This window comes from Acanthopagrus latus, chromosome 8, assembly GCF_904848185.1.
Source record: "Acanthopagrus latus isolate v.2019 chromosome 8, fAcaLat1.1, whole genome shotgun sequence".
In the NCBI taxonomy this organism is placed as follows: Eukaryota; Metazoa; Chordata; class Actinopteri; order Spariformes; family Sparidae; genus Acanthopagrus; species Acanthopagrus latus.
The window spans coordinates 25779339-25923517 of NC_051046.1; the positions used below are offsets into that span (position 1 = coordinate 25779339).

Below are 144179 nucleotides of genomic sequence, written 5' to 3' on the forward strand. Positions count from 1 at the left end.
AGGTGTGGGTTGGAACTTCTGTGTATCAAATCCATGCCAGAAAGTGTTGGCTTGGTATGACATCATAAACTCTTAAAAGTGTTCAGAAAAACAAAATGTGACCCTGACCAACTGTTTTCAACTAATTCAGTATCTGTATGTTTCCAAGAGGTTGCCTGTCAGGAAAATGTGGTCATTTCAGGCATCTGAACAAAGGAGAACTGCCTTCATATCAGAGCGTCAACGTGCTAAGATGAAAGCCAACTGACATTTGAATGTCAATGTCATAAAACATTTGCACAAATGTAATAACCACAACGTGAACACACTGTGAGAGAACTATCCAGCTGTGACTCATTTGATATAAGAAGCTCTGACCTCGTCTCAAGATAATTGTACAAGGTGAGAATGGTTTTGGAAGCACAATGAAAAACTGACTCATTATACACAAACAAAAACAAACACGCACGCACACGCACACACGGGGATATCACCACACTCCCACTTTTAGCACAGAGTCAGTGCAGTTCAGGACAGACATCCTATCTAAATAAATAACAAGTCACCATTTAAAAGAATATCAATGTTTTATTAGTTCCAACTATGAAAGACAATAAAAACAGAGTCATGGTTAAGCATTTATGGCTCAACTAAAAAAAAAAAACAGCATCAGTGCAGCGCAAACTAGTATCTAACATATCTGCATGACTGTGTGCACACAAGTCATACATGGACTTCAAATGAAAATGAAATAAAAATGCATCTCTGTTCATAAGGCTTAATGCTCAGGTAAAAATCTGGTTTTACAGCTCTAAGTAACTTGAGCAGCATCTTCAGATTAGCTGCAGTTCTGGATTCCTACATTATGGACCCTGTGCAGACCCTGTAGATCCCTACATGACATTTGCAGTGATTTTGAGTCTTTGTGTGGGTTAGTTACTCATCAGGGTCCCAGACCAAACAACATCACCTGATTTACTTAACTGACTATTGTGATTTCATCCTTAATGTGAACATTTACTGCTTTTAATCACTTCACTTGTTCCATCATGTTCCTCTCCCTCCTTCAGTGTCAGATCAGCTTGGACTCTCTGGTGTTCCTGAATGGGACACTGGTCTGATGTCTGGAAGACAACTCCCTGAGAGAAAGACAGGGAGGAGGGACAATAGATAAGGAGAAGACATAGAGTAAAATGTGTTTAAATATAGTTTAAACTTAATCTATTTAAACCCTTAAACTTTTTTTCTTTTTTGACCACAGATGCTGCAAATTGACAAAAACACAAATACATTGTTTTTGAAGTTATTCTGATTCTGGTTTAACTGATCATGGTTCAGATCCTAGGGACATTATTAGAATTTTAAAAAAGACAGAAACAAAAGATATTAAGGTCGATATTAATTAACTAACTAAACTTGACTGTATTTTCACCTTTCATTTACAGACATATTGCAAGTGAACTGGGAGTGCAAGTGCCAAAACAGTTTAAGTCATACCATTTTTGCAATGTCCCTTCTCTGGTGTTCATACCATTTTAAACCACTGTGGATTTCCCTGGGTTCACTGAGTTATTAGTTATGGTTTCCTGTAATCACTTTGCTTTTAACTAAACCACAGTTCCCTTTGACGCTGAACTAACATTCACATTCTTAGGGGCTCCAACAGACAATTTGCTAAACAGCCAAAACCAACCGACGAAGTAAATTGTCCCAATAAACCACAAACATTTCTGAACACACCCTGATGTTATCTAACCAATTCCATCAGGAAGAAAACAGAAATGCAGAATCACATGCAAACATTCTGAAAGAGGACATGCATACACAGTGTTTGGGTCAAAGCAGATGAAAGCTTTGAAATAATTCATAAGCCACCTGTTTCCTTTGCCTCTGATATCCTCCTTACCTCATTCTTGACTATTAACTAAATGCTCTCTTTTGGAAGCAAGTCTGTAGGTGTGTGTTTATGTGAACCCCTGAATCCAGCCATTTCACCATGGAGCAAAAAGTGTCTACAGCATTACACATGACATGAAGGCGTTCTTTGGACTCACAATGACCTTATCTTTATTGTCAAAGCAACTTCAGTCTGCTCCATCAACCGCTAACAGCCCAGTGTTCTTTGACTCTGCATGACATAAACATCACTTCAATTCCTTGGATTAAAATGTCTGACTAAGAGTAGTGTGAGGGTGTGTGAGGCGGCATATGTGCCTGAAAGAGAGAGAGAAAATTGAGAGGGAGTGTGTGTTTGATTGAGTCAGTGTCGTCTGGCCTCATTTTGATTGTGTTTCTGAGTCAGTGTGTGCAGCGATTACCCTGAGCAGGTTAGCTACGGTGGCTTTAGCTGCATGTGGTTGGAGACAGACCCAACTTGATGATAAACAGCCTTTCACTGTGGTTAGCCTTCAGTCTGGACTTCCTACAAAGCAAGTCTCTGGAGGTTATTCAATGAAATAATTGACACTATGGTAATGGTGCTCTTTGACACCGGCCCCACACTATACAAGTGTATGGCCAAGCCAGTCACTGCCAGTAAGCAGCCTACAAGCCTATGAAGCAATCATAGAGGTGGGCCCCACACTATTCAGTCCACAGCCTTTAAATGACCCCGAATAATCACATTAACAACCACACAAAGTGTATGAAAATACTAAGGTGCACCTTTTATAATGGATATTCTCAGAGTAACCAGAATGGCACCAATATGACAACATATGGCTCAAACTGAGGACCAACGCGGACCAGTTGGAGAATAATTCAGCCCCTACCACCCACACACAAGGCACTAAACAGGAGCCAGTGAAAGACATCTTTGTCACCAGTAAATGGAAATGCTCACACACCACCACCGATCAAGCCCTGCAAGGGTAATGATTTGCTCTGTGTGTGGTAGACATAAAACAAAAAGAAAATTTCATGTCAAGATTATCCTGACCAAAATAAGTGTGATTTGTGTTAGTATCCCAGTAATCATCAGCCAATAGAATTATTTTCTTCATAAGAAAATATAGGGTATATTTTTACCCCTGCAAAAGTGAAGGAGAAATACATTATGGACACCACATCTACCTGTTGTTTAGTTTGGAATCCAAAGCATTACCACAAATCCTATGTAACTTTTTGATGTGCAGAGAGAAAAATACTGATAATGGAAATTCACCTAATCAGCTTATCCCGAGTGTTTTTATATTGCCATTTGCTATAAAATCTTACATCTCGCCATCCCTACTATGTGCACATATAGACAAGTGTGCACACACTGGTGTGATGCAGGTGAAGTTTCCTCCAGACGCGGAGGAAACCTAGATTTGTGAAAACAATAACTATCCCTCCTTGAAACATATACATTCAATCTCCATTCATTCGCTTCATGCTTCCTGCTACCACATCCATCACACTCATGTTACCCCAGTAATGCATGACAAGGGCACTTAACTGAAAAACAATACTGGCTGTAATCTGACAGAGTTGCATGCATGAGAAGACTGACACTACTCTTATGTCTGCATGTCAAGTATGATCTTAGCTCACCATAGTGAATGGAAACAGGGGAAAAGAGAAAACGTAAAAGTGACAATTTGTGAATTTAGAGGTAGTTAGGTGCTATTTCTTGATGAACAACAACCTCCATCCTCTCCATTTACGTCTGTTCAATGTCTCCGCTGGTTGCCTGGAAACCTGAGGGTGACCCTGGGAAGTCACTGCACCTGGCTGTTCTTCACCAAGAAGTAGGAACAACAAATAACTCCCTGTGAAACCTAATAGTTGCCATGCTAAGGGTGCGACTCTGGGGATGGCTCTCTCTGTCTGTGGGTCGGTCCTCCATCACTTCAGTCCAGAGTGAAATAACTGTACAAATACTGACACATGAAATATATTTTGGTACAGATGTGAATGGCGGCCAAAGGAAGAACCCTGGTGACTTTGGGGAATTTCTGTTTTTTCCTGTAGCACGTGAAGGTTTTCATTTATTCTATGAACTCTAGAATCATCAACTTTAAAGAGACATTCATGGTCCCAAGAGGATGAACCCTAACCAACTGGCCTTTTCTGTTGGCATATCATCAAGTTGACATGTGGTTTTGAGTAAAGGAGGCATTGTTCTTGCTTTGGGCAGAAGAGGTCCAGGGTTCAGAACCTGGCAGGCACCAAAATTGATGCAAAGTGACCCAGAGTCAGTGACAATAAAGGGAACCACACATGAATAAAGTTTTAATAAACTGAGATGTAAAAGTTAAGGTCCAGTGTGTAGCATTTAGTAGCATCTAGAGTTGACGCTGTAGACTGCAAAGACCTAACCATGAGCAATCAGGGGAAAAACACAAAAAATCCTCTCTATAGCCAGTGTTTGATTTGTCCGTTTTGGGCTTCTGTACCAACATGGCCTGGCATCATGGCGACTTGGTGGAAGAGTTGCTCCACATGAAAAAACACAACTATTTTTAGTTTCATGTGATTATACTCCAATGAAAACACTAATTTTATTTACAATATTATTCATAATCATGGATCATCATATAAAACCATATAAATCCTACACTCTGGACCTTAAAGCTTTAAGTGTTGATCAGGAACTCAGTGATGAATGCAGTGTGTGGTTAAGTGTGTTTGCTAATGATCTTCCCTGCTCTACCCAATGACCCAGGAGTCACAAGGTCAAACCAAACACGTAAGAAGCAAGATAAACAAAAAAGTTCTGCTTCAGCTCAGAGTTGTAGGCCTTACTATTTTGACTGAACATCTGCATAATCAGTTTGCAGCTGATAAAGAGAGACACTTTGTGTGTGAGTGACATTCTTGAAAAGCATTCATGCAAATTTCAATGAAGATTTTGTCCACTGATAAGTTTCTGGGCCGAGTCATGATGCATATCTCCTATGTATCTGTTAAAAACATCCCCCAAAATCTGATGAATATTCTTAAGATGACAATGAAGGTGATATCATTCTGTCTGTCAGGGGATGTTGCACTCAAATGAGCAGACTGAGCTCGCTTGACATGTTGAAGCCTGACAGATTGAGTCATATGACCCCAACATTTGTCAATGACGTAGACCTCATGACAGTTTGCTCCCCTGTCATACAAAATTGCTGAGTTAATAAGGTTTCCAGTCATTAGAGGCCACAATGCAACTGCTCAAACATTTAGACTGGGTGTCAAGTTGGGACCACGCTACAGTGGGGTGGGAATAATTAGACGAAGGTAGCAGTGTCACATAGTCAGATGAACTCTCTCTCTCTCTCTCTCTCTCTCTCTGACACACACACACACACACACACACACACACACACACACGGAGTAATGGGAAAGTGTTAGCCAGGTAACATCAGTCAGTTGAACAGAGCTCAGGTTTCTTCTGTTTCTTAGAGGCTGTGTGAGTGCGTGCACACATACAGTCAGCGCATATAAAAGTACAGCATATACATTACATACATGCATTCCCACCTATAGATATACATACAAGGCAGGTGTGGGCGGTACACACACACACATTCACCCACACCTATACAAAGAGAGTGATTATGACCTCTCCGCACCAGCAGACACACAGCATGCATAATTTAAATTCAATTACACTGTAAGGAGGGGACTGGGGAGAGACACACAGCAGCAGCCATAACGTGCTGCACCAGTAAAACCATTTCCTTTGTGGTGACTCAGCAAGTGACACCAACTGGGCTCAGTTACTCAGCTCTTTGGACCCTAAGTTCTCAGCACAGAGGTGCATGTGTGACACCTGACACTAGTGGCCAATTCCTCTAGGAACAATGTGAGACTGCAGTTTGCTGCTATCTACTATAAGCATGTACATGTCACATAGATAAGACTGAAATGAACGAGTTCCATCATTGTTTTGTTAGCAGATTCTGTTTTTGAGTAGTGGAGTGCTCTATGCCAATAACAAGTTAACGAAGACCAATGTGCATCTACAAAGTGTGTCCTATCTTACAGTCCAAAATAATAAAATATTTGGTTTAGAATGATGTAAAACTGAGTTTACTGCCACAGCAGCAGCTCTGGGAGGCTGTATTTTGGCACAGAGGTGCTCTGAATAAATACTAGCGTCAACATGTTAACTTGCTGATGTATCACACACAATACTTACTGTGTTCCCAACCGTATCTTAGTTTAGCATGTTTGCAAGCTATCATTAGCAAGTAGGAATAATAGAAAGTACAGCTGAAGAAAATTATGTTTTTTTTCTACCAGATGGTGGCACAAGAAAAGCGTAACCAAAGTTACTACAATTGAACTATACAAGCCATCCAACAATTGTTGAGACTTTTCACTCAAAACCAAAGTGAACGTAATGGTTGCACTTGAGGGACAAATTTTGAAAATACAACGATACAAATTTTAACTCCAATACATTTAATAGATGTTGAGATATTTCACTCCAGAACAAAATCAACTGATTTTGCATCAATACATTGATTTGTGATTTCAGATTCATTATTTCAGATAATAATTCATCAGATGGTAATTTATGTAATGGATTTCTTACTTTTGAAATTATGTTTTGCCCAGTCATACTCTATGTATGTGAATGTACCATGACTTTACAGTAGATTGTTCCAGTTAACTTGAAGATGAAATAGGAAACCAACTTTACTTCAGCCACTATCAAACAAGTGTCCTAACAAATGAGTGAAGAGGAAGACCCAAGGTGAGGGCTGAACTCAAACATCCTCTGTGAGATGGGGGAGGCAGTTTGAGTTAAACCACTGGTTGAAGAAAGTATAGGAGAAGGGACTTTGTGGGGGTTTAACATATATCTGTCTTTTCTTTGATAGTACTGCAAGTTAGAAAGAGAACACAGCTTGGCTTTTCCTTATTTAACATGGATATGTTCATTTGACAACTCAGTGATGAGATCTGCCTTTCACAAACCAACACAATAGACTATTCATTCACCACTAACCTTTACAGCCCCATCTCCCTCATCCTGTCCCCAGCAGGTGTTCACTTTAAGACTCAGCCAGTATCAGATACAATCTTAGATGTGGGCTATAGGAAGTGCTGGGAAGTTACTAAAGACTCTAAGCTTGACAGATAATTTAAAGCATGTGAAATGTAGATCAGGGAGGGCACAGTGTGTTTATATCTGCAGCTGCTTCTCCTCCTTGATTCCACAGGGCACGTCTCAGTAACCACATGTGCCGTTTGATTGGTCCTCCAGGTGGTTTCATGTTCCACCAGAAGCAGAGCGTCATGCCTGTCTGATAGCGTTGACTTGCTCAGACTGTGTTTTTTGCATCCTTTTTCCTTGATGATTCCTTGATTTCCTTTCCTGATGTATTTGCCTTTACCTTGGTGGTGGTAGGATGTTGTTACATGGCTTCGTTGTTTGACTGTTATCATTGTGTTTATTGCTAATATTTCAGACTTTGTTGCATTGTCAAGCCCAGCTCTGAACAGGGTGTCCCGAAAATTGATCAAATGCACTATGTTGTACTCTGTCTGGTTTGATCTGCTGTTGATGCCTCTGCTGTCCACTTCCGTCAAAATCTCGCCTGACTCACTGTGTATTCTCCGCGGGGCAGAGCGAAGAGCCTCTGGGAAGCTGCATAAAATGCTGTGGTGCAGTCGGTGGAACCATAAGCATTGTCTAGAATGGCTGCAATCAGTGCCGACCAAAAGCAGACTTGAACGGCAGCTCCAGTCACAATAAGGGGAATAAACCTAATGTTGTGCGGTCCAACATGTGCATACCCCTGCAGGCATTTGCTGACATAGCACTGACAAAGCTAAATGGTGTTCTGTGCTGGCAGAGAACGAGGTACCCAGATCTTTCCCTTGCTGTAATTTTGACCTGGAAAAATTCCCTGCTAAACTTCTAACAACAGATTATGTGTCCCACCAGAGGTGTAGGACTGTCGACCATTGTGATTGTTCATTCAAGGAGAGCCACAAGGCAAATGCTCTACCACCATTTAGAAAGTTAGATCAAGCCATTGTCATCTTCATACCAGAACATAAACAAAAACTGCAGTGACCTAAGAGGTTAGGTTATCAGAAGCTACGCTGCAGGCTGCCATCCGTGATTTGATCCAATCCAGCTTTGAAAACATCAGTGAAGTCTATGAAGTACTGAGAAGCCTCATACCAACGCTTGATAACAATATCACCCCCAAGGTGACTGTATGTGACAGTACATCACTCGTGCTGCTTTAGACAGTCATGCTGCAGCTTGCAGCTCAGGATTTTCTATCAGAGATATAAAAGGAGTAAAAGGCTGAGACGTGACAGAAGTCACTTAGCGGACTCTATTCCAGCTATTATAATTCTAACACACTGCCTTCATAGCGAGCTCTCTGGAGTATACAGTGCCTGCAATTCCGTGCATACATCAAGAAATATGAGTATGTGACAAATAAACCCTTGAATAATGAATTTCTGCACACAAAACATCCACAGTCCCATTGCACCAGAGGACTTAGTATCTGCTTTGTCCTTTTATTCTGTCACCATTCACTTCTATACTTTTAACCTTGGAAGCCTTTTCTCTGACGGTCATTAACTTTGACCTTTTCCATTCACTAGCATTCAAACCGACACTTTCATTGAGATTGTAGATAAGCAACAATTTATGACAAATGTCTTGGGGAAATCTCAGGATCTATGCTTTTTCCATTTTTCTATTAGGAATGACAGTTCCCTTTGTGACAGTGGAAGAAAAACTGTAAGTATACCTCACAGAGCAATTCATTTTGAATCTATTCCATTTATCACTTCTTTTTTTCTGCAGGCAAGGGGAGAACCCTTTCTATTCAGCTCTTAGAAAAACAGTGAGGTGTGGTCCATTCATGGTTCACTCACTCTTACATTTATACCTGTTCGCTTTTGTTCACCTTTCTAGATAAACAGCAAGGCGTGGGCCAGAGCTGACATTCACTTACACTGTTCTGCTGCCTTGAGGCTGACCCTCTCTCTGTGTAAAATGTAACCCTTGGAACTGTACATGTTACACTATAATTATGTAATAAGCATAATAATGTTTACCCAAAGTGGTTATGTTTGAATTAAATACAATGACTGTAATAAGTAGACAAGACTTGACTAGAATGAAGTGTAATAAGAGACTTAACATATCCCAGTAGAGTATATAAGGCACATAATGATGACATATTAGAAGAGCTACAGTATAATAACATGTTATATTGGTTTTGGACTGATAAATCAAAAAAAAAAAAAAATGGGACTATGGGAAAAAAGGACATTGAAAGTACAAACTGTAGCTGATCTATGCATGGAAACTAAAGGGTAAATTATTCAAGCCAGAGCTTAAACTGTTTATTCACCTATGCTGTTTGTATTTTTCTTTTAGACCTTTCAGGATTAGTGTTGACACTTCCTCAAAGAAGTACAATGTGTGTGTTTCTGTGAGGCTTGGGGCTGAGTCTATCAAACAAACACCGTGCTGTGGGTTATCAGTGTGAGTTAAGCTTCTTTTAACTCATGTGACCTGAACAATGTTCTCATTTACATGGTTAAAGCATGCTGCAAAGACAGGCAGCTTGAACACACACACACACCAAACAACAGCTGGGCATCGCTGGGAAATCTGGAATGATGTCATAAATGATTAAGATTAGAGTGGTGTAGTGTGTCAAGACAGCAGTGCTCTCTCAAAGAGCATACACATATATTTGCTGAGATCTGACACACACAAAAAAGAACACTTAATAAAGACAAAATAGAGCAGAGATGAGGTGGACTGTCATTATCAATTAAACCGGTGGCACTTCATAACGGCTGAGCATGACATGATTACTGCTTACTTGTTCTTTTGCCATGGGAAAAACAAGCTAGTTGAGACCAGACATAAACAAGTTTTTGGAAGGTACATCAGTTGTACCCGTCACATTACGCAACAAGTTTTAAGAACAGGGTGTTCCAAATATCAGTGATTTAGTTTAATTAGATTGCTCATGATGCGGATACAATTATAGCCCATGTACATCTAAGCACACATGAAATATAGTATTCATATGTTATAAAGTAGATGCTCCTGTTTCTAGGCAAAAACATTTTTTACATTCAGAGCAGATCAACATCACACGTCTTCTAATGAGGCCTCCATAATTTAAAAAGGAAGTGCAGCTGAGGGCTGCTCATTATTCAAGTGCTGAATAATGGGTATATGACTCCCAAGTCTATTCTCTGTTTCTACTGTATCACTATTCACAGAAAGAAAGGGGAGAACCAAAAACTTGCACAGGCTGCAAGTTTACAAACCCTGTTTGGTACAGTTCTGAACGTAAGGCAATGTTTTAATTTTGTTTCTTTTTGAGTGTGTGTGTTTTTTCAGCTGTTACATTATGTTCCCTGAATAAAGAGCTACTTCTGACACATTATTCCAACATTATCATTAGAAATTAAAGGCAAGCTTAACGGATATATACAGGAAACAGTAAATGCTAAATGTCTGTTGTTACTGCAGAGGAACAGAAAGTTTGCCTGTTGGCTAACCAAACAGCTAGAAGAGGTTCCTCAGAATTAGATCCCTGTGCACTTAGCTATAAAAGCTAAGCTGTGTTTACAGTGGAAGTAGTGTTTGGAGCTAACGTTTGAAATGACTTGATTTATGTCAATTTTAAGTGGGTTTGGAAGCCTCAGGAGGCTTTTCTTGAAATACGCTGTTTTGCTGTAGTTCCGTTTCCTGAATCCTTCCAACAGAGGTGATGATTGCAATGTTAGACCTTGACCCATAGTCAGAATAATAAAGTAGCGCCTACGTTGAAAAACACTGGAATTTTCCGTTTATGCATTACACATAATGATAGTGTATACATCCAGGTATACAACAGGTGACACCATCTAAAATGTGGGGTTGTTTAATATGTAGTCAGTGGTATTCTAGCAACAGTGAAATGGAGTGTATGGTAATTAGGATTTGCCCATAGATTATATCTCATGATTCCAGCCACACTATAGGTGAAAAGAAAGTAGAGATTTTATTAACTGCTTTTTGACGATTAAATCCAAAACATTTAAGGACAGGATTTCATTAATACTTTATGGTCTTTTTTCCGTCACTTTTGGTTACTCTGTACTGCCTTTGAGATGTGAATCTTCACATGAATATGCACCCTAGGATACAGTCTATTCTAAAGGTAAGTGAGAGAAATTAGTTATTTAAGTCTGACTCAAGTGGTTACTAGAGGTGTGAATCCTAACTGGCCTTCCAATGCTATTAAGATTCAGTTGTCAATCATTCGAATGCAAAAAGATTCTCAATATATCTCAGTGTATACACTTTTTCATAATTTAAATCCCCCCTTTTATTCAGAGAGCCAATAATCAGACTATGGCAGTCCACAAAATAAAAACTGCATCTTGTCAATACATAAACAATACTACACCTACATTAGTGATCTCTGCCTCCCTCCAACATACCTTCTACATTACACAGTAACGTTGGTCTAATGTCGCCCACAATTCAAAGCATGGGAGCAACATCGAATGCAACTTTATTTTACAGCGACTTTACAGAGACTGAACAATCAGTAGTAAATATAAGCTGCAGACTCTGGATTATGTTCTGTATCGCTGCAGAATGGTCTATATCTTTATCTCTCTCTCTCTCTATATATATATATATCTATATATAATTTTTTTTACCTTTTTTATTGATTTTTGTTACTTTTTCTGTTAAATTACTGTAGATTAAACAGAAACTGAAGCCTGATGTTTGATTTGTTTGCGGTAGTCAGGGGAATTAAGGTGTTGCCAGTCTAAGCACCAAACACTGCAGTAAGGCCTCCAATGTCCCTTTGTTTCTTTAAATAGGATGAGCTGTGTGTTTGTGTGCGTGTGTGTTTGATCACTCATGCGTAGTGTATCCTCACTACCTGGTTATATAACACCGCTACACCTGCATCTTAGCAATTCCCTTAACAATGGCAGAGGTGGTGTGTGTGTTTGTGTGTGTAAATGTCCACATCACACAGTTTGCCTGATTGAGTTTGAATTTTTCATGCATATCTAGTTTGCATCATGTTTCAACACATGAAGCATGCACAACTCAAAGGCACATCAGCACACATACCTACAACCAGGGTTCCAAAACACATGACCAAATATTGAATGTCTCTAATGTTGATTTGAACTGATGTTATGGATGTGTTAAGTGTGCACAAGTCCTAAAAAAGTAAATAAATATGCACATAAACAGTTCCCTGGGGAGAGGAGATGAGAGGTGAGTACAGCAGGAGAGAGTGGCTCCCACACTGCCGAACATACAGAGAACAACACCAGAGGATCAAGTGACAAGCTTTAGCCAACACACACACTCAAGCAGACATAAGCATGTTTTGTCTATGTCGATCACACATGGATCCCAAACTGTTACACAATAAGCATTCTTCTCGTTGTCCCTAGTCCCACACACACAGTCAAACCATACACTTCTGGCAGGCTGCGTGGGTCACATATGTGCTCCTGCTCATGGGAAACACGATGACTCTAATTATGTCAGTGACTTTATCCCGCACACCTGCACACAATGATCAACTTCTATCAGTGTCCCCACAGGCAAACAGCTATTTAACCTTGCAGAGTTGCCCAGGTGGACAGATACACACACATAACATGGTCAAAAGTCATGACACAACAGTACCCAGGTGTTGATGTTAAGCCAACACTTTTTAGTCAGATAATTGCCAAAAATCTCATAAACAAGCTATCATACCTCATGGGTATAGTCATGCAATAAGATTTTTTTAAATACATATCTTGACAGGTGAGCCTTGTCGTGGTTTGATTTAATTAAGCAACCTTACAAACCCTGTTTCTGTGATCCGATGCCAAAGAGAGATGATGTGTTCCTTTTTGTAAGTGTGTGCCCTATACCAAGGAAAATGTTCAATTGTAATTACACACAACTCATAATTCAGAAAAGCTGCAAAAATATACACAATAAAAAAAATACATCAACATGGAAAATTCCATGCACTATAGAGATTTTTTATGCAATGACAGAATAATTGCTCAAGTGTAAAGACTGTGCATGTGTCACTATGACTGTTAGAATACTGGTTGAGCTAGTTATCTGGCACTGTGTCAGTCATAATTAGACCTATGACTCTCATATAAAAAATATGTTTTGCTGCATGCTAACATGTCTACCACAGTGCTGTTATTGTATGTATGATTATATGGCAGAGATGAGAGGACAGAGGAAAAGTGACACAAAGGCATACATTTTATGAACAGATCAAGACGGAGAAGGTTTCTGAAATCAGTTCAATACTGAATGGCAGTTAGCTAAAGCTCCCATCAAATAATTACAATGCTGTGGTTTTGAACTTGAAGTCTTGCATGCCAGTTTTACTATGTTTACTATTTTACTATGTTATGTGCACATCATTAGCGACAAAGCTACAAAACAGCCGAGACTGGTGAGCTCCACTGTCAACTTTAAAAGCCAGCTCCACTTTGTTTTTGTCACTGGTAGTTTGAACACACCATTAGTCTCTATTCTTTGTATAATTAAGGTAGAAAGTAAGTTCAACTGTATTTAATAGCAGACACAACAAAGACTAACTACAAAGCTACTGTATTAGTCAAATTGGTAATGGTCAACAAAAATATTCTGATTTTAAAAAATGTGTTAAAAATGGCAAAAGGCTTCATTTAATCAGTGCTGTGATCCAAAAATGTGTCATTCACCCACTCACATACACCAGTGGCAGCAAGCTATAATCCAGGGCTTCTACTAAGACTATGACATGTGGGCAGGGACTGTTAGGGACTGTTAATAAAACTATAAAATGACTTTGAATGATCAAAAATGTGTGGTAAACCAGTCACTCACAGGGAAGTGGCTCTATGACAAGATTTCTACTCTTTTCTAGGAACGTTTACTGTCCAACAAAGTTCTCTGTCTGTCCCCCGGTCAGTTTTTCCAATTCTGCCCCATGATCTGACCTCCTGCATGACGGAAGCCACAGAAAGTGGAAAAGCAATTTCAAGCTGGGTGTGCCGGGGGGCTTCCGGCAGACAGATACTGTCCCATCTGTGAGGCAGTGAAGACGGGACAGCTTAGCTCATCTTCCTGCGCCTGTCAATTGTATTTCCTTGTTTCCCACACACACAGGGAACAACTAAACTCAACTCACTAAGTCACATAACACCCTTTTAATTTAAATTCCCTAAAGGGAATGTCTACATAGATATGAATGCTTCAGAAAGTTGTTGCGTAAGTAGTGCAGATGTTCATACCTCCCATTAGATTCTTGGTAGGGACAGACTGTACAGAAGGTGCGTAACCTACTAAACAGGAAACTACAAGTCTATTTTAGAGCTGTGGTGTCCCCACCCTGCCCTGCTGTGAAATGCTGTGGAAAACACAATGGGATGGTTTCATTCTTTCTGTCTCCCAGTCCCTTACACATACTCATCTCATAAATCCATTACAGAGACCATAAACACATCAGTGTGATCTGTTTACCATTGGTGTTTACACCCAGGTACCACACAAGCCATTGGGTCTGATTTTCACCTGGGAGCCTGGCTGTGGCTCTCTGCATGGGGGTGGGCCACTGAAGTTAAAAGTTGGATACAAGTTTTGTTTTTGTGGTAAGATTTTGACATCTGGATTCATCAATCATTCATCAAAGTAAGTTATTGTGTATATATTGTGTGTATATCTATATCTGTATATCTATATATATATATATCTATATCTATCTATATCCATATACATATATATCTATATATATCTATATATATCTATATCTATATATCTATATCTATATATATCTATATCTATATATCTATATCTATCTATATCCATATACATATATATCTATATATATCTATATATCTATATATATATATCTATCTATCTATATCTATATATATCTATATATATATATCTATATATCTATCTATATATATCTATATATATCTATATATCTATATATATATCTATATCTATATATCTATCTATATCTATCTATATCTATATCTATATCTATATATATATATATATATATATATATATATATATATATATATATATATATATATATATATATATATATATATATATATCTATATCTATCTATATCTATCGCAAATACTGCAGAGGAACTGTTGGAACCCTCGAGGACCCAAGATTCACCCAGAAACCAGTCATGTTTGGTGGAGGAAAAATCTTGGTTTGGGGCTACAGCCAGTATAGTGGTGTGCAAGAGATCTGCAGATTGGATGGCAACATCAACAGCTTGAAGTGTCAAGAAATTCTTGCTGCCAACCGATTACATTCCAAACAACAAGAGAGGGCAAATTCTTCAGCAGGATGGTGCTCCTTCTCATACTTCAGCCTTCACATCAAAGTTCCTGAAAGCGAAGAAGGTCAAGGTGATCTAGGATTGGCCGGTCCAGTCACCAGACGTGAATATTATTGAGCATATCTGGAGTAAAATGAAGGAGGAGGCTTGGAAGATGAAACCAAAGAATCTTGATGAACTCTGAGAATCCTTTGCCATTCCAGATGACTTCATCAATAAGTTATTTGAGTCATTGCTGAGACATATGGATGCAGTCCTCCAAACTCTTGGGTGTCATACACAATATTAATTCTTGTTCCCCAAGGCAACGTGACTTTATGTTCTGATGTTATTGTAGCATGTTTGTGTATATAAAATAAAGTATAATTTCTACCATACATTATTTTTGGATGCAACAAGACTTTTGTCCAAGCAAAATCTGACCTTTCTGTCCCAATTTAATGATAAAACTCAATGAATGATACATGACTTAAATTTGATATAATAAGCATAATCTAGAGGCCCTTGCCTTTCATATAAGCCATTTCTCATTCCAACTGATAAACTACAAGTCAAGTTATTATTTGTTGTTCCTACAACTTGGATAAGTGACAAGTCAGGGACTACACACACACAAATTATACATGTATATGTATATATATATATACACAGATGTAATGTACAACTTGAGCAAAGTCATGACACTTGTTACTGTGGTCTCAGAGCTGCTGTTAAAACAGCTCTTAAGAGTACATCCTAATAAATGGTGACAGATCTCTCACATTAGTTCAACTACTATTCATACAAATACTGTCCTCTACTTTATATTGATGTACATATTCATTTTATGAGAATGTTTTATGGTTCTTGCTTAATAAGCAGGTGGAGCTGTCATTAGTAAAATAAAGGACCTAAAGAATATAAGTTATCAAACAGTCATCTTCTTTTAGTTTTGTATACAAGTATGTGTTGCAAAAAGATGCTCTGCTATAATTCATCTAAAAATAAAATAAAAACTAAGTAAGTCATTTTTCTTACTGATTGACACAACAGACCCTAATTAGTTAACCTGGAACTTTATTGTTTAACAAAAGCTGAAAAGAAGGAAACGTTTCCCTGGCAGCTTGAGGACTGATCAGTAAGAGGGTGTTTGATGTGAGACGTCTCCGTCAGTAAATAAGCACACTTCCTCAAACCAGATTAACACGGTTTACACGTTGCTTGTTTGATGTTGTGAAACTTGATATGCAATGTGATGTGGTTTGCTCCACTTACCACACATACTTCATGCTTGACCACAGCTCCCTTTCACATCTGTCATTTGTCAATAAAATGGCTTGTTTGGCAAGTTTGATCTTTAAATAACCAGGAAGCTTTCCCCATCTTACTACTTACTGTGACAATTCAGCAACTCCAAATGAAATGTAGAATTTTGCATATGGAGTCAATTAGTTAGAGATATTCCAGTTACAATACCAATTCTTTTTGGATATGAAAGAGATTCTGAGAAAACTACTTCTTTAAATTGTGCAAGGAATCTTGATCTGTGTTTAGTGTTTCCAATAGTGTTCAGATAAATGGATCAGGAATCTTGTGATTAAAATATTTCTATAAAGAAATGAATAGGATATTGTTATTGGTTTTGGGATCTAATTATTAAAAATGCTGTGGTAACTTAGCCAAAATGTTACGACAGGTACATTGCCAAAAAGAAATGTTTCCTTTTTAATACAACCTTTATGTCCCTGTGCGAAACTCCGACACAGAAAGACAGAAAAGAGGCAGTGTGTTGTAAAAGTTCACCAAAGCATGCAGAAACTCAAGCAATTTTTTTAATCAAGTGACTGTTGATACAATCATTTATCAATCTGTATGGTAGATAGCCTTAAGACATTTACTTGCTAAATTGAAAATCTACCAGCATTTGGCACTTTGCAGGTGTTAATCAATTGCAGGATTTTATGAATTGCTATCAGATCACTCAAAGATGTTTGTTTGAACTAGAAAAAATGCAGAATGTCTTGTAGTGTCAATCTGTCAATAAAGCTATTTTATATCATGTGTAGACTAATTACAAAATATCTCTATTTTAAACAATACTATTTATACCACTTAAAACACCAAAACAATTGATTCTACCTCTTAAAGTGAGTTTAACAGGTGTATTTTTAGAATAAGAAGCCATAGGAAGTGTACTTTTCATCACCTAGCAATAACAAACTTGCTTCCCAAAGACTACCATTAGTGTTGAGATTTTTCAGCTCGGTTCTTTCCATTCATCAAGTTGACAACAACACAGTGAGTTTCAAATCTGGCTAAGCTGAGAGCCAGTGTTTGAGCAAACACAGAGGGGTCAAATTAAAGTCACTGGGATATGGGTTGACATACCAGGCTGTTTGGTGTGTTGTTATGCTTGATACTTAAATTCTCACCACATGAATACAATGAATGCATACATTTTACTATAAGGGTGATTGATATAACTATAGATATAGACAGCCTTGTAAAGTTGAAGCAGCTGTGAGTGATATAATTAATGAAAACAAGTGTTAAATAGCTCTATATTCTAACAGAAATCATTTTGTTATAGTGTTTTGGCAATAACCCATGTCTCTCCTCTCCTTGCTCAAGCAATAAAAAAGAAAATACACTTTCTGTTATCCCTGCCCTCTTTATCCAATCATGACAGAGAACTCCATAAAGAGGAGATCCTGCCAATGAATGCACAAGGAGCAGAATCCTCCCTTTTCCTGCTATGTCTGCTGCGCGTTCATGTGGTGACTGGGAGTAGCGAAGAAATTGCTAACTGCAAAATGTAAAGGAGGTTAACTAAAATGACAACAACGCTTACAGCAGCTTTAAGGGTATTTCACTAACATCTTCAGTTTTTAATGACAATGTTAGGTGGGCTGATGAATAAATGCAAACATTAGTATGCAGAGCAATTATTGAAGGCTAAGGATGCATGAAGTCAAAATCACTTTAGCTGTTTAAAATATAATGTAAAATAAAAAATGTCTTCGCAGCGGGGGAGATTTAAATAAAAATACCAAATTAGTATTTGAATTAATTTGTAATTTTTTTTTCCCTTGGGCTGTGTGGGTGTAGCAATAAACATCAACCACTGTCCCCAGAGAAACCTCAGCATGAGTCTAGTCTGAAAATGTGTCATATTATGAATACCGGTAATTACCTGCTGGAGTTTATTTATTATTAGTAAGAATGGTGAAGACCATGAGTTGGTGTGACAATGAGGATAGGTAGAGCCACAGCAGGTTTGATTCTAGACCTGTTGTTTTCTAAATTTTTGAAAGTGTGTTTTGGGATTCTGTCTAATTAACACACATCAAGAGCAGTAAATGTGGTGCAGAGCTATATCATCATTCTCTATGAAAAAGCTATGACATTCATTTGAGGTTCTTACTTGATGAGAGCTGTCCTTGGCGAGTCTTGCTGCTTCTGCTGATCCTTGCTCTGAGGAGCACTGGATGGTGGAGGACTTGAAAGTGAGATGGAGGAAGATGGAGGAAGAGTAGAGGAACGAAGGGATGGGGGGAGGATAGTGGAGGGGGGAGGCGTTTGGCTCGGCGGGTTCTTGTCACATCGCAGAATACGGAGGGACTTGTGTCTGATGGGCTGGACCAGGCTGTGGTTGCTACGACGATGTGCCACCATGCCAGCAGGTCCTGTACCTGTCCTCCTGAAGGGTTGTTCTGATCTGGATACAAAAATCACAGACTCACATCTCTCATCATGATTGTTCATTATTTAATATGTAAATTGGAAACAACAATTAGAGCATAAACATGTCATTTCTCACCCCCTCTCTCAACTGTCAGATGGGATTCCACAGTGTTACAATATGCACTTCATGTCCAGTTGCAGGCTTACAGTATTAAAATACCACAGTGAAAACCTGTGTAGTGGCTGCCTCAATACAGACATGGGGTTTGGTTTTGGTAATGCTAAGTGACACTCTCTGCAGGAAGGGAGCATTAATGATTCTAATTCCAAACCAAATGCTGAAGAACATGATTTGACATGCGTATATTTTAAATATTTCAAGTTGAAGATATAGTGCTGTAATGTAGTGTGCTGTAATGTACAGTATCTCCATTGTAGATACTGTACATTACAGCACACTGCATCTTCACTGCCTAAAGTGAACTTCATGAGGATCGAAATAATAATAATGTATAATGATGCAAGATAAATCCTTTTACCTTGTAGAATTTACAAGGTAAAAGAATTTATCTTGTCAGTTCTTTATTAAAGCTTACTACAAGAAACAGCTTCAGGTTAGCAGCTATACGTAGTGAGACATGTAATTGTGACTCTGACCGGAAACACCAGTTGTATGTACAGTTACAAACTGGTGATTTGTGCATTGCTTCATACAATGGACGATTTGGACTGGGATCAGCAGTGACTGATATGCTGAGATGTTTGGGAAGGTGGTAAAGAGACACATGCCTATTGAATGTTAAAGGGATAGTTTGCGTTTTTTGAAGTGGGGTCATATAAAGTACCTATCTATAGTCGGTCTGTTCCCTACCGTAATCACCGATCAGCGCAGCCTCAATTTGGAGAAGAAGAGAGCCGCTCCAGCCCAGACACTCAGCTTTGTACTGCAGTGAACGGGGTCCAGATGCAAAGCAAATTTTAGACCCCTAAAACAAGGCTCACCTAAAAAACTCTATAACAGTTTTAGTGTATGTTGTATAGAGAAAATTCATACCACTTTACATCGCCATCAGACCGGCCTTTCTTTTGGCACTACATTTTCTCAACCGTAGCACCTCCGTATCCCTATGCATTAGCAAAACAGGTGATCTGTGAGCGGAGAAATATGAGCATCTGGGCTGGAGCGGCTCTCTGCCTCTCCAAACTGAGGCTGTGCTGATCGGAGATTATGGTAGGGAACAGATCGACTATAGATAGGTACTTTATATGACCCCACTTCAAAAAACACAAACTATGCCTTTAACAATATGTATGTAATGTATTATGTAATGACTAAGTAAGTAACCTAATATGTATACTAGTATCTTGGGATAAAACATGAAGAAAAATGCACTTCTTCATGTTGACTCGGGGACTTCAAAGACATGTGCAATAAAGAACACTCCAAGACAGATTTGGTGGCCTGTCCCGAAGACATAAGCTATCAACTGCCAAACTATCAAAGTGTAAATGATGTATAGAAACCTGCTGAGGCAGGCAGAAGAGCAGGGGGAATTCTGAGAAGCAAATGCCACAAAGGAACGCTGAGCATTCCTCCTATTGTTTGAGTGTTCTCCTCCTGTTGCACATTTCATGTTTTGTCTACCGGTTTACTAACAAATTCAACACGTCTGACGGTAATTCTGACAGGATTCCTCAGAGACTAAAACATAGAGATAACCAAGATTCTTAGACAATACAGTACAGCAGGAGACATGTCACATTGTCATGGTATAATGTCAAGTGACCGTGGTATTCAAGCGGCAAGACCCTTAAGGCTAAGTAAGGGCAGCCACCCCTGAACTTTGACCCCTTCTGAGCAGGTCCCATTCAGCAAAGTCTGATATGATCCGAGTCCTGAGAGGAGGGTTTTTGTCTCTGATGTTTGAAGTGGCAACCATGTTAACTCTCAGCTCTTGTTTCATCTTATCAATGCTGGGAAATGTGGGTATGTCTGCAGAGGTCAGCGTAATCCTTTCTGTCAGCTAGAAAGGCCTATTAAGTTAGCAATGTAAGGACAGGAGCAAGGATTTTATTTATTTAAATTCCCAGGCAGGAGTTTCCAAACATGAGGATGACAACAAAATGTCTTGTATGACCATGGGAACTTTACTGCCTACCTGCAGTTTGCTTATTCGCATTTGTGTTTATCAAAGTAAAAATAATATTACGGTGTAAACACTGATTCCCACTGTTCCGGTTTGTTATCCCTGTGGAGAATAGAGCATTCTAAGGACAAGATTTTAGAGAAAACTTTAACAAAACAAGATTCAAAATTTACTTTCTATGCATTTGTCATTGGTGCACACTGACATTAAAGCCTAGACACAGGGTAGGAAAAGAAAGGACTAACCAATACTGGACTAGGCTTAAATTCTGCAAAATTCTGCAGTCAATGTGGTCTGAAGGGGATCAACTCTGTCTTTGTTACAGCTGTTTCCCATTTTCACGTCAGTGCAGGTACAAAATGACTTCAAGTCCATCTCACTGACCCACTGACTGCAAGTAATCTATGACTCAAACTCATTTCAAACATGAAATATGTTACATAATGTGAATATCACATGTTGGTCTTATGCGTAAGTAAGGTTCCAAATCACATACACTTAAAAGTCATGACATAATCTTATTAAATTATTAACATATCCGTAAAGCATTCCAGATAAAACTAAAAGGTTAATACACACAGAGATTAAATGAATGTCATGTTCTGCCTCCCTCATGCTCACAGTGGTAATTAAGTCATACTTACAACAGCAAGAAAACATTTCAAACTCAATCAGTAATGCAGTGTGTCAAAGTACTGTGTGATTCTTGCTGCTGTTTTCATAAATGTTCAATTATATTTGCATAAAGAAATAAACTACATTTACATAAAAGACACACGATAAAAACCCAGCAATGTTGTGCATTTTTTGTCTGAGACTTGAGACTGAAACATAAGACATGAAACTCTGCCTTATATATGTATAAGTATTTGACTCCAAAGCTGGGAGATCAAGTTTAACTTTCTCTCATCTCTAGCCTTCCTCTCGTAATCCATTCCCTTAACCTGTCCTGAGAGCCTTCATATTTGCTTTTATTCTCATCAAGATGACGTGGTTTTTCAACACCTGGCAAAGCGCATTGTCCAGTTCCATCCTCTAACACCAATTTGCTACCGAATTACAATAATCCTTTTGGTGACCTCTAGTGACCTCTGGTGACCCACAGCCTGGTTAAAAGAACCTAAACCACTAAACACAAAGACTAAATCTGTGAGGAATGACAAGTATGCTTGAAACATGAGCACATCCACGTGGAGGAAAGGGTGCAAATGCATGCACGTACACACGCACACCACTAGCACAAGAGTGACAGCTTTTTGTTTTGAGCAGTGTGCCTGTTGGAGGAAAAAACAACATTACAATGAGAGGATTAGGAAACTATTGTGAAATTCTAAGTGCTGCTGAAGGACCAGCTGGTTATATGACAAAGAAACAAAGCTGGGAGACATGATTGAGAAAGAAGAACTTTCAACTGGTACATAACTGAATTGAGTTCTGTAAAGGATTATTGTCTATACTAAAAAAGACAGGCACTAATAGGTACCAGTGAGGTGAGTCTGGTGGGCAATTGTGAGTAATCAGATGGACCGGACAACATTTAAATAGCTCATCATTCCCTATATATTTTCTTTTGCTCTTCACATGAAAAAAAAACAAAAAAACAAGCTCAAACGGGCACCTGTGGATACGTATGTTCAAATGTGTTTGTGACATTTGAATTGCCAATATATGTTGAGCACATGCAAGCTCTTGTGTCATTTAAAGTATGTATGGGAAAATCTCAAACTAGGAGCCTTTTCCATAAAAGATGAGAGAAAAAAACACTGAGTAATATAAGCGTGTGCACATCTAGCTATAAAAATGTCTCAAGCTCTGACACAGTGACTGATGATCGGCAGCCTACTGAAACCCTCAGGACTAAATAATGATCTCAGACTCCAGTTTTTTCGAATCACGCACGTAACATGCAGCCCAATGACTTGCTGTAGGGGAAATATCAATGGATCAAATGATTGTGGGAATCCAAAAGCCCATCTAGTGGTTTTGTGTGTTTTACTTAAGTAAGCATAAAGCAAAAGAAGAAAATGAAAAGAGAGACTAAGGGCCTGATTTGATTCGTGCAAGTGCAACAACAAATGCAAAGCGGTGGGTCTTGGTTGTCAAACCTGGGGTGTAAACACCTTTACAATGGTGTTTAAGTATGCCTGTTACTGTGCAAAGACTGTGGGGAAAACAGACAACTAGCAGGGACATGCAAGACTTTCCATTAAGAAACCCACAAATGGCCATTCACAAGCACAGGCAGTATTCAAATGCACAGTCAAATGTGAAAAACAAACACTTCATGCAGCTGACATGCATGCGCGCAGACATGTCATGTTTGGTTTGCTATGTTTAACCTTTGTCCTCACCTGTCAGTTTTCATGTTACCAGCTGTATCTGCCACACTGACAGGAGCAATGGTGACATCACCACTGCTCCCCTGCACTGTTGTCCGCTGTGCTCCGCCTCTGTGATGGCTCCGCCTCCTGGATCTGATCTGAAATAGGATATGAGCGAAAAGTGAGGGAGCTGGAATAAGACTGAAGCAATGTGGTTGATATCTATGTATGTGGTTGTATGTAAGATAGACCTCTTATCAGCCTGGACACTCATTAGTCTGTGTGCTTAACCAGCATCATCAAGATACTGCTTGGAGGATATGTTTTAATTTTCAGTATTAAGTCAGGAGGCTTCATCCTCATGAGACCATGAATGTCTGCACATAACTGCATGGCAAACCATCAAGTAACTGTTAAGTGATGGTCAGAAAACCTAGGGCGATATCGCTAGTGCGGCTACAAACATGGCCATCACACAAAAGGTAAGAATAGACAGAAGAATTGTATGTTATATGCATCTGTGCACCAGTCAACTCACTATTACTGAGCTACATTTTTTGAGGAATATGATGATGTCACAGTGAAGTTGACCTTTGGGATAAAAAAATGACTTTATTTCATCATTTCATTCAGTTTTTGTGAAAACTGTATGTTGAGTAATGGCCAAATATGCGTTTCCTGAGGTCACAGTGATCTCGACCTTTGACCACCAAAATCTAACTACTTCATCCTTGAGTCAAAGTGGATGTTTCCTCAGGCAGTTTCTGAGATATGGCATTCAGGGGAATGGGCTGCCATGAATTGACCTTGACCTTTGACCACCAAATACAGATACAAAAAACATCAAAATCAAAATGACCTAACTAAAGACTGAAAACTGAGTCACAGGTTTAGCGAAAAGAAACTAAAATGACAACTCAGACTACGATGATGGGAGGAGGAATAAATTATAGAGTGCGATGAAGGAAAAGAGGATTAATGACGAATAAATATTTGGACAACTATGAGGAACATCCTTAGCCAAAAACCAAACTCCAAGGGCTGTCAAACAGTGTAAGCTCAAGTCAATGTGACAACATGCCACAAGATATATTCCTATCCCAAGAAAACATCCCCTGGGCATTGTTCCAATCACATCTTCCAATCATTTCTACCTGATGGTTCTTGGAGTTGCATATCAATGTGATGTAGCATATGGCAGAGTAGAAGAAGCTATTTTCTCTCATTTCAAACAGAGATATTCTGGGTCACAAGAGAAACATTTCTAAGGAGAGCCATTCCAAAATGATCAATATTGAATACTGACATACTTATTAACTGTCTGCTGTATTTCTTAATGCAAAGAACCTAAACTGTATTTCCCAAACCTACTTTAATCCTGAGAAGCAGGCTGAGTGAATAAGCTAATCAACTCCCATTACAAATATCTAATGGCATCAATTAAATGCTGTTTTTATGTCTCTCATTTTAATTTTATTCTATTTATTTTTTTTTTACACTTTTTCTTGTATTTCCTTTCAAACCTTATTGTGTTTTACCTGACCTGTTTTAAACAATCTTTCTCCACCATAAGTTCTTTTTAAATTTAACCTAAACTAACATCAACTAGAATAAACACATTTGTTTAAAGAAACAGGATGTACAATTATTTATATAACAATATACATAAACACATAATGCATCTTTTTAATTTGAGTCCAAGTGTTGGTAATTAAAAAGGATCAGCATTTCCACATCAAGTTCAACATCCCTGAAACATTGTCCATTCACTTCTGACTCTGTTTGAGCACCAAGCATCGATGTCACAAACACTAAGAGTCCACTTCTCCTTCGCCCATTGTAGTCCATCACTCTGGAACATGTTCCTCTCATCAAGTGGAACAGCCCTGACATTAGCTAGGAGCAGCCCTAAAACCATGCTGAATTAGCATGGCTTTAATTGCGATTCTCTTCCTCCCAGGGGTGATCTGGCTGATCAGGATGGTTGAAAGACACCCCAGGGCCTGATGGTCTAAAAATCCACTGATGCTAATCCAAAGACCTGCTTTCTTCAGTATTTCTGCCATAGACAGTATATGTTTCAGCAATAAAGCCAAAAAAAAAAGAAACTAAAATGTAGCATAATTTGGAGGCGCTACCATATTCATGCATTGCTGTTGCCATAGCAGACATGTTGAAAGGGGCAATCTGGCTCAAACCCTGTGGAGTTACTCTAATGTACCCTTAATTACTCCAGTACAACTGAAATCTACCTTCAAAAGCAGCTGTTGGCAGTGAGAACAAAAACACTTCAAATTAAACGTTTAGAAAAACCTTGTTACCAAATATTATGAAAACTCAACACAGCAAGAATAGAGATAAACCCTGATGTGTTTTACATCGGATGCCAAGTAAGTGGCCTTGCTGCCCAGTCTGGTCTAGCAGAGGGATTTGGCATTGAAATTAAGCTGCTGAAACTGTTTGTCAGACACTTGGTCCTTTGTTTGAGGCTTTCAGGCTGCTGGCTCTCAGTGGACCCTGACTTCTTTAATGGCAACAGAAAAGATGGCACAAAGTAGAGACTGGTGGCCACAGCATACAGAGCATACTGTAACAATGCATGACTGCCTTACATATGGCTGTTTTTACTTTCTTATAATGTATTTGCCATTGCGTCACTGCGGTGAAGACATTGCAATAAATACAGGGGAAGTGACAGTAAAATTCTGTCATCATGATTTTATTTTATACCCCGTTAGCCACAGTGTGCTCAGCAATGTTAAAATGGTGCTGTCCGTATTTCAGTTGGCTGAATCCACAGGAAGTGGATGTATGTAGTCCAATGATATTTTAATATGACTGCTTCAATTGATATTTAGCTTCTGTGGACTAAGATAAATAAACTTAAGATTTGTAACAACATATTTTTTAGTTAGCTTTGTTTAAACCTACTGACCCTCTGATGCGCGTCATTGTTACATTGTTTGAGGGAACTACAGATAACTTTTGTGGATGCAACCATCACTATGCTAATGTCGCTCTTTGTGCATAATGTGGTGCGCGGATCTCGGTCTGGTTGGATCGAACAGATAAGGTGAACTAATCTGATAAATAGTGGATGGAGTGTAGGTAGGGCAAATAATACATCTTTGATGAGGACAATAATAATCTGCAATGGACTCCAGCAGCAGAAACATTAAGTGTGTCCCCCCTTCAGAGAGACGATGTGTATGTTTAAGCAGGAGAAAGAGTTTATATTAACTGATTATTGAAATCCCAAGCTCCATCACTGTTTCCTCTAGTCAGTATCCTCTGTTCCTCGTCTTATCTCATGGTTTCCATTTGTAATTGTGCCCATTTTAATTTTGCAACACAATGATCTTTATAATAATCGTATGGAGAGATGCATTCATCATTTGAGTTATTCATAAATCCAACATTACTACAATTATAACTGTCCTGTATTGGATCAACTGAATTCAGTTAAAGGTAAAACGTTTAAACAAAAAAGTGCCTCTTACGTAATCAAAGAAAATAATATGTTACTTTAGAGGATATGTTAAGGTATCCAGTTTTATTTTCCAAAGAACAAAAGAGTGAAAAAAACGCGGAATTTGTTTTTTAATACTTAAGATCTTAAGATCTTTGTAATAAAAAGTTTTACCTGAGCCTGTGTTAGTGAAGCTGAGGTCCGACTTCTTAACACTCGTCCAGGTGCAGGACTACGCTGTCTGGACCTTGTCTGAGTTTGAGAAGCTTTCTCTCCGGCCCTTTGTCTACCCATTGGGTCCAACAGGTATCGCTGGGCCAGACGCATCACCCGTGTCAGTACACCTTTTGCCCTAGTTACTGAATCTGAAGGTAAAAAACAAGGAGTAAAAATCATAAATCCTGCTTGGACTACATTCTATATCAGTTCAAAGGCTCTTCTATGTTGTGTCAAGGTCATTTAAAGTAAAACATGTAATTTATGGTAGTATGAAAAAACTGCATCTTGTAATAAGCACATCCCCATTTGACAGACATGCAGGACATTCAGGGTCTGAGCACCGTTCACTTACAAAATCGTGGGAAGAACCCTGTGATGATACTGTAACCAGAGCATGTCGGAGTTACAAAAAAAGTTATCATTCCATTACAGACATACCCCTACTGAATTGCCTTTGTACGTGTATGTGTGATTTTGTGTGTGAATCTGTCCTTGTTATACACAAATGAATGTTATCAGTGGCTCACCATATTTACTCAGGGGGCAGAATCTGCCTGCTTAGGCAAGCTGTGAACACAAATACCCACTTATACAATGTACTGTCCTTGTTTGTGTGCAAGCAAACTCATGCATACAGACACAGAAGCCATATCTCGTGTTACATAACACAAAGATGGAACAATAAAATAAAACAATATGTGATTATTTTTACTTTGTGTTGTGTATTGAAAAGAAAGTCAGGTTTGTGTTACCATGTCAACATTACAAAGTCTCATTTCAACACTAATTTAGCATTAAAACAACATTGCTATCTCTTAGTGTCAACTATATCACAATATACAAAAATGTGAGCCATTTGGTTGAATCAAAAAGTTCTGTACAAATAAAAAAAATCATATCACAGTACTACTGGATGTACTTTCTTTATATGACAGAGATCTAGTTTAAAATTTGATTTGAGAGAACAAAAGTCAACAGATATTTCATCTGAGGCATATGAATGTTTAGTGATGGATGATTTACTACAGTGGCAAAGCCAGAAGCATTCCCTTGTCATACAACAGAGCTTCTCTAGCCTCCGGTCAAAGTATTGTTTAAGGTCTTAAGTATTTAAGTTATCTAATAACAAACAGTTAAGATAAAATATCATGAAAAATTGTAACATAACTGTGATTTAAAGCACTTTTGTGCAGTCTTACACTTGTCAACCTCTTGCATTCAACTCTTCCTACAATAAACCTGCTGAACTGCTAGTGATTTAATGCCACTAACATCTTTTTTGCTGTGTTAGCTGAGACCATTCACCAGTTAGAATAAGTTATATGGATGTGGGAGGTCGAGACTACAGTTGTTCTACAGACACAGATAATAGAGTGAGATGGATGTTAAAAATGTATTGGTGCGCATGAAGAGGCATCCGAAAATAAACACTCACCTTTCTCAGGTAGTTTCTCTCCTTCTGAAGGTGTTGAGACATTTTCTTTTTCTGTCCCTCTGCTGACTTGAGTTGACACTGTGGCCTTCTGCTGTTCACTCTGGTCTGAAAAAGAGAACACCACAAATGTAAGGGTACATTACAGCATAACCATAGGACCACAATCTGCTCAGAAGTAAATGGCAGACAATTGTTTTGACTAAAAAATAAAGGAAAAAAGAAATTGAAAAGAATGAGTATATAGCTCAAGATGAAGCTAATGTTGTTCAGGGGTATAAATAGGCACATCAGCAATATTATGGCCAGCACTTTTGCCATACAAAATTTGTAATATGTTAATTCTTCTGCTCTCCTAGGTGCTCAAATCTGAATCTTGATTAATTGAGCTAGGGACACTTTATTAAGCTGCAGAAATGACAGTTTTGGTCTGCTGCACTTCAATCAGGAATTCTTACTTGACCCTGTTCCCCCATTCTCTATATCTCATTGTTTTGTTGTTTTCTTGTCAGAGTAAGCTATTAAATCTTTACCACATATACTGTCAAGTCAGTTCACATCAGCAGTGAATTTGGAAAGGTAGGATTTCTTTTTCTTACTCACTAATCCAAAGTGAAGCTGAGATGCAGCCAGTGTGTTGGTATATGTCATGTGGGAGGCCAGAGGTGATGTTGACTTCTAATTTGTAACAGTGTATCTGTGTTTTAACACAAGCTTCAAGGATAAGGCCTCTGCCAAACAGGAAGAGCCAATGATAAAGTGCAGTGTCTCCCGGTCTAATGCGAGGTCTTTGCACAGTCCTGAGTTATCTTTGATGTTAAAACAACTCCATTTCCCAGACACACCCTCCTGTAGCCCATGGCTCTCTCGCTTTGCCTCATGTCTCTCCCTTCTTCCCTCCCTCCAATCTGTCTCAATCACTGTCAGGCATCGGTTAAGGAGAGGTTCTCTTCCACAACCCAATGCCAACTTCAAAACACTGACGTGTCGTGACATGTCTACCGTTAGCCACCCAAAGACTAACCAGATAAGAGCATAGGACAATTTGAAAAATAATAAATAAGTAAAAAGGAGTGGAAATTAGTCAAGTGTTGTAGGCCCGACAACAAGCTCCCCCGCTGACTCTGCACCATAACTAGCATTGTATATTACAGTAATATTATAATAATAAACGTGTTTTCACAGTGCCAAAATAGTCAAACGTGCACACACACACAAACACTGATGAACACTGGTGAGCTCACCTGCACAGTTTCTGTATGACTCAGAGTTGTAATGAGAAGGTCTGAATGACAGTGTTTGTTAGATTTATAGCTGGAACTCAGCCCTGCATAGCTTCTACTACTGCTCCTGCCACCAAGCAGTCAGTTTCATTCTCGCAGTCTAAATGCTCAGGACAGAGTTTTTGCACAACACTGCACAGTACACAAATGATTGTCAGCAGTTTTGTATTCCTTTTTCTGTCACATTAAACAATATTATGTCCACCTTAAGATTTAATAGGTCACCACACAGGAAAACTCCCATGACACCCTTCATTTAAATCTCTAGTATTATGGGTGTGTGTTAGTTGCAGTACAGTCCAGTTTATCAAAATTTTGGCAGCAGAGAGTTGTGTATCATCTACAGCATTAAACGGTGGTGTACTGCTGGATGACAAAGCCTTTAAATAGAACATAAAAACTCACAGTGAAGCGCTCCAGGTGAGGACACTTTGAGACACATGCTTACAGAGATTAAAGCCCCATATTGTCAATTGCACAGCAAGCAGCAGTTGTCCAAAAGTGATGTTGTAAGAGGCTATTTCTTTGTGTCAAGCTTTGGAAGCTTTCAAAGCTGTTCGAAATGTATTGTCCCAGTAACCTTCCCTGTTATGGTGCATCTATCAACTGGGCGCTATGACCATAAGATTTTTCATACTTAAAAGGGCACTTTTCAGTCTTTTCTACAGTGATTGTACGCTGGGTTCTGAGTGCTAATAAACATGGATGACCTACATTTAATACTTTGCCCGAACACACCCTGTACAGACACAGATGAAGGACAATGTTGCTGCTGCTCTGCTAAGGTGCTGCCCAGGCTACTTACCATGTGTAGATACACTGAAGGAAAAGAGCCAGAGAGGTGAACTCAAACCCCAGCTCCTGTCTCACTTCTGCACAGCTATCCATTCATGGTGTGTTGTGGGAGTGAATATCGGGTAGTTGATTTCAGAAAGTTACAGAAATGGTTGGACACAGCTCCCTTCTCATGCAACATCAAAAACGAGTTGGACCTTGCAACCTTCTGACAAGCACTTCTGGTGGAGTATACTGGCAGCTTTGGCTCAGTAAAAAATATAGTAGTTGACATTATTTACCCTCGAATTTCCTGCCCAAAGAGATAGGGGAAGGGCTGTGACCTGGAGAAGAGTATTTGAAACAGCAGTGGCAACCTTATTTAGCCAAGAGGTTTGAATGACGACTTGGGGTTTAGAACTAGACCACCAAGGCTGTACATATAAAGAAGAGTTGGCGAAAACTGGCAGGTAGGACAAAAAGCTTTAACTAGAAGGATTAGAGTAGTACTTATGTTTTATTGTTCCTCTATTTGACATTTATAAAGGAGAAAGAATTTTTGCAAAACTGAAAACTAGATCTAGTCCTTTCACTCTCATTTTTCCTGGTCTATTTCCCAGTTTACTTGCTTGGTTGCATTTACAATATAAGTCCTAACATAACAAGTTATTTAAACGCATTAAGGTTTTTGGCCCAGGATCAAAGCAAATGCTCCAGATGAATTAATCCTGGATCTCACTTGGCCTTAATTGCTAACGCTGTAACATAATAACCGTGGCCTTTAACTGCTGCATCAAAATGAACAGTAGCTCATTGTAGCACGGGTTATTCTGTCACACTGATGTGAACCAATGGTCTGAAAAGCTTTACCAAAGTTATTTTTTTTTTAAAGCAGGCATTTGAAATGATATCATAGACCAAATAGCTAAAAAATGCCTGGCAGGAGAGCTTTCCTCCTAAAGCCTTCTTTGGATTCATTAACAGAGCGTCACATCACAGTCTCGTCTCTTGCCAGCTGTCAGCCAATCAAATAAGTCTACCAGGGAGGAGCCTAAGCCACTCACTTTATACAACTGATAACAACATCTACTTATCTATACCAAATGAACCTAATGGATCTGTAGAGAGGGTGAGGGCTGAGTTGTGTCAGACAGTCTAGGTAGGAATTATAGGTCCAACTATTGGCCTCAAGGTCAACTTTAAGATACACCCAGCATACATACCCATTATATTCACAAACACACCAACAAATACATGAAAGGGAATTACATAACATAAACACAGTGATGTGGCAACTTAAAGCTATTAAGTTACATAATATATACACATAACATATGGTCAAAATCACAACTCACAAAACAAACTGTTGAGAATGTCAGTGTCGGTGAGCTCAGCCCCTGTTTTCTCTATGACTCAGGGATATAATGAGAAGGTATGAATGACAGTGTGTGTTTTACTGCCCACTCTCTCTCCCTCTCCACGTCTCTCTCTCTCAAAGTCAGTTTCAGATGACAGAGTACTCTGCTGATTCCTCAGTGTCCAGGAATTAATGCTGATGACACTCAGCCTTTTGAAGGTTGTGTTTTGGTGTGTTTGAAGTGTCTGCGTCCTCCGGGAGTTGGCAGGGCAGCACACCTGTAGCTGGGATTGAATAAGCTCTAATGTAAGGCTGGACTCAGCAGATCCTGTGGCCTGGGAGCTCACTAACACTTTTCAGTGGCAGCTTTGAAGTGCTGATCATTTACAGAGGGGGGAAGAAGACGGAGTAATGAACACAGAAAATGTCTTGAGGGAAGAAATACAGAAGGGGAGAAGGGAAAAGAAAGATGAAGACAAATTAAAAGAATCCATGGATACATTACCTGAACACCTCAACAACAGAAGAAGAGAAAATTAGAATTGGGCTGCATTAGAACCAGATTTTATTCAAACTCAAATGTGACACCTGAAAACGATGGCCACTCTGCTCTCCGTAAGAAACTGTTGGACAGTTGATATAGAAAGGAAATTGAATCTGAGTTGAAGACATGTGACACGCAAGAAGACATAAAGTTCTACTGGAAAAACTAATAAGCCAGCAGTTTTCAAGATTGAAAAACATAGTGGAACATATTGACCTCAGGGCAAACCACAGTTTGGACTGACGTCTGTATTAAGCACTTTTTGATGATGTGTTCTTTTCTGTAATGAACACCAGAGAGGAGTCTATCATGCTGATCTGGGGTTACATAAACTTGAATGGATTTTTTTCTGTCAGGATTGCCATTAGCATGACCTCAAAAAGATGACACTTTGTTATGTCTCTAATGATACAGAAAGGCATCTTTTTGTATTATTATTTATAATTATTTACTTTCTTGCTCCAATACCAGATTGACTTGGCTGGTTATGGGCCTCAAATGCTTTTATTATGGAAAAGCATTCACATTGTTTTGCAATCATCAGACATGAAAACGGGTCAAGGGTGAAAAAGGTGAGAAGGATACAATCACTCTTGGAGGGTCTGGGAGCAATCTCCCCGGGAGAAAATTTTGAATATTTCATATTTAAAAGCATCAATTTGATGCATTTTAAGAGAAAAATCAAGCAGAATTACAAGACAGTATGAATGTATAATAAAGTATCTATCTATACATGGTCACATTATGCTGCACCTTCTTCTTGTGCACTTCTGTTTGACAGTGTGCCTGCAGTACATGGCTGCCCTTGTTTGCATAGTTAATGTCTTTCTGACAGAGAATGCAACATGCAAATCCCTGCTTACTGATCTTCCTGAACACATCTGCTAGATGGAATAATAGCTCTTGTCCTTTTACTGTGACTTTGCCTTCAAGCTTGAGCCACGACCAGTTCCAGCTGCACTTGATCCCTGCATCCAGTTGTTTGACAACTACAGCATCTTTCTCTCCTAACACACTCATTCTGGAAAAACAATGTTAATGTTAGGGTTAACTTCTAGTTTAGCCCAACGTTAAAGTTAGCTAGCTAATCAGTCTCGAAAAAGATAGCTAGCATGAAAAGCTAATGTTGTTAGCTAACCCAGCCTCCAGTCAGTCCTGATATTGCTCCATGTCCCGTCCATTGGACCAGGAACTGGTGTAAAGAAATGTGTGATAGCGTGACTTCACTGGAGACTTTTAGAAGTTAACTGGTGTTTTTCCAAGTGTGCCCAAGTTGAGGGTCCTCTTACAGAGCATACACTATGCTTCAAATTCATTATTAGGTATGGCTTTTAACCAACTGAATTCTGGTTGTTCAAGCCAACACTTGTTAAACGTACACTTTCACATAGTTGTAGTAGATTCCGCAGTCAAAGCCTTTCCGGAACCTGCAAAGTGTATAGCAATAAAATCCGACCGGGCTGACCGGATACTTCGTAAAAAAGTACAACAAATGGATCTAACTGTGAATCTCAGCAACAACCCCAGTGCTTTCCTTGCCCTCCACGACTTGGTCAGCACTGTCCTTGATGCCCTCACCACGGCACCAACCATTAGCACACAAGCTAATTTCTTGACTTCTTCACCGTTAGCACACCAGCTAACTGCCTCGACTCCCTGCCTGGATACCAGCTTGCGTGGAGGGCATGAAGACTCTGGGGCCCGACTCTGTCATTGTGGGAATATGATATCGAGTAAGGATCCACCCCAGGGGCTGGAACACCCCCGGCTAACTATTGACGTCCCCGGCTTAAGTCAACACTGTGCGGTGTTCACCGTCAAGAGTCTCCGCAGACGGCTAGCCCGCCAAGCTAGCTTGTCTGGACATGACCCCTATCTCCCTTCTGATGGTGCTGCAGTCGAAGCCCGAGAGGAAACGGGGGTCGTTGCGATGCACACTAATTATACACTCCAAACACGCTATATGTCACAAATCTCTCAACTCTCAAAACTCGCCATCTCTATCGCTGTCTCTATCTACTGTCTGTATCTCTGTCACCGTCTCTTCCACAGCTTCCCCGTTCCTCAGCAACCAAATCACGTGATTTATCATATAATTTTGTGATTGGTTGGTGTGGTGCCTTTTTCCACCAACAGGAATGTGTTTTTTTGCCTGCAAACACTTCCTGCTTGCGGACACTTTCACGAGAGCAGCCCGTTTTTATCGCTTCTTCCTGCACCAAACGTGCAGCAAATGTGACAGCAATGTTAGCGAAAAACGTGGCGGACAATATTTATCATAACTCCGGTTTTACTTGGCCTATCAACACAATTTAAAAAGTTGTATATCGTTTGAAGGCCACAGCAGCACATAAAGTCGGAACCGAGGCTCCGTCTCGGTGCTACGTCATCTTAAATCAGTCACGTGATTTGATCACCCCGGCGTGATCGTTGACTCTTAAGAGTATGCTGAGAGACGGCGCACGGCACGGCACGGCACGGCACGGCACGGCACGACACGGAATAACGGAGTTCAGTGCGGAGCATCACCTGCATCAACCGGTAACAGTATATTTGGAAGAGTGTAGCAAAGAAGACCGCTTGCAAAGTTTCTTTGACAGAGACAAGTTGTTGCCAAACATGATATGACAACAGAACCATGGATACTGACAGCTGAAATTGTAGCCATAAGAAATAACGCAACCGGCTTCATAGGTGGCCCACTGTGGTTCGTGATTTATTTCCATAAACCGTTTCAAACAGGTGTGTGACTGACCTGGATATGAAGCGTCCATAGCGCAAAATGATATAACATTAGTTTCTAAAGAGACAAGACTGAGCCCACCTTTTGTCATAAAAAATAAATAAATAAGTAAAATAAAAGTCAGCAGTGGCGGTCTGCCTCTGCTAGGTGCATATAGGGGAAACACTGTAGATGTCTCACCAGACAACCCTTCCTGCTTGGGCGAGCGAGAAGAGGTGCTTATCTTGAATGACGTGGTGCTGTCCACATGTGCTATTTAAGGTAGATGGGACTACCTGAGGCAGACAGACACGTTCACCAGCCAATCAGGATTGGCGTAATTAATGCTTCTGAGGGCTGCAGCGAGGCATGCATCCCATAGTGAGACATTGCACTCATATTACTCAGAGAACCGGGGTGAACCCAAAGTTTTTTTTAACTCTGTTTTTTAATTCTACAAAAAGTTTTAATTTAGTTCTAAACCTATTTCTTTGAATGGAGAAATATATATATATCATGAATATATTTCTTAGGCTTCTTTTAGCACTACTTGACTACTTTTACCATTACCAAACAAGAGAAAGCAGTGTCTTGTGCTCTTTATCACAGAATAATAGACAACAAGGAGAGCGAGTCAAGTTATTTGTTATTTTAGCCCACTGGATATGAGCCTCCAGTCATCCCATATCATTCCGCTGCACAATGTTAGGTCATGCTACACAACGGACTGTGTGACCTTCACTACTGGGCACAGTAGTGGGGGGGAGGGGGTAACTTTATAGAGAGCACAGAAAAGTAGTAGGCGAGAGAGAAAAAGGTGAGAGGGACAGGAAGGAAGGAAGGAAAACAGTAAGTAAAAAGGGAGGAAAAGAGAAAAATGGTGCAACAATTCCCCCACTGTTTTGTGTAGTTGGAGATGGGCTGATAACTTGGGAGAAGGGAAAACAAAGATTAGGGCTATGAGTCTCTGAGAAAATGAGTTGCACACAGGCACTCAAATAGAAGCATATTACAGCACAATTTACCATGTTTCTCTGAAAATTGAAGTTTGGATTTTACCTTTACTGGACACATTAGATAAAAGATGTATTTGTCAGACTTTATTAGACTGCATGGTGGCAACTCAGATTACAATTAACTGCTCCTGATTTATTGAGTATGAAGATGAAATAAAGGAGACAAATACAATAAAAAGATTAAGTATGAGAGACCTGAAATTGATTCTACCTTGGATTAAACAGTTCTGTTTTAACTTTTTTTAAACAAACCATGTTTCATACAAACATCAGGCCTTTGTATTTGTCACGTTTTTCACTTGAATGTTCATGTGTCTAGAGTTAAGAGTAAGAAAAACAGATTAGCATTTGTCCAGAGAAACGTCAGAGGCCAACAGACGGAGGAAAGTAGATAAGGAGGTTAAAGAAACATAACCGACAACAATACAGCAAAGCCAGGAATGGAGCCAAGAAGTTTGCATAGAGAACACAAAAAAGCAAGGTTAACACAGAATAGTGACATCAGCTGTAGAAATAGTCAATCAGCAGTTTTCAGACAAAATGTAAACACTCTTACACTGACACGTGGTACAGAAGATCATCCTAATCTTTATCAAAGTCGATTTGGCCAGTATTATACAATCAAACTTGGTACTTCCGTAGGCCTCTTATTAAAAAAGATAAGATGAAGGAACAGACTGAAACCAAGTGTGCAAATACTTTCCTGCTTCGCTAACCAAGCCCCATGTCCAGAGGTTTCTATTGAAGACGCAACCTAAAAAAGAAGGACAGCTGGCACCGAGGTGTTCAGCAAACTCCACTGAAAGTGGAATAAAGATTGCATTTGTCGGGGACAATTTTCTGCCATGGATTAGAATGAATTTGTGTTATACTATACAAGAATTTACAGCAGCAGAACAGTGGATTTGCAACAAGGGTGGATACAGTAAATACATTTTCTCTTCTCAATTAGAGCTACAATAATGTGTTGATCAGTTAATGAGTAGATCAAAAGAAAATGTATTGTCTTCCAGTTTGATAATCCATATTTTTTTCATCCTTCAAGCAAAATGTCAAACATTTGATACTTCCAGCTTGCTTAATGTGAGGACTTGCTGCTTTTCGTTGTCCTTTTTGATAGTAAATCAAGTGACTTTGGACAAAATAAGCAGTTTAAAGATGCCACTTTGGGCTCTGTGAAATTGTGATAAGCCTTTTTACAACTGTTTGACATTTTATTGACGAAACAATTCATTCATTGATTGTGAAAATTATTGGCTAGTAAATCAATAATTAAAATAACAGTTAGCTACAGCTCTACTCTCAGTTAGGCAAATGAATGGAAACATGGGCATAGTGTTCTCGAGAATGATGAAAGAATGACTTGCAAAATGAACTATAATTCTATGTAAATACATGCATGCACTTAACAATATATACCTTGTGTGTTAATCATGATGACTGCAGGGTTGGCGTAATTAACCTTAAACCAAAGCTACTACAATGAGTTTAGTGATGTCTATTAAGGTACATAACAGATTTTCTTTTCCTGTATGCCAGCTTTTATCTTTGCAATACCCGTTCTGTATCGTCTAACAATTATGCAGGTCATAATCTAATTCAAATGTAAAACTGTTATGTTTATAAATCACATATCAACTGTTTTAGATGTCCTTAAAATGTCCTTAAAATCAAAAATGATAAAAGTTGGCTTTATAAGCACTGGCCAACCAAGGTGCTCAATCATCAGTCATTATTATATCAAGATATCAAAACCATTTTGCTCAAACCACTAGCAAATTTCCATGTCCTCAGGTGTCCTTCAGAGCATCAGATCATATAACACAAATACAATCAAACACCCTCACTCACATTTGTCTGGGTTTGTTATAATACTTTGGTACCCAAGCAGATCAACATCTCATCTCATAGACTGTATGTTGTCATTAATCAGACAGCCGATAGTGGCCAAATCATCCCTGCTGTTTGGTTTTCTGTTTTGTATATGTGCATGAAAATGACAGACAGGAAAAGTACCCTGAGGAGTGTTTATTAAATGATGGTGGGAATACACAAAACAGGCAACATATGTCTGATGACAATAAGAGAAAAACACTGAGCCCTTAATAGAAATAGAAATGCACAGATTCAATGCACAGTCACTCACACACACACAAACACGAACAAAAAGCTCAAAGAAATGAAAAGTTCCATTCGTGTGTTGGTAAATCAATGGCTTAAGAGTGTGGAGGCCACGACAGGGCAGGGTTAGATGAAAAGACGGAGCAGGGAGGGAGTGTGGGAAGAAGGGAGAAGAAAAAAATAACAGCAAAGAAAAGACGAAGGCAAGGCAACAGATGAGGAGGGGAGACCGAGAGAGCGGGGGCGGGGGTTGAGAGGGTTAGGGCAGAGGTTCAGAGGTGGGTAGAAGTTAGAAATGCAAATTCAAGTCAGCAACATATCAGAATTGGCTGACTGTTGGACCATTTCCACAATATGATTCATTATAAGATATAGAGAAAATATTTAGAATAAATCATATCAAAACTGAAAACTAATTTTAGGATACTGGCAAAAAGAAACCTGTAGCAATCTCATCAACACAATCAATCAAAACTGTGTAGAAAGTCGTGGATATTGCAATTCATTAACCTCATATCTAGTGAATTACCTCTTCGTAGTCTTCACAGTTGTATTGGATTCAGATAGAATTCAAATATAGAGGGGATTCACAGGAAACATTGCAGCAGGATATCCAGCCTTACTGATAACTGTAATTCTGGAAGTGATAATCTAAAGTGCATCAGACAGCAGCCATCTTCTACATATTTTGACAGCAGGCCAGTGTTAAATATTCAAGGGTATAATAGAACAAGGAGGTGAAGCAGCCATAGTGAGCCGTTAGATGAAGAGCTGCAGGTCACAAGCAGCATACCTCAAATTTCTCAGCAGGATAACGATTCCTTTTACAGTGTGCTGCGGTTGTATGGAAAACTACTTACACTGTGTACGTCATGAAATCATGACCCATTATTGACTGCCTTCATTATTAAAACCACGCAAGTTTGTTTTAGATGCTCTTTAAACATACACCAGTTGATCTTCTGTCTTCTGACAATCTACCTGCTCATGGAGTGATTGGTTTCCTCAGAATACTGTAACTTGTCCTGTGAATCCGCATTAACTATAGCAGCTATACATAATCAAGGCAAAGGAGAAAACAGCTGCCAGGTACACTAGAGAAGGGAAATCAAGTAAAGTAGATTTAATAGGACAGTGAGAGAGAGAGAGAGAGCGAGAGAGAGAGCGAGAGCGAGAGAGAGAGAGAGAGAGAGAGAGTGTTGTCATTGTTTTCACAAGGTAGTGAACCAATCTTGATCACACACACACACACACACACACACACACACACACACACACACACACACACACACACATACACTAATATACATAAACTACTGCAGTGACTCTGCTGGAGCCAAATAACAGATGGACAGTGAGGTCAAAAATGGTGTGAACAAAGGGATAAAACAGAGAGATTAAGAGAAAAGATGGACGTAGAGTTCACTGATGGGAAGAGTAAGGAAGCACACACATACAGTATGTCAAGCATAACACATAATGCAGTGAGAGTAAATATAAGTAAAATATGAAAGGGGGGGTGTGTTAAATCAAAATGGCAAATAAGCCCCAGGGGGTGTTAACACCATATAAGTTGTACAGCTGTGGTAAAATGTAGATATTTTAAGCATGCTTTGACAGGTTTGAAGCAGCTAGATAGAGAGAGAGAGAGAGAGAAATGTAGGAGAAAAGACATAATGGGAGGGAGTGGGCCGGTTCGCCCATGATCCTCGCTGACCTGTGAGTTTTGACCCCTACCACACCCTGTCATTCAGAACCTGCCTCTTAATGCGCCTTAAGGCCTACTGCAAGGTCAGGGTTCATTCCCAGGGGGCAAAGGTCCAACAAAGACTCCATAGGCTGGGGTGCATGAAGCTGGACACTAAGCATTAAAAAAAATATATGAGACAAGAAGTAGGCAAAGCCACAAATGTAATACTCTTAAGTATTAAATTATTAAATGAGACATGAGACAGAGAGAAAAAAAGAGGTTGGTGTAAAAGAAAATGATAGGAGGTAGAAAAGGGCTGGGGGATGAATAGAGGGTAGGGGAGGAAAGATTGAGAGTGGGAGGACAACAAAGGAACAAAAATTGCCATATCTCTACTTTCTAACCTGTCATTACAGCTGCCAAAACTACAATGATGAGCAATCTAAACAGAGTCTGGGGCCTCTAATTCAAACTCAGTTTAATATTCTATTGTACAATTCTATGGTGATGATGGCTAAACATAGTTTAATGAAGTAAGGTTCTGCCTCTGTGATTGCCTGTCAGAACAGCCCTCCAATTTTCAGTGGGTCAGTGTGTGTGTGTGTTTGTGTGTGTTTGTGTGTGTGCACGCACAGGCCTACCAGAGCTTATTGAACTACAACAATCAAAACAGTTGTCAGGCCTTTCCAACAGATTTCCTCTCATTACTTTCTACTTTTTAAAATGTTATTTCACTTTATATCTTACACTATTTGTTCTAAAACACTACCCATCTACCCATCTATTCCTCACTTGTCTTTGTTATTCTGATTCATTGTCCAACCTCTATTAAGTTACACTTTCCACTTTCCACACATAACAGTAAACCTATTTTCCTGTCCATGTTGCCATTTTTTCTCCCAGTATTAGATATTAAGTTCAGCAAAGAAAACACTTTCTCTCTCATTTGGAAAGAGACAAATTACCCAAATTTAAGTGTATGCAAATCATCCTAACCTCTTTTCCCAGATTTTACAAGAAGTAAACATAATTATGAAAATCGATTAATTATTAACATCGCACCTCAGCTGCTTAAGTTTGAGAGCTGCACTCTGCCCTAGAATACAAACAATGCTGCTTAATTCCAATGCTTGCATGAACACGAAACAAAGTACGTTACCCTCTCTCTTGCACACACTCCTGCAAACAAATATCCACACACACACACACACACACAGAGCCTCTCCTCTCACCTCAATTATACAGCAGTGTAATTGGTAGGACAGCCACAGGGGCTCCACAGTGTGTAACAGTAGAACAGGGCAAGAGGAAGAGAGGGTAGAGCTGGGAAACATATAAGGCAAGAGCTAGAGTGGATGAACACACACACAAACTCACACACAGACACACAAATGCACACACACACACACACAAAGGAAAGCAAGCACGCAGGAAAGGCTTAAGGGCCCAACACTGGAGGAGAGTCTTCAGGCTCTTGGTAGGATCTGAGCCAACACTGCCTTCCTTTCTTTTCCTTTACAAAGATTTGTTTTGCTCCTCTTCCCCTCTCATCTCCTCTCCTACCTGCGGCTTCTAATCCCATCATCTACCACAGTTATACACAAATCACAAATAATTAATTCTACTCCTAATTTTATCTAATTAGGGACCATATGCAAACAAGCACAGAATCCCCAACCAGCTGCCTTGTTCTAATTTAATGAGGGGAGATGAGGACATGCAAACTGTTGTTCTCTTGCTTTTACTGAAGTAATTCACCTGTCAAAAAGGCCCCATCTTTTACTCCTCGACAACTCCTAATTTACACACGAAGAGCTGTAACTGCAACAAATTCAAAAATCAACCATCAAAATACAAGAGATACATGAATAAAGTGCAATACAAAAAAAATTAAGGGTTACGGTTAGGGTTAGGATTTTTGGTGATGATCACTGGAAGCAGCATCAGCTGATAACTATCAGTGCCTGATCAATTGAAGCAGCCCCAAAATTAATTTCTTCAGTATCACAAAAAACATTGCTTGTCTGAGAATTGATATTAAGAGCTGAGACAAGGAAATGATTAGGATATTACTTTTTTAACAGAAGTTTTAACTATTATGATAGTGGATTATCAGTTTCAGTTGTATGGCAAGGAAAAATGCTTAATATTCTGTTCCCAGCTTTTCTGATGTTACATTCCTTTGAAATATGACTGTAAAGGACTACAGGACTGTTAGTCGGACCGAAACAAGCAATGTGAATTGTCACTGTTGTGAATTGTCACACATTGTCACCATTTTTTTTTTTTTACATTTCAAAGACTCGATTGGATTATCAATGAAGTAAATGTATAGCAACTGTTTATGTTTGTCAGTTGGAGACACAGCACTGTCAACAGTTAGTACAACTCAGTCAACATGAGTAGCCAGACAAGCCTCTGGGACACTGACTCACTTCCTGCAACCTGCTACTCAACTTCAAGTTGAACAAAAGAACTCGGTACAATATCCAGGTCATTGTTGGTGGATAGTACACAAACAAGTTCAAGTTTTGACCTCTCTGTCATAGGACATAAGGAGAGAGGCGAGTGAAAGAGCTCATTTACCATCACAGACCCATACAACAAGCACCCTGACCCTCTGTTTCTGCTGAAAGCCTGACTAAGTATTTCCAGTGGAGACCCTTGTATGATTTTCTTTATATGAGACTCACAAGAGAAGTGTCTAATGAGTGGAGTAGGTTAGCTTATGGATGATCAGGCAGGTGGCATTCAACTTCAACCATCAGGAACAAATGGAAATGGAGAGGATGGAGGGATTACAACAAACCTTTACAAAGAGCAAAGCTTACTAGAAAGCAGACCTAGCTCAGGGGTCAAAGGTAGGCCAAGTGCCCACGGCTCGGGAGCCTTATCCAGGTTACAAAGGTGACATTCTTATGAGACTAATAGACACAGCTCAGCATGAACAGTGGCCTCAGACCACAAGACCATAATAAAGATGACCCAGATGTTTTTCTACCACTTTTATTTTAACCCAATGTCAGACAGGACACGTTCGCAATGTACATGATTTCTACCACCAGTAACATCTTTAATTACAAGTATTTGTACCACTGCAAGTCTCTGGATAATAATTAATTTGTTCAGATCTACTGTAATAAGTAGCTAGGCTGGATGAACTTCTAAAATTGATAACATTTCATAATCACATCACACAACCAGGCTCAAGTTCTGGAAGTATTAAGTACTGTTACAACATAAAGATTATGTAATATATTAGGTTGAGGTAAAACTCATAACTGTACAGAATATTGTTGAGTTAATCACGTATTTTGTCCCCCTGACCTCTATGCTCTGTCTTCGAAGATAAACTTCACTTTACTGTTGACAACATTTTTTCAGAGACATATACAAGCCTGCCAATGACCTGAAGGTATATAACCTCAGCTGAACTTAAAATAACTTCTCATTTTAGATACTCTGTTTTGGCTCCACCACCTGTGACCTTCTTGACCCCTTGGACCAGCCCTTAGGGTGCCAACAGTAGTGCTCAAAGAGGACCTCTTTTTTTCTGCAGGTCGTAAACTCCACATTCTGACACTTGAAACACCATTCATCACTTCTCTTGTAATCCGCTTGTTTGTGTGTTGTCACCCCAGCTCCAAAACCTCAGCCAATTTGTTTTGATCCTTGATTTTACCCCGACCTTCCTCATTCCAACATGGCCTATCTGCTCCATATTCAAGTCCCTCTTTCCTCAGCGCGTGTTCTCATTTGTCTTTATCCCAGTTGTGTAAGACACATACATTTTGATAATATCTACCTCTGCTGTTGAGCCTATTCTAAAATGGAAAAGGAAGCACAAGCATGAATGATGCAAAACCCTACGGCACTAAGTAAGTGTGCTGTGCCTGATCCATTTATCATAAGGCAAGGACAGAGAGAGAGAGAGAGAGAGAGAGAGAGAGAGAGAGAGAGCGAGATAGAGCGAGAGAGAGAGAGAGTGTTGTCATTGTTTTCACAAGGTAGTGAACCAATCTTGATCACACACACACACACACACACACACACACACACACACACACACACACACACACACACACACACTAATATACATAAACTACTGCAGTGACTCTGCTGGAGCCAAATAACAGATGGACAGTGAGGTCAAAAATGGTGTGAACAAAGGGATAAAACAGAGAGATTAAGAGAACAGATGGACGTAGAGTTCACTGATGGGAAGAGTAAGGAAGCACACGCATACAGTATGTCAAGCATAACACATAATGCAGTGAGAGTAAATATAAGTAAAATATGAATGGGGGGGGGCGTGTTAAATCAAAATGGCAAATAAGCCCCAGGGGGTGTTAACACCATATAAGTTGTACAGCTGTGGTAAAATGTAGATATTTTAAGCATGCTTTGACAGGTTTGAAGCAGCTAGATAATGAATGATTTAACTAATTTAACCTGCACATCCAATATGTCAATACATGACACTGCAAAAAAATCCTATAAATCGAGATTGCCAAAAAAGAATTTGCCTGATATAATTAAACATCATGACTTTAAAATCTATGTAACTATGACAGCAGCACTGGCTGTAGGAGGTTATTTAGGGGCACTGAGTAAAATTAATGCTGAGTCACTGCACTAAAGCATGGGCAGCAGGCTGACAGGAAGTAGGTAGGTATCATGGGAGCGTGCTGAGGAGAACAGGACTCTGGCATCTGCTGCTACACCAGAGAAGTCAGGGAAAAAAGAAGACTTGAGAGTGCGAGCAAGGGAGGGGATAGAAAGGAGGAAAGGGTAAAGAGGGTAAAAGAAGGCTGAATGGAGAGGAGAATAATGCAGGAGGGGAGAACAGAGAGGGGAGATAAAGGTTTTAAAGGTAGGGGACAGGAGAAGGAGAGGAGAGGAAAGGAAAACAAGAGGAGTACAAAATCAAAGTAGCTTGTAGAAGGACAGAGGGACACATAGAGTATACCTGCTCTCAGTCTGACTCAGCATAAGTCACTTCAATTCTGTACTTTATTGCTGACTTAGCCTGTTGTTGGATGGGTCCCAGGGACCTCAGTGTCACACCTGGAACACTCCACAACAATATCATTCATAACACCTGCTCTTGCTGGGGCAGTGCATCACATGAAAACCTTTGAGTAACTTTTACCACCATAACTCCAAAAATGTAAATGTAATATTAAAATATGTTGTATGTAGGAATGCGCACCGATCAGTCACAACATTAGAACCACTGACAAGTGATGTGAGTAGCATTGATCATCTCGTTGGAATGCAATTTCCTGCTGGGACACCTTGGCATTCAGGTGGATGCCACTTAACACACATCACAAAAACTGCTCAGGAACGGCTCAAGGGACTCAACAAAGAGCTCAAGGTGACAACTGGGCATCCAAATTCCTCAGATCCCAATCCAATCCACCATTTCTGGGATGTGCCGGAACAGGTCCCATCCATGGAACCCCACCCACCCAACACTGAGGAACCAAAGGATCCACTAGCAATGTCCCAGTGCCACACACCACAGGACACCCCCAGAGGTCTTATGACAATGCCTTTATGGGTTGGAGCTGTTTCGGCTGCACAAGGGGAACCTGCATATTATTGAACAGGTGGTTGTAATGTTGTGGCTGTTCAGTGCATGTATGTATTGTGTCAAAAAAACAAATCTGATTTTTTTACATTTTAATGTAAAAGTAAAACCTTTTTCGAAAAAGTAATCTTTTTGGATCAGGCCATATAGACTGAATGATTAAACAAACGGCGAAATAAACTATTCAGCACTAGAGTGGTCAGGTCTGTGCTGGATCAATGTGGCAGCAGAGCCTTGAGAAGATTTGCGTCTATAATTTGCAATGTCAGCCAAGCTGACTACAGCTGCCACCCTCAGCACAAGAGCAAGCAGCAAAGTGTTTGGAACCCAATGAAGTTGAGTATTTGAACTTAAAGTGACCCTAACAGTAAGCTAGGACGATTAGGATTACTTGTTGTGGAAAAAAAAATAGAAATTGATTGAAAGCCCGAGAATTTGGCACTACGAGGCACAGTGTCTTTGACGTTGATACCTCAGGCTGTTTTTGGTCATTACGGGCAATGTTGCAAATCAATGAGGAGGACTGACTTATGATATGAAGCATGTTATATCAATCTAATGAAGTACCAGGATTAGTCAAGTATCTCACTGAACTACCCAAAGAGATATTATTGTGTCTTTATTTCAACTATTAATTGCTCCTCAATACTGTTTTCACAGCAGACATTTTGAATTGTCATAGGAGGAAAAGCACACATGCTACAACAACTTATCTTTGATAAGCGCATCACACAGCAGGGTGTTTGCTCTTAATGTGGACCTGCATGTTTCCAACACTCCTCAACTGAAGATAAGCATTACTAAACTTAATTTTGACTTCGTAGCCTTTCTGGAGGAATGACTAAGGTTAGCAGAGAGTGTGTCTGTATGCAAACTGGGCCTGGGTGATAAAACGATGCAATAATATACGTCATCGATAGCAATAAGACAATAGTTTGATCAAATGTTCGATAATTCCATGGTACCCAAAAAAGCACATAACAAACACTCCCCGGCTTTTGTTGCCATCTGAAAAAGCTGTCTGTGAGGTGTAGTTTCACTACTTAACGAACCAACCTCTTTGGCCTCTGGCTCAATTTTCAGCTCCTCTCATGGTCACTCATCCTCAAGTGCTGCTACATTGCACTTCCTCCATATTGCCCACCCATCATGCAAGACCGCCATATCAATTAAAAAACAAAGCTAAAGGACTTGGTGCCTTGACAAATCTCTCTACAGTGGTTCTGTCATGTCAAGTCAGTTTTATGTTGATGCCCAAAATTACAAATTAGTCCCAAAGGCTGATTCACAGTCTTCTTTGGAGCCAGTCATCTATGAGCATCTCTGAATATCCCATAAACAGAACTGTTTTCCAGCAACAGTGAACAATGCTCCAAAGAGCATGCATGTGGATTCATGAGTAGAGGTCATAATTGTCAATGGGAGCGTGGAGCACATGCCACAAGATTTGTATAAATGCCATGATGTTGATGGGTGTCAGTAATAGAGAGAGAGAGAGAGAGAGAGAGAGAGAGAGAGAGAGAGAGAGAGAGAGAGAGAGAGAGAGAGAGAGAGTCTATGAGAATGAGAGAAAAAACAGGAATGTTCGATTGTGTCAAGAGGCAGCAAATGAATCAGCTTGTTTCCCCTGCTGCCTTGAGGGCTAGACAGTGTGACAGGGCAGCAAATAAGGATGACTCATCCTGACTCACATACAGCCACACACACACACACACACACACACACACACACACAGGTGGGCACACACACAGGAACACAGGGTGATAGATTATCACCAGCATGCTTTTGTGTCTTCCAACTGCCCTGAAAAGAAACCTCTCATCCTCTCTCAAAGTCTTCTGCCCTTTTCGCAAATACTCTCACTTACCCAACTCATTCTTTCACATGCTCTCTCTCTCTCTCTCTCTCTCCCTCTCTCACACACACACACACACACACACACACATATAAACACAGTATCTCTTTCTTGCCCCTTTCCTTTCTGCCTTCCCACCTGCATTGACAAACAGCCCTGCAGCCACCAACCTGTGACTCATCCCTGTAGCCTTTCTAAGTCTGTCAGGATGCACGCACAGACACATACATATGTACACAATTACAGCTATGAACACACACATACATGCACATCAGGTTTGCATTCCAATCTGTCTGTCCTTTGTGAAAATGAGACTCAGTGGTGAGGGGTTTCCAGATCTTTTGGAGCTGATATCTGAACAATGTTCAAAAGATGAAAGGTCCTTTGATCTGACAAGGTGCACACACACACACACACACACACACACACACACACACACACACACACACACACACACACACACACACACACACACACACTTACCTGAACTTTGTCATCAGTGCTTTTGGAGATCAACTTTTTCTGGACTAAGTTAGGGCTCTTTGGTTAAAGTTCCCACAATGTAGAGAGTGAGATTTCATTGTCTTTCTTGATTATAAGATAGGCCTATAGATACTATATACGAAGACGAAGATGGCGGCGCGCACAGACGCAGCGGCTCGTAGCTCCCGTGTGCGCGTGTTTGTTTGTTAGCTTCTTTCCAAGAGCTGTCAAAGCTATCACCCCCTGCACTGCAGGACAATAGACTAAGCTGCTGAACGCACACTGCACTTTTTTTATGTCCAACGGACTAATTAACGGTACCTTACTGTTAATGTATATATTACCACCCAACCGCACCAATCGTATACATAACATATGTATATACTACAGTTCTTATGTACATACTACAGTTCTGATGTACATACTCTCTTCCTCTTTTTTTATTATATTTATAAATATTTCTATTTTTATTGCATGCTCTTCTATATTTTTACTACTTTATTACCTTATGCACGGGGGTTGCAAAGAAAATTTCATTGATTGACATGTGAATGTCCAATGATAATAAAAACTCTTGAATCTTGAATCTTGAATATATGAAAGTATTTAAATGCTCAATCCACATGTCACTCCCAAGTCACCACCCTCAGTAACGCCCCCAGCACAGCTGTGGTCACAAAAACACCAGCAGCGCTAAGGCAAAACATGGTAGGTGATGCCTGCTCAGGACTGTCAGAACTGACCAATCACAGCAAACTGTACCTTTTGGAAGAAGGGTATTAAAGAGACAGACACTAAAACACAGATTTCAGCCTGAGGGTGAATAGAGGCACTGCTGGCACTGACTGTATGATTTGTTTAGAGGACACTCTATGGCAAAATGCCAACTTTAAATATGTCTCTCAATTGTGAAATAGCCAAATAATGAAACAAAAAATTAAAAGCTTAAATGAAAAGATGCTTATTTAAGTATAAAACACAAGGAAGGGCAAAAGCAAGCAGGCAGGCAGTTTAACATGTAGAAAGTTTTAAGAAACGAAGTGAACAAGGGATGACTGTTTCCTCCTTTTACAACAGTGTTCTCAGGAAAACACTCAAGATGTCTTCCCCAAGGTCCAAACCACGATGCACACTGACATTAAGACCAGAGAACAAAAGAGTGTGTGTATGAGTGTAACAAGATCAGCAGGTGTGCCACCAAAGGTTAAGTGATGTAGGCTGAATCAGTTACCAGAGTTTGAGCGACTGCGTGCCGACCTGTCCCCAGTGTCCCATTGCATTATTAGCCTCTGCTTGGGAACAACTGCTTTGTGTGTGTAATGTGTGTAATGTGTATCTGTGTGGTACCTGTTTTGGATCCATGGTGGCTCTCATCCAACACCAGACTGTTCATACATTTAAGCTCCCAGTCTTGCACCTCAGTTCTCCACAGGGCAGGAACCAACACAGTGTACTGGGCCCTGCAGACGGATGTGTGGTGTGGAGGAGAGTGGAAACAATGGGTGATTTAAAATTGGTGCCCATATCCCATCCTGAAAAAAACAGAATTACTGCCTTGCAGTTGTATGCCTTTGCACACCAGTCAAGGTGCAGTTTACATCGTCTGTGTGCACTCGTAAAATATTTATGAAGACGAGGAATTTAAGGTACAATTTTTTGTGTGTTTTTTGGCAAAGTGGAAGTTACCACTATACATCAGAGGTCACCTATAGGAAGGGTTAGGGACCCAGACGCCATCCTATCTGGACCTGGACCTTTTACCAATAAATTATTGAGAATTATTACATCTTAAGGAGCTTTGCTATATTAAGTGACACCACTTTTCCAGCCTTTACAGTACTGGTTTAGCAGCCAACACAAACTTGAAGTTCAATTGCATGTGCTGAAAATCATCTCACCGGACGCAACTTAGCCAATCAAATCAGTGCATTGAGACAAGGGAGCAACTCAAGTGAGTGAAAAAATATATACAAAAACGGGAGTAAATATGGGTCAGAGAAGAGGTATTTCACATGTTGTACTCTAAAAAGAGAAAAGTGCACAATGAAACCACGCAGTTTAAAACCAATAGGTCTCCTATGTTCTGATACCCTGGCAATTATTAAAAGCAAAGTGAAGTTCAACTGTGAGATGAAGCACAAGTCTTTTAAGCAAATAAACCCACTCAAATCCAAATTGAGAGCACCAAAAACGTGTATGAGGATGACTCTGACATTATAACAGCCCAGATTTAAAATCCTTACAGGACAAGCCGAAGCTCTCATCTCTTACTGAACAAGAGAAAGTGAAGGAGTGAGGTATAAAAGGGATAGAAAGACTTTTGTCTTTGTTTTTTGACTTTTGTTGTTAAAAGCTGTATCTGTTGGAGAGAATGACTCCATCTGCGATCGCATAAGTAGTGAACAATATGCCCTCAGTTTACACATTCTGTCTACTGTCAATCACGCTGGCAGAGACAGAGATGTTCTCTAGTAGTAAATTCCTCCTGTAAATGCACTGATTGTGATGCAACCTCTCCAATTTACATTAAGGCCTTCTTGCGGTCGTTTTGTACAAACTTTTAAGTGCACCTTATTGTTGCAATGTCCTACAGTGCACGTTTGTTTTTGTTTTTTGGCTAAATAATGAACATCAAAACAAAAAATCCAGATAGCATTTAGGTATTCTGGGCTACATTATAAAACGTACTGCTGACAAAGACAGCAGATAACGATGCTCTGAGAGAGAAACAGTAAGATAATCGTTTTAAGACTATACCATTGTGGCCCTGTTTCTGTATTAATCACAGAGTGGACACATAACTGCAAATGATGCAACATTAATGTGAGGTGAGACTGCAGAGGGACAGACAAACCGATGAGGAAGAGTATACAGAGACAGAGAAGGGAGAGAAAGTGATAGAGTGATGTTAAATCGAAGACAGATCACACTGTTAAGCTATCCTTCCCAGTAAATAATGATAAATGGTTGTAGACAGCAATACATAGAGGGCTTGGGAGAAAATGAAGAGTGCTGTCATGGGCAAAAGGAATGAGTGATGTGTTCAGGTTTCATGTCAGCTCATTGTAAGATCCCAGCCAGCATTTCGCAGATGATGACGGGTGTGAAGGAGGTGATGGTAAGAATCTGAAATGCATATTGTCTATATTGAATGATCAACACAAGAAAGAGGGACCCAGTGAGTGATCCTCAGTCTGAATTCATTTTGGATTTTAGAATGGTTGAAAGACGCAGGAAAAAACTAAAGGAGAGACTATTGAAGTAAGCGTTGTCAATATGAAGTAAACAAATGATGTGTCAACCCCTCTAGCTGTGCGAGGGTGTCAGTGTGTCAATGAGGATAAATGAATGAATGAAAAGAGGCATATAGGAGGAGAAGAGGCATAGAAAAGAAAATGAGAACACAGGGGAGGGGGGACAACCCAGGGAGGTTTATGGGAATTGAGTATTGTGAAGGAGGGGGTAAACAAAAGAGAAACAGACAGGACTGGTGGAGGGCACTAAGAACAACAGTGTGTATAGGGACTGAGTAGGAGAGGGTTTCGGATGGAAATGGGGCTGGGCACAGGAGATATGGACACTGCAAGAGAGATGGTGAAAACCAGGTGCTGAAAGAGAGGAAAAATGTCAGTTGAAGGGAAGTGGATGGTTTAGGTTGTATGGGAACTTGTATTTAAAAATGAACAGTTTTATAATATTTACCTTACTACAATAATTTGATTTAATTACATCTCATTTAATATGTATGTTTTGATGTTTATTTTCTAGGTTTATCATCACTTTATATAATGGTAACAAAAAAAGAAATCTAAAGTATATAAACACCTATATATTATGGACATACATGGAAACATATATTGAAAACAAACAAAGCATTCTGTGGTTATCACCACAAACATAGGGCAAACTAACAAACTTGATTTGTGAATCATTTATAGCAAGTGCATTATGATAGATATAATTCTGTTAATTTTGTTTCTGATTCTTTTAGTTTGTTAACATAATTCATTTTCTTTCAGAAAGCACTACTAAAACAAAGATACTTTTTCAAACAAAAAAATCGGGATGTTAATGCAGCAGCTCAATGTCACGCAACTATAAATTATATTTTAGAGAAGAGAGGAGATAAGAGGTCTGAAATCTAGTGGGTGAAAAGGTAATAAGTATTAAAATGAGGCAGCAATATATGATGAAAAAATGACTAAAAGGCTACAGGTCATGCAAGCAGTTCTGTGAGGTTATACTTGGGCACAGTGGTGCTTTGAGCTAAATGCTAATCATCATGCAAATCATTTGCTTACTGCCACTCAACAAAGTAGTATTCGAAAAATGTTAATTTCAACCTGATGATAAATACAAAGTGAATTCATTCTGAGGGGGGCATGGATGTGAGTATTAGAAGCAGAAATGTTTAATGCAATATGAAAAAATACAGGAATTTTCACCATGACTTGACTAAAGTAGCTCTATTTGGAAAGAAAGAATCATTCTAACTTTTTGTAGCAGGTTAGACACGTTTAAATGAAGACGACTACTGGCCAGACTATAATATAATCTATGTAGTTAAGACTTTTAAGGAATTCAGTAAAATATAAATGTAATCCTTAGTGAAGTCAAAGATATCACCAGTGAGAAACATGCTGTCTCCACTTACTCTATTTTAAGAGGAGTACAGAGGACTGACAGAGAGCTTTATGACATGGTGCAAAGACACTAAGGTGGAGCTCAATATCAGCAAAATATTTTGTTCCAAACTTGAAGAAATTCCCTGAAAGTGTTCTATACGTTGTAGTGTGTGTCCGCAATAACAGTCCCGTGTGGAAAAATGACCCCTAAACTAAGCCGGCCACGTAACGCCGGTGATAAGAATTAACCAAAGCCTCGAAGCAGAGATTTTGCTTCGACCATTTTCGTAATCGAATTATTCAAGTGTTGCAGCTGTACTATTACATTCTTTTATCAACTCCTACAGTTTTGGTCAAGATATGTCAATCTGGACCAAAGTGATAGACCGACTGACAGACAAACCAACATAAACTCTCTAGAGCCACACAACTAGCAGGCCTAAGAATTATGTAGTAAGACATAATTAAAATACAGTAGCCGACTGGTCTATACTGAGACCAAAGTCTATATAAGGAGCAGGGGATGTAAACACCAAGAGTGCTGGAAAACCAGGCACACAGTCAGAAACTGAATGAATATTCTACAGAGTGTGAAGCTGTCTCTTTGAATGGTAACGTTGGCTGTGCTGGGAGTCATTGTTACAACCTAGGACTGAGGTGACAGCTGATTGACAGCCCAGTGTAGATGAACAGGGACACGAGATGGATGAGCCTCTCAACCAATCATTAATCAGAATAGCCTATATGGGTGCATGACAACACCTGTTCCTGCCATTCACAGAGAGTGAAAGAGGCTGAGATCCTTAAGGAAAATTAAAAGCGGATGAAGATCTCGCCTCACTCTCCTCTTTTTCTCTCTCTCTAGCCCCTCCTCAGTTAGTGTACCTTCTCTCAGAAGCTGCTTCTCTCTATGACCCCCCATTCATCTTTCTTTCTCTCTTTTACTCTATTCGCTCCCTTTCCCTCTTTCTTCATCAGGATCTTCCCAGTGTAAAGGGATCCTGCCCTGGGAGACAGTCGGACCACTTAGTGTTGACTTCTGACCAGGCTTTCATAATGATGCCAAGCAGGCAACAAGGACTTCTCAATGTGATGTGATGGCAGGCTGCCCACTGAAAACCAGCACTAGAACAAAACAGGACCGTCAGTGCTGCCCTTGATACATGCATATAATATAAGAAGAAGAGGATCGCACATGGAACACAATGTACTTTTACTGTCTTTGTAGCATAGAAATCTTGGAGAACATTTGTGTTACTAAGTGGTTATGAAAAGCTTGATGTAAAATGTTTGAAATGGAGCGCAAAATGTCCACTTAACAGTTCTCCATAAGAAACAAAGATTTGTCCTTCATAATCCACTTTGCAGGGCACTGGTGTGTACCTAGTATGCCTCTCTCCCCTGGTTCATGATAAAGTGCTTTATCACTGCCTGTGACACAGCTACGTTTATGGAAACTACTTGGCTGAGTGGCCTCTGTTTAATCCAGAGTCTGCTTTATAGATCTTTGTCCAAGGTAAACAGACTTGGGTCCAAACAGGGGGACCTTTCCAACAATGAGAAGCACACAAGTGTGACATTAAGGTAGCTGAAGGCAGCTTATCTATTAAAGCAAATATGATAAACTGCATTTTATTAATCACTGTGCACCAATCTGTCACAAACACACAGACACACACACTGGCTGTATACATAAACCTAGTGACCCTGCTGAGTTGCCATAACGACAGCTCCATGTCAACAAAACATGTCCGTCAGCATGTGACATTTATATTCAAAATAGCGAGAGACAGACAGAGGAGTCCAACTGAAAGCAGCATGGGTTGCCATTGAAGAAGCTAATTTAGCATAAAGGATGTTTAATCCAAACATGTACAAAAACAACCAGTGCAAAACAATGACGCTCTACTTCTCTTGGAATGCTTGATGTCAAAACATGTCCAGTCCTGATGAATTGATTGATATTCATGAGATGCCTGTGGTTTTATTTAGGACCAAGTCTCAAAACTGAGCTCTGAGAACTGTGCAGCACATTCTTCAGAAGAACCCCTCGCTTTCAGCACATTCATGAGGGTGGTCTGGGACAACATTCATGGATGCGGGTCTCAGAAAACACATCTAATGCAATTTTTTGCTACACAAAATGTGGATTGTGGACATCTACACAAATGTCAGGATGAAAATGACATGTTGTTATGAGCCACCCAAAAGAAAGTATAAGAAATGTATACCTAATTGTTTAACAACATAACAGAAATGTTCAATTATTAAGAAAAAGACAAAAACTTAAAGCAAAGTGCTGTCAAATATATAATGAGTTTTCCTTTTAGTCCATCACTACACTGAGCTGTGGCACACTGTGTCAGCCTCTCAGTGAGGTTGTCTGAAATGTGTCAGAGGGGTAGTAGCAGTCAGGAGCACACTAGTCTTGCACCGTTTTCCACACTTCATTCTGAAGCCGTGCACTGGAGAAAGGAACATCTCCCAGTCCGAACTGATAAGGTAACAGGTAGCGGAGAAGCTTACTTTTGTTTGTGAGCGCTGTCCAGCAGCTTCTCTGTCTATGTATCTCCTCAGACTACAGATCATTCTTTCTCAACCCAACTAACAGTGATGTGATCTTTGTCTGTGAGCCATCCTCAGACATGACTTCTGACACAGATTAATGTGCTACCTCAGATTGCTGTGTGCAGACAGTGTGTTTGTATGCAAATTAACAGAATGCCGACATGCAGAACACAGTAAAATCTTCTCAGCCGTTAGCCAATTAATGGTTAACTGTTGCCATCCCCACACCAGAGAGTGTTCAGTTTCAAAGCCAGTTTTTAACTTCACTTTACTTACACATCAACAGGTACTCTCAGCAGCAGAGGTAATACCGCTCCCTCATCATTCAGGTCCATCAGTCGAGGCTCCAGGAGCTCCATGATTGTCAGAGCAGTGCGGAACACAGCTGACAGGCCTGAGGACAGAGCAGGCTTTATAAAAATGATGGCTGTAAAATACATGAATGCTTTGTTCATACAAAATAAAGAGATGAGAGAATTATGTCTTGGACAAGACAAGACTATTCATTATTAAAAAATATCACAATTATTAAAAATAATTGCCCACAAAATGATAAATCACAGTAATGTCAATATGTTTCATCTGCTTGCTTGTATATTTGTGCATACATGAGTGAGTGTGTGTGTGTGTGTGTGTACGTTTGTGCACGCATGAGTGTGTGTGTATGTGTGAGCGTGTGTGCACAAACCTTGCATAATTATGAGATCCCAGACAGCGAGGACAGAGTCCCAGCATGGCAGGGAAGAGAAGAGCGTGAGGAACCATGGCATCACAAAGTGGACTGATAAGACTCCTACTGACTCCTGCAGGGGGGTTGGGAAAACAGGAAGGCCTGAATTGGCATAACCAAACACTATTCAAGACTCATTTCTCTGCCAATTCCTGTTAGTGTTCTTTTTCACTGACATCCTAACTGAAACATCCGCAATGTGCAAGTTAGTGTTGAAACTGACTTGTTACTTTGACGATTTTTTTAAATTTGACAATGGTGTTATAGTCTAATAACCATTAGTTATCCCAAATCTGCTGAATGTTGGTTTTGTAATTCTGAACAATATTCTGGTGTGTAATATTCACTGTTCTAACAGACAGGCCTTACAAATTGGATTAAAACATATGATTCATTCATGTTTTAACCTGGTGTTCAAAATGCAGTAGGTCTCTGTTTGCTCAGGTCTAGTGGGGACAGCACACACAAAATTTTCTTTCCAGCTGGCCTGCCTTTACTCTGCTGAACAGCTCTATTACAAAGGAAATGCTGACCACTGATCTCAAATGGGCTTTTCTGTAAGGGGGTACAACTATTATGTCTACAATAGGCCCCTGTGGTGTGTGCGTTTCTGTGTGTGTTGACTCAAAAAGGGCAGCTTTCTTCTCAGTCCTGCTGAGTCGATGTGAAGTATAACAATCATTTCAAAGACACTTGAGTAGCACAAATGGTAGCAGTGAATGCATCAGTGTGTGTAAGGAGACTTTGATGATGATTTTGAACAGAAGAGAACAAATTTGCAAACTGCAACCCTGACCTGGTCCTGACCTTATCCACCTCCATACTTTCTGTGTATATTTTGGCTATAAATCTAGTTAAAGTGATAACATCTCCTTATCCCTGAGACGGCATTCAGTTTCTGCCTACATGCAGCTGCAAGAAAGTTGTTGTGCATCTTCTGCGAGGTTCACTGAATTGACCTCATGAAAATAGTTCAATAACAGTAGGGATTCAGGGAGAAAATGATATAGCTGAAGGCTTGTGCCCTTGTGTGCAAACAGTAATGTTGCCAAACATGACAAGCCTTGAGCCTAATGCAGTGAATGATAGAAGAGGCCCAGCTGCTGATGGATACATTACAGTGGCCTCTCCCCTAAAGATGAACTACTCATCACTTAGCCATATCTGGCCTGAAAACGCAGACAGACAGACAGACAGACAGACAGACAGACAGACAGACAGACAGACAGACAGACAGACAGACAGAAGGGTTCTCCCCAGACGGTGGGACCCTGGACAGACACACACACACACACACACACACACACACACACACTTCATGTCACCATGTTTTGTGGGATAATATTGCCTCACAGTTTTCAGTCTGGTCATGATCAGTAACGATGTTGAAATTCAGACCTGCTTGTTTCGTAGTCAGTCTGTCATTTAAAGTGGATTGCCAGGCTTCTGCTTCTACCTACAAATCCAGAGTGTGAACAGGAGGAATGAAAATCACGAAGGACTCACCATGTGCTGAGAGAGCTTGGGTTTTCTGTGTTTCAGGAACTGGTCAAACACCTTCACCTGATGTTGGACCCTGATTGGATGAAAATTAAGAACTTTGTGATTACTCCACAACAACAAGGTGCATCTTTCCCTGAGTTATCTATATTGTATTTATATTTGTGTTTATTATATACTGTAAGGCCATTCTTTACTTGGTGAGACTGAGGTCAAACAGTTCAGCCAGATATTTGGGTTTATCCAACAATGCTGTCAGAGCCCAAAACGCCTCCTCCTCTGCCAACTGCATCAGCAGCACTGCAGCAATGTAGGACATCCCTGTGAGAAACAAAGAAATTTTCACATAAAAAGAAACACAGAAATACTACCTTAAGAATATTTAAGCTATTGGACTAATCATGTTTTATCAAAAGGATGAGACGATGAAATTACTTCAGTGGGAGCAGCAAGGTACAATGCTGAGTACGGGTACGGTAGGACATGAGCTCAATAAGCTCAGCTTGCAAAATGTGCATATCTGGCCTTCTGATGACCACTGCATCTTTCCTCCAAAATACAATATATTTTCTACAGAAGCTGCATACACAGGAGAATATCGTGTAATGCGGCTAACCCAGGCTATCACTCGAAAGTGAAAAATCTAAATCATCAATTGAATATTATTCAAGAAGAAAATGTCATTGATTTTTCCTTCTACTTCTATAGCATTTCCAGAAACAAAGAAAAAAAAAAGTGCAAAAAAAAAAAAAAAAAACAGGAAAAAAAACAAACAAACAAAAAAACAACAGGTATTTGATCTTTTGGCAAATGTGGTAACTATTTGCATCCAGATTCTATCTTCCCTCCAAATAAAGAAAATGTTTCAGATTTTAACCTCATGGAAGACACAAAACAGCAGCTGATTATCCATGAGTCAAAAAAATAAATAAATAAAATAAAATAAAATAAAATAAAATAAAATAAAAACACATTACAGACATGGACAATGTGTAGTTAACAATGTGAAAAATATTTCACTGAGACTTCTTGAGCATAGCATGGTGAGCATGATGAGCATGATGCACATTTATAGTCCTCTACTTCTATCTAGTGGTCACATGATGTACTGCATATATCTTCATCAAATCAGTAAAAAGTGTGTGAAATAAACACGCTGAGTCAGAGGGAACACCTTGTTAAGCTCAACTTTCAATAAGTGTACTTCGACAGGGCAATTGGAACAGAGCCAACAACCTAATGATAATCACCTTCCTGTGCATGAGAGAAGGATAACAGAAGAGGGATCCTGTTAAAAAAATAAAACAGTAATCTCACAATCTCATGTGTCTGATAAATGAATACAGAAAAATCATCATCGCCAATCATTCTGTCAATCACCTTGGCTGTATCCAACCTGCGGGCTGTATTTGGCATAGGCAATAAGGACTCTGAAGAGCTTAGCCTGACCCTCGATGGCTTCTGGGCTCTCCCCCATCAGAGAACGGTGGGTTGGGAAGGAACGCTCTGTGGATTGGGTAAAATTAATATGAGCTTCATTTCTAATAGTACACTACTAGACACTTCCCTCCAACAACAGACCTATCAGTTACCTGGTGTTCACAGAAAATCTCTGTGTCATTTTATTTATATTATTTCCTAAAGCTATGCTCTGGTCACTACTAAAGTTCACCTTTAACCCTAAACATGCTGCATGACCAGAAAAGAGCTGTAGTAGAGTACAACACAGTAACAAACATAACACTAAAAGCCAACATTAACCAATTTTTGGGGCTCAGTATCTTGCCCAAGGACATTTTGACATGTAGGCCAGAAGAATCAAACCAACGACCTTCCGATAACAAGGTGCTGGCTCTACCCCTGACCAGGGTATATACAGCAATTCTTAAGTTGAATGTAATACCTTTTAACACCTTTTTTATACCTTCACAATATTTTTTAATACCAGCATGACTTTGAGCTGCAAATGCAGTGGCAACCTTTCGAACTTCAGTGTTGGGGGTAACTAAAAAGTAACGTCATTTTGTTACTTAACTTTCTGAGTAATTAAGTATAGTAATGCTTACAATTCAAATCAAGTACCTGTTGTCACTGGATACTTTGTTTTTTAATACTTTTTTGCCTCAATAAAAACACTGACCTATACACAATTATTTGTTATTTGATGCTAACCCAAGACAAAAATGATTTCATTGTTATGTGTAGGAAGAGCACAAGCCACTTCTCCAGTGCTATACTCTTTCCTTCACTATCATTCTACCTCAATGAATACAAAATGACAAGTGAACATCAGCAAAGGTTTAAAAAGTTTAAAAACAGAAATGTTTAATTAAAGGACTTCTGTAAAAAGTCAGAAAAAGAGAGGGAGAGAGAGCGATATGGTGCTATACCACACTATCCAAATTTGATGATGTAACTCGTCCTCACATTTATTTTGTCCCGTTGTTGGCTTCAGCTAAGAAAGAAATAGTTTGCTCCACACATCCTCGATTTTTATATAGCAGCGATGCTCTGAATTGGTAACCTAGCAACACTAGGAGAAAATAAAAAATAACCCTTTAAATGATGATGTCTGGTGAGATTTTTGAAAAAAAAAAAAAATCATTTTCAGAATTTCAGAATCAGAATCTAAGTCATGAGACAAATAGTGTAGACATTGCTGCTTGACAATGTGACAACTTTTATTTTCTTTTTCTTTTACATATTTTTTATGGAAAAAGAATCTGTTTCAGAAGTCAGTGGGTCACATGACATGGAAGCTATTGAGAAAAAATAAAAACAATATAAATAGGTGCATCTCATTCTTCCAGTTTACTGATATAATCTGCTGTTGGTTTGGAGTCACAGGGCCACATGACATGGAAAATATTAAAAAAAAACTGCAGTTATTTTGTATTAATATATTAATGCCAAGTAATTTAATGACGATCCCTAAATCAGCTTCCAGCGATTCAGAGCAAGGCTCTGGGAGGTGAGCTAACCGTCCTCCTGCTGCTAACACTGGGCGAACCTCAGTAAAGTTGTGGCTGGACCCGAGTGAATATCCGCTGAGTATCCAACCTAAAACTAACTTCACCCAGGTTCAATGAGTCACCTGTTGCAGCCTTTGGATAGGATGACGAGAATTACAGTCACTCAACTTAAATGGTGACTTGTAGAAATCATACAAATAGCAGTAATGACAATAATAATCAATTTCCATATAACTTAGGGTGTAGTGCTTTCACTGTGTGCAACTTAAATTTGCCATTCGCCCGTGATATTAGACCTACAAAAATCATGTCTTTTGAATGAAGTTCCATCCAGCTCCACTATCCAGTTGGAGCACAGATTGTGGTGCTAATAGTTTTACCATGTCGCACACTGTCTTTCGTCACATCAACGATACCTCTCAGGTCCTACTCGCACATTTAATTTATATAAATAAATTCACGCGATTTTTAGGAGATAGGCCTGCACTTACCACAAATGGAACAAAAACTCACAGTTGGAAAGTGGTTTGAAAATGTAATACCTCGTCAGATGACGTTTCTTACTTTTTGATACTTTTTAATGGCCTTAATTTTTGCCAATTTCATTGACTACCTTTTAAATACCTTTTACAACCCTGCAGAAACCCTGTAAACCCTAAGCCTACAACTTCATTCCACATTCTGAACTCACGTAGGTCCAGAGCGATTTGTCTGAAGAGTGTGATGTCATCTACAGAGTATCTGGGCTCAGGGCCACTGGACGGCTGCTGCTGGTTCAAACCCAGGTCGTTCTGAGTCTCACTCAGTGTGGTGATTGCCGACAGGATGCCATACTCACTAACTCCCAAGTCCACCAGGGGCCCTCGCACCTCAGATAAGCACTTCTGTTGGAGAAAATCCAACACATTCCACTGTTAGAAAACAATCAGTAACTCTTCTGCTGTGGATGAATGACAGACTAGGGGAGGGATCATGAGTCATAATCTGGTTTGGTCAGGCAGCAATCAATGTACAGCCAACCTGAAACTACAATGAAATCCTGGTTACAGATAGTGACTGGGGAATTGAAGCTTTCTGAAACATTGAGCAAAATGGCGACATCTGCTTGCCATTTCTTGATGTTGCATTTCTAGGAAGGATTCAATCCAAAACACGTTATAAACATGTAACCCAGAATGTAAGTGTTCTGACAGCTGTCTGTGATTTTCTGTTAAATAAAAGTTAGAGTCTACTACTTTGCTTTCAAACATTGTATGGGATTGTGGTAATCTGAAACCCACTAATACTTCTCTGCTACATGAGTGATGTAATTAGGCCTCTTTTGAGGTAGTCACGTGACTTTTGCTGTATTTACTTAAGGCATTTATACAGCTTACATTTAGCTTCTTCTTTAAAAAGGTCAATACTGTGATGGGTGGTCTGCTTCAAGGTTAACATCAATAGTTTTGAGAATTTCCTCTAATTTGACAAAATATAACTATGGCTACCACCAACTATTATTATCAATTAAATGTGCAGATTAATTTATGCAATAATCAATCTATCATACTGACGTGTTTCTGTGTAGCATTTTTACTTAAAGTGATTTTGACATCTTTGACATCAACAACAAATAGCAACATATTAAAGAAAACATAATTATATATTTTATGTTGTTGTTTATCAAGTTACCAATTGTTATACAAAAGAACTCCAACAATTCTTTTCCACATTTTTCATTAATCTGCTGATTATCTTTTCTATTAAATGTCAAAAGCAAAGAAGAAATTACCATCACATCTTCCCAGAATGCAAAGTAACATTTTTAAACTTATTCAGTTTACAGAAATACAACAACCAAAGCAGCAAACCCTAACATCTGAGAAGCTGAAATGAGGGAATGTTTGTGCTGTTTTACTTAAAATATGTCAACACAACATTTCCATCTTTTAAATAACGAGAATATTAGGTAGGCTAATAAACCATCCAGTATAAGAGTTCACCGGAGAGAACCAGACTGATATAGAAGATTAATTTATTATCTAAGTAATCACATATTATTGACAATTGACAAATCCTAACATAATAATAAATGTATTGTTCAAACTACAAAATGAAGTGTAGTATCAAATTATCATTTTCAAATGATGAAGAGAAAGCTGTTGAATATAATCACAGTATTTATGTATGTTCTTTCTTGCTTTTATCACAGGGAAATTGTATAGTGGTACTATTTAAAAATTCATTTTGTTTCCATTCCCAACCTCACCTAGTAATTTTGCAAGTGAGTACTACAGAATGTAACATCACTTGGAGAAGGATGAAACCGGCCATTCTTCCCAGTGCATGTCTCATTGTATTTTACCTCATAGTTGAAGTCACTGGTTTCTCTCAGACTGTCAATGGTGAGAAGACACTTCCACACTCTACCTCGCAGGCTTGGAGGTATACCCATCCTGACAAATCGCTCAATCTGAAAACACAGCAAGGGTGGAAGGGAAGAAAAGATGTTTGTTTAAACCCACTGCATGGTAAAACAATATGGAAGATTATTAGCAAGACTTTGTTGGGTTTTTTTTGTTTTTTCTTTGCAGCTGAGACCAGTCTCACCTGGCTCTTGCAGATAAAGCTGGCTCCGTTCCAGTAGCTGAGCAGCTCACACAGCTCTTTCACCCTCACCGAGCTCATTTCGGGGTAGCTGACACACAACACAACATAGTGGGATTAGACTGATTCATCAGTTTTTGGAAATCAGGCTGATGATGGCGTTTTCAGTGAAAGCAAAACTGGTCATTGAGTTTTGCACTTCTGATTTACAGAGGGACGATCATAAATGATTTCTGAAACTCTGAGTTGTTCTGTCATTGCTGGTACTTGATTCAGTATTCTTTGAGTATTCGTGAATGGGATTTTGCTTGTGCTTGTGTTTTTAAATCACGTGTGATTGCCGAGACCATTCCAGTGTGTTGAGTGTGTGTTTAGGGGGAGAGTAAGCATCATTTTTAATGTGTCTATCTTTATTCGTGATTTACTTTTTTGATCACCAAATGGTTGAAGTTAACGTTTAAGGAAAGCCAGGGAACTAATGACTAACATGACAACAATACATATGACACACACTTCAAAGTCTCATATAATGCCACAGCGTTTATTTTCTCTAAGTCATAACCTGAACAGGTTTCGAGTGCGACGCCACTTTAATGACGTTTAACGTCAATGTAAGTACTTAGCGGTAACAACCGAAAGGTTTGAATAATTGGAAATATAACTTTCTATATGCATGATTAGTTAGCTTTAATTCAGCTATAACGTTACCAAAGAGCTTTAAATGCCCTGCTTGGCCAAAGCTGACTCTAACTAACAAACTCACTAACTGCCAGTTAGCTTAACTACATCCCACGAGCTAATAACGCTCCCCTGTCCCGCACCTGTAGTCGTGACATCGGTGATGAAGTTTCTGGTCCTTCCGTTTAGTAAGAGCAAAGCCGAATTCATCAAAACGCAAGTTCTCACTGCGTCTCCTAATCGTCGAGCTTCTCCTGCTGGCGTTGCTGCTGTTTCGCCTCCTCATGCTTCTAAACAAAAAGACAGTTGTTCGAGCAAAACTTCCAGTCCGTTTTCAAACAAATCTGAGCAGCAGTCAACAATGCCTGCCGGCCGCTCCGTCCTTAGCGCTGTCAAACTCAACGGTCACTATGGCCCCGCCCCCATCTCTTACGTCACCGCCAACTGAAAATGGGCGGGATGAATCAGAGGGTTTTAAACAAAGAGAGCGACAGAGAGTGGAGAACAGCCGGAGGATCGTCACGCGTTACATCAGGCAGTCACATCAGAAACACAAAGCAACGTGCTGACACCGTGTTCACATCAATGGCAACAACATAACGTTTCATAATTTATGTAACAATGACAATAACAATTACTTGCAGGAATCGTATAAAGGTTGATGGAAAGAACACTAAAGAGAGCTAAAGCAACGTCCCTTCCGGTTTGCCCCATCGGACCTTATTTCAGAAGAACTTGTATGGTAGTGAATAGAGAAAGACAAATCATTTTTCATCCTGTTTGAATTGTGTCATGAATCACACATGCAATGTTTGTCAATTCAAAGGACAACCTGAGAAAGTCGCAGTTTGGCATACAACTAGTTAAGTGTAAGACTGTGAAAATATGTAATAATTGAGAGGACACAGCCAGCAGTCTCAGTCATGGTGTCATCTTGTTGAACGGTTGCCAAAACCCGTCACTGAAACATTGTAAAGCTGCTGTATACTATCTTGCTCACAGAACTGACAAACTGCCATTTCACATAACTCCAGCTGTCAATACGGCCAGTTCCACTGTCATTTTCACCCTTGTTCTTAGTTATTCTGTGCCGAGTCGGCGGCCATGTTGGTGTTGGTGACGTGTGTTGAGTGAGATGAGTGGTTTAACACAAAACCAGATGGTATAAAATTACGATAAACTGCAACTTTCTTGGCTTTTTAAAGGGACAATCATCATATATGTAATTCACTGCATAACTCAAATTACTTGTCTCGCCATTCACTGCCATACAAAGTTCCTCTGAAAGAAGTTCCCACTTTAAATGTGGCTTCCTGGAATGTATATGTTTGCGGTCCGGTGTATTTACACAAGAAGTCGACGACAGCAGCTACCAGCTCTGCTGATTCTAGTTCAGCATCGCTAAAAATGGCGGTTGCTAACAAGACTCTAAAATGACACCACAGAAGTTGTCACAGACGTTTAACATCATCACAGCAAACACGGAAACTCATCTACTCACAAGTCCGTCTTTACCAACGGAAACTTCAGTTGTAAACTATTCTAACTCTAACTTTACAACCTGAAGATTGAACTTATATAGAAAACATTTATAGTCATTGTGCAGTAAGACAATCAGGGATGGGGATGCGACTGCGATGTAGTCTGTTTATAGCCTAACTTTTGCTTTCTTCTTGTAGAGATTTAATATGCCTTGTGAAATTACAAAAGTGATGATTGTCTGTGAAGAACAAAAACATGTAAATGTCATGAACTTGTGCTTGCCATAGAGCACCATTTTCAGCAATAATCCAAAATCCAATTCAAAAATCCCTAGGTTTTTTGTTGAGGGAGCCAGGGAGATAGTAACTTTCAGCGTGGCCTACAAAAACACATTACCACACCACTCTATACACAGTCACTGTCTGTTCTTCATTACAGGCACAGTCTGTACTGTAAAGCTGCCCCATCATCATTTCTCAGTCAGCCCCTACAGTCTTTATCTGTGTGTTATGCCATCACTGATGACAAATGTCATGCTCATCATCACTGCTCTGTGTCGTAACTCAGTGTGTAAGGAGGAATTATCATCTAATGATGCAGTGTAAAGATCTGCTGTTACAGCATCCAGATCACCTCACATCTCATCTCTCATTTAAATCTCATTATCCAGTTATCCCTTTTATAGGCACACATCCTAACTGAAGTCAGGTACACGTGACATTTTAAAGGGAATGAAAACAAACAGCTCTCAAGCTAGATTTATCCTCTTTTCAGATTTTAACAATGGACTATTGTTTCTACATCCTTTCTAGTGGTTTCTATAAAGTCTATTCTGTTGTTTGCCGGCTGTGTGGTTATCTGACAGAGATAAGACGAGAGAGAAGACATCTTGGTCTAGGCGGGACTGCCTAATTAGATAAAGTTGGTAACTTTAAGAGTCTAACTTTAATGAAACCTTAGCTATATTGGCATGGATGCACAAATCACTGACAACTTTCTAGAAGTCAGAGACCAGCAAAAGGCACACTAACAGGTAACATGCAGCAAGAGAGCTTCAGTTCCCTCAGTGCTGTACCAGATAGCACTAAGTACTGCTAATCTCCTTCATAAAGATTTATTGTACAGTATGTTGGCTTCAAATGAGTCCTGCAAAAAGAGGAAGGAAATGAACAGGAAGTATATGAATTGGTAAATACTGTGTGCGCATATGTGGGTGCAGCTACAGGTGTATTTGTATTATAAGTCATAAACATGTGTGGCTCATCCAGAGGGTGTTAACATAGGCCACCAGCACATCATGTACTAGGACAAGTTAAAGAATACACATACAACACTTAAATGGTCTTTATTGATGTGATATACAAAATATAAAGCCTAGCTAAAGTATAAAATGCCTTTGGTTGGACGTGATGTGTTTGTCGCAATGATCAACTGTGATAAAGGCGGCATCCATTGCCAGCAAAGGATCACTATACTGAACAACAGCAGATTATAAGCTACTCATCAAAACCCCTAATTGATGTTGTTATAAGTGATGGTTATTGCGTACTTCTGAATTTTCGAAGTGGTAACACAAACTGTTTAAGGCGTAACACTGTAGGTCATCATGTTCATTCTGTGGCGACTTGGTCATTTCTGCGAGTCTCCACTTTGTATATCGTCTGGTAGCCGTCGTCCCAGGCGTACAGCTGTTTGTCCCCGGGGTGGTAGTGGATGCTGCTGTGGCTGGTGTAGCGCTTTGGGAAGAACAACACTGGACTCTCCTCACTGCAGATGGATGTGACATAAAAGCGAAAATGATTAATTAAGTATGTGGATGCAAAGTGGACTCGTGTGAACCTGGATTTTTACCCAAACTGCACTTTACTTGATTTCCCACTGTTTTTCTGTGTACGCACATGCGGATGGGTACTAATGAGAATGTATCTAGACAGTACTTTATCTTAGGTCTGTGTGTAAACCAACCTGTGGATGGTGTCATGGATGTCGTACAGGCACTGGATGGTGGATCGTCCTCCATACCGTGTGTTGTAGACCACATAGAGGGTCCCACATATTAGGAAGGCACCTTCAGCATCACGGCTTCTGCATTGTGTGTCCCAGGTATATTCTACTGCCAGAGTTGCTGAAAGAGAAACAAAAAAGCCCTAAAAACCTCGGCTCAGTATAGACCAGATTACTAACCGTATAATGCAGGGCTTATATGCTCTACCTTTATCCAGCTTGGTAATGACCAGGTTTCCTCCGTACTCGGGGTCAGCGTGGATGACCCAGAGGCCGAGTTCATCCACAGCCAGGTCCAAGTAGGTGTTGGGGTTCAGACTGTAGACTGGCAGGCGACCTGCTCCTGGAAGCAGTGTACTGTCCACCACTGTACCATTCAACAGGTCCACCTTTATGGAATGGAAACAGATGGAACGAGACCCATTTAGAAATGCTGCAACTGTAGTTCAGTTTCTCTGACATCTTGTAACTAAATCACACCGAATCTAGACTAGAATCTGAACTAGAGTCTGCAGCCATGCTAATGGGTCTGTGAGGCTGTATGCACAGTGCTGCTATTAGCTGTATGGTAATGTCAGCAAATAAAAATGCTCACAATGACACTGCCTATATGATATTTAGCAAGTAATGCACAACATGTCAACATTTCAATAGTATCAGGTATTTTTTTTCTGAATTTTCTTTGAAAACCTGTTCTTTTCCCCTCTAAACTTTCTGCAGCAATGACATTTGTTCTTAAGTATCTTGAGAAAGTCAAGCTCAGTTTACTGGAACAGAATTGTTTCTCCTGGCATTGGTAGCTCACTGACCTCAGCTAACACGGAGCAGCAAAGGAAATTGGACAGTCTACTCCCAGATGACTAAGCTCCATTGAAATGATCTGGAGTCAGCCTCTAGCTAAAAAAGGTCCACTGCAGCGTTAATCCACCGACATAGAGTGAATCAACACTGAAATACCTTGATGGGAAGTACATATATAATGTACCACCTTAAGTATTTTACTGAAGTCACACACCTTCAGTATCTGGTTGGGTGTTTCTGCCTTGTGGCAGTAGAGGAATCCATTGTAGACCACATGACCCGTCCCCTGCCAGTGGAACGGCAGCTGCACCACTGTTGCTGGTGGAGTGGTGGTCCTCTCTGCGAAACTCTGCAGAGAAACATACTCCAGCAGTGTGTTGTTACGAATTCCACTGAGCAGGTAGACCTGAAAGATTGAAACCATTTGAGAAGCGAGTGAAAATTACATTGTGGGATTCTTGGTTTGAATACGAGAATATTCTTTATCCATGGTGTTCGTACAATACTAGCTCTCTCACATCATATTTCAGCAGTGCTTATAAATGTCATTGTAGAAAGTGTTAAAGAATGCACTAAAGTCTTCAGATTGACAGAAAAGCCTGATATTTAAAAGGTGTATTTTTGAAAAAATTGACAGAATTTTAAAGGTTCTTCAAAAACTATAGCTTACTGCTGCATGCTATATTTTTTGTCATTAGCTAGTTATCTTAGTTAGCCATGCAGCTAAGTGGCCCAATTAGCTGATGTAAGATCAGCAGGGAAGTTGCATACCAGGAACCAAAGCTGGACACCAGACTTGGACTAAACACAACCTCTGAGACTGACAGACACAGAGGAAAAAGTATGGAGGTGATTTACCAGGCTTACCAGGACTATGACTCCTCGGTTCGGTGACTTTTGTGTAATTTATGTCAAGAAAGAATGAAGTGTGTTTTATGATGGGTAAACAAGGCATATGCACTTGTATTAGTTTGGTAAAGAGAGAAACCTGCATTCAGGATGTATATTTTCTGTTTAGTAAGAAAAATAGATCGAAGATTATATTCTTTCTTTTTATTTTGTGAGTTTATATTCTTCACTTGTTACACTAAAAGCTAACAGAGCTGATGAATCATAGCACACGAAGTGGTATAACAAGATTGGATGGGCTAGCTGGGTACAATGGTTACTTCAGTAGACATCTCTGCATCTCAACACATAGATGTCTTTTTTTTTTTCTTTTTTTAAGATCAAGTCAACACTGTTATTTCTTACATCCCGTTGATTTCATTTCATTCTGTTCATTTTCTGTGCGTGTAAACAAAAATTCTGGGCAAATCTTACAAATGGCCCCTCCAGCGACTCATTCTTTAATGGATAAAAATCACTATGTATGCTATTTATGTTTACTCAGATACTCACATGAATGGGAAACACACAACATTGAACTATATGGGCCCTGGAGTGAGGACTATAATCTATAATGTCAACAATCATTCCCATGCGATTCTAACTGTAGAAGAGTGTTGCTGATCCAGAGTGAATCAGCCAAACAATTAATTTTGATTGTTTTGGGAAAAAGGTCAGAGTTTTCCACCAGCGGCCCCACACTGAGAGGAAGATAAGCACAGTCTGCTGCACAGAGAGAAACACAGCTGTCTCTCCAGCCTCAGCAGCCCATTATAGCTGTAATTACGTCACCTTTAAAAAGAAACAGACCTTAGTTGATCCTTCAGAAGGGTCCTTGAACCAGGAACCAGAGGTGTCTCCTGTCTTCTTCACAATCTTGAGGGATTTGATTTGACTCAGGGCTGTGCTGCAGTCTGGACATGTTGGAGAAAAGACCACCGATGAATGGATTCTTAAGAACTGTCCAGGCCGATATGTATCTGTGCTATGTCTGACTTAAATGATCTCTACATTTACTATTAATATCTTTCTCTTTTACTCTTTTCCTCCTCCTCCTCTTTCCTCACTCTCGTCCTCTAGTACATAGTCTCTTTAGATAGGTATAGTAAAGGCTGTCATCATTATCAGTGCCACCCCCACACATACTGTACCTTGTACAGGCGCCCTTCCTACCTTTCTCCACTTTGATCTTGGCCTTCTTTTTCAGCTGCTCCTGTTCTGCAGCCTTTATCTGCTGCTCCAGCAGCGCCTCCTCCATCTCGATGTCAGTCTGGGTGGGAATCTTGTTTTCAAGATACTCCAGCTCTCTCTCCATGCGGTCAACTCGCACAGCCACACTGTCCACCTGGTTCCTCACCTCTGATCTATGGAGCGATACAGTTTAGTGTCTCACAGTTCTTGTGTACCTTGAATAACCACCGTCGTTGCTTAATTTGGTCATATGCTATTTCATTCATGCATTCTTATGAGTGTTGTCCATCTTGCATACATGTTGTAGAGTCATTTTTCCGACAGGCCTACCTCAAAACACTGACAGTGGACAGAAAACCTCTGATTTCAGAGGAGAGGTCATAGGTCTTCTGGGTGACAGTCACTGTGTTTTGCTCGCACAGATTCAGACGCTCCTGATGTCATCGAACAGAGGAAGAAGGTTGAATCACAATTAAAGCAAGATTAAGTTTTGAAAGAAGTACATGTTCTTCTTCTAAATTCATAAGGTATTACAAAGGAATTTTGCTGCTCAAGTCTTACTCCCTTCTGCTTTGCATGAATGGTGGCTTTAATGTTAGCTAATGTTAGAAAACTTTAGGTAAGTATTGCAGTATAAAGTACACAGTGGGTCAGCTCTCTGACTTGATTTCTTCTATACTTGTGCTCATGTTAAAATACATTTCGGCATTATTATCTATGGCTGCTTTTCCGTCCTTACAAGAGAAAAGTTAAACTCATAATGAGCAATAAAACACAATCACACATTCATACACTCTGGGTTCTTTATTGCAACAGCCTTACTTGGACCAGATACCTGTTCTGTTCTGTTCTGTTCTGTTCTGTTCTTCTCCAAACTTACACGTTTCCTGTAAAACAGGCAGCTACAGGGACCTTAATATGAATTGCTGTTTATGTCACGTCCCCAGCCATGGAGCAAGCGGTCACCAATTTCAAGAAGACAGAGGCCAGTTGATGACAGGCAATGCAGTTCAGAGATAGCTTCCTTGCAACTTGCTAACAGCAGCCACATTTAGCAGCAGGGCACAATGCAGCTGGTATCTGTCCATCACAAAACTCTATAAATCACCTCAGTGCTGGAGGCTGCTAACAACCCTTGTCTGGAGATGTTCATCAGTGTTTTAATCATTTGTCAGATAACAACAAAATCTAAAATACCATAAACATACCTACAAAAGGTTTTTAATGATTTTTATTTATTTATGTATTTATTTATTTTTACCATTTTTAGGCTTTATAAAAAATCAGTCACACAGCTGAGCTGCTGTCATAACTTGGCAGCCATTTTATCTAAGCATGTCAATGTAAATATATACAGTAAGGCTTGGGTGGTATAGAGGTATTACAGGGTATTTAGAGTTCCCCAAGGTATGAATTACATTACTTTCAAAAACACAGACATTCTTCCTTCCATCAAACTGAGACGGAGATGCTCGAGGCTATGTATTGTAGTACACAGCACGCGTCACCAGAGGTCACTCTATCCTGGTGCAACAGAAAGATGCTGCCTGCGATTTGAGGGAGAAGTGTGATAGGACTAGTTAAACAGTAGTATTTTGGGTTTATTCCTAAAGGAGAGCCAGGCCACCACTTGCACATGATCTCTGTTCAGCCCACTGATGGGTCAGTATCCCTGCAGCATTGGGTGCTCTAGCAAGAATCAATAGAAGATGAGTTCCAAGGGGCACCCAGAGACAATGGGAAGAATCTTTTTTTTTATTATTATTAGAATTCCATCCATAAGAAACACAATGACACTGTATGACCATTTTGGCATTTAAAAGCATTAAACACCAAAATCAGACGGTGGGACCCTGGGGCAGAATCTTATGAAATTGTGGTCTCTGAATGGAGCTGTTGGCCTCTGTGTGTCTCACTGAAAGCGAAGAAGGTGGACCCAAACGCAGCAGAAGGCAGGCAGGAAGCAAAGGCAGAACATTTATTAGAAAAATAACTGCAGGAACAGGCGAACAGAACAGAAGACTCAGCAAAGCCTGCACAAAAAACCCTGACTTAAATACAAGCTAAACTGATGAGAGGATGAGGTGAGGGTGGAGAGGGGTGGTGATGCACAGGTGAGGGGGGAGAGCTGAAGAAAGATGAGAGGTGGGGGAAAACACTGGGAACAGGGGCAGGGCTTACAAGGCTGAGGAGGCGCAGGTGTGGACGGAACGTCAGGCTGAGAGAGAGTACGCGAACACAGGAGGGGGTGAAACAAAGTGCAAACAGCAAAGCCGCCACAGAAAACCCGATAACAAGGAAAAGCAGCACCATGAGACTGGGGTCTAATCTGTGCTAATTATGGGGTCCTAAACTGGAGAACCACTGTTCTATACTGTGTAATTAGGCTGATGGCATATTATACACACAGGATGTCATACATGCAGCACTGACTTCTATCACCAGCAGCTCAACTTGTTGCATTTTATACATCATGCCTCATTCAATAGTTGTAGGTATGAGGAAGTAGACATCACCCAAGCCTCACAACAAGTGGTATTTTTCAATCTTTAATTCATGAATGTGCTCATTTTAAGGTCTGACAGCGAGAAAAGTTGAAAATCTGTCACAAAGCAGAACAGTAGAGTAGTTTGTGGTCATGTATGAGTGACATTGCAAGCAATAGTTAATGAGAGCAGCAAGGATTGAGGTTACACTGTCGTGCTGATGAGGGATGCAGGTACATGATGTCAAACAGAAGTGCAGCCGGCAGTCACCTACCTCCATCTGAGCCAATCTCCTCTCCAGGTACTGGATTATGAAGGCATCCTGGGATGAACCCTGGCTCTGCACTGAACCCGCAGTCAGATGGAGGGCCAGGAGGAGGACGGGAAGCAATTTGCCTGACATTTCTATACTCCTGTCAACAACTCAGCTGGCGTAATAACGTCTCTATGTCTGAGGTAACGAGACCGTTTCCTGTATTCCTGCTGAGTATAACACACTAAAATAGTTCTCCGCACTGGAAAATAAGCCAAAGGGAAGAACAGATCAGTCCATATGGCTTCAGTCACAGTTAACAACAGCCTTGAAGTGTTGAAAGTGACCCTCGATTAAACAGCTGAGTATTCTTGTTCCCAGCTGCCGTTCTCAGTAAGTTGTTTCAGTCCTGTTAGAGTTGTTGCTCCAGAACCTTCTTGCATGTGCCTCTAAGCAGTTGTTGCTCCACTGGATTTTTGGATCCAAAGTGAACCTCACCCACACAGTCCCTCCCAGCCCCTCTGTCTCACACTACTCTGCCTCTCACCCACCCTTCCCCTCTCCAGAGTTTGTGTATTTGAGCTCTGAGAGAGAAAACCAGAGGAGAAATGTGCAGAGAGAAAGACAGTGAGAGCTAAATACCGAGACAGTTCATATCCTATTGGTTCAATCCTGCAGTTTTTTTGTGTAATACTCTCCAGATGGCGCACTGACACGTCCTCAGTTCTCACAAAGTTGATAACCAGGCTGTATACGGTTAAAGGATCATTGCCACTCATCCTGCCTGTAAGATACACAATTAAAGGTGTGGAACGTAGTTTTGAAAAAATAAAACAAAAAAAAAAACCCACAACAACCTCAAACTCAGAAAGTTAAAATATACAATATTAATAAGGTGATGATTTTATTCCCCAGAAAGTTAGCTACTTAGAAGACTTGTAGTTTTGAGATACAGCTATTTTCTTACTTATCTGAAAACTGTTTAACGTTACACAAGGGAAATACAAGTTTCTATGGTTCTAAGAGAAAACTTAAAGCTTTATACTATTTCAGTGCATTTGCTCAGCTAAGATAGTATTTCCAATGTCAACATTAATGAGTTAAAATGTCAAAACCATAGATCACCGTGTGCAGAATACTAAAATAAAAAATAAAACAACCCTTCATTCCTCACTCTGTAAAATCTGACAGGGGGATTTTGTTGTCTTGCAAGACACAGAGGGTGTTTCCGCTGGCAGGATTGCAGGTGGCGTATTAGACGCTGTATTATATGGCTACAAAGAAAATATGACAAAGGTGCCTTGTAATTTATTTGCTTCTAATTGTAGCCTATGATGTTAAAGACATGCTATTATCTAATATCACAACCTCCCAAACCAGTGGTTACTCTGACTGAGGAGACGGGCGGCTTAGAAAGACATCATACAAATATGTGCAAAGACAAAGCACATTTATCTTTAAAGATCCTCGTTTTAACATGTGTGGCGGCGAGGTTTCCGGCCTCATTCCTGGTGATCCAAGATCCCTGGTGATCCAGATGACACTGTGACTGATTCAGGTCCAAAAATTGTCACTTCCATTGTGAATAATTCCTGATTTGCTGCTGCTGCTGCTGGATGACGACTTTTATCTCCATCTGGTGCTTTTTAGAGCCACCTGGGTCTATTTCCTGGACTTCTGTTGTGACAGACAGCATCTGGTTGTCAGCTTTCAACGCTGTCCTCTGTCTGGCGCATATTATACACAGAGCTTTGCTTGAAATGACAACTGTACGTGAACATGGTGAGGATGATGGAGGATTAGACACTAACATGCTGACAAAGCAGCACACTTTGAGTCTTCTTGGCATCTTTTGCTGAGCAGTTTGGTATTTCATCCTCGTTAGGCTTCTGCAGTTGTACCAGGATCGACCAGGAGATGGTGCCACATCACAGCTGGATTACTAATACATACTACAACATACCACAGTCTAATAGTAGCAGGCCATACCACGTCACCAACAACACAACCATTTGCTCCCCCCACATGTTGCCTGTGGTCTGTAATAATAGCCTACTACTAAATCCTTTATGGGGAGCAGTGGTATTAATGGGCAGGAGGAAAGTATGAAGGAAGAGTAAGAAACTAAATTCATAATTCACTCTGTTGCTGTGGTTTCATCCCTTTCTGGCTTGTATCACCCTATACAAAAGCAATGTGTGACTCAAATGGTATCAACTGGCATTAATATGCTTCATGACATACGGCTCACTTGCTACTGGATCTCACTTCGCTGCTCTATGTGCAAATAAACCTCACTGGGACAAATGGACACATTTTTTTTCATACAAAGAAAGACCTTTAACATTTGAGGAATTTACGAGAAGGGTCCAATTTGTCAAAAATGTGTCATAGACAGTGTTTCACTAAGTGAATGAAGGTTCTCGTAACCGAGAAACTCACAAAATTGAGCAATTTTAAAAAGGAGCCTGGGGACTTTCTCCACAGTCTGTGAACAAGAAGCCTACAGTGGTTGAAATTTGACATAAAATGGTCTTCTCTCACAAATTTAGTGCGATCTGTTAAGGGAGTCTGGATGTTGCAGCTAATAGTTCAATGGTAGGAAACTGTGCTTTCACAAGAATCTGCTGCTCACACTGACCCTAACCCCAAACATGTAATTTATGTTACTGTGAACCATGTGGAGTTCAGATGGTGTATAATCCATTCAGCCTGTTGCTGTGGCTTCTTCTTCTTCACGTCATTTGATGTCGGTTGAGTAGGCGGTCCTTCAGTGCTGCGAGGATATACAGAATGTGTGCACACTGTTAAAAGAATGTGGTCACATCATGCAGCGCAGACCACCCCTGAATGTGGTCTGAGTGGTCTGGTCTCAAATGCATCTTGGGAGAATTCACACCTGTACTTAGAGCTGTCCACATGGGACGTCTGATGTGGTCTGATGAGAAGTCTGCCATGTCTCTCGACCAGATCATGGCAGCAGTTTATACAGTTATGATTGCCCCAACCTGAAAGACTGATCACCTCATAAGACAAAGGTATAGTGTAGTCTGTTCCCTGTAGAATATGACATTTAATGTACATCCACCAGTACCTGGTTGTTGTTTTGTTTCGGCACAGCACTGACCCCACTGGAAAACATGTATGTCTCATGGAGTAGGTACCTGGGGAAAGGTAAGGATTTTATCTTGTTTTAGGTGATTGCATTACTTCTTACCACTTTGAGATCCTCTAGCTGTGGACTACATACACATCACTCACACCCCAGCTGCACACACACACACACACTCACACACTCACAATGAGATGTAACCTTATAAAAGATTTATTACAATTTGTGGGGGAGGTCTATAAAATATCCATAGAGCCTCAGCAAGACATCCAACTGGGTTCAAGTCCAGAGCTGACAGCAGGAATCCCACGATCTTCTTGTGTGTGTGTGTGTGTGTGTGTGTTTGTGTGTGTTATTTTCTGCTTTATTGTGTATTTATGAGTATCTTTACAGTATGTTTGCTTCTTTGCTTCTTTTGCTCATGTTTACTGTATGTATAAATGTTTGTCTATATGTTTTCCTGTGTGTGTGTGTGTGTGTGTGTGTGTGTGTGTGTGTGTGTGTGTGCCTGTGAGTGATTTGAGTGAGCGATGTCAGCTTCTCACCACCCTCGAGGAGCTAACATCATCACTGACCTTTCCTGCAGTCTCTGTGTATGACAGATGAGAAGGTTTCAGTACCAGCCAGCAGACAGGTTCCACCTGGAGACCAGGTGACTCTGTAGAGGCTGCGGGAAAGACTGCCTTTAAAAAAAAACAAAAAAAAACAAGGCCTGTGCGAGCAGCTTAGTATGACTAATTTTTATCTTTATTCTTAGGCAGTGACATCTAGTGGCTCTAGTAATCATGACAGTGGAGAAAGACGGCTTATGAGCGATAAGGTCCATTAAGAGAGGAGGAGAGGTGGACAGTTTAGCTTACTGTGGTAAACTACCTTATTCATATAATATACTTGAGTTATTTCATGTACATAACATAACTTATGTAAAATAAGTTTTAAAACACTAAAACTACTCACAGTCCTGTTTCAAACCTAACAAAAGTGTGACAGTTTGTCTACATCATGATGAAGGTCCAGTAAGCTAGTTGCTGTTACTCTCCAGCTGTCATGCTGTTTAGGGAGTCGTTGGCAAATGACCTATTCTGTCATTGTGGTGTGAGGACAGTAAGTGAAAAAAGGACGTGTCCATGGTGTGACTCTCATAGCCCTTAAAGGTGCACTGTGTAGCTTTGGGGGAGAAGTTTTAATCAGTAGAGAAAGGTCTTCATCGACAGTATAAACAAACTGACCTTAAAAGACAGCACAAAGTTTCCTTTGTTTATATGTGGCGGACCCTGCCACCTTTCTAGCTCCAAACAGTGTTCTGTGCTACTTTCCTCTGAGAACAGCTGATTTATTCAGTTATGGAGAAAAATACATATTTCTGAGTTTGTATTATTACATCATTAATATTGTAAATATTTAAATTCTGAGTTTGAATTTCTTCTTCAGAACCACATGGTGCCCCTTTAAAGTCCATGTGGAAACGTTAATTTGCTGCCAGCTGTTGACTTTCATTTAACATACAGACAAGAGATGGTGTTAGCACTTTAACTTTCCCTCTCGTTCCAACGTGACTTTGTCTTTGATGTTCATCAGTGATTTTTTTGCATGTTATATTTTTTGCGCCAGTTGACAAGTTCGCCTTTCTATTTATTCCCTTTGGTTGTCACATCTGTCATTTTGAACGCACTGAAAAACAGGGAACAGTATTCTAAACCAATAACATTTGACACTTTGCTGATTAAGCCTTGAATTGAGACATCTTGCTTCTTTCTCATTTCTGCTGATAGCTGCACAAGTTCACTGATAAAGCACGGGCAGTGACGCAGAAGTCAGAGTCCTTTTATCATATATTTCGCTGCACGCCCGACAGTGTTGTTTTTCATCAGACTGCTTCAGAGTCATTGGGCGGAAGAGTGAATGTCCATTACACATTCATTCACATGACACATTAGAGACAAAAGCCAGATGTTAGTGGTTGTTTGTCAGTTTTCTGTCCAGCGTGCCAACCATTTTCCTCTCACTATCCCTCTACAGGTACAATACCTCCCGCTCTGCCAAAGTGCCCTCTTGTTTTTCACACTGTTTCCCAATTGCTCTCTGACCTTCCTCTCCCTCGCTCCTCTCCTCTCGTCTCCTTGCTCTCTCTGTGGGTGGTCTGACTTCCCATTGTTCCACTCTTAAAAAATTAATTACCAGGACCCTCCCCTGGTGCAGCGAGCCAAGGTGAATGCCAAGTCCACCCCAGGTATAGAAATTAATTAGGTTTTAATACAAGCACAATATATTGTTACTTCCCTTCAGCTTTCCCATTGTCAGGAACTTCAGCTATTCTATTATTTATCATTTCAAAGCAAATTAGCCTCGTCCTGGTTTGCATTTGCTTGCGAGGCTATGTATCGCGAATGTGTAATTGGAGCAAACAAAACAAGACTACAGCTAGGTTAATCCTTCAAAGGGAGGCCCTCTCTCAGCAATTACATGCACCAGTAACACATGTGTTATTTTCTCAGGTGAGTCAATATATCAGCAGGTCTAAGACACTGCATACATCATCAGCTGTTTCTCTTGTTTCTCTCTGTGTTATGACACACAGTTAGAGATGTGCATGTGAATATGTGAACTCCAAGTCATCACTTCTTTCATACTGCCTGAAAAAACAGCGAAATAGTGAATGTTGTTTGGAGTTTCTGATCGTCACATTTTATCACCCAAATCTAGATTGTTCAAGCCACAACTTTACTGTGACCCAGAGAGGTCAATGCCCCGTGTCTGCCAGCATTATTGTGGCCCCAGAGACCATACAGTCATGTAGTAAAGCAAAATGTTGTATCAAAGTGTCTTTCTTTTTTCAACTGCCCAGTCGCAGGATTAAAATGTGCTGTATAACACTTACATTGACCTACTGACCTAGCATCTGCGAGGTGAAGTGGGACGGCGGTGGAGTTACAGGCGGGAAGGTTGCCAAGCCAGCGACTGCAGTTCAAGATTGCACTTCATTTTAACGAGCCCTCAGGACGCCCCCAGTTGTGTTTGTGGCAAAGACTATCATGGTTTGGGTTTTTGTATCACTCACTTCTTCTTTTATTTTATAGGTTCTCCTCATGTGTCATGTTTTACTTTTCACTTCCTCTCTTTGTGTTTTTTCCCACTTTTTTTTTATTGTTCTGTTAGTTTCACCTATTCCTTCCTCCGTTATGTATTTACTGTATGTCTGTGTTTCCCTCTCTCTCTTTGACTCTTTGTTCCTCATGTTGCTTCTGTGTCTGCTCTTTGTGTTTTCTTCAATCCTGCCTGTGTTCATCGAGCTTCATCCTGGTTTGCAGTTAGTTCAGTTCTGTATTTCTCTTCAGCTGTTTTGGGTTTGCTGTGGCCTGTTTGTTGGTTTCGTTGCCTGCCTTTGATTTTTGGACATCAGCTCACATAATTACAGCACTTTCCCTTTTGTTTTCACTCGTCTGTCTTGGTGTTTTGCATTTGGGTCCTCTTTTGCCAACAAAAACATATTTTCTCAACCCCAGCCCCGTGGTTCCTGTGCCTGCAGCTAACCAGAGCAGAAGTACAGCATTGTCACAACATAAAATAGAAAAATAACCCAAAGGAATATTAAGATTTAACATACAGAATCAGACATTTCCAACATTTTCTCTAGTTATTGGGATGTTTGTAGTGTCCCGAAATGGACAGTGATTGCTGAACTTACGTTCATCAGGTGTAGAAATATCAGACCCAATATCAATAATCATGTCACTGTGTCAGTTGGATTTGTAAATTAGCAACTGTTATTCAAGGTGATAATGAGAAAGTGTTGTTTTTACAGCTTGTTGTGCTCACTGCAGGTGTTTAAAGATCAATGCAGAGAAACTTCTCAGGCATGCACTATTACCTTTGAACACTGAGGTGCCACATGTGAAAATGAGCGTTTTTGAGCGAGCACCTTATCTCTGGAATAATTAGGCCCAAGGCGTTTCAGCTGAGTCTGAAATGGGCATACAATACACAGTATAAGACAGGAAATATATCTGTTGACACCAGGCAGAGGACAGAGGAGGCATGAACATTATTTCAGATGTGAGTCATTTGCTGTATCTTTTAAAAGAAGTCACAGATGGGATCATTTGTCAGTGTGCTTTATTATTTCCCTGCAATCATCAGTTTTGACAGAATAAATAACAAAAAAGACTGAAGGACTTTTAATCATGTGTCTTCTTACTTTATTTTACATTACTGATGCAAAAGTTTGCCCTTGTCTCTAAAAAGAGGTGCACGCCAACCAACAAAAAGCCGTGCCTGCAAGGCTCGATTCAGGGTGAAGAGAATATTCGATTAACAGCTTTGGGATTTGCCGCCTCCAAAGCTGTCTGTGGTTCTGATCCGAAATAACCTATAACGCACGTTGACGAGTCATTAATCACCACACTATTGTACTGACCTCTTATTTGCATACTTGTGGCCTGCCTCATGTGAAACTTTTCATTTTCCACATCAGCAAGTCATTTTGTCCCTCAAGACTGCCGCTGGTCACACATGTGTCACACATGCATCAATCTTGCAAATTTGTTGACACAGCCGCTAAAATCCTAAGAAATTCTAAGACACAACAAGAAGTGCATCTGGCCCCAGCGGTAGGTTACATGGACAATATTTATTTGTTTCAATTCGACTGAAATTATTCTGATATAGATCCATCTTTACTGTTTGCGCTGATGCTAAATGAAGTGATCCATATACATTTACATGCCCAGAAACATTTAATAAGAGCATCATTTTTTTGACAATTGAAGTACTGTATATGACGTGTCTAATCTGCCCCAAGTCTAACAGAAGTTGAAGAAGGAGAACTTTATGGAGAGTATTCAATCCATTCACTCATGGATTTGCTACTCGGGTGGCCAGGTGTCCCACATTTCATCCCTCGTCCCCTGTCCCACATAATGAGTTAATGTCCCACTTTTTGATTGGCTATAGTTTTCAGAAGCTATTGACACACTTTCCTTAAATCTGGCTTTTATCCGATGGCTGTGAAGAGAAAGAAATGTCTGTCATCATGGTGATGTGTTATGTTGTATATAAAAAAATAAAAAATAAAGTAGGGGTCAACCACAGGTGCCAGAAACAATATTTGGTTTCTGATTGTTCAAACAACTCGTTCTCAACCAGCCTTTTGGTCACCTATGTGTTCAACAAACCTTGAATCTTTGAAGCTCTCCAACATAAAAGTGTTTGGTACTTTGGTACCATCATGTATCTGTCTCTTCTGAAAGCAGTGTCGCCTAATATTATCCCCGCATGAGCTGAAGAAGAAGAAGATGTGAGAAATGGATTAAGTGTTTACATGGTAATATCCTGGATGAATCCTGTGGCACTTATAATTCCCTTCAATGGAAAATATTAGCACCTAATATTTTCCTATTCATCATTGTCTCATTGCTGTGTTGTATTTGTCTCTGTATCCACCTTACTTGATGGTTCAGTAACATTCTTGGCTACATTTACACCAGTGTCTCAAACTTTTTCAGACCAAGGACATTGTGACCAATAAAAAATTAACCTCACAGACCACCGGCCATCCCAACATCCTCAGAATCAACTGTAACAATATTTTCTTTAACATTATATAACAACTTACTGCATAATTAGTTGATTTAACAAAACAATCTCACTTATTGTCTCTGTTGCCATCTGTATGGGAAGAATGTTGCTGCTTTTCTGAGACATCAGTGAAGCAATGCCTGGATTGAATATAGATCAGGCTGAATTGGATGAATCATTATCGCCTGAGGTGGTTAAAGATGACATGTTTATTCTGATTGGTCTTCTAGTCGACCATCAGGGTCCATGTTAAGAAAGCTGAGCTGTTCGGAGGCATTAGCAGCTTTGCTTGAGAGAAAAGAGCTACCTTTAAAAAGTGGATTACATGTTGAATGCATTTGATTGTTTTTGCCAGCAAAATCATTCCCATCATGTCTATTTCCGTCAGTAGTTTCTTTCTGAATGATCTTTTCCTAAGTGATGTCACTATGCCTCGCTCCATCTCCCTCCCTTGTTTTCTCCTTCTGCGCTCTCCATTTCTCCAAATGTGACATGGCTTGAAGCAACACCTCCAGTCTGAGGCTCTGTAGAGAGCAGGCTCTAAAAGCACAGGAGACATCAGACATGCATTAGGAGTGGACAGGATTATGCCATACAGCTATTAATATTAGAAACCTTCAGCACAGCGCAGTGTACTGAGAACAGGTCGTGCTAGAGGAAGTGATATCTAACCACCAAGCGGAACCCAAGAAACACACTTAGTGATTGTCCAAAAAACCCATAAACAATGGATCAGAGGTTTTGTGTGATGAGTGGCATGTGTGTTCTGCAGTGGCGGAACAACGAGGTCCACAGTCTCTGAGGTGAAATACATGAGTTGCTATAGAAACTGGAGTGAGACGTATAGGTGCTCAGGTCAGGGAATGTGATAAAGGTCTCATCACACAAAAGCAACCACGGGTAGAGGAACCCTTAGCTTTATTGGATGACCTTTCCAGCACTTCTACAAGCTGCATAACACATTGTGAGAGCCCAAACATCTTTTTTCACAGAGGGGGGTGCTGCTTCCAAGATTTGCCATCTAATTAGGGACAAAAACCTGAAACACTACCGACTTACATTCGTTCCCGTGACCTTGTTTATCAGTCTGAGATACTGCGCTCTAAATAATTCATCCTTAAAGGATACTTTCAATTTTTTTTTTTACAGCATGTCTCTTATTTTACTGTTCTGGCCATTGTTTCCCACAGTAATAATACAATTGTACTCACCAAGTTAACAGCTGAGGTTGTTGGAATGTGTCATCATCAATGAAAATAATCTGATGGATCAAAAAAACCACAAGTGGACAGAGGATCATTCAGGTTTTACACAAACCTCAGCTGGTTGAAACCTGGAGTGAGATGACAGAATAGTCACAGTCAGAAGAAAGATCCAAGGATGCACACTTTACCAGATACAAGGATAGCTCTAGACATGCACATAGACATAGAAGAAACAGAAAAAAACAAACAAAAAGCAGCTAATGGATGCCGATTCTCTGCAGGGAAACAAATATTAACATCAATCAAAACACTTCAGGATTAAACTGTAAAGTACACTTTGATTAAATGTTAAAATCTACATTTTCTAACTTTAAAATACCTGGCATGTCGATCAACATTCATACTGACTGCCAGCTGTGCTCAACCCGGCAGGGAAGCAGCTCTGAAATACATTAAGACAACAAATACCACACACATTTAAACCTGACAGCACACAACTATACACGCAATACAAACAACCTTAAGCCTACTAGCAGTTTGTGGCCTTGGTGTCTTCACTGCATGACAGCATGGAATGTGGCGTGCATGTGCCTTATTCCAACCAGCCTGAACCAAACGTCACAGCTTGTGCTCCTACTACAGGTGGACCTAGACTCTGTAGAGCTTATCAGATGGTGCAAATCCCCTTTTTTACTCAGCGCCACCTGCTGCATAGAGTTTGTTGAAAATATGTAATGGCTACAGTGCAATGATAAAATCCACCGACACATTAGATATGCATGCTTATTGTTGTGATTTTTATTGGTGAATTTGTCCTCATGTGTCGTGAGTGACTTTCCACTTCCTGTCTTTGTAGTTTTCCATCCCTTTTCTGCATTCATTAGCTCTGGTCTATTAAAATCTGTCTTTTCCCCGATAGTTAGTCTGTTCTGTTGCTTTTGTACATGCTTTTTGCAATCCTGCCTATGTTCCCCAAACGTAGTTTTTTATTTTAGTGGGTTATGGATTCGCAACTTGCAAATTTAGATGTCCCCCTTTGATTTTCTGTGTGTCTTGTGTTTGGGACCCTTTTTGATAATCCATAGCATTTTAGTGAATTCATCTTTGACACAATAGTGAGGCAAATTAATGCCCAGAGGGGATCTGGCCGATATGAAATACACCTTGCTGCTAGTGTATGTTAGCTAGCACATGAGTTATATATTCATATCATTGTAACTGACTGGACAACATTCTTCTATCAAAGATAGTCACAGAGATCTGCATCAAAAACTAAAAACATCAAAAACATTTCTAGCTGCTCACTCAATATTTTTCTTCCAGCCTGCATGACCTCAGGTCAATCGGCATTACATTTTTGACAGTTTAGGGCATGTGGACATTTAATTTTTCTGAGGCAAAACAATTACTGCATCATCGGCATAACAGTGGTGGGACACCATGGTTCTGAATGATCTGGCCAAGGGGAATAATGTACATTGGAAGTGGTCCAAGAATGGACCCTTGAGGAACACCAAAATCAGTTCAAATGAGCAAAACCTTGACTGAATGTAGCTGATATAGAACAGTTACCAACCCAGGTTATTGGACAGCAGGAGAAACAAGCGATCGACCTGTCCAAAAAGTATTAAAATCTGAAAGCGGTGGTATTGAGTAGTCACCTCTAACAGCTATTAAAAGTAGATAACTAGTTACCTTCATAAGGGCTGTGCTATGATGAGTGCATAGACCTTAAAATGACCGTAAATGACAGAAATTAGATAAGTGTCAGGATAATGTCTATAACTGAGATTGTGTGAACAGCATTCTCCCATGTGAAAGTCTAATGTTTTATTGCTAGAGGGCTTTAGTTAACCAAATGTATGTAGTTTTGGGGTACTAAGCTGCAATTCTATATGTTTTAAAAAAATAATACACTGAACCTGCCTTTGTACTTCCTTGCATTTGTTTTAAGTGCTTGCACATTATGTTAAAGTATACATGATCAACTTATACAACAACTGAACTGAAACAGTTTGCAGTCCCTTAGTGAGGAAAAATTATGCAGCTAGTCTCTCTGCTGACTGTTGGCTTAATTGCCTGGCTATGTTATAAATAGCAAACAGAGCCACAGCCATACTCCGATATTTCTTGAATGCATAGCTTCATGAGTCTCTGCTATCTCTGCAATCACGCCACTCCCGGTAAAGTGCTACTGTTAGAAGCTCATCTCCACTGTGGATATGCAGGAAACCACACCCTGCTAATGAGCAAATGCTCTTATTCATTCAAGGACAAACAAACAGACAATCAGCAGGGAATGCAGCTCACTGAAGTGTGCTGTGCATCCAGGTGTATCCATTGATCCCTGTTGAGAGTCCCATTTGGAGAATATATCAGAACAGATGTTCTTTTACTTTTTAGAAATTCATCAAAAAAAAAAAACGAAAAAAAAAAAACCATAGATGTGAAACGTAAACATTGTTCTCTTGGATTGTTTCAAGGAAGCTGGCTGAAATTATTTTATGAGAAAGCACTTTGCTGTAAAAGCAATCTATAATGAATAAATGTGACAACGGCTTCTCCAAAGAACATTCAGAGGACATAAGGAGCCATGGGATTTCTTGAGTTTCACTATTTAATGGGTGAGCTGCTTTCTGTTCTCTAATACTGTCCCAAATGGAAAACTGAAAAATGGCATATTAATTCCTTCTGTAATCTAATCGACTCTCATTATTCCCTTCACTTGTACTCTGTGCAACACCCCCTCCTTACCAAAATCCTGGATCGTATTTAATTTGCATTACAGTGAAAGAGCAGGTTTTTCATTTTCTATTTCATTACTTCTACATGCTACATATTTTACACAACTCGCTCTTGGTGAAGAGACTACCTGTTCTCTTTTATAAAGCCTACATAGTCCTGTCTTGATGCCCTGTTTCCTCGGACATTTTGAATTGGTGCCATGTGTCACCCCAGCTGCTCTTCCTTATCAGGAACCTCTGCTTCTCCATTGGGAAGAGGCAAGCAGGAAGTTATGGGGGATGCATGCAGCCATCACCAGGCAGTGAGGTACTCGATGGCACATGAGGTGTTTCCAGTCTTGCTTCCTCCTTCTAAACCTGATCCAGCATGCATTCCACAATCGCTGGGTCTTCCGAAGTCCCAAACCCAAATCACTCTGAACCTGTAGTCCATGAGTAGCAAAACCTTGAAAGAAAAAGGCTTCTTGTGTTTTTAGTTCTGACTTTAAGACAATGGTAGTGCTTGTATGGTGACATGCTGTCCACCTATTGCTCCCAGTTAATTTGGGAAATTCTGTTTTTCCTAGAATCTTTGTGCAGGTTGGGATAGGAACCTCTACATCATAACTTTCGCAGTGCTTGCATGGCCAAGGCAATAGCCAAATGCTAGACTAACCAGTGAGTACCTGGATGTCAAGTATCTGAGAAGAAAGAAAAAGAATGCCAATCCACAAAGTTTTGGAGGAGTTGAGCTATCCAGTAGGGTCCAGTGGCATCTGGCACCATGGCGTTGGTAGTGGATCCTTTGAGTCCTGTGGGTTGCCAGGTTGGGCCCCTATGGATCAAACGTGTTTGGCATATCTAGGATGTTCGATTACATTTGGATCTGGGGAAATCGGAGGCCAGACAACCCCAAAAACATGCCCCACCATTGCCCACGTCAAAGAGACAAAATAAGAAGTCTGATGAAGAAAAGCAGTGTAAAAAAGAAAGAACTGGACCGAGCCAGAGAGAAAACTAGGATAAATATCAGAGTGTCATTTCAGAGGTGGAGGGAGCTGCAGGATTTGTATGGACTTAAGAGCGACACAGAGTTTGCTGCTTATCTGCTTGACAAGTAAGCTTGTTAGCTTGTATGCTAACTCCTGTGTTTAGTTTTGTCTTTGTGGCTACTGGTTAGCAAAGGTGTCTTTCAAGTGACCGGGCAGTTATAATGTTAGTTTGTGTTCAGTTGTGTTGTTATTTTCAATGCGACATCTTGGTCATCTGGCTTCCTCTGTTACCATCATTACAAGCCTGCTCATGCACGGAGCATTCAAATTTTCTGGCCAAATCCACCTTTTTCTCCAAACTCCAGACTGCAGCTTTAAGCATTAAACCCACTTGCAACCGCTGGTGAATGCAAACAATCACATGTGATCCTCACACAGACCTCATGAAGAGAAATAAAGATAGCAGGTTGAAGAGAAGATCATGACGGAGAGCTGTGGTTTGGAGAAAAGCAGGACAGGAAGACATCGACTGAACAGGCTCAGAGATAATTCTATTGTATTAGGCGAGATTCAAAGCAGATGTCTTGGCTCAGTCAGGGAATGGCTAATAGGAAAATCTAATTCAAATCCTCCACAGATTACATTATAAATTCACTCCAGGCCATAAAAAAGAACCTTTCAATTCACAGGGTGTGTCAGGCAGGGGAGATAATGTCCAGATCAGCCTAAGCTCTTCCCTGAAATGCTGAAATTATAAAAATGATGTCAGCTTATTCTTACTTATGTAACTAACTGTGTTATTGGTTTATCTGGTTGATTTTAAGTAACAATAAAAAGGTTTTTACGCCATATTCACACTGCAATTAAAATAATACAATAAATAAAATAAATAAAATGTGACCGGTGGACATATAAAGTATCACATTCTCTTTCTCACGCACACGCACGCACGCACACACACACACACACACACACACACACACACACACACACACACACACACACACACAATACACAAAATACACACACAAGATGTAAGCAGAGAAATGGTTCAATAGTTATTGAATGGATATGCTTTGGCTATTGTCCAAATCAGTCTGCAGGCTGAGGGGATAAAGGGAAGCATTAATGGCTTTTGATCGCATTGAAGGTCATCGCAAACGGACAGGATGGCTATCCGCCTCCTGGAGGAGAGCAGAAAGAGATCTTAGAAAGGTAACAGTTTCTGACTAAATTAAACTCTCCACAGGAGAATGTGGTTTTGTCAGAGTTTTTCCTCTAGGTTCTTAAAGCCACAAAGTGCTTTGCCAGCCATTGTTAGAGCCCCACGTTTATAACAGACGACTGACTTGATGCATGCACTTCAAAGCTTTTTGAGATGCTGAAGGTGCTATTTGTAAGAAAAGGCAAAACTTCCCTCATTCCCAGCTCATCAAATAATGATATTCTGGGTTTCCCAACTCGTCAGAGACTAGTGCTTTGTGATGGTGGCTGACCCGTCCTAAATTTGAAAGTGTCGTTTTTTTACAAGTTGGGAATATGACTCAAAAAAAGACCTTCGAATTAGCATCTTTAAACCTAAGCAAGCTATGAAGCATTTGTTGTTGCATTTGTTGCAATTCTCTTTACATTTTGACAGCCATCGATATATAGAGAGCCAAAGTCCCGCCCTCTCCAGTCAATCCCATTGGACCTTATTTTGGAAAAACTTTGTATGGTGGTGAAAGGAGAAAGACAAATCAATTTTTGATCCTGAGTGAATTGTGCCCCCTGAGTAGATAACCCTGTACTCCACCAAATCATCAGCTTAAGCATTTCAAGTGTCAGCTGACTGAATGCTCCAAAGTGCATAAATGCCTGGAGATGAAAAGGCATTTAGAAATATAAGACTGTATATCAGAAAGTGTTTCGCAGTTAAGCAGCCAGCACAGACAGTGTGTCTGGTTCTTTAATTTGATTTTTGATTTGATTTTCATTTGCTTAACTTCTACAGAAGAACAGGCAAGCGAAGATGTTCCCATCTCCAGAGATGCCGTGACGTTCGTACTTGGTCGTCTAAGTGAATGATTAGAAGTAAATCTTTGTCTGAGGTCAGAAGAGGTCAAAAAACACCATTTGGCCAGTAGCTTATCTTTTCAGACTCCAGCAAAGGCTCCCATTAAGGCTTGAACTGAAACAATAAAACTGTCTAGATGCTGCTATACTTCACTGAAGTCTGGGGACGTCTCTGTATACTTTTTTCTCTCCTTGCATGTTATTTCCAGTACATGTTGTAACTGACTGTACTGTGACTGTGGCGTGCTCCACTCCGCACAGAGCAGTGCAACGGACTCCCTCTGTTTGTTATTTGCTGTTAGCCTTTCATAATTGAATGCTCCATTGCTGACCAAGAGCATTAATGTTGTATACAGCACTTTGCTGCAATACTAACTCACAAAGTGAGGAGGAGGATGGCACATAACAGCCGTGTGTTTGCACGTATGGTCAATGTATCGACTGTCTCTCTCGGCGGGGGATCACAAGCTCAATCATCTCTGCTATAGGAGGCATCCGGCTGCTGCATTGTGAAGAAGAACTGGCCGAACAATCTGATGCAATCCCGTGGTCTGCTGTACATCCCGTCTACCGTGGCTGTAGAAAAGAAACAGCAGTCAGACAGTTATGTGAGCACTTTATCCAACTAAAGCCGTTTACAACTAGCGCTTTTGACCGGTCGAGTCAAACCGAGACGCGCTGTACTGCTTTTCCATCAGCAGGTTTAGAGAGCTGAGCCGGGAACGCACTTGCTCCAATGACAAGCACCCGTCCCCCCCCAAAAAAAAATCACTACTCAGCTCAGGTCTGTGCAGGAAATCTGAGAGAAAGACTTTATAAAAAGCGTGTTCAGCTCTCAATACTTTTGTAGTTTCTAAATGAGTCTCTAGTTTCTCTCGTCCTGTTTGTACTTTCAAACATCTGCTGTGTTTTATTGTTTTATCGTGGTCACCTCCAGCTGTTTCAGGAGTCGTGTCTAGTTTCTGCTGGTGAAAACATGTCACGTCATAATAAAAGCCTAAATAAGACTAAATAACGTGGGGCTTTTATTGTGAAGAAGTTACAGTAAATGACACATGTTTGTCTGACACCGCAGTTTGGGTGAAAAAGCAAAACTCTGGGTCAATCTGAGTAGAGCCAGGCCGGCAGACATGGAATGGAAAAAAAACGGCATTAGTCTTGAAAGGCCTTTGATTCGGTAATGTCTAGGACCATTTATACTGCCAACTGCAGTCACCCAAAAGTTAAAGCAATTATCATTCGACATTTAGATGATCGTCTGGAGAAAAGTTCATCTGAGGCTTCAAACACACAATTCACATCCTTCACAAAAGGCCTGCAGTCACACTGCGGAAAACCAGCGTTGACACAGAGGCCTTCTGTAAATTTACAACAGAGCTTAGATCGGGCCCAGAAATCAAGCCTGACCCGACCCGAGCCCGTACACATTGTGTCCGAGTCTGGCCTGGACCGACACATTAACTGTAATTATAAGCCCGAGCCCAATTTAAACCTGACATTTTTTGAATACGTGGGCTGTTATAACTGATGTTCTCGACTACAATTCCGAGTTGTTTGAACTACAGAAATGTTTAGAATTATCTTAATGAATAATGCAACAAGTGCCGCACTTAATGCACTCGACAAAGCCGAGGCACATGTTGTCACTGCTCACGACTTGTTTAAAATGGCTCCATACCTCTTTATTAATACCAACAGAATAAAGAAATGACTGGAGAGGTACACCCCATGTTGTAGTGTGTTCAATATTTCCCCCAAACTTTGATAAGACTAACAAGTGTATTAGGATAGATATTGTCAAATTGGACAAAAAAAATAAATAAATAATATCATCAGCAAAAAGTGAAACAGTAAGCTCTGATCACACCCATGATTCTTGGATGCCACCAGATAGCCAAAACCAGTTGGTTCAGTAGCAACAGGGGGGAGGGGGCAACCTTGGCACGTGCATCTGTGTAGAATTGGTGGGATATCATGTCATTTTCTTGCCAAGACCTCCATCAGGTATTCATATTCGATTACGTTGAGGTCTTTTTGGCCTCCAACCACAGGATTACGATATCTTTATTTTATATCATATATTTTAATATTCAATACCTAGCGTATATTATGAAATGCTCAACACCCTCAAAAAAAAAAACATTCTTATTGTTAGAAAATTAGGGATGGCGCATATTTCTCTAGCCTCCTTACTAAAGCCTTACAAAGGATTGTCGTGTCACAGCACATTAAGGGATATGGGGCGATAGGGCCCGTCTTCTGTAGGTGGCTTGCCAGGCTTTGGGACTAAGGTGATAAGTGCAGACTGTAAGGATGGGGGCAGGATTCCTGACTCTTCAAGCATTTCTCATAGAGGGTGAAGCAATTTGTCCATAAACAATTTATAAACTTCTATAGGAATCACATCCAGTCCCGGGGTCTTTTCACTTAACATGCATGGCCCAGCATCATGCATTTCCACGACTTATATGTTTATCCAGGTCAGACTTATCTTGGTCTGTCATCTCCAGGATATGTAACTGGTCTATGAAATGAGTTTATTTCAACTGGATCCATTGTATTGTTCTATTTTCTAATTTGATTGAATTTATAGCTCTGTCTGATTGAATATTTTTTTTAACTCTCCATGGAAGAAGCTTGATGGCTTTGTCACCTTTCCTACGCTTGCACTCGTCTGTTCTTTACGTATGAAAATAGATTTCAATATGAACACCAAGAAATTCGATGAATTTTGGGTCTTGAAGCCATTTTGTTTTGAGGCACCACCTAGGGGGGCACCAAACAAGTCTTGTTACATAAAGTGTTAATGAAATGGGAGGATGACCAGATAGCACTATACTGTCATAGCCAAATTCATTCACTTGGGATAGTAAACTCCCTCTCACTGGCGGGAATACAGACTGTCGGTCATTAAGACAAAGCCTTACCTCATTACAGCAATGGATTGTTCATTTATGTCCACATGAAACAGCAGATGTCGGCATAGCCATGATGCAGAAGCTTCCTTTTCTTTGTAGTTCACAAACCTCATATTCATCACTGTTGGTTTCGGATGATGGCCAGCAACATGTCATCTTATCTGATGGCTCTCGATTATGAATGGGTTGGGGAATGTGTCAGTCGTTGTGACACTCTTTGTTTTCCTGGTCTTCCACTTCCACTCATTTCCAATGTGGTGCGTTCCTCCAGTAACTTTTTAATAGCACTGTGCATGGAGTCTTTCTTCCGCTTCTGTAGTCCTGTTAGCTTGGATTTGTAAATCACCTTTGAATCCACATATTTCCGCAAGCATTGCCTCCATCTTGGTGTCTTCGCTTGCAGCATTTGAGCTAGCGTTAGCTTGCAAAGTAGGCACTGGCATTTTTTTGTTGTTTATTTCCCCACCATGGCTTTGACTGGTAGTCTGCTGCTCAAGTATATGTGGAGCTTAAACTATCTGTTGTGTTCTAAATAATAGATTCAATAAATTAGCCTCACAAAGATGCATCTCACTAGCACCACACCATAACTGGAAGCCAGTGCACGCTATTGTTCATGTAGTCACCCACACCCAGACAAATCACAAGAGCGACAGTCTCAGATTGAACAATAATAGTTAATTACTGAAACTATGTTGTGAGAGGAATAAAAAGTGTCTGTTCATGTAACGCTACGCAACGCATCATTCATTCTTCACAGCAGAGAGCCCCGCTGAGAGAAGTAACAGGCCTGTGCACATTATCACCATGAAAGCTGTATAGCTGTTTTGGTGGTAATATGTCTGTTTTGTTTCCAGCCAGTTCCAAATCAAAAGTGGACAAAAAATGTAAAAAAAAAAAAAATCCTAGAAAACAAAAACAAGTCCATTAATGCAGCTTGAAGAGAGGCTGATTAATATTTGTTTATGTGTGATCAACCTGTGCAGCTGCATCATCAACAGAAGCAAAATGTCTCTCCACCTGACAGTTGGCTGTGCACAAATAATGCATCATCTGTGTCCGCCTGCTGTAGGATAAACAAGTTGGATCACAGGTCCTCATGCCTAAATGCTAATTACATTGATAGCAATTAGTACTGTGTGCTATGGATCTGTTGTCTCCAGTTTCAAGGCTGCGTAGTTGCTATCAAGATCAATCTCTACTTTTTAAATAACTGAAGGCATTTTTATCTGGTATACACGGAAGAAGAGAGAAAACAAGACCAGTGGTAAGAGGCTCTTTAAAAGCTTTGCTCTATTTCTGTTTTCATGCTTATATCAAGGTGCCCAACAACACAAGTGGTGCCACAGCTTATTTAACTCCTGGGGGTGTTACAGTTGACAGGCACCCCTGTGTAGATATAAGACAAGCAGCTCCATCTCTACTCGGATCATCTAAGTTCCTGCGAGAAGCTGCCCTGTCAAGTTATGTTTAACAGACGACAACAGCGTGCCGATAGGACATGAGGACTTTAATGCAGCCTTTCATTTGAGCCATGCAGGTGTTGTGAAGAACTCTACATATTCTGAAATCTCTGGCAGACTCTTGTTATTTATACAGAAGTTTTAGTCCTTCCTCCCCAAATATTTAAAACACAATGAGGAGGAAACCAGTTTAGACTACTTCATCTTCATAAACCTGTGAAAGCGTTTGTATGGATTTGTCATGCCTGTTAAAGTTGTCATTGCTGCTGCTAATGCTACCTACAGTTTTTTTTTTTCATTTATTCCAAATAAATGATAAATCACCACTTCTCTGCACTGAAAGGAGCCATTTGAGGTGGTTCGGCATCTGACTGGGATTCCACCTGGGCCCTTTGGAGGGTTTCAGGGCACGACCCCAGGGCCGACCTACACTTGCCGGAGAGATTATATATCTGATCTGATCTGGGATCACCTCAGGATCCCTCAAAGAAGGTGTCTGAAATACCCTGCTGAGCCTGCTGCGACCTGTCCCCTGGATGGGGGGAATCATGGTGGATGGATGGATGGATGAATGGATGGATTTGCAGACTGCCAGGTCAGGTTTCACAGGCCCCACTTTGTGAACCGTAACCCAAGAATGAGCTGCCAGTAGTAACTGTCATGTCTCGTCCGGCATTATAGGTCATGTTTTCTTTGATTCAGGTCCTATTCTATTTTGTGTTAGTCACCTGCTCCCCTGTTTCAGATCCTGAGTGCAGCACAACTGTTGTTATCACAAGTCCCAGGTCTGTTTTGTCAGATGTAATGTAATATTGTGTGCCATCTACAAACAATACTTGGAACATCATAACAATGTTATGCCTTGAAAGCATTTGTCTTGAGGTAAACACGCATACTCAGGTATTTTGCCAAGTGATGAATATCATGATAACATCAAGCAAGCTATACAATGGCAGAAGACATATGATTTAGCAACAAAGCTTATATTACTCATTAGTCGAACAGCAACATGTATTTACTGTTGCTTAAAACAAAATGTGAGGGTTTACTTATTATAAGTTGCTATGAGTGCATGTTGTCGTTGGGTATGGTAGGAGAATATGATTAAATGATAATTGTTAGATACGTAATTAGAAATGTTCCCTTGTGATGCTGATGAACAGGATTATCCTGACAACAGCACGTTTCTTCTAAATGCCATTGCAAACCAGTTTCATGTCCACGTAGTTCCTAGGAGACAGGGATGTTGGAGCTCCTTCTGTCTTTAACCATTCTTTTTTATTTGTCTTTTGTGAGTGCCCCGATATCAGCTTTAACACAGCTTTTGTGTTGTACAACCTCAACTTCACGTTGTTAGGTCGACCCATTAGAACACTTGAACAAATGCGAGAATAATATGCATTTTTTTTTTTTTTTTTAATAACCTCAACTTGCTTGGTAATCCTGTGTATTAGTGTGATAACCTGTTCTTCCATGCCAGTCAGCAGCAGCACCGACTTGGTCGACTCTGTTGTGAATCTTAACACGACTTGGCTTTTGGGGGCAAGGAATGGGATATGCGTCATACAACCAGCATCTCTGGTGTTACGGACTTCTTTGTGAAAAATAATTCAAGCGGTTTATCTCCTCTTGGTTAACTGCCAACTCAAAAAAAAAAGGGTTTTTACAAGTTGTTGATATCAAATAGGAAAACCATGTGGAAAAATGACTCATGCTGTTAATAGAACTGTGTTAACATGACCATGGCCCTTTGACAAAAGAGTCTTTCTTATCTTTAAGGTCTGCTGAACTTTTGATTTTATGCCCAGAGATGTTGCTGTGTTTGGTCTGACTCTGATAAATGCTCCAGACTGATGAATGCTTAGAAAAGAACCTAGGGTCCTCTCAGACTATTCTGTCTCTATTGTAAAAAACAAATTAACTTTTTCCCTTGCATTTTTCTCTCTCCTATCTTACATCCTGCTGTCAAATGCCAAGGCCTTCAAAGAGTCACTTGTTTGCTCACAGAGAACCTTGGCTCCTGCCCTCCTCTTAATACTGCCACTCTGTTCTGCACTTCAATCTTTTCAACTCCCCCCCCCAGTGTCTGTCTCAGCTTCCTGTTTTCTCCTCTCCTTGACCTGTACCCGGTCTTCTTTTCTATCCTTGTCAGACAGGATGAGCAAACAAAATGAAGACAATCAGCAAATGAATTTAAAAAAAATGCAGAAAAATCTATTTTATGTCCACCCACAGCGAGCCGAGGTAGCGCTGGCACTTCTTCAAACCCTTCGATATCACTGAATTGATCAGATTCAGGAGATTTATATGAGAGACCTGACTATGGGGTGTTTGAGACTTCAGTGCTGGGCTGTTCAATCAAATAGTATGCAGATTGGGCCGAGCGTTGTGCCTGCAGATGTGTTTCATTGATTTCCTTTATGGGAGGTGATATGAGGCAAACACACAAACAGAGAGAGCTGGAAAACAGGTTTTGTTTGTTTATTATGTGCGTGGGGGAAGAACGGCTGCTCTGGACCAGTTTAGACCCCAGAGTGCGGAGAAATTTCCATGGTCATAACCTCTGATCGCTCTTATCTGGATGTTTACAGATATAGCAGGCAGTCATTGGGTTGTTTTTTGGTGGCACAGCTCTGATGAACTAAATGTAAGTACCTGTTCAGCACCACACAGCAGATGGACACATTTTTAGCTGTCACGGACAGAGATATTTCCGTCAGGGGTTGGTGAAGACAGATGCAGAGCCACAAGGAGGGTGAATATTGGACTTACATTCATCAGCTGGCCAGAGACATGACAAACTATATAGCTCCTAGTCTGCTGCGTAAATATGCATCAGTTAGCTAACTCTTTACACATCACAAATCTATAGGGGATGATATGTCAGTTGCCTATTTTTAGCCTTTTATGCTGCCCCAAAGGGGCTCCCGACACTCTCTAATGCAACATTATGAAGTAGTTCTAAGTGCTGTTTCATAGGCAACTAGAAGTTTCACCCCTCATCCAAGAGGCCTCTTCAGTTCTAACCAATTGGAGAGGAGCAGCGGGCTTTTTTGTTTTTCAATAACTGCGTGAGAAAAACAAACAGTATACCATGCATAGCAGCTTCTGGGTACTATCCTACAAAGGAGAGCACTTGCCTTGTCTGTGTTTGCGTCCATGTGTGTCTGTTGCAGCTGTGAAAATACTGGGGTTCTGTAGCTGGTCTCCACCCTGGTGATGTGTGGGCCTCATCTCTGCAGCAGCACATCAAACTGCTCCACAGTCAGCCGCAATCTTGGCAGAGTTCATGGACTGGCCTCTGGATTCAGCCCTTGAATTGCACACCTGCCACTACCACAAAGGTGTGTGTGTTGGAGATTCCAATGCTATAAACCCTACGACCCAAATGAGATTTTCCGGCTCTTGTCCCGACACAGGTAAACCCAAGTCTGAAAAACACGGACTGCTAGTCACAAGTCACAATAACTATGTTTTTGTTAAAGTAAGGTATGCCTCAATTAGAGGTCACCACAACTTAAGTGACTGAACCCAACTGACTGGAGGCTTTTTGTTCAAAACTCTGCCGTCAATGTATGTATCGGAAGCCAGAGATCTCATGCATACATTTTAAGTTTTCATAAAGTCAGTGCTTTTGAGCAAAATACCCCAAATGCAGCAGTTACGTTATGATTTCCATTTCGAGCCATAGCATAGTGGAAATTACAGTGATTAGCCCTTTAAACTCAGTGGGGAATTTGTATGAGGATGCTGCTTTCAGAGGAGCGTTTAAGAACAGTGCGACCGGTGTGGAGGCTGAACAGATGCCCTCTGTTCCTCTGAGCAGCTGGGCTGGCTGTGAGCCTGGCTCAGTCCTCCTAGATAACGCTAAATCAAACTCACCCACATCCGAAAGACACACAGACACACCCCAGGTTGACACACACACACACACACACACACACACACACACACACACACACACACACACACACACACACACACAAACCGATGTGTCCATGCCAGTACATGAATACAAAGTAATGAACAAATAAACATGCATATGTGTACAAAGATGCAAACACATGCAAGTGCGGAGGCACCCCCACACACTCCCACACACACGCACACACAAATCACACCGGCGAATACAGGTTGGTTTTCAAAAACAACAGCTCCACATCATCATGCACAGCACTTGCTTTTTGATGATGTACTGATATTGTGGCCCTGCTGACCGCTAAAGCTGACACGATTACATCATCTGGCTCCTGAGCAGCAACATCTTGGGCGATCATTTCATTGGAAGAGCAGTTTTATTGCACATTAGGCTGAGCCAAATCTCACTAACAATATCAGTGTGTGTGTGTGTGTGTGTGTGTGTGTGTGTGTGTGTGTGTGTGTGTGTGTGTAATGTGGCAGTGGGGTAATGTGTCTCCATGCCGTGTTATTTAGTATTGAAAAAACTCCCCATGACCGGTCTGTTTGCAAAAAATCAAAGGTTGAGTGGTGTCACGTGGGAGCAGTTTTCAAAGCGGCTGCACTCTCATCACCTCTTTACGACAAAATGTCAGCATCAACAGTGTCATTATTATGCTAGATTTTTGCATATCCTGTCTATCTTTCATAGATAGAGAATAAAATAGAACAGAATAGAATAGGAAAAAAAAAATTCTGTTTAATTTAAAAAGGCCTCCTCATTTGGCAAGCTTCATTCAGAGCTAAGAATGAATCACACCCCCTCTGATGAGTCTTTTGTGGACCTGCTAAAGACAGTTGGTAAATGCTGAAGTCGTATTTCATTGATGCTGTTATTACAAGACAACAGGATCCAATTCAGGTCAGGCCAGGGGTGTAGGTCTGGTTTCAAACGTTTGTGTGTGTGTTATTTTCTTGTTTATATACATTCGTATTATCTATCGAATTCTAAATCGTGGTTAGATTGGTGATCATGATGGGGCGCTCCAATGTGTGTGTGTGTGTGTGTGTGTGTGTGTGTGTGTTTAGTTTTCCAGTCAGCTTCATGGGTGATCGTGTGTTGAATGCTGAGGTCAAATCAACAAACAGCATTCTGATGTACCTGCTCTTAATCTCAAAGTTTGTGATGACTGAGTAGAAGGCAGTGGATATGGCGTCCTCTGTGGATCTGTGGATCTGCTGGTGATGGTCCAACCTGGCAGGGCTGTTGTCTCTGACATGCACCACTTCCTCGAGGCACTCCATCAGGATAGGAGTGACTGCCACAGGGCAAAAAATTAAAGTGTTGGTGATCTGTACCTCCCGCAGTGACCCACGTTACCGTTCAAAAACTACTGTCTATGATGGTGTGACTGCCAATCTGTACTGTCTGGAGTCTGCTGTTGAGGAAGTCCAATATCCAGGTGTACTCAAGCCCAGCGTGTTAAGTTTTCCAATCGGTTTTAATGGGTGAGATGGTGTTGTTAAGGCGGCTGTGGATCAGGGGTAGAGCCAGCTTCTTGTTATCGGAAGGTTCGCTGGTTCCTGTGGCAAGATACTGAACCCCAAACTGCTCCCGATGAGCTGCTCATAACCTTGCATGGCAGCCACCGCCATCAATGTACGAATGTATGTATGAATAACTGCAAGTCGCTTTGGACAAAAAGTGTCCGTTAAAAGACCTAAATGTAAATGTTGAACGCTGAGCTGAGTTCAACAAACATTGTTCTAACCAAACAATTATAAAGAATACTTGATATATTATATAACACTTTATGTTTGCACCTTTGAAATCAATACACATGGTAATAACTGAAGGAGACTCAGACAGGCATTTCAACATTTTGATCATCTCAGGCTTAGTGGACTTAGAGAAATGACGCCGCTGGTGCAGGCTGGCTCAGTGCACGATATCGCTGATACATTTGTTTGGGGGATTGCTGGTCAGTTCACCTCTGACACCTCAAGCTCCTGATATACTATGAGATTTAAAGCCTGTCAAAAAAATCCATTCGCTGAACTAAACCAATTTAAAGAGCCCCTCTTCATGCGGTCGTCACGGTAACCTGAAGCCGTGCAGAGCTCACCTCTGACCCTTATCCGACCTGTACGAGCCCGAAATGAGTATTACATCAGTGAATTTAGCTGGCAGTGTCAGTTATATTCCCGGAGAGCAGCCATGTGTACTGTGTCTCATCTGTCTGATCTGTTTGACCTCTGTGCTCTGTGTGTTACATCAGCTGTGTGAGAGAGGGAAAATGCCCTGAACACGGCGATGAGGTAAGTCATGAAATATGAATTAATCATTTGAATCAAACCAGGGTGTGCCTGAGAATCCTGGACATGTTTCTCCGGTGGTTCCTTCAGGTTATGACAAGACAAAACATTGGTTCTTTTTCCTCTTTTTTCCTGACTCTGTCTTCTTTCTATTGCATGTAGGCTTGTTTACATCGAATTTGTCCTTTTATATTGGGGTAGATTGTTTTGTAAAGCACAACAATCTAATCTTTGACAATACTGAATTGCAACTTACACAACAATATAACAATAGGAATGAACAGGAAATTGTCACCCGAATCTGCATTTCTCTGTGGGCTTGTACTGAGCTATAGTGAGTTTCAGCTCATCGTTTACAAGATACATTTATTGTCGTTAAAAAAAAAAAAAATGAGGGGTGAAAAAAAGAAACTATGTTTGAGTCCTTTGCGCTAAATCCATTTTAGAAAATGGAGTGTTGAGGATCAGTTCAGGAGTCTCAGTGCCTGGTGAATGAAGCTGCTCTGCAGTCTAGCAGTACTCAGCAGTTACTTCTGTATCTTTTGCCAGACTGTGGCAGGGTGATCAAACTATGATAATATACTGCAAGACATACAGGTTATACAGGTTAGAAAATAAGTGCTGTCAGAAATATTGATATATTGACATATTGAAATTGAATTTTTTTTGTGATTTCAGTACGTTTACCCCTTCTGTCTTCTCCCTAACATCACGTCAAACACTAGTGTGTTGCTAACATAGTCTCCTCTTACTTGTGACAATGAATGCAAGAAACTGTCCGAACATAATACTGAGACCTCTATATGACCTGTTTCAGCAACCAAGAACATCAGTGAGAAGATTGGCGATTTCTATAGCATTAACTGGCCTGGGGTCAGATGCCTGCCCCTCTTCTTTCTGGCTGAGTGCTGTGGATGAATTGAGGAGCCTCAGGAAACAAGCTGCTTTGTAGTCTGGTGGTTTTGGTAGCAGATACTTCTGTATCGCCAGACAGACGGAGAACAACTGGATTGAAGCATGGCATTGCCGTTGGCTTATAATTAGAATTGAATGATATTAATAGTACAGTATTAAAAAAAATGGTTGCAGCTTTTATCACTTTCAAAACACTGCACATGCTAGCCAGGTTAATATCTTTATGAAGGCGGTTTTGTCCACAGCAGCTGCTAGAAGACGTATTATAACCTGTGACACATTATGTCATTTCATAGTACTGGATCTTTCATCGGTGTTAGTAGGTCAAACAGGCTACTATCGTTCGTCTTAATTCCACTTGTTTACCCCTTTATTTTTTTTTCAGCTTATTTAGCACAATTTCTTTTTTCGCATTTAACACATAAACAATAATAGTAACATATAGTAATAAGTTTTTTTTGCGATTGTTGCATTGAGCTTGTGTGGAAAATGTCTGTGATTATTCTCTTTGTTGGCTCTTAAAGCAGCAATACATGTTGTTCCCGCTTTCCCCTGGTTTTGGGATTGCATCTTCAGTTTTTGGACCCAGCAGTGCTGAGAAACTTCAACTTCACACAGGATTCGTAATATGGGTAATAATTAATTTAATCTAGGGTGAGCTGTATTCAGTTACTAAGCAACCCCCCGCTGTTAGGTAAATGCTGAAAGGGTGATCAAGAGCCCAAAATGGAAGCTAGCTAGAGTCATCGTTATACAATATACAGTTAGTTTTATAAACTCCTGACAATTTATGACCCATTTCTGTATAAAATACAGAAGATCTTATGGTGTTTTTCCACTGGTACATTTGGCCGCACCGAGTCAAACAGAGCCGCGCCAATTTGCTTGTCCATCACCAGCATTACTGTGTGATGTTGGACTTGCATAGGGCCAAACCACACCTGCCTCCCACTCAAACACGTGTGTGTTCCGAGTCCATTCTCAACTGGTGTGTGCAGGAAACCTGAGAGAAAGACTTTTTAAAGTTCTTTCCATGTTTCTGATTGAATCTCTTTAGTTTCTCCTGTTTGTACTTTCAAACGGGGGTCATGTTTAGTTACTGCTGGTGAAAACACAACATTTCCTGTAATGCTGCTTCATAATAAAAGCCTTTAAATTGCTAAATAGCAGGGGGCTTCTATTGTTTGTAACTGAATTAGAGGAGAATTCTTCGGTGATCCTTCGATAGCACTGCAGGTATCGAGACAAGCGCGTCATTGTTTTAAGACATACCTTTGAGCAGGTAGCCCAGTTGTGGTGGAAATGCACATCCCATTAATTTCAGCGGAAGCGCTGCTACACAAATGGTCCAGTGTGTTCAGTGTAGCACGCCTGTTGGCCAACAGCGTCCTGTACAGACTCCCGGCAGACAGGGAGCAACTTCTACATTCTGATACGAACTCTTGAGAAAAGTAACTTGTTTTGTAGCTGCTAAGCACAGTGCTTCACTGTGTTGGCTAGTCATTACTTTGCCTGTCGCATTGTGTTTTTAGGTCGTTGTTGCTGCTCTGGTAGAAAACGACGAAACAATGACAGGGCTCAAGTCCCTGAGATGAAAGAATCTATAGGCTACAGATTTACTGATAATTCCCTGTACGGTTGTCATGACAAGTAACCCCTCTCATATTGATCGATCATTTATCTATAAATATTGATCAGCGCGGCTTTAGATGGCAGCAGGTCCGCCTTGCAGTTACTTCACAGACATCAGTTCTATGCAGCAGAAACACCGGCAGCTGAAACGACAGGAGCTTCACAAGTTATTTTTAAGTTGCTTGAAGCGTTTTGTTGATGCACCTGAACGTCCTCACCTCACCTCCACAAACACAGAGAAAAAGACAAAGAGAGGGATCCGGGGAGGCCGTTATTAGCTCCTTCAGCAGGCCTTTAACGAGACATTTATCTGTCGCTCTCGCCCTTCATTACCTCCGTCAGTAAAGGTCAGGATCGTGCATGCCGGTCCTCTCAGGTGTTTGGGCCCCTAACCCAGATTTAAACATCCGCTCCCCAGGAGCACATGGGGATATTGCTTCATTACTCATGTATTTACTCTGTGAGGGGAATCAGATCTGACTTTTCTCATTAGACAAAGGAGAAGAGGGGCATCAGTGAGGGATTTCGTGACATTTGCAGGAAGAGGCACACACAAGTCTCTACTGGCCTTTCCTCAGAAGACTTTGCTGTGAGGTGGCATGACTGCTGCTAGGATAACAGGGTGATGGGGGTGGGTGGGGGCGTTGATGGAGCTTCCTCTCCGTCTCTCTGCATCCCAGTGCATTGAGAAAACAGAACTGAGCGCAGTGAAAGCCGCGCATTCATTCAGGGATCCTGACTGGCGCTGCTGAAGCCTGGAGGCTCAGTTGAGCAGCACCGCGGAGCTGTGGCCAGGAGAGAGAGGAGGAGTAAAGAAAGAAAGACAAACACACACACACACACACACACACACACACACACACACACACACACAGAGAGAGAGAGAGAGAGAGAGAGAGAGAGAGGGGAAATAACTGAAGGAGAGGAAAGAAGAAGAGGAGGAGGAAAGCGAGAGATGAGAGCTGGAGTGGAGGCGTCATTTTCACTTCCAGCAACAAAACCATGCACGGCAGGATTTTTTTAAACCGATGAAAACTTCTCCCAAAACCTCCAGCTGTTACTCCAAAACCCACCTCAACTCCAGTCAGCCCGGATTTCGGCGAATTTCGCGGATGCGTCGAGCGCACCGGACCTATCCAGGGGTGTAGCCGTGCGTCTTTGCGCTGGTGGAGGCTGCGAGTGTGCGTGCGTGCGTGTGGCGGGAGCTGGTGGAGGATCAGCCGGAGTGGCCGACCAGTCAGAAGGATGCTGGTGGGCAATGCCTGCAGAAAGAGAGGATGAGATTTGTCGAAAGGCGCTGGAACTGCTCTCCGACCTGTGCTCCAAGGGAGAGGTGCAGGACGCCAACTGCCTGGATTTCATCTACTACTTCAGGGACTTGGCCAGACCGCGTTACACGGACTCAGGTCAGCCTCCACAACCTTCTCCCTGAGAGTTTAGAGGGTTTTTTTTTTTTTTTTTTAATTATAGAGCTGAAGAATATGCAGCTGTCTAATGAATAATAAGAAATGAAAGGATTTTACGGTAAAAATGCGTAGTTGTATTTCTTCACGGTGAGGGGCTGATCAGGGTGGATTTCTGTTTGAGGAATTCAGCCAGACTTTAATCTACTTTTATTCCCTGCACAACTTCTTTTAAACTTCCAAACATCCTGCAAAAACGGCAATATTTAAAAAAAAAAAAAGGTGGAACTTCACAGCCTGAATTTAAGCAATAAATGGCAAATCTGCTTCAGGGGCTTCTTGTGTGCACTGAAATAAGCTTTTCTTTGTGGTCAGTCTGAAAGGAGGAGAGAAACCTGCTTCACTGCAAACTCAGAGTGCCACAAAGACTCCCCACGCTGTTTGAGCTCTCAGTTGACTAAATGCAAGAAAGAGTGTGATCCATGAACTTGTTGCTTGCATCCATTAGCACCAGCATGCAAAGCATTTCAGACATTTATGGTGTGTGTGTGTGTGTGTGTGTGTGTGTGTGTGTGTGTGCAAGTCCACCACAGCATCCATCCATCCTCCTCCTCCTCCTCCTCCTCTAACAGACTGAACTGAGCAGTGTGAGTGTTGGTTGGGTTTCTCTTTTCTCAGGCAGAGAGCGAAGATGCCCCACCCGATATTCCCCGTAGCTCCCAGCAGTTTGCAGACCAGGGTCGAGAAAAAAAACAAAGAAGAGCCGCGATCTTCATCCAGTTATTTTAGACTCCCAGCCTGCAGCGGTTGGCTTGGATTTCTCGAATACTGGCATTAGGAACAGGATTCTGATCGGTCAGGAGCAGTTTGGTGTAAAGGAACCAGTCTGAAACACATCGTGGTACACTCTGAAACTTTTTAAATAGGCCCTCTCTGTGCACTGTGACAATGGTATTACATTTTTACCACAAGAATCCCGAGGAGGTCTATTAGCACATAGAGATGGTGTCAGAAAACGAGTGTGAACATTGCAGTTGTGTTCTTCAGGGGAGTGCTCCACCTAACCAGCCATCTTTACCATGATAACACACACACACACACACACACACACACACACACACACACACACACACACACACACACACGCTCACACACATGCACATCAGAGCATGCAGGATATCAGAAGATAATTCCCATGCATGTGTGATGTACATTATGCATCCCACCATGCATTTTTGTGAACTCACATCCCTCTCCTCTCTGAGTGTATGTGTGTGTGTTTCTGGTGTGTGTGTGTGTGTGTGGAGTGTTTACATGTATGCTGGTTGTTGTTTGCAGCCGTGCCACTGCCTTTAAACATGTTACAATCCATCATTAAACATGTATGATGAAGAGGAAGTTCAAGCTCCCATTGTGGTTCCCCTGAGGAGCTGTGACCCACTTCCTCTTGTATTAGACTGCTCTAAATGCACACGCACGTGCACACACACACACACACACACACACACACACACACACACACACACACACACACACACACACACACACACAAACATTACTTGACAGAACTTAATTGAATCAAGTGTTTGTTTATGCCAGTGAAAATGGGCATCATTATGCTGTGTGTGCGTGATATAATGCATTGCACAATAATGAAGGGATGGATGTCTCCTCTGATTTAAGAATCATGAGCTCCATTTGTGACTGTTTTTTTTTCTTACTACTCATTGCCATGACAGCTGTAGCCTTAAAATAACTTACTTAACATTTCAAAGATATCAGAGCTCTACTGATGTCAGACTTCAAATGCAGAACAAAACAAATTTAGGTCCGCTCCGTAGGCTTTTAACTATTTTAATTTGCTTTTCCTGCTTCCCACTTTGAGTCTCATGTTTGATGTTTCCCTTGTCTTATTTCCTCTTTTGATTTCAGTATCATCTTTGTAAGCCATGGTACTTACTTTCAGGGTGTTTACGTTTTAAATTTCACAGTTTATATTTTAAATTTGAGCCCTTTTCTTTTCCTTTTACGTTAAATGACAGCCTGATAATTCCTATTCTTGTAGTTAAACAATCATCATTTTTATTTGATCTCTTATTTACTATGTGGCCTCTTCAGTATGATTATGACCGAAAACATCCTCCATACAGAGGGGCATGCTGGGAGTGCTCTGAAACTGGACCTGTGAATTTTCTGGATGACCGCTTTTGAAGGAATTTATGAACACACCTGCATAGCTAAACAGTCAGTGTGCCAGTGGTGACTTTTAATCATTAGCACATGTCAGTGTTGTTCATGTGGGCTCTAGTCTGCTGTCATACATAATATACCTGAGGTGAATGGGGAAATGTAGAGGTAAGATATGAGCTCGGCGGTCTGTGCATTACTCCACCTGGATGTGTGTGATGCACTCGCACCAGATGTCTGGAAAGATCACCTGTGTTTCTGCTGTACACGCAAAAGACTTGTTGCACTTGTGGCAACCAGACTTAACCAGCCTTCTGTGCACGTTGTCATCCGAGGAGGGTCGTGCAGTCTGCGAGAGGCAGCCCTGTCACGCAGATTAAAAAAAAAAAAAAAAAAAAACGGGAAAAGGAAATACATGCTTGGATTGGGGAAAAGCGAATACATGCAGATCTTTAATCAATCAAAATCAATTGTCAAGTTGAAATGAGCGCACTACATCCCAATGTGAATGTTACTGTCTACGTATGTAGATTATTGCACTTAACTGACCTCAGTGCTGACTGAAAGCACTGACTTCCTGGGTAGAAGCTGATCCTATTACCTACAACACATTCTCTGGAGGGCACTTTGTGTGTACGTTATCCTGGACCTTTATTTTTGAAAGGGCAGCCTGCTCCTCAGTCGGCCTCATTTAGAGTCCCACCCACACTTAAACTCCCTACCTGTGAGACCAACTGACTTTTTTATAATAATGCTTACATTTGTCAGATATGTGTTTTCACTCATACACACACCAGTTTACATCAGTGATATTAGTCAGTGAAAGTTATGCTTTTCTTGATTTCTGCTCCTGGAGTGCAAAACTGTGGTAATGTCATGCAAGAGCTTCTCTGTTAGCCCCACTGTTTCTCCAGGTGTTTTCCAGCTGTGCTACCTCTATACTTTCAAACAAAGCAGTTTTACTATTAGGACCATGGATTGAAGTGCTGTGACAAACTGTAGCACTGTGACCACAGGGTTCAATGATGTAGTACTGAACTGTGCATACTTTGGCTCTAAATCTAAGAGGAAGCTGAATCACTGCCTTGTCTGAGTCAAATACGCCTGACTATCTCATGGCTCCCATTTAAAGTGTATGTGATGTGCAAAAGAAGGAAACCACCTGATGACCCAGACGAAATGCCCCACAGCACACAGGTGACAGGGGACAGTCGGAATACTCTTAAAGGGCCAACATGGAGCTGGCAGTTTTAAGCTTTATTAGTCACTCCATAGTCAGATATTAGCTAGTTATTATTGTGACCGGGCTGCGCCAGCTATTTGTGAGCCCGTTAGTGAATTTGCATGCAAAGTTTATAGTAATTACTTGCTAGTTATTCACTTGGTCAGGGTGAACCATTCATCTTGCGGGAATGTCCTCTCTTGCAAAGATTTTAAGGTAATCCGTAAATCAGTGTAATCAGTTGCTCTGTCCAATCAAAAGTCATTAACTAAGTGAACAGGACGCAAATGTAGCCTCATGTTGTAACATAACTTCAGAATAACAATGTAAGGCTCAATGAACCAGTGACCATGTTCTAATCCTTTACAACATCCTTTACAATAAATATTTTAGGTATGTTAGTGAGATATTCATAAGGAAATAACAGTTACACATAAATGTTTATACAGTATATGCTTATTCTGAATTTGATGCTAGCAACAAAAGACTGGGAAAGTTGTGGAATGCTCCAAAAACACCTGTTTGGAACCTTCCTGAGGTAAACAGCTGGTAGTATCATGATTTGGAAAAGAAATCATGGGTGTTGGAAAACACTGTGAACTGTTATCTGTTAACTTTACAGTGTCCCAACATTTTTCTAAGTCGGGATTGTACATGGATAATTATTATTATTACAAGTGTTTTATAGTTAGTAGTGTTCATTCAATTTTGAGTCGACCCAGTGAAACATTTTCCCAGCTTACATCCTTACAATACATACAATACATTAGAACTAGTTTGTGTGGTGTAACACATTAATATTAAACGATGCATACCTTTTCACAAAGACAATGTACAGTTTTGAATGGCTGGTGCAATCGGAAACTGCTCGCAAAGCTTTATTGCAGAAGAAAATACAATTTTCCTACCCTGTCTCACCTTCTCGTGCTCAAACTCTCAGCTGACACTGTTCAGGGACTCATTACGACATCGCCCGCCTTGATACGAGACATAGTCGTGGGAACAATGATCCACTGGAAAAATAAGACGGTGAATGCGTGTTCATTTCTTGGTCTCTAAGACGACGGATTGATTAAATGTTGGGGGAAATAGGTTAGGTTTCATTACACCCTTGATTGCATTTTGGAGGCTTCGTTGCCAGGCAACATAGCATTGGATATTTGGTTTAGATATCGTTGAGCCTCTAGTGATATTCTTAAATGAGCTCAATAAAGTTAATGGCTCTCATCTTTTCTTCACTTCTCTTAATTTGAAATCCACCTGTCCATAACACTCTGTTGAATCCACTACAACAAATTGAATTACTCCAGGTTCATCCATGCAGAGCTTGTCCATTTTTTTCCCCACACACCACTGTAAAAGTTGTTTCCAGGACATTATCCCCATGCTTCCCCTAAGACCCACACTCCCATGCCCTTTCACCTAAGCTATTGTCTCTTATTGACCCACTGCTGACTTGGCTGTTGCAGCTTATTGAACTGTACTCAGTGCTGGGCTCCCTGGAGGAAAGGCTGTAGTACATAGAGGAGTTTAATGAGATGGCTGTGGCCCGAGGCCCGCTCTCTGTCAAGAGCAGTCATTACACTCTGCAGAAAACAATAAATTGGTCATAATCATAGGATCTGTAGGCTTAATCTGCTCTGAACACTATTAACCTGGTTGCATCATCTTGTGAATATTAAAAGGTGTCTGAGGAATGTGGTGTCCATTTGCTTTTTACTATGATATTGATATGCACAATATGTGAGTTATGCGGCGAGGGAACAGAACAAAATGTCACTAAATGATATTTGCAGAGTGTTGTGGTTGGAGGGTCGGCTCGGATGGTGTGGCGGGGCACAGCCATTGCTAATCTACCCAGAACTTGCCAGATCTGGAGGAGTGTGGACGAGAGGTGCAGATCCCGACCCTCTGGCAGAATAACCACCCAACATAAGTTCAGTAATGCTCTGATCTGGAACCATTTACCCATGGGAGGAGCTCAAAGATGAACATTTTTGGATCAAAAGTGGATTTATATTCACTCCTGTTTATCAACCAGACTGCAGCAGTGATCCTGAGGTGACCTCCGGGGGGTTTCTTGTTCTGAAATGTTGACTGCTGACTGGCGCCTTAGGGGAAATGTACCTTACTTCATGAATGTAATGATTCAGAGGGGAGAGATGGAGAACTGGAGTTTTTGGTGAGTACTAAATTTAAAATTCAACTAAAATTAAACACTAGCTTACTCTGTACGGTAAAGTATTTTAGCTGTCAGGGGTGAATTAACGGAGTACACAAAGGCAAATTATCTCGCCGTCAAACTCACATGATTAACGCCTAGCTGGATGTGAACGCACCATTGAACAAACCAGCGCTGCAGATGAAAATATGTCTCACATGACTCAGGCTCAAATGTTTATGGACGAGGTGATGTGTTAAAGTTTTATTCAGCTTTAAGTTTAGTCTTGTTTGCTTACCTCGCCATACTTAAAGTAGTGACAGATGACCAAATTAATTGTTGCCTTCAGTAAACTTGTGAATTCTCAGGGTTTGAGTGTTGTTGAAACATTTAGGATTATCTGAGTACACAATGTTACATTATTACAACAAATTATTAACAAAGTTCTGGTCATTTTTCGACATTTTAATGCAGAATGAATACAATATATATTGTTAAACGATGGAATTGGTTGTTTGTCAAGTGGCAGTGTTTTTGGTTTGACCACCACTGGCTTCTCTACAGTGTACATGATGGGGTTTCAAAAAGAAACAAGAATATACTTTAAAGCCACCCCGTTCCTCCTCTCCTTTGAGCAAAATGTTAACATCAGCATGCTAACATGCTCACATTGATAAAAGTACTATCATGTTCACATTTAGTGTGTTAGAATTCTAATATTAGCAAATTACCACCAGACCTGTAGCCTTAGCTGTGCTAAAAATAGAGCTAAGGCTAATTGGAATGTCAGCTTGGTCGTGAACCAAGGTATTAGCCAAATTAAAAGGGGGACGTGAATGTGTGAATTTAACAGCAAGCCATTCACAGGTTGTAGATATATCAGGTTGGACCACAGTGGCACATTGACCGACTGACGACCTCTAATTGCCATCCCAAGAGCCGCGCAGTTAACGTGGCTAAAAATCATTAAAAGTGGAGCTCATATTGGTGGCGTACATCTCTCTGAGTGATTTGGTTGTCTGTAGTCATAAATGGATATACAAAGCTGATGTGTGGGCTGGAAAAATAAACATGAAAAATAATGAATGAATCAACCATTCAGCTGTGGTGTTTACACCAGTGCAGTGGATTCATTGGAGGCTATTATCTGTGTAGGTGTGCTGGATAATACAGGAAGAAATTGGCGTCATTCTGAGTATGTTGTGTGTCTCCGATCATCGTCCGCCCTATCAAGGACTAAACAGAGGATATGATGGGCCTGTAATGAACCTTCCTCAGAGGCACAGGGACCTCCGTATCCACTCATCACGGCTCATGGTCGCAGCCACAGATATGATGCTGCGCTGGACAACAAAAATAAAACCAACAATAAAGTGTGCCAGATTGGTATGTTCCTAACTGCCTGAAGTCCATAATGATAGTGTTCATGATCATCATTATGACGTATAGAGTAAATAGTAAGTACCGTAACAAAGGGAAGCAGAGAGCAGCTCGGTGTGGTAGTCTTTTTTTTTATACCTCCCAGCATCCCTAGAAGTTCATACTGGACAAATTTGCAGCACATGATTTGTGGATGTTCATGCAGCCCCAGTACAGGAAGTGTGGCTTAGGGCTATAGTAAGGCATACAGTAAAGTAAGGGTGTGGGATCCTTCATGCTGCTATTAATGCAACCTATTAAACCACTTTTTTTTTTTTTTAAATCATAGTATTTCCCTAATCTTAAAAGTTATTTTAGCTGTTTAACCTTAATCCTAACTTATTCCATTGTTTATATCCTTAGCTGCCTCTCCATAATTTATTCATCCATGCTCTTTCCCTGATGTTTCTAGAACATTAGCATTGGACGTAGAACAGCACTGGCACTCCATGTTATCCTGGGTTTAACAGACTTGTCCAACACTCTAGCGTTGACATAGTTGTTTTTCTATATGATGGGGTAGCTTGATTATCAGACTGAAATGCCGTTTTGTTTTAATTTGTTTAGCCTGACGTATCGTTTCTGCATGGCTGAAGTTTATTTGATTTTGCTTTGGCCAGTTTGAGGCAGCTGTGGCCCAGGAGGTAGAGCAGGTAGCCCACTTACTGTAAGATTGGTGGTGCGATCCCCAGATCCCCTGACTGCAAGCAGACGAATCCTGGGACAATACAGCGAACCGCAAAGTGATCATGCCAGTCCATTTAGCATCAGTTGCAAGTAATGGATCCGTACTGTTATTGTAGCAGTTACTTGAAGCTGAAAATCACAGTTGTGTTTTTCAAGACAATCAAAGAAAACATGTTAATATAAGAGTCATTTATTCCGGAAATCAGGTGACAAGATCCTGTACACCTATGTTAATTTACTCTAGGTATGTTTTTGTGGCTATGTCCCTATCATTAGTTGAGCAGTCTGAATATTCTGGTGATTTTAAACCTCTTTTGACTGCCTCATTTTTTTGGAAAACGACCCTGCTATTTTATATGCTTGGTTCAGAGGTCTTCCTTAAGATAAGTTGGCTTTTCCCCCCACCTTTTGCTATTAGCATGGCCACTTTATAAGCCTTCTCTCTCAGGTAAAGCCCCCCACACACTATAGTGATATCAAAGAACCCTCTGACTTTTGCATTGCATCATCTCGGCCAAGAAGCTTCAGCATCTGCGTGAAAGGAAATGCCTCTCTGCTGATGTGCAAACCACTGCTATGATTAAGCAGCATTTTTTGACTGCACTCTCACTAATTTAGCTGCTCCTAATGGAGGAAATGTCAGACACAAAGTTGCAAATAGCACTGACAAAGAGGCACAGGGGAAAAATAAAGAGAAACTACACTAAAGGGATAAAAAAACAACCTTACCAGACGAGCCGCCGTCGAATCTACACGCAGAATGGGCCATAATGCCAACAACAAGGGCTGTCAAGTTCCAACAGTGCTGGACACACCGCACTGACCGGAGCCTTGAGCACTCACTGACTGCCCTAACAAAGCCTAGATTGCCTGGTCTTCAGTTACAGCCCAGTAAATATACAGATGACATCTTACCAGTTTTTGGTTTCTCTCACTGCTCATCTTCCTGATCACCATTGTTGTGTAAATTGCTGCTCATTGCTTCCATTTAAAATTAAGTTGTCTTGTGTTTCTTCATGAGCCTTTGAATCACACAGACTTTCCTCCGGTCGCTTTTAATATCTGTTTTTGATAGTGACCGATCACCAGTCACTGCAATCAGCATGCTGCACAGACTATGAAGAACTCCCCACTCAGTTTCTCCACTGGCCACCGCTAGTTTTGACTTGATTTCAGTGACTGCTCCTCGTCAGTTCTCACATCTTTTAAGCTCATATAGGTCACAATGGGCTGAGTGTAGAACTCAAATGTTTTAACTGCTTCAATCTAATGTTGGGGCTTCAGATTTGGCTGTTTTTCAAATTAGTGCAAAAGTCTTAGAGTTTTGCTTTAGGGTAAAGCAAAACTGCAAGACTAACGTTCAGAAAGCAAGTGCACATCTGTCAGGATTTCAATATTTTTCAATGCCAACAATTTAAAAACAACAGCAGCCACATGGTCGCAGCTGGCTATATATTTGAGACAATTTTAACTTGTCGCATTTGATAGGATTCACACTCCTTGAACAGCAATCTGCAGAGCTGGGCACGTGTTCCATGGGAGAGCATTTTCACAGTGATGATAATGGAGGCAGGGTGGTGACAGAGAGAGCGGGAAACCACATGACACAAAATGATTGCGCAATCAGTGGTCTGACGTGTATTCACTGACTGTGTGGGTACACACAACATCACAGCTTAAAACATGAGAGGTCAAGGGACAATCACAACAAAACAAACGTGTATGTGTGCTTCAACACTGTGATTACAAGCTGGTCTTTAAGGGTTTGAAGGGTTAAACAGCTCTAAACTGGTAGACACTGCACACAGTGTAGAGAATACACACTTGCAAGAAGGATGGGTACACACACATTTGAAAGGTTAAGGCATAAATCCTTATTCCTGCATGAAAACTGTCCTCACCCCTGTAAGAAGAAGAATGTCTGCATGTGTGAAATAAGTGCCAGACCGCCACAAATGCCATTGGTCCACTCCTCTGTACTAACTATTAGAATTATGTCAAAATATTGTTGTGCCCAACTAAAGCCTCAACACCTCTAAACTGGACTCACTTCACAGAACAATCCTTTGTGAAAACCAGGAAGATCATTATAATTATCATGTATGTCTGAGGCAAGATCAACTGCTTAGACTGAAAAAACGTCATGATTCGGCAGCTTGTTATCAAAAGTAGTTAAAAGATTCTGTTCATATGGAATAGAGAACAGTCAAATGTACACTTTTATATATATAAAAAAAGAATTATTATAATCACTTGCATGATCTTTGTGTTATTGACGTTTCCATAGCCACACCTCATTTTGAGAGAAAAAAACGTGTGAGTGCTAACGTCTGCTCTCTGTATGTACGTGTCAGCTACCCTAGATGATTGCTGCTACCTGGAAATGCACAATGTGATACGGGGTCATTGCATTTCTACTAGCTATGTTTACTCACTGTTTAACCTAACTATCAACTACAGGATCTTAAGATGTCGACTCCAGAATATAATAGGCTCTTCTTTGGCCCATCCTTTATTCCTCCCTCAAGCTTCATGAAATCCAGACTGTTGGATGTACTCAAAGGGGACCCAAACACAGATACAAAGGCAGACAATGGCTTAACAAAGAATAACAAAAAGCTGAAAATCCAAGCAAAACGAGGCAGAACACAGAACACAGAAATCCAAGAAACAAAAGCAAAAGGCAAAATACGAACCAGAAAAATTCCACAAGGAACCAATAGCTGTAATGGGAAGATGGAACAGGGAGACAATCAGAACAGAACAGAGAAGACGACTGACACATAAAGAGGGGAAGACAAGGACTTGAATACAAAAGTTGTGATTATCCAATGGAACGCAGGTGAGGAGTGAAAAGAATGGGAAACAAACAAAGGGAGGAAATGTAAAGCAAAACATGACTCACGAGGACAGAACTTCAAAATAAAACAGGAAATAACAAAAGCTTTTTTTCTGTCCTGCAGACAAAAGGCAAACAAACTGAAACAAAAACATGGCCTCTTTGCTTGAGGTAGTAAGACACATGCTAAATTAAACATTGCAAAGCTTTGTGAAAGTTTATATTTGATTGTGAGTGCTGTTGGCTCCATTTCTGCTTCACTTGCTACCATTCTGTGGCTCAGTACAAGTAGGCCTCACCATCATAGCTGAATAATCATCCAACCTGGAGCGTGTGGTTGATTCACACAATGCCCCATCAAGAGAGATTTAGTCCAAATCAATAAAAGCAGCCATCTGTGTGTCTGTTCACGTTGGGGTTTTATGCTTGATCCACTTGAGAAGCAGGAGAATGCCTCTGCCAAGGCTTCTATCAGGAAAATCCATTTGTATTGTTAGACAATGAAAAACCCGACTCTGATCCCTGTCACTGAAGTGCTTCCTGGTGTTTAAACATTCTGTGTCCAACCAAGTGTCCTCAGAGCCCTGAATGTGCTCTTTTATGATTTTTATGGTCTTTATCACATTTTGATGAAAGCACTTGAGAGAATAGCTTGTGCAGTATTGTTCTTGTATCTAATTTACTGCAGTCAAACTCCAAAGATTCTATCATTGCAGAATTCACTGTGTATATAACCTTTCGATTCAGACAGATGTAGACAAAAGCAGCTTGTGTTAGCTCCACAAATGGTTAAAAACATCTTCTCCAGTTGGCTTTTTTAATATTTACAGCTGATTTATATCAAATGACAAAGTAGGAACATAAAGCAGGGAACTAAAAGAACAGAAACATGCCACAGGGAGACACTAGAGATAACACTGGAGATTACACAGGTGGAAACACAGGGTGGCATCACAGGTGTCGAACACGAAATGAAATGACAAAGAAATAAGGGAGAACAAAGACTATATATACACACACATACACTAATGAAGGGATGAGGAAAATGTGGAGTTAAGCGGGAAAAGCAGAGGTGAGGGAAGAAACGGCAAAATACTTGAAGGAGGGAAAAACTCACAGAGGGAAGATCTGAAAAGCAAGATGCGACACATGAGGGCACAATTTCAAAATAAAACAAGAAAACAGGAAATAAGACAACATAAAAAAAAAAATAAATAAAAAAAAAAAACTGGGAATATAACACAAAGTTTTGCGAACAGGGCTTTAAAAAAAGAAAACAACCCATAAGCCCATGAGGTAGTGTAGTATCAAATGCTCCTTGGTCTTTACTTGGCTGATAGCTTGGCTAATGTTTAAAGCTACAAACTCAGTGTTAAATCCATTAGTTACAATATTGCACTTGTGTTTTTGGTTTGGAAGGCTATAAAACTGCAAATTACGAACATGTAAACTTTCTTACGGCAGCTCAATGCACTCTGCTAACTGGTAGCAAAGTTCATTTGCAGTACTAAAATTGACCCTTCACATTATAATAAGTACATATTTGTTGAATATGTTTGTATGTAAGCAGAGGCAAGAGCTAGGCAAGCTTATGAAATTATAATTATAGTACACAGGTATGTTTTTTGTGCCAAATGTGCCAAATGACAACTGAGCAGAGAAATTGTTTGCCCCCTTGACCAATAAGGCTTCGATGTAAGCCACCCATAATACCTCAATAAGTACCAGACACATTTAACTTGTATCAAGTATGTTCTTGCATACTGACATAAACTCTAGCAACTCCGCCACTGCTAATTATACTCATCAAAACCTCTCTAACCTTTTTTAATTATAATTGTCGACTTCCTTTAGTGAGGAAGGGGGCTTATTGATTACTTGAGCTCCTGAATCCAATTAACTGCCACCAGCTGTACAGGGTTTAGGCTTTGCTGCCTTGATTGCACCCCACAAGGGGACTTGAAAAGCGGAGACACCCTGTGGCTTTAGAAAAGGCTCGAACAAAGGTAATTGAATGAAGCCACAGGGCCTGTTTCATTCACTTTAAAAGTGGAAAGTGTCAACCAAGGAGCAAGTGCTGTCATTTAAAAAAAAAGAAATAATAAATAAAATAACTCAAGTATTTAAGGAAGTAGAGTGGTTTGAAAGAGAGCTTAGCCCTGGACAGAAAAACACAGTTTAAATGAGGAGAAATGCTTGATATCCTGAGCTATGATTTCATTTTGCAACAGAAAAGCTGAATTTTGGCTGGTGAAATATTTCAGTTTTTTCATGAAACGATCGCATGAACTATTTGGCACATGGAATGGTGAAGCGTGGTGAAAAAAAGGCCGCGCGCTCTCTTTTTTCTTGTGCCAGCTGAGAACACAGGCCCTGCACTGTGTTGGGACACACTGTATTTCTTCTCTCCACTTCCTTCAGTTCATCCCAGCTGGTGCCCGGTGCAGAGCTGCACACCGGAGGGCCGGCTGTGTTCTTCCTCCTTCCTTTGACACATTTTAGTGCTGACTGTGCTTTAATTTTGATGAGCGTACTCTGAAACACAGTGCATCGCAAACACGTTCCGACTCATTCAAGTGTTGCCAGTTTTGCCGTCCCATTAAAATATAGCCCAGTGTGTTTATTTATACAGATTAACCTGTTATCAAAAATCAAAAAGTATCAAGGAACTCACCATGAAATATTGTCCTCAGCTTTGCAGGCAGTTTTGGTATCTTTCAGCCGTTGTTTTGGGTTTTTGGTTTTATGTTTGTGTTTATGTGGACTTTGAAATGATTATTATTTTCCATGTTAAGGCAGCTAGTACCTTATTCATAACTGCAAATGCATTTCACACTGAGACTGCAAGAATATGGAAACAGACAGGCAAGACCGGTGGTAGAGCAGATGATTTCTGCCTGACTTGATTGTCTCCATATTAACCTGAAAGTATATGGACCATTTCTGTCTAGACAAGCTGATGAGCTGCCAATGTGCTGCTCTGTTTCTTGTTAATAGCTCACCCGGAGGTCAGTCATCTCTCTCTCTCTCTGTCGCTCTGCAACAAATGATCATCCGGTTGGATCATTCAAATCAGACACCTCAAAAATGTCAGTGCTCTGATAAACACAATGGATAGTTTGAGACTGGAAACCATCAAAAGAGGGAAACCACTTCCTTTGGCCCATCCAAAATGGAAATCCTGCATCAGAGCTCACAATATAATGTGATGATATTCGATTGCTGTGTTTTTAGCATGTTCAGCTGCCTCCTCGTGGCCAATTAATCATGATCACAATTTTAGATTCACAAACTTGCGCACTATTCTTTTACAGTCTTTATTAAGTACCACATCTACAAGGTTTATGAGCTTGAATCTGCCCCATAAATGGCTGCTAATGTTTTCAGAGGGAGTTGTTAAATGGTGCAAATCTCATCGCAGCTAAAAACCTGGTGAAACAGCAAGGAGCAGTGCTACTTACATGATGTGAGGAGAAGGCACTAGTCCTGAATATTAACACTCCAGCAGCTCCTGTACCAAATGCATCAGTTGCATTTCATGTTTCAAGCTTGACCTTCGATACTTGGAAACCAACAGATTCTGTAATTAAATCTTTACCGTAATATCCTTTGAATCCGTTGAAATATGTAAACCTCTCTCAAAAGTTCTCTGGATGTTCACAGCCACCTGCCTCAGTTGAGAAGCCAGGGCTGGTTGTTGCTATGGAGACCATTCAGAACTGTAATCTCCTATCATTGTGCTATTTAATTACATGTTCTATACCTTGACTTGACCTGGGTGGCTGTTATGTGGTGCATCTTCCCCGTTGTATAGCATAAATTATGAGCAGTAAGCAACAATCACACCAGTATTCAGTGGCTTTGGAAAGCGTTCACACCTCTTCATTTTAACATTCTATTTCACTCTGTGACAATATATTTAATTTAAATTTGATTAGATGGATTTAATTTGCATTTTTGGCACTGAGGTCCGAATGCTCATGTAGTTCAGCGACACCTTCTTTTCTTGTTTCATCTGTTTGCACAGATACAAATCTCTGTTTTCACTTTGTGTGACCGCCGCGTTGAGGCTGTTATATAACCGTTCGCCAAAGTTTAGTTTCAACCACACAATCAGTGACTTCATCTGGCTCCCACTGTACCTCCAGTGGAATCTGTGGGGCCTTCTGTCCGGTGGCTCAAAAACAATTCAGACATTCTTTATTTTGGCGAGTCTTATTCAAAACGATGAGTGGCGGATAAAGATACGGAGACGCTTTTCTTTTGTAACGTTTTCTTCTCTGAAAGTGAAGAAATGCCTAATTTATGTGTGTATCAATCCTTCTTCCTGTCTCTGTTTACATCCTGGAACATATACTTCAACCAGTAGCTGGTGTGTGTCCCTCTGTCTGTTGGCCTTGAACCCTGACCTCCTGAGCTCTGCCCACATCTCTGATTCGTTTAGCATTTAAAGTTGGTTTGGTCTGCTGCTGCCCACTCATGGCTGTTTACCCTGAAAGATGTTTTTTCTAGTAATACAAACATGAAATATTTGAATCTTTAATTTGATTCATTTACTATGTGTATATTTTGTAAGAAAGTGCACTGGCAGTATTGACTAATACAGAGCAGATCTGGGTGAAGCCGTCTCTCTCCCTGTTTATTTGCCCCTGTGGAGTCAAAGAGATATTTGCTCTGCTGTGATTCACCTTCCATTCCTTCTGTTATTACATTTATGTTCACGCAATCAATAATGAGTCACCGTCAACCATGTACAATATAGTGAAAGACAGGGGAGCTATCCATCTTGTGTGTCTAAAAGTGTATAGTTAGTGTTGTGCTTCAGTGTAAGGGCATGGGCTTTATTCAAGAAGAGTGAAAGCAGACAGGCTGAGACAGTGATGGTACAATAAAGCTAGGGGTCTGCTCACCATGTACTGTATACAACATACTGAGGGACATGCATCAAGGCAGAGTTACTGGAGTTGAAGCATTCAGGTATGAAAACCCAAACTGCTCAGAGGTCTACTGGACCTTGAACTGTTATTTCTCCTTTTCTTCGCTGCCCTTGAAAGACTTTACAAAGCTTGTGACAGGGAGAAAAATGACATGATTTTACTCAAATATAAAACACCAATGGACAATCACACAATTATTCTGCCAAACTACTGTATGAAAACACAAATTCATAACCGGCCAAGTCCCTGTGAGTCTCCAGTGAGTCTGTCTTTGGTTGTGGGGCTGTTTTGATTTTCTTTTTGTGCGACTGTGTTGCATTTTAGCCCCTCATCATTCATCGACTGCTCAAATATTTGAAGAATCCTTCGGAGAAAATCCTTTCTTCAACTTTTGCCTGCAGTGGGGAAATGTAATAGTTTTTCCTTTCCATTTAATATTCTGAATAAACACAGTCTGTCGTCCCCATGGGCCAGTTTTGTCTGTGCCAGCATTTTTGGCTGGCAGAGCTGTGTTCACTGTTCAATGAGTCGCTCTCTCTCTCTGTCTCTTCTGCCTCTAGATGTATCGGTGAGCCTGTTGTCCCTGCTGGTGACCACCTGTGGTCTGGCGCTCTTCAGCGTCTCCCTCTTTGTCTCATGGAAGTTGTGCTGGGTGCCACTGAGTGGCCGTTTCTTCCCAGATGTCCTCAAGGGGGCACACTTCCTGGGAGGAGACCAGCAGCCCGTCCTCACAGAGGTAAGCAGGAAGAGATGCTTACCTTCAAAAGTGGATGATTTGGTACAGTGAGCTTCCTGCAGTTTGTTGAATGACTCAGATTTTCTTGATGTAAACATAGCATAGGTACTTAAGGTTGCTGTTGGTAAGAGAAGTATAGTTTTGAGTCTCATTCATAACTCGTCAAAAACGGATGCTTTGGGATTGTAGGGTAGGTGGCTATTTGACGAGTTCAACTTTTCTTACAAAAAGCAGCTTTTTTCTTTTTTGCTCCATTTTTATTTTCTATTTTTCCAATTATTTGATAGTTTATCCAACAGAGATACAGATTAGTGGCAACCAGGCTACTTAATGAATAATTATTTAGAATTCTAAATGAACATTGTAATATTACTTCAAAATATGACAAACAAAATTGATTAATCACAAACACTGGGACAGATTTGTAGCTGATTCACTAATATTCCGTGGGCCAGATGGGAAGCTTTGGCGGGACAGATGTGTCAAACAGGCCGCCATCAAGCATTGAGCCCAAAAGCAGAATATCACAACCAATACAGCCAAGTGTTCAATCATTTTAATGAAAAGTTGGAATTAATGAACATTCTGCATTTATTTGAAATGTAAATGTTAAATGTGGAATGAGCTTTTCCTTTTAATATTTTTAATTCCGACATTATAATTTTTTTTTTAAGGGGGACTTTCTGCCTGTTGAGAAAGAAACACTTGGGAGTAAAGAAACAAGCAGAGCTGTTGGATGTGTTTGCCTCTTTGATTCCGTCGTTGAATGCGTACGACAGACCTCCTCAAAGCTTAGAGTACCAAGCGAGACAATATTTCTGGTGGGTTAGTGAAGGCAGGAGCCCTCAGTACCTGTAATACTCACCAGCTTCTACTGATGTACACAGGTAACTTGAGAACACAGACTTAGGAGATATGTAACAAAGATCTCCAGGCTTGTTTCAGTGATATGGTGTACATCTTAAACCATTAGACCACCAGGATGCTCCACGATCTCCCTGTGAATCTGACATATTGTATTCTGTTACTGACTTGGTATTTGGTCCTTATTGATGGAGACATCCTTCACTTAATGCATTTTTTAGTGTACGGTAGTTCTGCCCTGAAAGCAGTTTTGTTCTAAACCCAGACAACTTACTAACCGTATGCAGCCTGTAGTATATAAATCAAACTTTATAGCATATGCTGTTTTTTGTGGTCACTATAGAAGATATAGACATATGTTAACAGGATATGATACTATGATATGATACTTCTGCTCTAAGATTTCAATCAAATTGCAGCTTTGTAAAGCCACTGCCACTGCTGTGTCTAGTGTCTAATTTAATTCTCAGCAGGTAAACCAATAAGTTTCACAAAATATTGACCTGTACATGATGTTACAGCTGACCCACAATTACCACAGGCATTTAACACTAACGGTTTGCTTCCTAGAAGGATGTGACTTTTAGTGAGTACATCAAAAAATGTTCATTAAATTTGAACACTGGTTTTCGCCTTTTCCACATTATGTCAACCAGAAAGGTTAGCTGTCAAGCCTATATTCATATTTTATTCAAATCTTAAAGCTGGGGCTGGGAAGAGAGTTAAAAAAAAAACAGCAAAAGCAAGTGTCTAACCAAAAGAATTCATCCCCTTCCCATCAGAGACACTCTTCCAAAACACATGAACGAGCACTGCCTGGCTACAGACTGCACTCTAGGTTCTTGTTTTCCCATTGGGAGATTTGTTAAAGGCGAGTTTGTTTGCTTCAACATGCTCTTAGCTTTTTAGACTAACAAACCCAGAAAAACAACTGTATAAACTGCCCATATGCCACAGTAAGACTATGTACTGTGATTGCATAGCATTGTTGTCATTGCTAACCATACCAGACTGGGTCATCTCTTACTCACATGTAAGAAAATGCCTCGCTAGCTCGCTAACAGCTGTAGCAACACATCAGACAAACTCAACAACACCAGCTTTAATATATGATCCAACTACAATCACGTCATTTTATATCAGTGGCTTGACGCTCAGTTCTCATTTGACAGCTCAGTTTTATGTTTGATCACACACTAAGTACTTTGAATGTGGCAGCACCAGAAAGTTAGACTACACTGAAACTTCTTCCTCTCTACCAAAGTCTCTTAAAAAAGTTGAACTGCTTTCAGAAATCATTGTATAACATCTTAAAAATAAACCCATTGCTGCTGTACAGGTGGACGGGGACGAAAGAGAGTACAGCGAGGATGGCTGTGTGAAAGAGCCTTCAGGGCTGCCCTCGGCTGTGACTGTCCCAGAGTCGGCTCTAAAGATAAGCCACACGTCACCTGACATCCCGCTGGAGACCCAGACCAAGGTGGAGAAAAACCAGGTTCACACTCTGGCCAGGGACAGGGTCCAGAGACAGATTACTGAGCCTACCTCGTCTGTACGGTCAGTACGCGTCAATCCCCAAAGCTACTGTCCAACTTTTGGTGTTGGCAGGTCACTCAAAACACACACAGTCACACAGACACCTAGACCTCAGGGTTCACAGATACTATATCAGAAGGTCACGGCATGGAAAACATCACACTTAAGGGACCACGGTTGCTTCAGCAATCGCCTTACACCAACAGAGACTGAACAAAGAACAGCGAAAATGGTTTGAATAATTTTAGATTTCCAAATTTTAAATTGTCTTACAGGCACAATTCCATCCGTCGTCAGATGAACTTGTCCAATCCGGACTTCAACCCTGCTCAGTTCCAGCGCCAGGAGTCTCTGTCCGGTCTGGGCCGAATCAAACCAGAGCTCTACAAGCAGCGCTCGGTGGACGCAGAAGATGGTCGCCGCGCTGACAGCTGCGGGCGTCTCAACTTCATCCTGAAGTTTGACTTTGACCTTGAGCAGCTGATCGTGAAGATCCACAAGGCCCAGGACCTTCCTGCCAAGGACTTCTCAGGGACCTCCGATCCTTATGTCAAGATCTACCTGCTGCCCGACCGCAAAACCAAGCACCAGACCAAGGTGCACCGCAAGACACTCAACCCAGTGTTCGACGAGGTGTTTCTCTTTCCCGTAGCATACGCCGAGCTGACGAGTCGTAAGCTGCACTTCAGCGTCTACGACTTTGACAGGTTCTCTCGCCACGATTTGATTGGCCAAGTGGTGGTGGACAACTTCCTGGATCTCGCCGACTTTCCTCGGGAGACAAAACTGTGCCGGGACATACAATACGTAACCTCGGTGAGTTGCCAACTTTTGTAATTATTTTTTTTTTTTTATTGCATCACTTTCTGACTCTCTGTTCTTCTTATACACACCAATGATGTTTCATTGCTTAGTACAGCTTTGAATTTGTTCCCCTCAGTAACATAGATGGTTTAAAACAGAGAGAAACTGACCAGAGAGTTGCAGCATGTTTGTAGTTGGATTGTCGGACCAGCAGCATCCCTACCAACCTACAGTTTACCTTCAGTCTGGCCAGAGTCGGCTCACACAATCACAAAGAGCAAAGGACCCTGTTAAACCCTGTTAAAACAGCAGATGGAAGGAAACATATTAACGGACGTTTTTCTCATTTCCCCTCCAAGTGGAACTCAACTGTGGTTTCAAGAGGCAGAGACACAGAAATATACTTAGACACAGTTAATGTTTAATGAAAGCAGCAGAAAACACGTGGGGGTAGTGACCCAGATCTACACTGACATAAAACTGGGGTTGGTTTGACAGAGATACAGAGACACTGTCTATTTTAGATTATTCACTTGGATAAATCTACGGCGTTGATACGCTGAGCAGCTCAGTGAGGAAGTTAGATCCTCCTGCCAGGGAATTCCTCCTGGCTCGCCTGTCTCATTGAATGAGGACTGCTGTCTGCTGCAGCTCACTTCGATGATAGAAACTCTTTTTTTTTTCTCCCTGTTTTCGTGAGCAAAGCGTGTCAGTGGATAGTTTATGGATGCTATGTGCAGAATGTCACCTCAATACATAACAACATTTGCAGAAATTATCAGTAAGACAGAACTAGACTGGGAAAAAAAATAAAAATAATCCACAGTCTGATAAAAACAGTAGCTCGCAAACATTAACATAGAACATAATTACAACCAGTCACAAGTGTACTGGTTCATATATGTTAGGGGTATTTACCTACTTAAATCTGTGACTGAATGTAACTTATTACTTTTGCATAAGTGTATGTTTGAGGTGCTTGTGCTTTACTTGACTATTTCCATTTTCTGCGACTTTATATTTCCACTTCACTACACGTTGGTGTAAAATATTCCACTTTTACTCCACTACATTAACACTGATCAGCCAAAACATTAAAACCACTGACAGGTGAACTGAACTTCTCCTTACAATTATATTTTTCTATCAGAATAGCTTGGGTCCTGGTATTCATCCGGGGTTCTTTGACATGTAACACCCATCTAAACACTGCTCTAGACCAAGTACACCCCATCATGGCTACAGTATCACCTGATAGCAGTGGCCCCGTCAAGCAGGACAATGTACCCATCTACACCACAAAAACGGCCAACCAACCAACAAGACCCAAATTAACCACAACATCCAACAGTTGCTGTGGCCGATGGGTCCCAACGGTTTTAATGTTGTGGTTGATGTTAGCTCTGTGGGTTGCGAGGTGGGGCCTCTGTGGATTGGACTATGTACGGCATGCCCCATGGATGCTCAGTTGTAGTAGGATCTAGGTGGTTCTGCGGTTTGATTGATGATTTAAGCTGTCACATTCCTCAAGCCATTTCTGAATTATTTTAGTGGTGTGGATGGATGCATAGTCCCACAAGGGGGGGTCATTGCCTTCAGGGGGTGTACTCTTCTGTAGCAGTATCTAGACTGGTGTTGAAAGTCAGTCATTGGTTTCCCAGTAAAAAATTCCCACCCCCATCACATGCAAGCATTGCTTCACTGTGAACAGGGCAAAGTTTAGAACCTCATTGCATATGTTCCCACATATCTGCAACCTCATCTTTTATCAATTATGTAATCTGTGGAGTTCTGTAGTTATGCACAGCCGGCACTATTAAACAACAGAAAATTACTCGAGTGAGTGTTTCAGTGTATGTCAGTAGTCAGTAGACTTTCTCATTCAGTTGTGTGTTTCTGAAGCACCCATCGGGAGTTTATTTTGTACCCATCATTTCCCCAGAGCTCTTACTGTTGATCATCATGATGCTTTACTACCCCTGAGGAACTAAAACTATATCAACCTTTAGTTTTGTGTGTACGTCAGCTTCAATATGATTTTTTTGGTGCTAATATTTCAAGAGACTGAGCATCTTGCAGCCTTTTTACAAGTTCATTACTCAGCCTGGGAAAAGACAGATTCCCTTGAGTCTAATTCTTTTATCACAAGGTACTCGTTAACATTGCACATTTTGAAAAACAGATGCTCATGTCAGGTAGACAACTGAGTCAAGGCCGAGGATACGTGGCTTGGCAACTTTAAACAATTAACATAAAAAATGAGGCCAGCACTGTCAGCTGCTAGTTTAATTAATGTTTCTTGTGTGTTCTCTTTGTTGTGCCGCTCAGATGGAGGAAACAGCTATATTTGTCCTTGTGAAAAGAATTCTGACCTTGGAACAGGTTTTATAGGCAGGTTGTATTTTTGCTGGTATTAGAACAACTAAAAAGTTGATTTAGTGCAGACAAGCTAATATATACTTATTGGATTTGCATTTGAATGTATAGAGTGAGATCTGTAGGCCTGAATTGTGGGTGAGTGAGTGAGCAGGACTGTTACAATTTGTTCACAGCTTCCTCGCGTATTCGGATCTCCTCAGACCCGAACGGAGTAGGTCCGGACTCGTTTAGTCTCGTTAATCTACAACAGTCAGTTTAGATGCACAGAACGGGACCAAACCACCGGCAAAATCCCGTCCAGCTCGCACAGCTGCATGTATAAATCTGCTTGTTTCTCAAGGTGCATCGTGGGGTGAGCTCTGCAGTGATGGTGGCTCTGGTGCCACTGTGACTATGCTGTGGTTGACAGTGCTAGCGGAATTGGTAAATCATTTATGAAATCATTTATTAACGGTATAATTGTAGTCCAAACAAATCCGACATTGCACACCCTCAAACCACGCAGCAGCCATGTTGAAAATCTCAGGTCAGTCTGATCCTGATCTGCAGAGATATTTGAGGCACACACACACAGCCAGACAGAGATTTCTTGCTTTTATAGAGAGATAGTGTTCTGATCACCCTCAGTTTGAGGTGCGTCTCTGTGAAACCTCTGTACCACTTGTTCTCCAAGGATTTTCAGTGTTTGGTATTCCTACTAAGCTACCTCTACCATGTCAAAGTATTGATCCATCGCGTATGGGGCAAAGTTTTCGAACCAGAGTAGTGATACTTGACGGAGGTTTTGCCGAAATCATAGCAAATGTTCACAGAAACCTTCAGCCAAGTCCATAACCAAATTTGTTGAGTGATATAGTCCAAGTAACAGCAGAGAGCTGATGGCAATGCTTCAAATGGATTTACCACTAGAAAAACACTATGATTTGACATTGGGTCAAAAAATTGGAATTTATCACATACTATAGTGGATGACCAAAGACCTGTTCAACTCATCCAGTGCCATCATCCTCTATCCTCTTCATACTGAATGCACATCAGCCTGAGCGCACGCTTAACACACATAGCGAACTTTGTAATCATTTGCATGTACTGGTCGCTTTGAGTTTTTGATGTGTATTTAAGTAGTACATGCCAGTGAAGAACGTTTTATTGCTTTTATCAGTGTTTGTGTACAGAATATGGTAGAGCAGAGAGGGTTGCTGCGCTACTAAGACATTAATTGTCACCAGATCGCTTTAAAAGGACATTATGTAGTTTTTGGAGAAGAAATGTGTACTAAGACTAACATGTTCAATGTTAATAATGTGATAAAACAAATATAATAATACATCAATATTATTTTATTCAATAACTGTCTAATAATCAAGCTGTTCTCAGAGGAAAATAAGGTCCAGAGAAATCAGTTTGTGGCTAGAAATGTGTCAGGGTCTGCCAAATGAACTGTAAAATACTGTAAATAAACTGTACTGCATGTCAGTTTTATGTCTATGATTTTAAACCTAAACTGTGGAAGTTGGACATTTTTCCATTTTCTTTCCTACATCAACACCCACGCAGTCATTAAAACACTATGTCTAACATGATGCTGTTTTCAATACATTTAAGTATGACTCATATATATTATGCTTATTATTTGTATGAGGTTATGTCATGTTTCATGTTGCCAAGAAAGCCTTGAAAATGTTATCAAAGCAGCAGAAATGAGGCACATCAGAAAGTGTTTCAGGGACCTACCCCTGGTGTCTGACATGTGGCCACCGCTGCCTGACTTTGTAACTTACAGCTGCTGCTCGTCAAGTTATTAAGCTCAAAGCAAAGAAAGATGAAGAAGCGAGAAAATGATCGTTAGTGCGGTCAGCACAACGCCAGATCTGACCTGTTCCTGCTAACTAGAGTCATGCAAAGACCCAGTGGGATAAACACACACACACACACACACACACACACACACACACACACACACACACACAATACTACTCTTGCTGGTTCATAAATATTGTTTAAACAACATCCAACAGCATATTCCCAGCTAAATAAGGTCAGCATAAATAGGTTAGATCCTCCTCTGAGGCATCAAACTTTTGAACTATAGCCGTCTTGTCTCCTGTGTCTAAGCCTGGGGGCGTCCACTTTCTAAATATAATCCTTTATTATCGTCAATTTACCCAACAAAGACATCCATCAGCAGATGGAGATGATGTGTTTACTTTGAAACAAGTTTAGGTCACTTTCTCTTTCGAACCAAGAGAACATGTTTTTCACCAGTTCACTTTTGCAGTTTGAATAGAGAGTAAAGATTAATTGTCTTTTTTAATATTGTAACTGTTGCTTCTTTTAGAATGTTTCTAAATGATGTGTAAAGGGATTCACTGTTATATTTGATATGTTTCTCCTGTTATTTGTAACAGATTAGCAGATGAACACATTAACACCTGGCTGGTCATTTATATTAGGTAACATTTATCCAATTGATTGTACATGTCTCTCCAACCTCCAGGTCAGCCATCCATAAAGGAGGGTTACATTTATAACCACAGTTACTTGCTTCATCTCTCACTCTGGTAGGTGTGGATCAAGTCAGATGTGCTCTAGTGTAACACAATGAACACACACAGACACACACACGCAAAAAAAAATCTCGCTGTTAGTGTTTATTAAACATTTATTCTTAAACCGTGGCCAACTCCTACCAAATTCAATCTGTGACTCCATCTCCCCATCTGTCCCCTTCCCCCACAGTCTTAAATACATTTACTGTGAATATGCATAAAATATTAATTAGACAGAGCCAATCACAAGATGTGAGGAATTGATAATGCTTAAACCTGAAAAATAGAGGGACATGTTGGTTCTTATTAGTCTGCTGATTGTGAAGGATATTGTAATTACAACCTGATATAAGTGCAAATGGTCATTTTTGCACCTCATGTTCTCTGTCTCCTGGGGTCTGAACCACACAAACATGTTCTGTCTGGAGTATATGATTAGGAAACCAGGGTGTCTATACAGCACCGCCATCTTATTTCAGCATTACCTGTAACAATTTTGTAAGACCGGGCTATTCCTTACAGCTGAACCAGTTGAATGGTAAATTAAAATGGATGTTAGCATGTGTTTCATTTTTGTTTAATTATGAGTTATTAGGAATATGCTGATGAAAAGGAGCAAGTGTGATCGTCAAGATGCATTGATAATTGTTTTCCAATCACACTCTAGCCCTCTGAATTGCAATGAAATTAAATTGTGAGGTGTCCAGAGACGTCCACCCCGAGCTGTGACACATTCTGCATTCATCCAAATCCTGCCGCTCCAGAGATTTAGATACAACACTCGGCCAACCTGCAAATTAGACAGTATCTCGATTAACTGTTCAGTCCTTGACAGTCCAAAACACAGCGATAACAGCGGGCGTTGTTCCAATCTGATCTATATTTGCATGTGTGCTTCTGTTTGTGTTGAGGTCCCAGCGCCATTCATCTTTCGGGGAGTTCTAAATCAATGTATAAATGAGAAGTTTCTCCTCTCTCCCTCTATCTCGGCATCACCAGCAGAACTAGGTTACCTCCCTTGGGATTCTAGGGAGGGACCCTGTGCTGGTCCAGTCTCCAGTCTGTGTGCATTAATCATGGCTCCAGGCACAGAACGAGCCTTGAGCCATCCCAGGCCATATGTACTGGACTGCAACATACACATATTTCCAAGCTGCATGCTTATAGATGATTAAATTAGTTTTTCCCCGGTGGGGTTTACATTATGAGGTCAGTCGGCAGACACTGTCAGAACATCATCTGTAGTGCCTGAACTTGTCAGGCTATACTTTTACTAAGACCAGTTAATTAGTGTTTACAGTGTGGCACATCCCTTTTGTGAATTTAAATAAACCTCAACCTCAACCATGGCACTGAGCTTCTGTGTGGATTCGTGATGTAACCACAGTACCTCTCTGTTAATCCACACAACATTAATTACTGAAACAGTAATTAAATGCATCTCTGGATACCGCATGTACCTCAGCTGGGTCATGAACGAATCCCGTTCGAGTCTGCGCTGGATTTGTCCTTCGCTCTATCGTCCCATGGCGCACCTGTGGCATTAAGAAATAGAAATAGAAATAGACCTAATTAACGATAATTTCACATTAATGAATCCTAGCTCTCTAGCTCCCCCGTGCCTTCATGGTATCCATGGGGTGCATGGTGTCCTGCAGTCAGAGAAAAGCCATTATGAATTACTGACATTACTGCCAAGTCACAGCAGGGTTTTTTTAAATGCATAGAAACAGTGTATTAAATGTCACCTAACCCCTCCCTGTTGGGGTATAAACTGTGAATGGTTGGACGACAGTTGTTGAATTTGTTGAATGTATTCTTTTAAAAAGACTCTCCTATCGTCCCCTTAGAAACTTAGCAGCTAGCTCAATATAGGAAATGATTAGCCCAGTCGTCAGAATGAAATGCTGGCATTGCACACAAACCACACATACGGTAAATGTATACATCGTAAAGATACCATGTCAACATTTCTACAATATATGTCATATAATGGCTGCAAAGCCAGACACCACTGTTCTAGACAGTGTTTCAACATTTGTAAGTATGAGACCACTGGATATTTGATTAAGAGATGTTGGGACATTTTTCAGGCACAGAAACAGAACCTTTCAAGCCATGTCTGTGGGACAAATGAGCTTTTCTTAAAAGTGGTTCTTGTTCCCCAGCTACACTAGAGAATGAGCACAGCATAATACTGAAAAAACAGAAAGAGAAGTACAGTTGCAAAATGCCAGGGGAGAGTAAACAACATTGTACAGAGAACAATGAAGGAAGGTCGTCAAGCTACTGTAACTGCTACTGACTGTATCCTGGCTTGATCTAGCATTAGCCTGTAGCTCTGAGCAGCTACGGGTCAGTACAGGTCAATGTCACTGAGATATTTGGCAAAAGAAACTTGTACATTTCACAGATTTCCCCCGCTGGGTGTCGATCGTCTCTAATGCTAATTAAACAGCCAGGTTGTATTTAACATTTTAAATGTTAGTTGTTTTAGTATTTTTTTTTTTTTTTTGAAAATGTCTTCTGTAGAGAATTGACGTAACAATTAGCATCAGACCTTTGCCCTTTGAGTCTCAAGAGAGTTAGCTGTTGTTGCTATTTTGGAAATGAGTCAGCACAATTGGAGGAAACTCTCCAGACTCCCATCTCAGCTCTACCTTGTTATGGACCATCCAGTAAACCATCTGACTCAGTGTGGAGTCAGTAATAACCAGCCACTTACATGCATCATTTCCTGAGATGTTCACTATTGATTATATGCCAGTGAGCAGTTCCCTCATGTCTTGCTCCATCTTGGTGCAGATATAGTGAACTTAATTATTTTGGTTGTCAGCTTGTCTACCGACTGCACAGCTACATTCAGTTTGCTTTTTGATATCTATCATGTAATCACACATACTGTACTTTCCTGCCTGCGTTCTCCTCAGCAAGATTTTTCTGGAGACGAAGACAATGAAGAGCTCAGAGACACTGTAACCTGCAGCTCCTTCTGGGCCAGTCAATACTATCGACTGCAGCCTGGTTGGCCTGTAATTAGGGCCTTGATAAATGGGATGTGTGTGTGTGTGTGTGTGTGTGTGTGTGTGTGTGTGTGTCGTTAATTCAGTGAATGAGGTTCCTATTTCCCAACAATGACAAATGGGACAATATAACAAGCACTTGTCCTGCCATTTGCCCTCGTTCAATAAATGAGAAATATGATTCTGTAGGTGAGAAGAAGAATGGAGTCACAGGGAGGTCCTGAACATATTACACATTAGAAATATACATAGGATATTAGATACACAAATGAAGTAAGTGTAGAGCATATTTTAGACCTCTGTTTAGACAATCTAAGACATTTTAAAGTGAAATCCAATCAGGTGGTTTGGTCTGGTTTTATCAGCGAAAATGTAGAAGCTGAAACTACTTTTGGAGTACTTAAACATTAAGCTGCTCCATTCAGATACTGTCTGAACTACAGATCAGCTACACACAAAGTTTTGTGTGCAACCGTCCCAGTATTCTTCACGGAGAGTAACGAAGGATCTTGCTGCCTAACCTGATTCTGCCAGGGTGTATTCATCTATACAGTCCATCCTCGGCAGAGATTTATTTACTTCCGCCATGTTCAACCAGGCAGAAACATTAGACTGTTAATTGGCCATTGTGTAATGGGATCTCCAGCGTAAAAGTGAGCCGATCAAAATCTCTCATGCCTGCCTTTTGTCCTCATACTTCTCTACTGAGGCAACTCACTTCAGTTATTTTGTTATTCAAACTGCATTTAAAAAAAAAATACTATCAACCCCATAATGTCTCCATGTTTGGAGAAACACCCCAAACTTGTCGTCTTGGATGCTCCGACCATATGGTAGATCAAAAATGACAAATGGACCTCTGTGGCCCAATGTGCAAGAAAATGTGACAATGTGCCCTCACTGGGCAACGGGTGTCCTGACTTGATCCTCTTTCTGGAGAACTGATTTGCAGTTATGCATGCATCAGGACAGTGGCTGTCTTCATTTGGATTATTGCTGCTTTGTGCTGTTGGATGGCTATTGGGTCTTGGGCATGCCAATCACAATATTGTGTTTTACACTGTGTGATGTAAAGAGAAAATCCATCAAGTGTGTACATGAAGTTTATATTATCGGTCAGGACGAGTACTCGGCCTGTGAAATGTACAACTGTGTCCAAATGACATACTGTAAAATAATTCTGTGTGCTCCGCTGCCAACTGAAGCCAAGCAAATTGTGTCTCTGTATCCAGTGTCTGAGGTGGATAAGAGAAAAATGGCCATTCAAATGCATAATAATACTTTTAACCGGTCTTTTTTTTGGATAAATCTCTTGTAAGTCTCTTAGTATAGTTCCAATGCTGATATCTTTACTAGATAACTGCAATTGACTCCATTTCACAATGTGTCAGGCCAGGTTTGTTTTTCTCAACACATTTGCTTCTTTTGCTGCACTTCTTTGTTCGTCTTTGCTCAAGGAATCACGCGATTTTCCTAATGACACGTTAAACATGACACTTTCAAAAAGCCCTGTAAAGAAGGAGGGGAAAAAAGACTGAGAAAGAGAGGAGCGGAGGTAGATCTAGATAGGCCGAGCCCGTTATTATTAAAGACGCAGCAAGAGATGCTTGTAGATGAAGCCGGCAGCTCCTGAGGGAGGGAAGGTGCTCGTATTATAATTGGAGAAGATGGACTGTCCACACTCACTCTCTGCTTTATTGGGGTGCTTCAGAGCACCGCTCTAATTTCATTGTCTGAGCACAAGTGACCATAATCCTGACCGCAGGCTTGATTTGAGTGCTCATAAGAGTAGTGAGCAGCAAGTCTGAAAACTTAATGTGCTGGTTGAGTGTGTGTGTGTGTGTGTGTGTGTGTGTGTGTGTGTGTGTGTGTGTGTGTGATGGGAAAAGGATATCATATTATCTGTGGAGGGCTGAAGGGTTTGCTGATCCGCCGCTGAGAGTGCCTTCTTGTTTGTGTTCATAAGCGCGCATTCCTGCTAAATCCATCCGTGTGTCACACCTCGGAGACATCATAACCTGTAAATCATTAACACCCGAGGCTCAAAGTAACAATGATGATGAAGCGTCAGCGGCGAATTCTGCCTCAGCTATCCGTGTGATAACTCAAGTCACCACACAGTCAGAATGTCACGGATCCTGGACGACTCTGTTTGTGTGCATCTGTGCGTGTGTGTGTGTGCATATGTGTGAGTTGATGCTTGCATGCTTGCAGGAGCGCAGATACTGACATCTGTGATGAATCAACTCATTTTGTTCAATTTGATTTTCAGGGATTTTGAGCACAACACCCAGAGCAGCAGCATCCTAACATGTGTGTCTGTGTGTGTGTGTGTGTGCTTGTGTGCGTGTGTGTGTTTGTGTGTGTGTGCCACCCGTCCAATTAATCTTAATCAGCATCAGTAGGAGACATATTGATGTCTAAGTGAGACAGTGATTTTCCAGTATAACCACTACATCTGACCTTTAACTAGGCTCTCTAGCTAATTGGTTACTTCTGGCGAAGACTAAGTGCAAAATCATTAACTTCCTGTGTATTAATCAATGGTGGGACAGCATGCATTAGGAAAGCATCAGATAGTTGTGTTAACCATGTCCGAGGAAACAAAAAGCAGCTCAATTCAGAGTAGCGAGAGAAGCTTTTTGTAATATTAGAAGAGAGACATGTGAATGCAGATGCCGAAACAGCTGGATCCACATCTGTGAAGTGATGTTTCCTTTCTAAATCCCTTGTTATGATTAATGATCCAAAATGTTGTTCAATCGTTTGCTTTTTTCCCCCACTGGCTATTCAGGATTCTTTAACAGCGAGCTGTATGTCAGCCTGTGTCAGCTTGATGTGTGGGAGAAAGTGTAAATGCTAGAATTAGAGTTCCTCCAGTAAGATCTCTTCTGAGTGCCCGTCTCATAAACACAACACTCGCTCTCACACCATCACGCGTTATTTTCAGACGTGTTAATTGGCATGCGAGCTTGGCATTTGTGTGGCTGGAGTTACGTTGTGAGGGCGGGGACGTTCTGAAAGGGAAAGCGGGCGTAGTAAATATCCAAACAACCGAAGCCAGGTTTCATCACATTTAAATGTTAGGGAACCTGCGACATGGCTGCAACAGGAAACATGCTGGTTAATGATGAGTCATGCCCCGATGTGATTAGAAGGTTTTTTTTTTTCTCCCCGAGGTGTCACAGTCATGATCCGTATCAGATGTGTAAAGGCTTGCGTAACGTATTCTACCGTGCCTTCTGTCGATTCTACCCCCTGGTTTTCAGCAATTTGTCTCAACTGTTACTGAACCTCAATTTGCACCTTAACCTGCTTTGTATTAAGTGATAAACCCTTACCCAAGTTATTTTTTTCAAGCCTAGAAGTCCCACACTCCTTGCTAATTGGCAAGTCAAGTGGTAGCACCAGCTGAGACTTTGAAAAGGAAAGAAAAACCTCTGAATTTCCTTGACGGGGTGCCGTTTTAACCTGTACAGCAGCTTTATAATGGTATTGAGTTTCATGCCTCTTAGGCACCCTGTAGAGTTTTTTTATGCCTCTGTACTGGTTACAGCCAGGGATAGATTATATCCTCTTTTCTTCAGCCACATGTTTTGCAAAGCGTCTGTGTGTGTGTGTGTATGTGTGTGTAACAACCAAAACAGTTTTAGCGATAATATGCCCCAACACACTGCTCTGAGATGAGGTGTTGCAAGCCAAATTGGCTGGAAACCGTGTTCTATCTTAAACACTTGTCTTGTTGGGAGTTCTCGCTCAATCTATGACGCTCCACCTGAAGCTTCAGTTTTACATCAGCTCGCATGTGAACAATAAAACATCATGTGCACGATAAAATACATAATACAAAATAAATCTGACTGACTAACAGTGCACATATTACATGACACATTATGGCCTTGTTATTGTCAATCGGTCGCACTTATGTTTAGACACTCTAACTACTTAGGTTCATTCACTAAAACATTTTGGTTAGGTATATGCATTAAAACCACTAGGATAGGTTTAACCTGGCCAAGATCTTTTGGGTAACGTAAAGCACACATTATGTAACGTAAGCTCTGTACAAGTACATCATCTGTGATTTACATCATCTACGTACGTCAACTTACAAAAGTAACAGCATTTAAAAACAAAACACTCTTCACTCTTGGTCACAACATGGTGCAACACCTGCTCTCCAGAAAGTCCACTGGATGACCCATCCGGTCACCCGTAGACTAAGGCTTTTCTCACTCTTAATACTACTGCAGTAGAGGGGAGCTTCAAGAAGTGAGAGGGGTAACCATGGTGTCAAACTGAACCAGGCTGCTTCATTTGATGTGTTTTTAGAGTGAGAACAGGTTGTGGTTTTCTTGTAAAAGACCATGTTGTTCAAGAATCATTAATCTTTCAGGTGAATGTGATGCCGTGCAATAGGTGCAATATTTCCTTCTGTAATGCAGGAGAATATTTATATGTAGGTAGCAGAAAATGGAAATACTTGAGTAAAGGAGCCCAAAATTCCAGTACTTGGGTGTATGTACTTAGTCATTTTCCATTGCTTAGATGCGTTGATGAGATATGATGACAACAAACATCGGTATCTTTCTGTAAAGGTCATCAAAAAATGGCACGTGATGCCAGAGTCATACTCTAGCGTACTTTTTTTCTCTTAATCCACTGATCTTATGATCGATCATTAAACCTTTCGAGTATATTGCATGTGTTGGAGAGTTAGAGTGACTCTCTTTATTTCTCCTGGTCAGATTCTTGTTTTTCATGTGATGCTCAGCATGGGGATTGCTCCAAACTGATGTGATACTTCCAGTCAAAGCTTATCTATGGAATGTTGTACATTGGAGAACGGACAGTACTGAGATACAAATGTTATGTATTTCTTTTCAGGACAATGTGGACCTGGGAGAGCTGATGTTCTCATTGTGCTATCTCCCCACGGCTGGCAGGCTCACCATCACCATGATCAAAGCCAGAAATCTCAAAGCCATGGACATCACTGGAGCTTCAGGTGGGTGCTGATTGAATGCAGCGTTCCCGTGAAGGGGTGGTATAGTCGATTATACACATGAAGTGTGTCGTGCTTTGTTTGTTTGTTTCGTGGCTTCCCATGCCGACACGTCATTGCATCCAAATTGAACTTGCCACATGTTGCCTCTCTCCAGATCCGTATGTGAAGGTGTCGCTGATGTGTGACGGCCGGAGGCTAAAGAAGAGGAAGACGTCGACCAAGCGGAACACTTTGAACCCGGTGTACAATGAAGCCATTGTGTTCGATGTTCCTCCTGAGAACATCGACCAGATCAGCCTGCTCATAGCTGTCATGGACTATGATCGGTCAGTAAGTTAGCCATGGGCCTACAGTATGTCAGTTTTATCTACAGTACATTAACTGATTCAACATTTTGGTCTCTTCTTTTTGTCCCCCAGGGTTGGACATAATGAAGTGATCGGAGTGTGCAGGGTGGGCAATGAGGCCGAGAGTCTGGGGCGAGACCACTGGAGCGAGATGCTGACGTACCCACGGAAGCCCATTGCACACTGGCACCCACTCATAGAGGTACGGGCTGCTCTGTGTACTGATGCCATTAATATCTGTTCATGTTTTAAAATGGGTTTCATAATATCACTCTTATGATTGAAAACGCTCGCACGATGTACACATCCTTTTCATTGCAATCAACTGGACAACAGAGAAAAGAGCTAAAGCACGACAATAGTCTACAGCCATGCTAGCATCTTTGTGATTCTGTACTTGGAATACAGTGGAATTTTAGCTAAATGGTAATGTAAACAGGCTAACATGATCACAGTGACAATGCTAACATGCTGATGTCAAGCAGGTATGATGTTAATCACATTGTAGTTTAGTGTGTTAGCAATCTGACATTTTCTAGTGCAAGTTTAGTGAAATGTAAGACATTTTAATCGCAATTAATTATGATTAATTTTACACATGCATGCAAATTTGACCTGAATATTCCCCTTGAAATGTTAAAGTCAGTGTACCATGCTGCACATGTCAGTGAAGTTTGCATTGGAACGATAGGTGGCCTTATTTGTACAACCATAGAACAAGACAGAGGGACGTTTCTCTTTTCATGTTGCACCCACTGCCTCTTTATTTGTGTCCTCCACTGACTCCCAAAACTTTTAGCAGCTGCAGCCTTCAGTCATGCAGAATAATTATGTTGGGAATCGTTGAACAGCCCACTGTCTTTGGTTAAAGTGCTTTTAAAGTTTTTGCACCTTCTCCTTGGTGTCAGCTCCAGAGACAGCTTAAAAATGTTTTTTTTTGTTGTTGATATGTTTTGAAGATTATAAAAGGGACAAAGGTTAATTTATGTGTCATTTTAAAACACCAGGGTTGTGAAACTGAGTTTAAGTTCCTCATGCTACAGAGCCTTCCTGTCCTAGGCCGTGCACAAAAGTTTAAGACTTTCTTAAGTTCCATATGAAGAGACTTTTTTTATGGAATATGAAAGAAATTATGTACTGTTGGACCCCTGAAAACACGTCTTGGTTCTGAATGCTGGTAAATTCATTGTAATGTAATGTGTTGTTTGTTAAAAGTCTGCTGTTTGTTCTTTTATGTCAAACTTTGTCTGCCGTAATGTTGCCCAGGACCCAGCTATAAAAGATATTTTGAATATCAATGAGAATGTTCCTGGTAAAATAAAGGTTAAATGAAATGAAATAAAATGAATACGTTCTAACTATCTACAAAGTAAAGCTGAGGCCAAAGGGGATGTCATGTATTGTCATGAAACATGATATAAGACAAATTTAATATTGGACCTGATGATGCAATCAGAACTAAGTGATTAACACTGATCCTGTGGGGAGCTTTAATCTCTCTCCCAGATTTCATTGCAGCTGATACAACAACTAAATAGACATCTCACTCAAATGTCGACCTCCATATAGCTGCTGAGAACCGTCTTTGTGGACGTGATGGGCTGAACTGACCGACAGCCAGTTAACGTGACTAAAGTGAAATATCTCATCAGCATTAAAGCAAAAATGTTTTCTATATTGGATGACCCTTCGCTGCCGATGTCCACGAAAAATACAAAACAAGCATCTTTTGATGGAGAGGAGGAGGAGAGCCTTTGATGTACGCACCGTAATGGGTCTGATTTCATATTTAATAAATCAGTTGCCTCGTCCTCAACCTTGGAATCACCGCCCACGCGTCTGATCTGCTCAGCAATTGAAAGGTATTATCCCGATTGGGCTAAATAAGCAATTAAAAAACTGAATATTCAAATAAGTATAAACACCAGTCATGGTCAGGCTGTGCTCATTCTTGTACACCACGTACAGCAGAGCACACAAATGCGTCTCCAAACTGGAACGAGTCAAAACATTCAAAACAGAAATACAGATAAAGAGAATCTAAATTAGTCATATTCTGCGTTGCTGTGCCATGTGTTTTCATTTCGAGGTACAGTTAAAATGGAGATGAAACAATTATATAACCCTCATATATACTTGAATTGTTTTTGCTGTGATTGCCACAACAAAGGCACCTAGCTTACACAGAGAGAGAGACGCAGAGAGGTGGCTACATTCACTGAGCTGTTTCTATTTCTGAATATCCAGCCCACACTCATTAAAAACAGAGCACGCTAAAACAGATGCTGGACTGATTCATGCAAATTCATGTGGAGTTGTCAAAGCTAAATCTATTTGTATTCAGCTGAAGGGGTCAGGAGATAAAACGCTGTCGGTGCATCACCGTCCCTGTAAATGTATCGCCTGGCACCAGCCGTGACGCGTATTAGCATCTGCCTGCTCGTGTCTTTTCTCCTCCGTGAGGGATTTAGAGAGACTCACTTCAGCTTTGTTAAGAAATGTGTTGCCATGTTTTTTAACATTCCTTACTAAATGTGATGGGCACTGGCTAGCTGGAAGCTAGCTTGTTAGCTGTTAACACTGGTGGTGATGAGGGCTGTTGACGTGAGCTCTCTCTAGACATCATTATTTTTTTACCAGAGGAGGTCTGGTGTTGCTCATTAGAGGAGGCTAAGCACCCCAGGAATATTATTCCATCTCTAATGAACATGTCTGACTTTCCACTTTCATGAAATTTCAATCGAAATGAGGCCAACTAATGTAGGATGAGCGTCTGTTTAGAAAATGTTACCATCCAGATTGACTCAAGTCAGCAGTCGTGTGTGCTGCCTTCCCTGAGTGATACTAATGCTTGACAATGACGGCTGCTACAAGTATTTGCTTTACCAGCTCAGCCAGTTCCACGGTCTATTTTAAGAGTTCAGAACTTCAAGAATGATGTAGCTGCATTTATATAACCAAGCGTTCGGGGCGTTGATATCATCCAATATTTAAGAGGCAGTCGGGAACATTTTAATAACTTAAGTCGAGACGAATTTTTGTGACCGAATTAATTTTAAGTTCATGTCAGCACGTCGCAGTTTTATGTTTGCTGTCTTTATACAGTACTTTGGCACTTGGATTTGTTCAGTGGCAGGACTTTACAGTAGTTGTTAGTACAAGAGGTGGTATTTATAGTACTGATAGTGTTGGTGTTTGTTTAAAGTTCTGAAATAATGTAAATACCAGCTCAATTGTGTTGTCACTCCTCACGCTAGCAGATTGGCCCCTATATATTGTTAATTATTGTACAGTAGTGTTACAGTTCACATTTTCACTACATGATGATTGCAGGGGGAAAATAAAAGGATCACATTATCATGAGTTTATCACAAAAATCATAAAGTTCTGGTTTTATTGATATTGAATTAACATTGAGTGTAAAAGTTAATTCTCAATGTTTAACACAGCAGAAACATTTCAATCTTAACTCGAGGTCCAGGTGCTAGCTTTTTGTCCACGGCTGTCAGCTGCCTACTACAGACTCCCTCAGAAGATCAGATTCCTTTCAAATATATCTATCTATATATTTGTCATATACTTAACATTGTAGCATTCTATTCCCAATCAAAAGTATCCAAATCAAAACTAGATTACGTATATGTACTGTACATGTTTGTATATTGTGTACTGTTGTTCCACTGATTATTGACTGAGGTATTCAGCCTTTTATGATTATTGTCTTTTTTTTTCTTTTTTCTTTCCTTTTAAATCGAACTACCGACAGAATACATTTGCATTTGCCCTGATGCAGAATGCAATCTACAAAGGAACTAGTGACTCCAGATATCAAATAAAATGTTGTGAATTAAAAGATACTTATTGTATTGTATTTGGACAAAGGCATCTGCTAAATGCCTTAAATGTAAATGTAAATGTAAAAAGTACAATATTTACCTCCAAAATGTATAAAGTAAGTAAGTATAAAAAGTATGTATGTAAGTAAAGTATGTGAGTATAAAGCAGCAGAACATGCAAATACTCCAGTAAAATACAAGTATCTGAAAATTGTAAATGTTGATGAGTGTTCTCAGTCGTCCGGGTCATGGTCAGTCTAAGTGCTAAAGGCAACTGGACTTGTTTCTTCAGAACTGAAGAAGCCTCCAGTAACCTTGGTTACATTCCACTGCTGCATAAAACAGAAGCACATTTGAGTGATTGATACATCTAACAGCAGCTAACGTTCTCCTTTCTTCAGCCAAATAACAAAATACACTTGTACGGTTGCTCACTGTCCTGAGCTGCTGCTTTGTTTGGCAGTTTAAATTGACGTTTTCTCTCTAATGGAGGAAGCAAGACATTCCATCAGGGTTTTGTTGTGCTTCAGTAAGGGTTGTGCCCAGATGCTTTTAAAATCTAGACTCCTCTTGGCAGCAGGTTCTTCCCCCTTCTCCCAGTTAATCACTCAGCGTTATACTGAGTTTTGCATCAAGCTGTAGAAGTAAGTGAAAAGCAAGCTGTCGCACTGTGTCTATCAGACGAGAGTCTGCATCGGTGGGAGGTCAGTGACCCCGATACTGCCAACGGTGCCGAAGCTAGTAGAGCTCTCTTGATGTCTCTGGGGACATTTATGTAGCATTTACACGCACAAACACACACCGAGGTTCACTCTTCACTGGCTGTGTTTTATATGAAGCCATTAGCAGCAGCACTGCACTGCACTACAGCAGCAGGGCCTGATATCCACACTAATGGCTTATTTGTGTTTCCTTAAAAGATCCACATGAACTCCTGAGGGAACCTGGTTATGTCACACACGCACACACACACAATTATGCCCACATATGTATTTAAAGTATGATATGCACACACCTGTAGCGCAAAATAGCAGATTGTCCGTGGAAGACGTTTTCATTAACTGGAAATACTCTGAGTTGAGAGAGGGTGGCAGATGGGCAGAGAATGCAGGAAAGGAGGACTCATCTGTAATGACACTGACATCAATATTTGTATGTATCTGAGTGTTTACACATACAAACTAATATTAAATTCAACACATAATTGCACATATTGTATATACATGCACATATACTGGCACACGTGCACACTCCCAGTTTTCTTCTCCACTTTAGGCTTTTATGGCTTTCCAAAAGCATTGCTGTAAGCTTCACCGACCCTCTGACCTCAGTGTGATAGCATTAATAATTCAACAAGTTCAAGCGCTCACACACACACATACACACACACACTGAGACTGAGACCAACAACGACACAATGCTCTTGAATTCCCCAGAGTCATTTCAAGCCAGTTCTGATGCTATTGAGTGGAAAGCAAAGGAATTGAAGAGAGCAATAAGTTTGGTTACCTTCACTTTTTCACATGAATGAGTGGCTGAAGAGAAAGGCACACTGCAGGGCCTGCTCTCAAGGTTAGTGTGTTCGCAAGCCGACTTTGAGTTTATAGCCCAGGATCCCACAGGACTGGCACTGGCTAAAACACCATGGTAACCTGCTCGGTCAGCCTGCTTCAGGGCCAGTTAAATTCACCTCAGATCATATTCCAGAAGACAAATCTGTTCTGAAAAACATACAGAATCCATTGTATTAGTTACACTTGCAGCAGTTCTGACAGGCGGTGGCTCAGTGTAGCTAAAAGTTATTTTAACTTGCTCAGCCACAATTTAAGACACACATATCACAGCAAAAACATTGAATTCCAATGGAACTAATGTTTAAAAATAACGGTAAACCGCTCAACCAGTAAACAAACAAGTAATATCAAACCATCTTGACAGAGCCGTCCTCTGAGAAAACTGTGGGTATTCCAAAATGCAGGAAGTTAGCTTGGCTTGCTAGATGTGTTGCACCATTCACTTTTATTTTAGACCTTCCCTTTCCTCTTCCCATGAAAAAAGAAGTGGTTTGCACACTGTTTTGGGACAGGAGTTAATAGTACAAATTCGCCATTTGAATGAGTTTCATTGTCCCATTCCATTGAGCAAACATGCTCGCTTAGATTGTTTGCTTAGAGATTCTTTTTCTCTGCAACTAAATCAAATGGAGTGGCGCTAACAAAATGGTAAGAGGGAGTAAATTAAACGGTTTCAAGGAAATCCAAAAGAAGCTTGACTGACTAGCACTTCCTGGTCTGGACTGGCTAGCACATAGGGTAGCAGATGGCATTCATCAATGTAGGAACACAGCTGCGAACAATTCTGAGGCTTACGAACGCGTTGATGAATCTGACGTGGGGTTTTCTTAAGGAACCTCTGAAGAACAACTTAAGAAAGAATCTCAGAAGATTCTTAAGAGGACATTAGTGAATGAGGCTCATCGTTATCAGTAAGAAAATATTAAGAACAGCTGACACAACTCAAGAATGACCACATTCTATTCAAAGACTGACTATAACTTAGGCTGTTAGTAGACAGTCTCATCCGAACTATGTTTCAATCGGCTGACTTAATGTCAGTGTTATTTTTACTGTGTGTACTCCTGTGACAGAGCGGAACAAATTGCCATCATTGTATATTTGGTGTTTTTAGAGAACACGCTTCATGGCTGACATGACACCTGAACCATGTGTGTGTAATTGCTCTGACAGGTTCACCTACGATGAGCAGCATCGAGCTGCTCATACTAACTGGTGTTTAAATAAACTTGTACTTCCGTGCCAGGTCAAAATTCAATTTGACCTGAGTTTGACATGATTTACACTTAAAGAATGGTGATGTGGAGCACGGTTGAGTCATTTGTCTATTTTGGTGTCCCCACTGTCTAGGTTTTTCAAAAATGGTGAGGACCCAAATGCAGACACAGAGGCAGACAGGAAAACTAACAAGAAGTGGTGCTTTAATGAACTAATGCTGTATTTCAACCAACAAAGGCAGGCAGCAAAATGGCTTGAAAAAACAAAACAACAAAAAGTACAAATCAGGATGAACACAAGGAACACAGGTGAAACACTAGGAGAAAACAGGACCGGCAAACAGACGAGGAAACACACTAGACTTCAGTATTAAAACAGACAAATGGACAAAGGATTAGGGTAAAACACAGGTTTAAATAAAACAGGAATGATTACCTATTGAAACACAGTGTGAAAAATGCGCAAAAAAGATAAAGACCTGAAGTAGAACATCACAACATGATACGTGAGAATATAACTACAAAATAAAACAAGAATAAACAAAAAAAAAACCCAAACAAAACTGATACCTACTTATACTTATGTCCAAAATGAAAAAATATCATTAATTTCTGTCTGTTTTCTTCAGTTATTTATTGCAACCACAGTGACAGTATTGTAACCTCGGTGTTGTGTGTCTGAACGCATCATGCAGCAGATCACATACACTCACTACTACAGCACTAGCCTGTGTAGACACATACAAACACCCACAGAACACATTCCAGTAAAATGAAATGCCAGCACATTATATCCATGTTTTCAGATTTCCTTTCCCTTCAGTGGCCTTGACTTTTAGAACAGCTGCTTCTCTCGTTGCATCTGACACAAGCGACCCATCAGAGCTCTATTTCGCAGATATTTTCTGCCTGAGATTGTTTGCTTCTTAGAAGCAGCAAATCTAAAATCTGCTGGAGGTCAACACAGTCCTTGGCTTCTTCACAGCTTGTACATTTCAAGCTCTGCGATCAGATCTTTGAAGTGGTGGTGTTTGCCAGCATGTGTGCAAATAAAACAGACAATTTCCAGCAATTTATTTGGATTCATGTACTTACGGGGAATGCTGTAGTAAAAAAAAAAAAAAAAAAAATAGACAGTCTTGCTGTGCCACTCACGGAAGTGACCATAGATGGTGTGAAGTGAAAACATTCATCTAGTTGTATGGTTGGACCGAATACCGATGGCTGACAGTCATCAACCACTGAGACCTTTAACATCTTCATTTGTTATTTAAAATAGCCACACCGTGTCGATCAAATTGTTCCCTAATTGTTGCATAATCACTTATCTCTTTTATCGATCACAGAGGGAAATTCTGTCTCTGTATTGATCCTATCCAAGTTATGAGGACCAGCTACTTTGAAATACACACTGCATATGTTTTTGGCAGATGTAAGAATGGAACCTGCCGCTAACCATTGAGCCACTGTGCTTTGCACCATGATGTTGCTGACCAACTTTTCTTGAAAAACATGTCAGTTAAGATATTTAATGTTTAGAAAATATGGAATCAATAAATTATTAAAATTGTAATATCTAGAAGTTTTTGCATTGAGTCTGAGGTGAGACTAGCTCAGGCTAATTACCTGACTGGACTTCATTAACTTTAAATGACTGCTTACTTTTTTCTACTACTGATGTCGGAGTGCAGCTTTTCCATCGTCGTTGATCCGTTTCACTAAGCTGCTTCTTTTGTTTTCAGTTTATTCACCGAAAAATCTGCAGATACATCACCATGACTAGTATTTCATTTCTTTTTATGTGCAAATCATGATTAATGAGGTTGCATAAAGCTGGGGTGGGTAAGATTGCGGAAGCCAGCAGGAGCAGGCTAAATTATGAAAAACAAAAAAAAAAAAGAAAACAACCTCC

At 40.6% G+C, this 144179-nt stretch overlaps 3 protein-coding genes and 2 long non-coding RNA genes across 6 annotated transcripts in view; 1 reads left to right on the forward strand and 4 right to left on the reverse strand.

Annotated features, from left to right (window-relative positions):
• Positions 1 to 547: 547 nt before the first annotated feature.
• Positions 548 to 64054, reverse strand: si:ch211-266k8.4 (rab GTPase-activating protein 1). Its single transcript, XM_037107734.1, has 15 exons — positions 63776 to 64054; positions 62958 to 63045; positions 62713 to 62820; positions 61060 to 61252; positions 58777 to 58902; positions 57594 to 57717; positions 57403 to 57472; positions 55855 to 55969; positions 55443 to 55560; positions 49321 to 49433; positions 28536 to 28640; positions 27056 to 27246; positions 23443 to 23570; positions 18685 to 18978; positions 548 to 1118 (listed from the first exon to the last, which is right to left on the reverse strand). The coding sequence occupies exons 1-15, from the start codon at positions 63916 to 63918 to the stop codon at positions 1052 to 1054; spliced, it is 1983 nt and encodes a 660-aa protein (XP_036963629.1). The 5' UTR covers positions 63919 to 64054; the 3' UTR covers positions 548 to 1051.
• Positions 64055 to 66442: 2388 nt separating this feature from the next.
• On the reverse strand, positions 66443 to 73243 carry olfml1 (olfactomedin-like 1). The gene is made up of 8 exons (XM_037107419.1): positions 72759 to 73243; positions 70329 to 70432; positions 69981 to 70171; positions 69618 to 69721; positions 68134 to 68325; positions 67327 to 67507; positions 67080 to 67239; positions 66443 to 66881 (listed from the first exon to the last, which is right to left on the reverse strand). The coding sequence occupies exons 1-8, from the start codon at positions 72885 to 72887 to the stop codon at positions 66725 to 66727; spliced, it is 1218 nt and encodes a 405-aa protein (XP_036963314.1). The 5' UTR covers positions 72888 to 73243; the 3' UTR covers positions 66443 to 66724.
• Positions 73244 to 102269: 29026 nt separating this feature from the next.
• The window catches only part of syt9b (synaptotagmin IXb), a 45251-nt gene continuing 3341 nt past the window's right edge, over positions 102270 to 144179 (forward strand). Inside the window, exons 1-7 of one of the 2 annotated variants that reach the window (XM_037108218.1) lie at positions 102798 to 102945; positions 118955 to 119130; positions 121334 to 121551; positions 121806 to 122346; positions 135173 to 135293; positions 135448 to 135619; positions 135713 to 135842. In XM_037108218.1, the coding sequence (XP_036964113.1) occupies positions 102798 to 102945; positions 118955 to 119130; positions 121334 to 121551; positions 121806 to 122346; positions 135173 to 135293; positions 135448 to 135619; positions 135713 to 135842 (1506 nt within the window). Of the gene's footprint in view, positions 102946 to 118954; positions 119131 to 121333; positions 121552 to 121805; positions 122347 to 135172; positions 135294 to 135447; positions 135620 to 135712; positions 135843 to 144179 lie in introns of both variants that reach the window. The other variant, XM_037108219.1, reaches the window with a different exon arrangement.
• On the reverse strand, positions 127350 to 128849 carry LOC119024964. Its single transcript, XR_005076657.1, has 2 exons — positions 128723 to 128849; positions 127350 to 128052 (listed from the first exon to the last, which is right to left on the reverse strand). It is a non-coding gene; the product is annotated as an uncharacterized LOC119024964 (long non-coding RNA).
• LOC119024963 lies at positions 140452 to 141232 on the reverse strand. The gene is made up of 2 exons (XR_005076656.1): positions 140986 to 141232; positions 140452 to 140602 (listed from the first exon to the last, which is right to left on the reverse strand). It is a non-coding gene; the product is annotated as an uncharacterized LOC119024963 (long non-coding RNA).

What these genes read in the sequence shown, in the direction of transcription:
- olfml1 (XM_037107419.1), bottom strand. Translation starts at nt 72,887, where the DNA reads ATGTCAGGCAAATTGCTTCCCGTCCTCCTCCTGGCCCTCCATCTGACT. An exon ending in CATTACCAAGCTGGATAAAG is followed by an intron (nt 67,240 to 67,326) that starts GTAGAGCATATA and finishes TTTCTCTTTCAG; the next exon opens with CAACTCTGGCAGTAGAATAT. An exon ending in ATCCATGACACCATCCACAG is followed by an intron (nt 66,882 to 67,079) that starts GTTGGTTTACAC and finishes ATCCATCTGCAG; the next exon opens with TGAGGAGAGTCCAGTGTTGT.
- si:ch211-266k8.4 (XM_037107734.1), bottom strand. Translation starts at nt 63,918, where the DNA reads ATGAGGAGGCGAAACAGCAGCAACGCCAGCAGGAGAAGCTCGACGATT. An exon ending in GGATCTCATAATTATGCAAG is followed by an intron (nt 55,561 to 55,854) that starts GTTTGTGCACAC and finishes CTCTGTCCTCAG; the next exon opens with GCCTGTCAGCTGTGTTCCGC. An exon ending in GGTAACATGAAAACTGACAG is followed by an intron (nt 18,979 to 23,442) that starts GTGAGGACAAAG and finishes TTTTGTATCCAG; the next exon opens with ATCAGAACAACCCTTCAGGA.